At 39.3% G+C, this 144,179-nt stretch overlaps 2 protein-coding genes across 2 annotated transcripts; one reads left to right on the top strand and one right to left on the bottom strand.

The window, feature by feature from the left end:
- The first annotated feature begins 22,572 nt into the window (after positions 1-22,572).
- Positions 22,573-22,959, top strand: LOC129250200 (zinc finger CCHC domain-containing protein 7-like). The gene has a single exon (XM_054889834.1). The coding sequence runs from the start codon at positions 22,573-22,575 to the stop codon at positions 22,957-22,959; it is 387 nt and encodes a 128-aa protein (XP_054745809.1).
- Positions 22,960-52,033: 29,074 nt separating this feature from the next.
- Positions 52,034-114,922, bottom strand: LOC129250827 (calcium-dependent secretion activator-like). Its single transcript, XM_054890410.1, has 4 exons — positions 114,791-114,922; positions 114,506-114,693; positions 85,415-85,704; positions 52,034-52,137 (listed from the first exon to the last, which is right to left on the bottom strand). Exons 1-4 carry the CDS (start codon positions 114,899-114,901, stop codon positions 52,067-52,069), a joined length of 660 nt encoding a protein of 219 aa, XP_054746385.1. The 5' UTR covers positions 114,902-114,922; the 3' UTR covers positions 52,034-52,066.
- Between the last annotated feature and the right edge of the window lie 29,257 nt (positions 114,923-144,179).

Raw genomic sequence — 144,179 nt, 5'->3', positions numbered from 1 at the left:
ACTCTCTGACCGTAGTATTCTGAAAAATTATCTCAAAGTCAAGCCTGACAAGATCCAAAAGGCGCATTATCTCACACCAAAGAAGCAACATGTCAGACTTGAGAGAGCGGAGGAGTTGCTTCGCTTGACCGAAAGCGATCAACTTCCGAACATTGTGTTTTCTGACGAGAAAATTTTTCTAATTGTGCAATTCGTAAACTCCCAAAACGATAAGGTTTATTTGACCGGCCGCTCATAGGAGAGTCATTTGAGTCATCGATTGGCCACGCATAAAATAGGTGTAAGGGCCAATTATAAATATATACATAATATATATATAAATTTCAGTTGTAATTAGCTCATAAAAAAAAAATAGCGCATAGCGCCTAAAATAAAAATATTGTTTCAATGAGCACATACAGCATAGGTATGCCACTTAATAAAAATTATCCACAAGTTTGGAAACAAACCCCGATAGTTAAAACTGGCTACTTTACGTTTCTTAACATCACTAATGGGAGTAGATTTATACGCACAAACGTTCTTTCATATTAATTAAGTTGGTAAATATTTATGCATATATTATAAAGGGTGATTTTTAATGAGCTATAGGAAATTTAAAAAAAAACACACGTAAAATTCAAAAAAATGTATGAAATTTTTATTTAAATCGATAGTATAGTCCATATAATTTAATGTTTGAAGATTATTTCATGCAAATGTTGACCGCGACTGCGCTTCAAATGATCCAAAAATGAGCTTCGTCGCTGAACACAATTTTTCGATAAAAAGTGGATCTTCGACCAACATTCCAAAAGCCCATTCACCAAAAATTCTGCGTTGAGTAACAGAGGCCCAATTACTGCGAACGGCGACGAATCGATAATTGATGGCCATCATTAACTCTGGCCGATACAACTGCGATATTTTCTTCAGTTCGCACTCTACGTAAGCGTGTTGGTGGTTTGATGTCCAGTAATGTAAATTTGCTTCTAAATTTAGTCACAATAGCTCGAAAAGCCACTTCAGTGGGTCGATTAAACTGACCATAAAATGGAAGAAGCGCGCGATAAACTTTCTTAACAGAACACGCAGTTTTATAATAAAATTGAATGATTTGCAAGCGTTGTTCGCTTGTAAGACGATTCATGGTTGAATTATAGGCCAAACTGAAGATGTTTGACAGTGAAACAAAACACGAAACGTGTGTCAGCTGTTTAAATCAAGTGTTTAAAAAGACAATAGCTAAAAAATCACCCGTTATTGTATATTTAGCTCTTAGTATGTAAAAACTGGTTATCACGCCTTAAATGATATATGTATTCGATTCTAATTTCAGTACTTCCCATATGTTTATATACAAAAAGTTATTTATCATTAATAGATACACGACTATTAACGTATGGAACGATGGGTGCTTTTTAACTTTTATTTACATACCTCCGCATAATGTTCCTCATTTTGTTGTAGCAAATCTACGCAAAGCTCAGCCAAATGTATAAGATCTTCGAGTTTCTTCGCTGCTGTCACAATGGTTTCTCCGCGGAGATCCTCTAAAAATTTCCAAAAATATCTTAGCTTATATATAAAAAAAGTATTTTAAAAAGTATAGCATGTACTTAATATAACATACGTGTATGAGTGCATCGCCATAAACATATTTAAAGATATCCACGCTAACAATATGTGTGATGTCATATATGTGAGAACTATGTACGTGTCGGCTCTCAGCAAATCTGAAGGAATCAGCTGATTTATTGTCGTATTAAGCAACATTACAACAGAGTTCGGCAAACACGAAGAGTGTGTTGGGTATATACGAAAAAATCAATGCAGCCACTGCCTACGTTACTTCGTTCCGTCTGAACAACGACCGATTAGAAGAATTTAAGAATACCCGTGAAATGAATAGGCCAAACTCTGCTGTCAAAACCTTTTTGACATGGCTGCCAAGCTACTCTCACATTTTTGCATCGGATTATCAGATCTTGTAATCAATTATTCTTGTGTTTACCTTAGCTTTCTCTACGAAGCAGAATGAAAAAGCTGTTCAGTGATCACTATACCCGGATCACTTAATAAACGCAACTCCAGTCTCTATCTACATCTTTAAAACCCCATACCCAACGTTCTTACCCCTGCAAGGAATGTCAACCCTTTGTCGTAACTGAACTTTGACGGTGGCGGCTGGGCTTGCGTGCATCTGTGAAAAGCTTGGGTGTGCTGACGGTGTGTATTCCACAAGACTCACCCACATTGGAGAGACTAGCCTCTAGATGTCAGTCAAAGACAGGTATAAGTCCGTCCGTGTTTTGAAACCGGAAGCTTTGCCTCCCTTGCTTCCGGTAGGTCATTAACGTCTGTAAATCCAGAAGCGTCTGTCTCATATTGAGCGGTGCCTTGACGACGGCAGTATGTGAGCAGAATGGAGGCGTAACCTCTTGCTTACATCAAGATGTCAATGGACCAGCAGAAGAGGACTGGGTCTGGTGGTAGGTTGTAATGCGAATGCGCGCCACTCGGTATTAGGCAGCAGCGTCATTAGTAGACGAGGTGAGTCTCTTTTTGAATACTTACTCTCTACTAATCTCAATAATATGTCACCGGAGTAATCATCCCACATACTATAATAGGATTAGGAAGGAGGTTATTAATATAACCCTAGTATCAAATTCAGGAGTATTAAGGGATGACACGTTTCACCGAAATACTCCTTTTCTGATCATAGAAAAATCTAAACGACTTCCCTATAGAAATCCAATTGGGCAAATTGCACAAAGTTTCTAAGCTTATGCAACGAACGTCTTTAGCTTAGAAAATAACGTCAATTTGTTGACATCTACAATAGATGAAGCTTTTCGTAGATCTTATTCCGTAAGCAGACGCCCAAAAAACCAAACAAACTCATGGTGGACCAGGGAGCTCAAACTACTGAGAAGAGAAACTATTAGGCTTCACAATGTAGGAAAGGCGTCAATATCGGCAGACGACTGGTACTGCTATCGGAATAGTTTCATTTCTTTTAAGATGGAAATAAAAAAAAACATTTTAAAAGGATCAGATAACAGCCTCACAGAAACAGGGAAGTAAACACTTGAGTATCTCATGCAAACATACTTCCCTGGATGCCATGCACAAACAATACACAAAGCTCTAGCCCTTATGGATTCAGACAAATGAACTTGCAAGGGAGAATATCTGTAAGACTAAGGTAACCTGAGCGGTAAACTATTTCCAGCCATACAACTCAGGTAGACCGGATGGAATAATATCAACGACGATCCAGCAGTCAATAGAAACAATAAATATATGGTATGTTAAGATGTTTAGGGAATCCCTATCTTCAGGGTATATTCCTAGCTCAAGGAGGAAAGTCACGGTGGTCTTTATTCCCCAAGCAAGGAAACCGGGTCATTATACTGTGAAAGGTTTCAGACCAGTTAGGGTCACTTTGTTTTTACCCAAAACATTAAAAAAGACTGATAGATATACATATCAAGAATACTCTGAACACCGAGAACTTCAGCAATGCACAATATGTAACATTACCGGAAGGGTAAGCCCATAGTAACAGCACTGCACGATATTTTTGGAACAATAGAGAAACCTCTTAAAAATATCGAAATAAATCGATCGAGCGTTCAACCATGTCGATATGAAATCGATAAATTCAGGATTAACGGACATAGGACGAGCGAAAAGATTATTCGATGGATAGGTAATATGCTATACAACAGAGTTATCACCGCGAACTTAGGTATCACTAGTCTAGGAAAAACAGTTATCAGAGGAACCCCACAGTTGGTGCTATCTCGCCGTTGCTGAGTTGCTTCTGCGGACGATGTAGTCATCCTGGTGGCAGGGAAGTTCCTATCGACTATCAGCGGGCTCATACAATCAGCTTCAAGGGAACTCTCCAAGTGGGCGACAAATACGGTCTAATAGTTAATCCAGCCCAGACCGAACTAGTTCTGTTCACTAGAAGATATAAGATACCGAGTTTTCAGTTACCGTCTATTGATGGAGAAACACTAACTAAAAATGGGGCATGTAACCCTATATAAGCCACTAGGCGTAGAATATGATCATCATACCCATTTTGACTTGTGGAACTTTCGTATGGTGGCAGGCGGTGCAGACACAATCCTACATAAAGAATCTAATAAAAGTCCGATATGTTAAAAGGATAGCGGCCAAATCTGCTTCCAGGATTAAAGAAGCAGGCATGTTAAAAGAAAACACGCAGCGCCATAAATCAGTTCTACTATCGGTGGAACACTTGCGAGACGCATCAAAAACAGATTATCTGGTTCCGAAGAACCATCGCATTATCTCACCAACAACACAACACTACACTTTGTTGGGTCCCCGGTTAATCTGGAGTGGAGGGAAATGAAAGAGCAATGAGAGTGGGCAAGGATAGGCTCTGAACTTGACCTTCAACGAATGGTAGAGGACAGAAGCATTCCTCTACACGAAGTGTGTACTCCGATTGGCCTGAGCGTAATCACGGAAACCAATAGATCAAATGACTTCTAACTGTAGGGTCTCCAGTACGATCTGACCAAAACTGAATTTTAAAAGAGCAGAATGTCTGCTTGGATTGAACAGATCAACTACCAGCATCCTCACAGGTGTTATAATGGGTCCCTGCACTATTGACACCTTATCCAGTAGAATGAGTGTACCTCGCAATGACTTCTACAGGAGTTGTGGAGATGAAGAAGAAATTGAGTCGGTACAACACCTCCTCTATGAATATCCTGCACTTCAAAGAAGCCGTGACAGGCAGTAACACTTGAGTATCTCAGGGGAAGTAAACACTTGAGTATCTCATGCAAACATACTTCCCTGGATGCCATGCACAAACAATACACAAAGCTCTAGCCCTTATGGATTCAGACAAATGAACTTGCAAGGGAGAATATCTGTAAGACTAAGGTAACCTGAGCGGTAAACTATTTCCAGCCATACAACTCAGGTAGACCGGATGGAATAATATCAACGACGATCCAGCAGTCAATAGAAACAATAAATATATGGTATGTTAAGATGTTTAGGGAATCCCTATCTTCAGGGTATATTCCTAGCTCAAGGAGGAAAGTCACGGTGGTCTTTATTCCCCAAGCAAGGAAACCGGGTCATTATACTGTGAAAGGTTTCAGACCAGTTAGGGTCACTTTGTTTTTACCCAAAACATTAAAAAAGACTGATAGATATACATATCAAGAATACTCTGAACACCGAGAACTTCAGCAATGCACAATATGTAACATTACCGGAAGGGTAAGCCCATAGTAACAGCACTGCACGATATTTTTGGAACAATAGAGAAACCTCTTAAAAATATCGAAATAAATCGATCGAGCGTTCAACCATGTCGATATGAAATCGATAAATTCAGGATTAACGGACATAGGACGAGCGAAAAGATTATTCGATGGATAGGTAATATGCTATACAACAGAGTTATCACCGCGAACTTAGGTATCACTAGTCTAGGAAAAACAGTTATCAGAGGAACCCCACAGTTGGTGCTATCTCGCCGTTGCTGAGTTGCTTCTGCGGACGATGTAGTCATCCTGGTGGCAGGGAAGTTCCTATCGACTATCAGCGGGCTCATACAATCAGCTTCAAGGGAACTCTCCAAGTGGGCGACAAATACGGTCTAATAGTTAATCCAGCCCAGACCGAACTAGTTCTGTTCACTAGAAGATATAAGATACCGAGTTTTCAGTTACCGTCTATTGATGGAGAAACACTAACTAAAAATGGGGCATGTAACCCTATATAAGCCACTAGGCGTAGAATATGATCATCATACCCATTTTGACTTGTGGAACTTTCGTATGGTGGCAGGCGGTGCAGACACAATCCTACATAAAGAATCTAATAAAAGTCCGATATGTTAAAAGGATAGCGGCCAAATCTGCTTCCAGGATTAAAGAAGCAGGCATGTTAAAAGAAAACACGCAGCGCCATAAATCAGTTCTACTATCGGTGGAACACTTGCGAGACGCATCAAAAACAGATTATCTGGTTCCGAAGAACCATCGCATTATCTCACCAACAACACAACACTACACTTTGTTGGGTCCCCGGTTAATCTGGAGTGGAGGGAAATGAAAGAGCAATGAGAGTGTGCAAGGATAGGCTCTGAACTTGACCTTCAACGAATGGTAGAGGACAGAAGCATTCCTCTACACGAAGTGTGTACTCCGATTGGCCTGAGCGTAATCACGGAAACCAATAGATCAAATGACTTCTAACTGTAGGGTCTCCAGTACGATCTGACCAAAACTGAATTTTAAAAGAGCAGAATGTCTACTTGGATTGAACAGATCAACTACCAGCATCCTCACAGGTGTTATAATGGGTCCCTGCACTATTGACACCTTATCCAGTAGAATGAGTGTACCTCGCAATGACTTCTACAGGAGTTGTGGAGATGAAGAAGAAATTGAGTCGGTACAACACCTCCTCTATGAATATCCTGCACTTCAAAGAAGCCGTGACAAATATCTTGGTGATTACTTCTTCGAAGACTTGGAAAATTTGCTAAATGTCTCACTGGAGGGACTAGTTGCCTTCATAAAAAGATCTAAGTGGCTTAAGAAACTTAGGGGAAGGAAATCAAATGTAGGTATCACAATGGGCTTTAAGGCCACCGAGTGTCTTGTCTTTGACAAGCAACCTAGCTAACATAACCTAACCTAATAAATGTCAACGAGGGCGGTAATTAACCAGTTTTATCTCCACAATTAATGTCTTCAAGAATTATTTGAAGAAAACAAGAATCTATAGGAATAATTAAGAATAAGAGTGGGAGTGAACAAGTTTGTGTGTGTGGTGAAGAACTCGTTTGATTCGTGCTTTTGCTGTATCAGCGTGCGTGTGTAAGCATGAAATGGTATATGGCTGGTAGCGAATTGAAGTGGAGTGAGCCGAACCACGTTTTGCCTGATTGCTCATGCGCTTGTCGCTAAACAGCTCCAACCAGCAACATTATCAGGCACATAGCAGAAAAACACAGGGAAGCGACTTTCATATTCATCGGTCCAATTATTTGGCGGGATACGACGTGTTCTTAAGAAACATTTGTAAGCTTTAGGGCCGCGACTTCACTTTTCCAAGCTTAGACGTACTAATACAACACATTGAGGACACACAGCGGCTCCCACCCCACCTTTAGGTACTCATTGATTGTGCATTTCTTGCGGCGTTTGTTGTTGCTGCATTCCAGCTCTAAGTTACGCAGAGACACGTCAACAACAAACTAGAGCGCTTAGCGTCAAACATTCTATGTTTAAAAAATGATTTAGAAGAGCAAATAAATGATCTTAAGATAGAAAATAAGAAGTTAGAAGCTCCGCTTCTAAAGTTTTCCAATGTAAAAGATAAAATTTAACCAAATAGGCTAGTTGAAAAGAGTAAAGACCGCAATGTGATGTATTGTAAACACAATAAATGAACTATATAAAGAGCAAATAAATTTGACCCATTTTAAAATTCAGAAAGTTAAGTAAAGAAAGAAAAAAAAAGCTGGAGTGGTAGTGGAACATGAAAATGAGGAAATGGTAAAAGAAGTATTTAAGCAAGCTAAAAACCTGGCAGGAACGGCAATTATATTGAAAAAGATATGTGTAATGATAAACGTAATAATAAATTAGCGCGACTACATCTAAAATATGTATTAATTGTACAAAGCCGCGCGATAAAAGTTTATGGGCGAAATGATTTGTTAAATGTTGACGCAAATGGATGTCGTATAATACAAATAAAATTCTATTCTGTAATGACGAACCGGCCGAAAATGTACTCATAATATTGTACGTATTTCTAAAACAAATTCATAACATATAGCGTTCTCATTAATTACCAATCGAAAAACGTAAAAGTTCACTGAATGATAAGAACACCAGGCTCACAGACTTTAGTAATAGTCTCAATAATTTATCTTTAAGTTCGAGAATTTAAAGTATATTAAGTTATAAAAATGTTGTTAGAAGCACCAATCGCCAAGCTGCTACCAATATAAAATTGAAAATGTTATCTTACAATGTATTGTACATGGCTTAGAAAGCAAACGGATTCCCCAAAATTTTTTGCATATTTAAAAAAATTTGACATTATTACAAGTTTATTAATTCAAACCCATGTGGAGAAGAATAATGTACATGTTTTAATATGAGATGGAAAGCTGCGATAAAAGGAAAGACTTTGGAAGAGCAATAGGAGGGCTCGTTTCTGAGGTGAAGAGTAACCCGGAAAAAATTGGAATTGTCATTTCATTTAAAGTAAAAGATGGAATTGACTATACATATGTATATAATTGGCGCGTACACCCTTTTTGGGTATTTGGCCGAGCTCCTCCTCCTATTTGTGGTGTGCGTGTATTGATGTTGTTCCACAAATGGAGAAGCCTACAGTTTCAAGCCGACTCCGAACGGCAGATATTTTTTATGAGGAGCTTTTTTCATGGCAGAAATACACTCGGAGGTTTGCCATTGCCTGAATGGGCAGACAAAAGGAGATGAGGAAGGAAACCTAAAATTCGTAGGGGAAATGGGTTGTTCAGTGAACGATATACATATGTGCGGTCTCCCAAGTCATTTTACACAGTTTTATGGTGCAACTGCAAGTGTGGTCGGACCATATGTACGCCAATCTTGTTAAGCTTGGTGTTTAAAAATATAATATAAGGTGAGGGAAACAACCACCATAAATTTGCTACTTAAATTGGTATGAAATGAGTCGATGGGAGAAAGGTATAAAGCGAACATAGACAGAAAATTAAATGAGATCAAAACAGCGAAGCAGGAATTAGATTTAATTGATATTATAAATACTATATCCGATGTAACGAGTGAAGGGTCAAATTCAAACAAGCATTTCTACAAAAAAAAAAATGGTGTGGCAATCGATGTGAAAAATTTCGCAAAAAATTATGTAAAGCCTTACAAACGTATAATGGAACGCGTAATGTGATAGACAAGAACCAGTATATGACAGCAATTAAGCAATACAAGGCTATTAGTGAACAAAGCAGAAATAAATAACTATTATGCTGATCTAGTGATCAGAATAGATAAGGTGGAATATTCCAAATACTGGAGGGCATTAAGAAATAAGAGGAAGCCAATTAAAGAAATAAGAGCAAACCAGTTATACAACGTGACAACTATAGATGCAAATAAGTTCAAAGATTACTAAAAAGCTCTTAAACCCGATACTGATGGGAAAGGACATACAATATGTGCGATGAAGGTGGAAGTTGATAGCTTAGATAGACGAATTAACTGTTCTATAACTGCAGCAATTTATAATAGATTATTTAATACGGGTATGATAGATGAAATTGTTATAACAAATTTACTTTTCCCCATTTTTAAAAAAAGGAACAACAAAGAAGAAAGGAACTATCGAGGACTCTCCTTTATGAATTGTGTACCCAAAATCTTAATAGATTTTTTAAATACAAGGCTGGCTGTCTGTGTAGGAGAAAAGGGAATTCTAAAAGAATGCCAAGCAGGATTTAGAAAGAATAACTCGACGGTTCACAATATTTACAATCTTGCGTTTCATGAGAGGAAAAAGGTGTATGAGTTTTTTTGTTGACTTTAAAGCCGTCGTTGACAAGGTATTTAGGAAACCGCTAATTTATAAATTACACGAAATGATAATTTCAACAATATTTCTTAACTTTGTTGTATATTGCCCTTTTGCTTTAAGGCTTTTACTGTATGCGGATGATATAGTGCTGCTTTCGGACGATATATAGTATATACGAGGGGTGCCTTTTATATTTCGGGATTTGGTAACCCTAGTGTTGCAATCTAGCAACTGACAGCTGTATCGCAAAGTTTGACATTTTTTGGCTTTAACGTACTCAGAAAGTTTTGAAATACCAGCGCTATTTGTGTTGTTTACAGTAACTTAAAAGATTCATCTCGGTCCAAAAATTGAATTAAATCGTGAACATTTTCGTGCGATTATTTTTTACATCTTTCGACGTGGATTAACTCAGCAACATTTCATGGATGAACTTAATTCATTTTTTGGCGATGAAGCTCGATCAAGGACCAGTGTTTGTCGATGGTATGGTGAATTCAATCGTGGTCGTAGTTCACTCCACGACGAATTTCGTGAAGGTCGTCCAAAATCAGTTGTTGTTCCGAAAAACATTGATGCTGTGCGCGAACTGATATTGCAAGATCGTCATGTGACCTATCGCGAGATTGAGACAATCTTAGGCATTAGTGGGACCAGCATACATTCAATATTGCATAAACATTTGACTGTCAAAAATATCTGTTCGCGTTGGATCCCACACAATTTGTCAATCGCTCAAAAAAAGCTCGTGTCGATTGGTCGAAAAAATACAATCGCGGGGCTTCGAAACACGTCTATGACATCATGACAGGTGATGAATCATGGATTTACGCGTATGAGCCCGAAAGTAAACAGCAGTCGACTGTATGGGTGTTTCAAGATGAGCCAAATACAACAAAAGTTGTTCGCGCACGAAGCACTTCCAAGCAAATGGTCGCCTGTTTTTTCGGGAAAACTGGACATGTCGCAACCGTACCACTAGAACAACGCAGAACAGTAAATTCTGAGTGGTACACAACCATTTGTTTGCCAGTTGTCTTCCAAGAAATTAGGAAAACCAATCGCCAAAGACGGATCACTCTTCACCAGGACAATGCAAGATCTCACACATAGGCTCAAACAACTGCATTTTTGGGCACCCAAAACATCGGGTCATCCGCCGTATAGTCCTGACTTGTCACCGAATGACTTCTTTTTATTCCCGTACGTAAAAAACAAACTGAGAGGTCAACGTTTTTCGACACCTGCAGAAGCGGTTGCGGCATTCAGAATGCATGTTTTGGAGGTACCTCATTCAGAGTGGCAAAAGTGCTTCGACAATTGGTTCAAACGCATGCAAAAGTGTATAGATCTTCATGGAAAATATTTTGAAAAACAATAAAGTGATTTTCGATGATTAAAATTTGTTTTTGTTCTCTAATCCCGACATATAAAAGGCACCCCTCGTATTACAAAAAATGCCTCATCTCTAACTTAAATGAAATTGAAACAATTCAGCATTTTCTAGGAAGATGCCTCATTATTAAATGTTATCGACACGCAGCTTCTAGGAAACACTTCCTCAATCTGAAATTGTTCAAATTCTGAACGGTATCGATGATCCAAATTGGAGAGTTTTGTTATTGGTGCTTACGATGTAGGCACTTTAAATTATATGAATAATGCTGATTTTTTTTCCGGGAAACGACTTAATAGGCCCATACTATATGTTGAATTTAAATGTAATATATTTTTTGTAATTTACTATTGTATTTCCTTTTTTATAAGTTATATCTATATATATAAAAATCAATTGCTGTTCGTTAGTCTCGCTAAAACTCGAGAACGGCTTTATCTTATCTTGGTTTTGAAATGTCCGTAGAGATCTAGGGAAGGTTTAAAAGGTGAGAAAAATTCGAATAACTGCCGGGAAAACCTTAAAAACAGCACTTTTCTTCTTCCCATATAAACGTTTTCAAAATAAAATTTGGAGTTAATTTGAATTATAATCACTGTGTTCAACTTTTTGTGTGTGTTCGCTAACCGGCCGTGTCTTTGCACCGAATTAAACCAAACTTACACACATTGTTAAGTAGGTATTGAAGATGGTTTACGTATAGTTTGGATGCCTATTGGTGGATAGGGCTCGAGATATAGGTCAAAACGTGGACCCGGGTAACCTTCGGATGTGTATGTACAATATGGGTATCAAATGGAAGTTGTTGGTGAATGCTTTAGTACAGAGTATTTTTCATGGCGCTCCGTGACTAGGGTCTCGAGAGATAGGTCAAAACGTGGACCCGGGTAACCTTCGGATGTGTATGTACAATATGGGTATCAAATGGAAGCTGTTGGTGAAAGCTTTAGTACAGAGTAGTTCTCATGCCGCTCCGTGACTAGGGCCTCGAGATAGAGACCAACACGTGGACCCTAGAATGTGTTTGTACAATATGGATATCAAATTGAAGCTGTTGGTGAATGCTTTAGCACAGAGGATTTTTCATACCGCTCCGTGACTAAGGTCTCGAGATATAGGTCAAAACGTGGACCCGGGTAACCTTCGGATGTGTATGTACAATATGGGTATCAAATGGAAGCTGTTGGAGAGTGCTTTTGTTCAGAGTATTTTCCATCCCGCTCCGTGACTAGGGTCTCGAGATAGAGACCAAAACGTGGAGTCTAGAATGTGTTTGTACAATATGGATATCAAATTGAAGCTGTTGGTGAATGCTTTAGTTCAGAGTATTTTTGATGCCACTCCGTGACTAGGGCCTCGAGATAGAGACCAACACGTGGACCCTAAAATGTGTTTGTACAATATGGAAATCAATTGGAAGCTGTTGGTGAATGCTTTAGTACAGAGTATTTTTCATGCCGCTCCGTGACTAGGGCCTCGAGATATAGGTCAAAACGTGGACTCAGGTAGCCTTCGGATGTGTATGTACAATATGGGTATCAAATGGAAGCTGTTGGTGAATGCTTTAGTTCAGAGTATTTTTCATGCCGCTCCGTGAGTAGGGTCTCGAGATAGAGACCAAAACGTGGTATTGAATAAAGAAATAAATAATATGAGAATAAAGAAATAAATAATATGAAAGCCATATCTTTTCAGCTCTAAACCATATCTATTCTATTTTAGTGTGCCCAGCGAAACGGGCCGGGTTTGCTAGTAATAAATAAAATGAACTTCTATCTATCATGTATCTATCTATCTAAGAGCATATGAGCGTGTGAGATCACCTAAAACTCGTGGGTCAAAATACATATGTATAATATATGCTCAAAATGATGTTTTCTCAGTTTCTACTATGTACAAAATATTAATTCAGAAAGGATCCTTGCCTGGGTTAAGGAAAAGACAGAACCTAATGCTTCTTGATCATTAGGAAGGGACCTAAGATTTTCCTCGCATGTCTCTGGAATTTAGTACGCGTAAATAATATTTGCAAAATTGAACCGATCGCATAATTTCACGAGAGATTTTTGGCATAGCACGATCTATCGCTTATGTAAAAGCACATAAGCTCCACATGTGTACATGGGAAAGCTCAAAACCTTTGATATGATATTTTTCTTATAAAGGGTGTTTTTTTAGAGGTTAGGTTTTCAAGTTGGCACTACTTTTTTCGTAGATGGTCTTTTTGACAGCTGTCACTTGATTTATGCTCAGTTTGGTTTGCCATTTCATAATGAATAGACTTACACCTGAACAACGTTTGCAAATCGTGCAAATTTATTACGAAAATAATGGTTCGGTTCGCGCGACGCATCACAAGAAAATTTTGTTCAGCGATGAAGCTCACTTTTGGTTGAATGGGTATGTCAATAAGCAAAATTGTCGCATTTGGAGTGAACATAATCCATAAGCCATTGCTGAGACGCCGTTACATCCTCAAAAAGTCACTGTTTGGTGTGCTCTATGGGCAGAGGGAATCATTGGTCCATATTTCTTTAAAAATGAAGCCGACCATAATGTTACAGTCAATGGAGAGCGCAATAGAGCCATGATTAATGACTTTTTCGTACCTGAATTGGACGATGTTGATGTGGACGACCTTTGGTTCCAACAAGACGGCGCTATATGGCATACAGCCAACGCAACAATCGCAATGCGCAACTTTTGGTGAGCGCATTATCTCGCGCCGTGGACCTGTGGCGTGGCCTCCAAGATCGTGCGATATAACACCGCTGGACTATTTCTTGTGGGGCTATGTGAAGTCGCTTGTCTACGCAGATAAGCCCGAGACGATTGACGTCTTGGAAGAGAATATTCGGCGCGTTATTGCTGACATACGGCCCCAATTGCTGCAAAAAGTGGTCGAAAATTGGGCCTCTCGGCTGGAATTTATTCGAGCCAGCCGCGGCGGCCACTTGCCCGAAATCATTTTTAAAACATAATGGCAAACCCTTATCCTTATAATAAAGCTAAATTCCTGGCCATAACATTAAATTATATACGTTTTATTTCATTTTGAAAACCTAACCTCTAAAAAAACACCCTTTACATACTCAGCCTTAGTACGCATGCCGGACGCATTTTCATAGTAAATCTTAATTCGACTATTATTTCGATTATTAGGCCTGGCACCTAATTCTGCGGCGGTTGATTTATTTGCTTGCTTAAAAAATTAAACGGACGAATGGATACATTAACAGGCCAAATCTCAGGCTTAAGCAGTTTATCATAGTTATGTTCACTAACACCTAACTTAAAGTTTATGTGCCTAAGGCTGCAAACACAGTGCACGCTGAGACGAAGACGAGGATGAAGACGAAGCTGAAGACGAAAAACAGTGCAGAACAAATCGTATTAATTCGCTCGCTCGTACGCATAGTGCGCGCTGTGACGAAGACGAAGATGAAGACGAAACGCAAGCAATCAGCTTCAAACGCTTCTGTACTGAATTTGAAGACGAATCGCTTGCTAGTTACCGTTGTTTTTGTTTGTTTGTTCTGTCTATGCTTTAACACGTGTTCAAATATAGTCGTAATTTGTGATTTGACGGACGCACATGTTTTGTGAAAATGTCTGCAATTAACGAGGAATTAATTGCAGCAATATTTAAAAAACCCTGTTTATGGGACCAGCAAAACCAACTCTACCACAATAGGAAAATAATTAAGTGAAATTGGAACGAAATTTCAAACGAATTGAATGTTGATGGTAAGTAATTTAATTAATTTTAATCGAAATGAAATAATAATAGAATGGAAAATTTAAATACTATCAGCATTTCTATGGCGGCAAACATAACTACTGAACGTGTCTTTGATTATTCGACCTCTTTTCGTTGAACTTTCCAATATACTTTTTGGTTTGTTGCTTATAAATTTTTCTCCCTCTGCCATGTGCGTGTCTAGATCTTCTAAATCTAGCATTGTACAATATTATGCAATATACAAATTGCTTTAACAATAATTTCTGCGTTAGATGGCGTCGTTTCAATTGGCTTCCATAATATTCTCCATTTCGAGTTAATTATGCCAAATGCACATTCCACACACCTACGCGCTCTGGACAAACGACTATTAAAATATTCATTTTCCAATGTTAGATTTCTTCTGGCATATGGTCGAAGAACCCAGTCCAAAAGCGGATAAGCTTAATCTGCAAGCAACACGTATGGCATGGATATTGTGGTATTGGGCAAATAGGAATCCTTCGGAAAGTTTAAGTCTCCAGAATTTTTCATTGTGTAAATCGCTGAGAAAGCAAAAGTTCCACCATCACTCTGACGTCCGTAACCACCAACTTCGATAGTAACATATTTATATTTTGCGTCAGTGACTGCCTGCAGCACTATTGAGAAAATTTTTTTATAATTATAAAACATTGATCCTGAATTCGCTGGGCATTTGGGAATTCCCGAAGATTCCAATACTGGTCCGCAACTTTCTTTAAATTTTGTTCTGTGGGCACAGCCATATGTATAGGCTGCAAAACTGTCCACAAAGCTTCACATGTCTCTATAACAATGGAACGAACCGTTGAAGCACCCATTCGAAAGTTGAAAGAGATTGATCTGAATGAAGTTCCAGTAGCAAGATATCTAAAATAACAAAGCAATTTAAAACATGCTTATGCAACTAATAAAATTCTAATATGTATTTTTTAGCTATGGTTTTGAAAAAAAATGGAAACAATTGAGGGACACGTTTCGAGCTGAATTAAGGAAATGTCCAGCGGACCGTTCTGGCGACGCTGGACCTCATTCAGTCAACGAGAAGTGTTCTCAATGGAGTCATTTCGATGATGTTTATAAAGGACCAGATAAAGTGCCGCCAGTCTTCCGGAAATTTAAGTGTCCAAAAAAACAATGAAGTGCAAGATATGAACATTAATATTGGCGAAGATGTTAATAGTGTAGATATAGAGGCGTCGCAATATGAGGAAGAAAGCGACATGAGTACGTTTGAAGTGCAAACGTCCACCCCACGTTATCCTCCTAGAAATCTAAAACGCCGTCATAATAACAAAGAAGATGAAATGCTCAACATCGAAAAAAAGAAGTTTGAGCAATAAGAACAGAAAACAAAAAACAAGATTTCAGCCGACGATGAAGACATGGCTTTTTTTGTGAGCCTATTGCCACACGTTAAAAAGATGGATCCACAAACGAAACTTTTGTTCAGAATGGGTATGCAAAAATCGGTCTATCATCACGTTTACAACGTGGGGCGCTCTTTTAATCTACAAAATATTGAGAATCAAGCTTCTTATGTATCTGTACCATCACCGACTCTACTTGAATCTTCATCAAATCAATATTCCGATAATGCTTTATCCCCACAGGAACCGAGCACTTTTGTTACATCAGGAAATATTATTACATTTTCAAATTAAGTTAAGACAGTCGATAAACAAGTAATTAGATGAGAAGTAATAATCAATAAAAGGCATAAAACTAAATATATTTTAAATTATTTTTTACCTTAAGGGGTTAGGTGGGTTTGAAAATTTCAAAAAATCGATTTTTTTTTTGTCTTATTAAATAGTATAATATGTTTAAAATATTCTCCTAAAATTTCAAATTGATCCGAGTAAAATTCTACGAGATAGATCCTTCAGAAGTTCCGCCCATCAGGCCATGTCAGTGCAGCGTTTCACATGTATACGCGTTTATCTCAAAACTCGATTTTTTAAGTCGGTGGACACGATTTCTCGAAAAGTTATGAAGCGATTTTGTTCAAATTTTGCACACATCTTTGGAATAACATTATCAAGTTATTGAACGAAGGATTTTTTTTTTTATTACAACTAATTTTTTCGAGCCAACACATGACGAAAATTTGACCCAAAAATGTGTTTTTTTGTTCAAAGTTTGTCAAAAATTCAAATTAAATTTTTTTTTCCTTCGTCCAGTAACGAGATTTATCCATGTACTAACGAAATATTTTTGGTTTTTTGATTTTAGATGAACCAGTAATGAGTTATGCTGTCCACGGCAAGAGCATTTTTTTGTGAGACGTTAAGGGAGATGAGGTACCAACGGCTGAGTTTTCGGAATTTTTAAATAAAAATTTCACAAAATATTGTTTAAATATGTATCTTTGATATGCTGAATTGTTTAAATATAATATATGATTGTATATATTAAAAAATATAGTAAAAATACCCTTTTTTTGAACCTCTGTAACCCACCTAACCCCTTAACGTCACAATTAGCATTTCAGCACATTAGAATATAATCAAATGTGCTAATTGTCATTCTGGTATATTCCATCAATTTCTTTTCATCGTGGCGCAGCTCATCATACAAATGATGAAATTCACCAAATGCTTCTCTTCCCAAATTTATAGGGTGTACTTTCTTATTTACTTTTATACGTTTTAATTTAAAATATAAGCTTTGCTCAATCAGCAGATCATCATCTGATGAGGAATCCATTGCGACTAACATAACAAAAGCGCAACCAATTCGTCTTGCACTGTGCAACCTATTCGCTTACTCGCAACGCAAGCAATTTCTCTTCAGCTTCGTCTTCATCTTCACCCCATTTACACACGGAGACATCTGGAAGGGAGACACTGGAAATTCTCTTTTCATGTCTCATTCGCGGACACACGGGCAAAATTGTTTTCGGCAACATTTTGACATATAATGCTTTAGCATCGTCTGGTTCGGATGTATTCTCGCACGCGCTTACATGTAAAGCGGAAAACGTTCGTCAACAATTTCTTAAATATATGAATGAAAAATGCAAACTGGCTAAATAATAAATAATTTGTTGTTTTTTTATTTAAATATATTTATAAATTATTGTACTTGAATAAAAAAAATTAAATTAAAAATACTTCATACATAAATAATTAACTTAAAATTAACTTGAGTATCTAGAAATGCGGGTAAAATTAGAATTCAACATAAAAATGCCCCATTATATATTTTAAATTATACCTACTTTACTAGCAAAAATAATCGTGCATTTCCCAAGCAGTGTTTGGATGTTTGTCGTCTTTGTTATCTTCCGTTTGCTTGAAAACCAACACATAACTCAGAACCTTCTCCCACAGAAGAAGAAAACAAATGAAGCAACTGTCAAAAATTGCTTTAAGATTGGAAATACGAATAAGAAGCACAAAGCGTGTCGCCAGTACAGGAGACAAATTCCCTTCCCTCTTCCGCGGCCGTCCTTCACCCCCGAACAAAATGTTTCCCTTCCAGTGGAGACATCGTGTAAATGGGCACCTTCGTCTCAGCGTGCACTGTGTTTGCAGCCTAAGAGAGTCCGCGTTTGTCTCTTTTTTAATAAGCTTATAGCATAAGATATGCTTCGTATCTAAGCCGGCATGTTTATTAACATACTGAATGATGTCATCAGTTGACACCGTAGGTGAGAAAGATGACAAATGTAGCCACTTAAAGCGTACAGCCATCTCAAGTTCGTTGTTCACACCAGATCCAAAAACACGTAATTGATTTTTCTTACGTTTACTCTTTTTATTCTCAACAGATACCCAGGCAGAATCAGTGGGAGCCTGCGAAGAGTTTGGAAGTTGCGAAGCAATTATCCGCGAAGGTAAATTATTATTTACACTCTTAACATTAACGGAGGGAGCATCAACTCCACTAGCAACAATTGGGCGACGCAATAGCTGAGAGCGATTGCGAACGAAAGGCACAACAGAGGGCGACAAAGTCTCAGAGGCAGGGGCAGCAGCAGCGTATGAGATAGCAGCGGAGGCGTCAGCAGCAGCATTCGATGTATAACTGTTGGCAGCAGAAATAGTTGGCATAGTTGTTGACATTGGATTTGTTGTGTTAGCAGCGCGCGAGATACAGCTAGTCTTAGCATCAGCACAAATAGGCACATTAACAACCTCAGGATTTACTGCACTAAAGCAGTTATTAAATAATCTCTTCAGCAGTTATTAAATATCAACCTTTCTTAGTAGCATTTGCTTATCGTCGTAAAGAGATTGCAGCAGAGAAAGCACACGAACATTCTCTGCTCTAAGCCCAGCTAATTCTTGCACAACAGCAATGAGCGCAGATTCCATTTCTTTGTCTTTCTGTTGACTATTGTTTACCTTTTGAATAACGGGCAGAACAGATGGTTCTTGTTGTTTTTCTGGCACAATCACAATATCCAGATCATCCACAGGCGGCAATGCATCAGGTGTGTTGCGGGGTGGAGGCGGGGAGCGAATTGAGTTTCGCCGCAATTTTGTACAAGCTGCACAAAGAAAATCACGTTCAAAAAAGTCAGCATCAGCTTCCGACAGGTTAGCACATTTCAAATGGAAAAGTTCCTTGCATTTGGAACATTGTATTTTCGGCTGACCACGGTCAACTTTTTGCTTGCATGTGCAAGGCATGTTTTTAAAATAGGCACAAATTGAATTAATTTAACGGATTTGCTAGAAAATAAACACAAATTGTGGAGCGAACCAATACACGCCTGTATACCGCAACAATCAATACGCAATTTATAATGAAATAAACATCCGATTATTTATATTAAAAAATAGCATTTTTCTTTCAATATCGAAATAACACTTCTCATTGGATAACCCTAAATTTACATAGTTTCTACGTACATGGCCTATGCAAGTGTAGCACCTTCTGAGGAAGTATGGCGTTCGGTGTCATCTGGAAAAGATACCATCCTCATCGGCCGTAATGCAAACACCAAGCATAACATTGGGGGAAGCAGCGAGATGAATAATCGAGGTGATTCCCTTTTTGACTTCATTATTAGCACCCGAAATCTTATTTCGGACAAGGGCAACATACCACGTGTGTATTCTGAGCATCGGAAAAATCAATCAGTTGAGAGGAAGTTGTTAATATTTCTCTCTTGTCTCATTCGTCATATCACCCCGGAGAACCCCAAAAAGAACCGACTGGTGTTTGCTCAATAGGGTTTTCAACAAGAAGTTGAACAGGCGTATATTTTCCATCTCATCTACTGATAAACTAGACAAGCAGGTGGAACACTTAAAGCGGTCTTATCAGACTGCCTTTAAAGCGGCTTGTGCAGTATATTTTAGCAAGAAAGATATCCCTGCCTTATGTAGCAAGATGCTGATCGACTACAAAAAGGAGGTTAGGAGGGTTTTCAATGAGTGCTACCAAATTAGAAACTTTCAAGCTGTAATTGCGTATAATTTTGAATGAATTTAAAAAAGCCGTTAAATATGCGAAGCGAACCTCTTGGAAAGGGTGGGTAGAGTAGGGTTACTCGATGTTTCACTGAAATCTATCCTGTCTATTGACAAAATCATCTGACTAATCAATAGTTTTTCCCCTTCTAGTCTTGCAAGAAATCTACGTGGCGTTCATCGGTCTGCAATTTTAACGTATGGATCTGGTTTGGTGGGAAGCTCTTCGGAAGGGCTATAAGATCAGCAAACTGGAAAGGGTTTAAAAGACTGATTGTACTGGCATCCCTGGAGCATGTATAACTTGTTCCAGTGCTGCCTTTAATGTCGTTTTCCAATTACTTCTCATCGACTTTTACGTTATTTCCATCGCAGGTCAAAGGTGCAATCAGGTTAGAGGAGTTTGGCTTCTATAGACATTCTCTCAATGGACACGGTAGTATTTTTAGGCAGTTAACACCGCATTCCACTAAACTTCGTACATATCTCTTTATCCGTAAACTGGAGTTTGAGGATCGTACCAGGGCACTCTTACCAAGTGGGGAGGATTCAAAGAAAGCGAAAATCTGTGCCGATGCTGATACCTTTGTATTCACTGACGGCTCCAAGATGGAATCGGGAGTCAGAGCAGTCGAATACTGCTACTGTTTTTCAGGAAGAAGTCTTTGCGATTCTGCAGGCATGCAGAAGGCATAGAGAACGCGGGAGCGATAGAGAATCAAGCTGCCATCAGGCCTCTGACGACGCCTTGGTGCAGATCTAAACTGGTTAACTCCTGTAAGAAGGGGATCAAATCTCTAGTTTGTGCAGGTAACATTTGCTTTCAGCCTTCACCATTAAATCAACAATTCTGGTTGGCTGTAGATATTTGGGCGTTGGAGGTCTCAAATGGCGCTTCAGTGCTACTTGGGTTACATGAACTACTACTTAAACCATTTAACCTACGGACCTACCACAATCCATATTATTATAATACAATATATAAAGTTTTCCAAAACTTGAATCAAGCAATAACGATTTAGAACAAACACTGAAAAATGTTAAGACCACTAACAAAAAAAAAAAAAAATGATCAAAATTCTATGTAAACTAAATATCAATTTAGATGTCTGATACTCTCTTATGCACTTGTCAACGACACAGAAAGAGTAGTCTGAAAGAGACCGCGAGAGCGTACGCACGTATACGGAAGATATAGGAGAACACCATCACTTCATATTTATTTTCATAAATTCATTAAAATACATTGTAACAATATTCATATTCATTCTCATTAAATAAATACTTTTATTAAATATAACCACTTGGTGTTCTGGCCTTTACACCTCAGGAGTGGGATTTTATCTCAAAAGCCTACAAAAGTAACATCGAAAGCGAAAAACGAGTTCAAGGAAACGCTGTATCAAGGAAGTCGGCGTTAAAAAGTATTCGTGCATCTAAGTGAAGACGACAAAACGTTCACTTGCTGCATACGTTGTAGTTGCTAAGGTCTCAGCAACAGCGCAGTAGCAGAGGGGGGAAAAATGGAAAAAGCAAGCAAAGAAAGAAGTTGCAAAGAGAGACGCAACAAAGTGACGGCGAAGCAAAGAACAGCAGCGAAGCTCTTTTGAATCCAACAGTTGGTTGGAAGAAGAGGACGAAAAAGAAAAAACACGTATAATCAAGACGTTTTGGCGAAAGTTTGGAAAGACAGCCATGAATAAAGTAAAACTGAGCTCTTTAAAAGTAGTGCAATTGAATAAATTGCTACAATATCAGAACATTCATGTTGTTGGTAATAAAGCGGCTAGATTAGCACAGCTGGCTGAAATATATCCAGATGATGAAATAGATGTGGACGAAGTTGAAGACGACGGTGAAAATACAGGTGCTCGTCGTGTAATGGACGAACTACGCGGTATGATATTGCAACTGACAAAGACGGTGAGCGCTTTGGTAACCTCACGTGAAAGGCCAGTTGCAACTGCAAGTGCAGCACAAGGGACTGTAAATATTTCGTGAACGCCATCAAATAAAAGTGATGTCGGAAACGCAACACGAGCAACCGGAGTAGCTGTCCATAATCGAACAAGTAATTTGTGGAAATTTATGCTTTAATGCCAGAATATGATCCATTGAAGAACAACGTAAGCAGTGAAGTTTTTGTCGAAAAAGTAATACAATTGCGTAGGGCATACGAATTGTCCGAGCAAGAGACATTAGTAGCAGCACAATCGAAATTGAAAGGTGTGGCTAGATTCGCAAACAGTTTTTCAGTCATGGTCAGATTTCGTGCAAGCGTTCCAGCTTCAGTTACGTCAGCGCAAATGCACCACAATATGGCCCAACGGAAACGTCAATCCAAAGAGTCATTTGAGGAGTACTACTACATCATGTAGAGTATTGGTAGGGGACGGATGGACGAAGAATCTATAAACTCGTATATTATCGCGGCCTTAAATGATCCATCATTAACATGCACGTTATTAGCGCTTAAGTTGCCAACTTGTAATGACTTATTGCGCCCATTGAAAGATAAGGCTAATGCTTCAGGACCATCAAAGGCAAGCACAATGGACGAGAAAGGTAACAACGATAAAAATTCCGGATCAACGAATGAGAGAAAACTCAAATGTTACAACTGCAATCAATACGGGCACATTGCGTCAAAATGTCAGCAACCACAACGAAAGCAGAAGTGTACGAAGTGCAACAAGGTAGGCCACGATGCACAAGCGTGCCACAATGGAAAACTGACTGTTGCGAAGTTAGTGGACGTCTCAAAACGTGAGTACAGCAAATAAAGATGTTACATGGAATGGCAAACAGCTTGGAAGTTTACTAGACACAGTGACATGCCAAGATTTCCGTCTACGAAATGACTTCAGGGATTTGGTGGAGCAGTTATAACAAGCAACGAGTTCGTCGAAGCAGAGTTAGTCATCGATGGAATCACGATATTAGCCCCTTGTTATATCGTCGTTTATGACACATGATATTGTAATTGGTTGGGATGTATTGTGCAAAGAAAGTTTCAGGCTGACCATGGAGTTGGGCATCATGAAGGTTTATCAACGACGAGATCTGTCTTTTAACGTAAACGAAGCTTTAAACGAGGTACGTAGATCTTCAAGAGGTCAAATGTGTGTTGCAGAAATACGATAGTTGTTTTACTGAGGATTTGTCCGTTTTGGGACGATGCAAGATGACAGAGAAGGAAATCATCACCAACACCGACCAACCAGTGATTGGACGACGGTATCAGGTACCGCTATACCAACGTCCAACGTTATCCAAAATCGTGAATGAGTTACTTGAACGTGGTATTATCAGGCCGAGCTCGTCAGTCCATTCAGCATTGGTGATTCTCGTTATGAAGTCCAATGGAGAGGATAGGATGTGTGTCGACTACAGGGCACTCAACGCTGTAACTGCGAAAAAGCGTTTTCCGATGCCGATCGTCGAAGAACAATTATCCAAGCTATTTGGAAGCACAGTATTTACAACATTAGACATGTCTGCAGATTCCATTGACGGAAGGAAGCAAACATTATACGGCATTTCTAACACTAGACGGTTTATTTGAACATAACGTAATGCCGTTCGATCTACAAAACGCACCAATGGTCTTCCAAGAAATGGCATCGAAATTAATAAGAGGTCTAAAGCATCGAAACCAAATTGTTAGCTATGTAGATGAAGTCATCATCGCAACGAAGAGTGTAGCACAAAACACCGTAGTTAGAGAGTTTCTGGGCTTAACCGAATATTTCCGGAAATTCATCGAAGGGTACAGCATCATAACGAATCCATTAGCATGTTTCCTTAAAATGAATGCAAAATACCAGTGGTGCAAAGAGCAAGAGAAATCGTTCACGAAGCTTAAAGACATCTTAATAACCCAGCCTGTTGTAGTTGTGTTTGACCCTATGAAAAACCACGAAGTGCACACTGACGCAAGGGCCATTGGAGTGTCAGGAATCTTGCTACAGTCCGATAACGAGAATTGGAAGCCGGTCCAATACTATAGTCGCCAGAGTAGCGCAGCCGAGTCACAATATACATGTCATGAATTTGTCCTCGCGATTGTGGAATCGTTGGAAAGATTCAGGGTGTATCTTCTCGGCACAACCTTCGTGGTGCGGACTGATTGTAATGCTGTAGTGACGACCAAAAAGGTTACACAATTGCGGCCACGAATAGCCAGGCAGCGGCCACGTCTGCAGGAGTTCGACTTCTCTTGTGAGCATCGACCAGGTACCGTCATGTCACTCAACAGTCGCGGACAAGGTATTATCCATCAGTAAAACTATGGAACCGGAGGATTGGGTATCCACCATATAACTACAAGATAAAAAATACGACGAATATGCGCAATTATCAAAGGCGAAGAGGAGACAAGCGAAGATGAGCTAAAGCAGCTGAAAGAGGTTTATGCCATGCGAAATTCACGGTTATTCTGAAAGGTGGAGGAGCGTTACAAACTCGTTGTCTCACAGTCACGAGTAGTGAAAGCAAGTAATGACGATGCAGGACATTTTGCACCGGAAAAAACATTAGACCGTGTTAGAAAACATTTCCGGTTCCTACGAATGCGACATTACGTAAAATCTTTTATTGCGGCTTGCGAAGAATGTTGTTTGAATAAGGTCAAGGGAGGTAAGAGGGAGAGTGAACTTCATGTTGCCGACGTACTACCGATACCATTCAGACGTTTTCTCGGGGTAAATCTGGAAACGTCTACGTGTTGGTTATTGTTTGTGGTTTCAGCAAATATGTACTGCTCAAAGTCGGAAATACTAAGAGCGAGCCAGTAATCAAGGCAATGGAGGAAGTAATGGCTATTTTCGGACAACCACTGCGTGTTACCTCGGATCGTGGTACAGCCTTCACGTCGAAGCTGTTCGAGAGATTTCTTAACCAAAAGGGCACCCAGCATGTCAAAAACGCTATAAGAACTCCAAGAGCGAATGGGCAGGCTGATCGCACGAATAAAACTTTATTGAACGCTCTAAGATGTGCAATGGAAAATAACAAGGTATGGGATGAATCATTGATGGCAATCCAATGGAGTCTAAACTCGCAAAAGAATGAGTTAACGAAATGTACCCCAAACGGGCTCGTGTTCTATTTCGATCCAAAGGATGTTAATCAAAACCGAATGATCCAAGCTATGCATGATGAAGTTGTCCATGTGTCAGATATGGAGGAGAAACGCGACATAGCAGCTTCCAATATTATGACCGAACGTAATAAATGGAAAGAGGGGCACGACAAACGATATCAGAAACCGCACAAGGACGAAGTTGGCGACTTGTACAAGGATCCATACCAGGTGACGAAGGTATTAAACTACGACCGCTATATCGTGGAGGATTTACCGGACACGATGGCGACTCAGCGCCGCTATTGCAATGTGCTGTCCGCCGATCGTCTCAAACCATGGTGCGCTAATAGTCCAGAATCAGACATTCATGATGACGAAGGAGGCGGAACGACGAGGAGTCGGGAGAGGCCGAGCTGTCAACGACACAGAAAGAGTAGTATGAAAGAGCCCGCGAGAACGTACGAACGTATACGGAAGATATAGAAGAACCGCATCACGTCATACTCATTTTCATTAAATTCACAAAAATTCATTGTAGCGATATTCATATTCATTCTCATTAAATACTTTTATTAAATACTAGCTGTACCCGGTGCGCGTTGCTACGCCAACAACTAATATAAATTTAAGAAAAATAACTTACAAAAAATCAGTACACAGATATTCAATTCATTCAAAACCATTTTATTGATTGTTTTATTTCAAGAAAATTGTGACATTACAAAGTTTAGTTTCAATTCGATGTTTATTGAAGTGATGTGGGATACACAATATTTCTTGTTTTTCCATCTGATGCGTAGACGAATTAATCAGAAGGTTTTCGAACACGTGAGCAAGCCACATATAGCTGTCCATGTGAGAAGCATAGATTCTCCAAATTTTATCCACACACTTGTAACTATTGTCCTTGTGCTTTGTTAATAGTCATTGCGAAAGAGAGTCGCTCCGGGAACTGTAAACGTTTGAATTCGAATGGCATATCTGTGGGGATCATTGGGATACGTGGCAACAGTACGTCTTCATCTTTGAATTTTCCAGTCAAAATTGTTGCCTCGATAACATTGTTCATCATTTTAGTGACTGAGAGTCTGGTTTCGTTGCAAAGTCGTGGAGGATTTTTTTTTTTCTGTTGAAACGTATTCAATAATTATTCATTTACATTTCATATCATTACACCTAGTCTTAAAAACTAACAAGTAATATTTTTTTAACGATAAATTTAGAAATTCAAACTATATGTTGCTAACCACTAAATCCTGTGGTTTTTTTCCTTTTTAGACGTCTTGTGTATAGCTCTTTATTATTTAAAATAGAAGCTTCGGAGTTGCGGTGATTTAGCAGCCGTGTTGCATGTTTCGCTGCCATGATGGTTATTGCGTCAGACACAGTTGATATTTTAAGATCCCTGTGTAGGTCGATATTTCTCACATACCAGGATGCATTAACAATATTTCTTAAAATTTTATTTTGTATGCGTTGAACTACATTGACATGATTTTTGACTGCACACCCCCAAAGTTGGATGCCATATGTCCAAGCCGGTTTTACATTTAGTTATAAATAAGCAGTTTGTTGCTTGTTGAAAGTTTGGAATGTTTTCCAATAAGCCATTTAATTTTTTGGTATTTTATATTTAACTCTTTTGCTTTTATTTTTACGTGTTCTTTACATTTCAGCTTTGTGTCACGTGTCATTCCCAAATATTTTGCAGTGTTTGCATATGGTACTAATTTGCCGGAAATTTCTAGAGGTGTATAGTTAACGTTTTTATTTGTAAAATTTATATGTGTTGATTTGCTTGCATTGAGTTTAATTCTCCACTTGTTGGTCCACTCACCAATTGCATTTACCGGCAATTGCAGTTTCGCGGTTGATTCTGTTTCATCTTCACCAGTTGCTAAAATACAGGTATCATCTGCAAATGTAGCTAGTGTGCAGTTTGCTGATATGGGTATATCCGCTGTATACAACAAGTACAAAGTTGGACCCTTGGGGTACTCCGGTACAAATTTTTTTCATTGAAGAATATTCTTGACCAATTTTAACTCTGTAGTAACGATTATTAATATATGACTCCATCATCTTGGTATTATAAATTGTCTGGAAGCAAGGTCTTTCATTTGTAAATTAATCCTTCGTGCCAAACTTTATCAAACGCCTGTGCGATATCTTAGAATATGGCTGCGCAGACTTTCTTCTTCTATAACATAAGCAATCCGATGAACTTGATCTATGGTTGAGTGCTTTTCACGAAAACCGAACTGATGTGAGGGGATAAGTTCTTTTAATAATACAATATGTTTTAGTCTTGTCAAAAACAATTTTTCAAAAAGCTTTCCCATTATGGGTAACAATGAAATAGGTCTGTACGAGCTTAATTCATTAGTATCTTTTCCGGACTTAGGAATCATTATTATCTCTGATACTTTCCATTGTGAAGGGAAGTACTTTAGTTTTAATCAAGCATTCATTATACGTAGCAATTTTCTTAAAGCTTTTGGTGAGAGTTTTTTTAAAACTTCAGATGTGATAAGATCAAAGCCAGGCAATTTCTTTAGCTTTAATTTTTTTATTTCATTAAGCAACTCTCCGGTTGTAATCGGTTGGATGCACGTTGAATCCTGCACAGTTGAAAGATCATTAAAAGTGCCTTCAATTGGCTGACAAATTTTTTCTAAGTGTAAGGCAAACGCCTCTGCCTTCTCAAAATCATTTTTCCCCAAATACCATTATACAACCTTATAGGTGGATTGGGGCAGATAGGTCGTTTCATATGAGCTGTCATTTTCCATAGGGAGTAATCCGTTGTTTTGTCTGCCGATAATCTTTTAATTTTATCATTTAATTTTGTATTCTTGAACTCTATAATCTTGTTGGTAAGAAGTTTTGTAAGAAAATTTAGCTTAGTTTTGTATACGGGAAACCGTAATATCTGCCACTTTTTCCTTATTTTTCTTTTCTCGTGTAAGATTTTTCAAATCTCAGCTGGATACGATTGGCGGCAGTATTTCTTTTGAATTACTGGTGTGCTCATCCAAGTAGCATTTTGAATTTGCGTCGAAAAGTCTTCAAGCTCATTAGCAATGTCTTCAGAACTCTATATTATGCTTTTTACGTCTATTTTTTCATCGATATATTTTTGAAGTAGTCCCAGTCAGTAAGTTTGTTTGAAAGGCAGACATTGTGTGTAATTTTTTTTAATTCCACTCCAATGGTGAGAAAAATGGGTAAATGATCTGAGTTTAGTTCGACTCCATCTTCAATAAACATTAGGTTTCCCGGAATATGTTTTGTAACAAAAAGATCTATTAAATCGGGTGTTTTTTCGGACGGGTCTATTGGCCAATATGTTGGATTACCCGTAGAGATAATATCACAGCCAAGTTGTTGAGAGGCATTCAATAACTCGCGGCCTTTACTAGTTGTTAAACGGGAGCCTCAGTTTACATGTTTTGCGTTGAAGTCTCCTCTAATCACAAATCTTCCCTTATGTTTATTTAAAAAAAGTACTAATCTTTTCTTCCTCATAATGTTCTAAAGATTTTTTTTACCAAAATGGCACTGCCTCCTCTAGCATGATTTAGAGGATGATTAGAACAATACATAAAATAATTTCTGAAATTGATGAACATTTGCTTTGTTGGGTGAGTTTCTGATATAAGACAAATGTCAATTTCTCTGTTTTCAAGAATAAGTTCAAGTTCCTCCTTTTTCTTCATGATTCCATATGCATTCCAGGCCATAACTTTGACGGTCGTTCACATGTTTTTGACTTTTTGGTGTCTTGCTTTTGTTCAAGCTTTTCAGTTCTTTTCAAAAGCAATTGGTTGAACGCGGCTTGCTCATTTAACTTCGACAGAATTTGTTCAAGAGCATTGGATTTGCTTGGTACGCTGTTGTTATTCTTTTCAGATATGACTTCTGCGAAGCTTCTATCTGGTACAACAGTAGCATTTACATTAAGAACTTTTTTTCTTGTGTTGTGTTCATTTCTATTTCCGGTGCTTTTATTACGCAGTTTTTGAAGATGTTTTGCAACTTCGCATCCTTAATAACTGGCTGGATGGTTCTTCCCACAGTTACAACACTTAGGCGGTTGAGTATCCTCCTTTGTACATTCAATTGTGGCATGATTTCCGGCTCATTTTACGCATTTTGGTGGTTTACAGCAGTAATTTTTTGTATGCAAGAAACCTTGGCAGGACTTACACTGCGGAATTAGCTTTGAAGGTTTCAGAGGTTCTACTTTGACGACAGAAATCAGTATGTGTTTAATTTTATACACTTTTTAATTTCTTCATTTGGTTCGAAATATACAACGAACATATTTAGAGGCTCTTTTGCTTTCCATTTTAGTTTGCGGAATGCATTTGTGACTTTTAGACCTCGTTGCTTTAAGTCAGACACAATTTCATCTGGATCACATGAATGGTGTAGGTCCTTTACAATGACTCTCAATTTTCTGGTTTGTTTATTTTCATATGAGTGCCAGGAGAGTTTGTTCTCATTAAAAATCTTTGTAATTTTTCTATAATCAGAACTATCGTAAAGAGATATTTTATAGGAATCTTTGCCGGTAAGTTTCAACGAGAAATTTAAAGTCGTGTTGCTTTTCAGTACTTGTTGAATTTCTTGATAGCTTTTATCGACACCTGAAAGCATTATTGGTAGTGGACTTGGTTATCTAACCCCCGGAGTTGTTTCTTTTGCTGTCTCTAAAACCGTGTCAGAAGAGCCTTCAATTCTTCGTTTTTTCGATTGCCTTTTCGGCTTGGTGCGAATGAACTCCATCTCTTTGATAACCTCATCTTCATCAGTAAAATATTCTATTCGAGGTTCGCTCGTTTTCTCCGAGTTTAATTTTAAATTTTTAATTTCTTTTTTAAGATCTTCATTTTCGTTTTTTATAGATGCGCAAAAATTCTCTAAATCTTGTATTTTTCCTAGTAGGGGTTGTATTTGGAGATTTTGCCGACCACCGGCAGATGGCGCTTTTTGTGTCATTTTCGCATTTGGTAATTCTTCAGATGAGAACAGCTGGTCGCTACTGTTTACGATATTGAGTTGCGGAGCAGGATAACTGATTTTTTATTTTACAAATTTAACTTAGAAAGAGTACGCTATTTTACACTTGTCCAGTTAACTTTTCGCGGAGATTTTATAAATTTTAATTTTAATATTTTTGATTTTGTTACCAATAGCTGAAGATTTTGGACTACCACCAATGGACGATGTGGGTCATCCAATAGCAGCAGCGTGGTATCTTTTGGTTTTTTTTGCTTTGTTTTATAAAGATTTCTGAAACTTTTTCAGACACTTCGAATAGTTCGTGTTCATTGTGTAATTGTTAACGTTCAAGTTCAAGTCGGCAACACTGAGTAAATTTGAGCTGGCTGGGCTCGACCTATGTTTTATTGTTTTGACGCCTTTGTTTGATGTTTTTGTTATTGTTTTATCTTTCACTTTGCTCAAGCTCTGAGCGCCAAATTTTTGATAAGGAAAGTTTACGTTTATTGTACACTATTTGTATGTTATTTTATACACTACCGATTAAGAAAATTTCCTTTAATCGGGTTTGCACAATTTTATATTTTTTTGCCACTTAACACAAAGGTAATTTTTCACATAAAAAATTCACTGAAGGATTCACTTTCGGAGGGTTTAAGGGTTGCCATAACGTTTTGGTGGATTTATGTTTCGAAGAAGAATGATGGGTACGCCAATTTTCAATGTAAAAACGTGCGGCGGCATGCCTGGCAAATCAAACGAATTCAAAAAATTAGTTGCATAGTTGACAACCTCGTCTTCATTCTCCACAGTATCGATGAACTATATGTTGTCGTTTCACTGGGTATTCCATGCTGAATGGTGAAGTTGATGGTATTGACATCGATGTTTATGGCTGCTTATATAGCACGCGTACTGAGCCACTTATGGTTTTTGTAGTTTTGTGCAATATTTGGGAAAACTTTTTGCACCAGTTCGTGATCTTCCAGAAGTTTGCTGGCAGGGTGATACATTGTGGATCATAGATTCATCAATTTCCATTCACCCATTTCCAATATCCAATAAATGCTTTGCAAAATTTCCAGCCGATGCATCCCGTTGTAGTCATACACGCGTGATAGTTTTCAAAGTCAATTTCTGTAAATGACGCTATAGAACTGATGATTTAAGACACGCATTCAGTTCATCAGCGGTATAATGTTTTGCAAATTCAGCGGCAGTTTCAATGCTGAATGCGCTGTTCGGCCACCATCCAAAAGAGTTGCCGCAATTCCAGATGATGCAATAGCCAGTGCAATATTATTTTGTGATCGTATGGTTGCCAAAATTAATGAAAGAAGAAAAGTCTTTTCTGTACCACCGGGTGCATCTATGAAAAACAGTCCACCGCTTTGTACTGTGATTGGGCGCATAATTCTGTCAAACGCAATGCGTTGTTCTGGTGAACATGTCATATTCGCTTCCTCTGTGTAAAAATACATGGTTAGAAGATTGGAACTTTTTCTTTCTGAAGCATTCCAACAATGCCAAACGGGTGTATATTTGGGAAAACAAAACTCTTGATTTTTGCCCGCTCGGCGGAGCAAGTGCCGTACTAGGCGCATGGAAAAATAGCAGGATTCGTAAAAATGCTCGAATTCGTCGTTATAAGTAAAATGTTTCAAAATCAATTTCTGACTTCATATCTATAATATTAATTTTGCATTATTCTTTTATTAATTGGATAATCCTATGCGCAAAGATGTATGTTAATATATTATTGATCTACCATGAGACACCTAAAAGGAACTGACTGGAAAATTGAAATTGTACAAAATGTCGAAGTCGTAAAATTCTTAAAATTCTTATAAGTAAATGGGGGCTTTTTTTGCACGTTAGTGTATACTTCTGCGCGCACCTGATAGCAGCTAAAACATTTACCAATTGCCAAGACTATTGCTATTCTGGCGCGCACTTAGAAGACATATTTATAAACATATACGAGTGCATACGTAATTCAAAATAAGCGTCTGCATGTTGTTTTAAATAAGTCATGTAGAATTTTAGAATCTTACAGGTTTCACTACTTTTATTCAAAATAACGCTCTTAGCACTTATATAATTTATGAAAAATTACATCATTCCATGTCTGCAGGTAAAAATCCGCTAAGGACAAAAAAGGTACCATCTAGGAATTATTCACTACCGACTTTTGAAAAACCCATTGTGTACAGACATGCTGGCGCTTGCCATTACACGGTTCACCAAATATTTTTGTTTTCGTCATATAAAATAGGCTTATGGAAGGCTTAGGTGCGTGAGGGAAGATTTGGTGGGCTCGTTTCATGAATGAACGAATTTTGCTTTGAGAATTATGCGCTTGAGATTATGAATGAAATAGTTTTTGTTGTATTAAAGATCATGCTTCTGTACATATAAAGGTAATTTGTTTTTGTAAGCACAATATTTGGAATATCAACTGATGGACGACAAATTTTACAGAATAAAGGACCTATATTTTTATAAACATTTATGGATAAATCTAAATATGATATATATGTACTGGTATGTTAAGTGAAAAATTATATAGTTTTATAATGAGATAAATACTAAAAATAAAATACTTATATTACGCATGTATATAGTACATACATACACATACATACATAATTTGCGCGTACACCCTTTTTGGGTGTTTGGCCGAGTTCCTCATCCTATTTGTGGTGTGCGTCTTGATGTTGTTCCACAAATGGAGGGACCTACGGCTTGAAGCCGACCTACTGTAGGCAGTTCCACAAGTTCCAGAAAGAGGTACCTATGAGTTCCAGATGGATCTGACGAGGTGCTGCCAGAAGTGACATGAATCGGGTAACATTCTCAACACCGAAGCATTCTCAATCCACTGTAGAAAGTCCATTAGGTGAAAGTTGGAGAGCCTACCTCGTTGGAGGAAACCATGAGGAAGGTAATAAGTCCACACGAAAAGGTTAGGATTAAAGTTCCCACAATTGAATGGCCCACCGTCTCTGTCACGCAAATTGGACGGAAAAGCAAGAATTTGACGGTAAGTGGATCGTAATTGTAAATGCTCGATCCAAGTGCTTACACAGGTGCAACGAACTCGATCATCCGGCCAGATTTGGTAAACGGTAATGTGGAAACACTGGTAGGTTACAAGGAAAGACTGCCATCATGAAACAGTCGTCAAGCTCCACCTCGAGTTCGATTAGCAAAGCGCAAATAAACAAGTAGGAAAATCTAAGATATGGAGCAAAGTGGAATTACTGTGTCATCGATAACTCCGTCGAGCTCACCGATTGCGTGGGCTTAAAAGAATTATGTTTCAATTATAGATAGCTGAATAAAGTCACGAAATAGGATAGCTACCCATTACCAGGAATAAATGATACTCCGACATGGAATATGACATTACTGCGTTACCAGACGAGAACTTTTAGCTGTGATTGAGGGCGTAAAAGATTTCCAAAAATACTTGTACGATCAACGATTCCAGTTAAGAACGGCATTTCAGCATTGAGATGGTTACTCCAGTTCAAGCACAAACAAAGGAAAGTAAAGTTGGAAGAAATTCCCTTGATATGATTATAGTTCCATCTGGATAATTGCATTTTTGTAAGAAGACTTCCACAATGGGCTAAGTGGAGCTCCCTCGGGTGTCACTAAAACGCTGGAGAAGAATAATTAGCTGGATTGATTCGAAACTGCGCGAAGTGAATGGCAGCGAAAGATCCAAGGGAGAGAAGTCGTGGAAGACAACAGCAATCCATTTGCACGAGTGGCCATGGAGGTGGCGGGTCCGTTTTCAACAAGGGGTTCCGGCAATAAATATGTGCGCGTGGTTATGGACTACTTCAGTAAGTGGCCAGAAATGTACGCTCTACCAAAAAAGGAGGCCAAAGCTATTGTGACGTTTTTGTTCAAAATTGGGTGACCATGTTTGGAGTGTCTATCATTGCATTCAGACTAAGGAAGGATTTTCGAATACGTAGTATTCAAAAAGATGTATTGTTTCCTTGGAATTAAGAACACACGTACAACTCCCTTGGACTCCCAATCAGAAATGGTTGAAAGATTCAACTGCAATCTAGAAGAGCGCTTGCGAAACGTAGTTGGAAAGTACCAACGAAATTGGAACAATCGCTTAGGTGTACATGAAACTACTGGCCCATCGCCTGCACGGACCATCTTTGGAAGCAATTTAAGGCTTCCGGGTGATTTAGCGTTCGGAAGAGGTGCCAGTCCTGCTATAATGAAGGTAGTCATTGAGAAAGAATGCAGGATGGCATGAATGAACTCCTTCCACCATCATGTGAGGTGACATACCCAGGTAATGAGTAACAAGGTGAAGGATCAATTTGACCGTGCTGCGAGGATGCGGCGAAGGTAGTTTGGTACTTCTTTGTAAGCCAAATAGAATGAAAGGGATTTTCCCAAACCTTCAAGCATCCTGGGAGGGTCCATACAGCAGACAGGCTTCAGCACCAATCACGGCAAGTACGGGGGAGCATTCTCCCATGGTGTGAACGGCATCAGTAATATTCGGGAAGATGTAAGTTACAATGTATCGCAAATTTAGCGTCAAACAAATTGGTTAGCACCAGCCTATTTGATCACAAGGGCATTGAGATCAAGGTTCGTCTTGACGTTTTAACCGCGAAATCGTTGCCGAAGCAATATTTGTTCCGGTTTGTCTTAGATGACAACTTTATCTGCTTTCTAGCCACTAAGCGAAACTTATTGTCCGTTTCAGCTCGCCTTTTAGATCCTACGGGTTTACATGCCGCACTAGGTACCAAAGCAAAAATCTTATGCAAAAGCTTTTGTCTCAAATGCTAGATTGGGAGGAATCGATTTCATTGCGCCTCGACACCAGCTGGGAAAATTTCAAAGCCAATATACCATCAATAAGCATTCTTCGATTTATAAATACCGAGCCGAGTGCACGCTGCCAAATTCATGGCTCCACCGACGCCTCAATACGAGCATGTGGCTGCTGCGTATACATACGTATACTCTGGCTGGTGGAACAAAACTTACGCTGCATACTGCGAAGTCTAGAGTGGCTTCGCTGAAGACTAAATCTCTTCTGAGTTTAAAGCTCTCGGTAGTGAACCTTTTGGCCAAATTATGGTCACGAATAGCACCAATGTTGAGTCGACCAATTGAAAACCAATTGAAGAAAAATCACTCGGATCAAGAGTCTCGGCGTTGTATCGTGGACGAATTGAATAATTCTGGTTTAGCGGTCCACAGTTCCTCCTAAAGACCCTGCACTATGGCCGACAATTTCCTCATCCAGTGCCACTTATCTGCCTTTGGGGGAACCTGTTATCCCTATAGGGCGCGTCCCCAGGTGGTGGATAGGGGAACGCCTCCCAGATATGGAAGGTAGGAGAGTAGGTCTCCCGCGAACCACACAGATCGAAGACGTAAACTTCGTTAAAAAACTCCCTCAACCCAAGGTGTAACGCGACCCGTGCCTATTGGGTGGGTTTGGCAGCCGGGGGATAAAACTAGGCTGTCTTTTAACGGAGCCCTCCTGACACCAGGCCGCCTCAGGTTGTAACGGTGGCCTTACCATGGTATGGGGCGCTGCCATGGCGGACTATTTATTTCCCCTAAATCCTCATTGGTCACCGCACATGGCGACATGTGCAGCCTTCTGGTCTGGTCTACGGTCACCTGCTGTACGAAACAGAATGAACGAACAACAAAAACAAAAAAATTCGGATAAGGCTACAAAGAAGACGGACAAACGGACGGACACAGACCCAAAACGAACGGATAAACGGACGCACCCATTGACACAACAGATGGATAAATGAACAACACGGACCGACACCAACGAACTGAGACGGTTGATGGCAAAGCTGTGGGCCACAGCACGCCATCCACCTCCTCTAATGCCAAGGGGCAAAAGCGCCAAAACGTTAAAAAAGGCCCGTCCAGGTATAAGATTTACCAGAGGTCTCTGACTATTCTCGGAAGAATAAATAAAAATGAGGCTGAAGGGAAAACTCATCCAAAGGACGCGGCCGATAAGGCAAGGTGCCAAAAGGTGGTCGATGAATGCCTGGCGTTCCAGGCCACCCAGAAGCCAGAAGCCGTGAAACGCAATCGTTCGCAGGACGAAAGCGACAAACCAACGAAGAAGCACAAAGTGTCGGTTCACATCGCTTCAATACCAAAACCAACCAAACGCTCATTTAATGAGGTGGCACGGGATCACCTGCAAATAGCGTTGGTTGATGAAATAACAAACCGCGGTAAACCTGCATCGGATAAGTGGTCCGAAATCGAGGCACGGCTGTCCCGCATTGTCGTCGATCACGTCATGGCAAACCCGGAGGGTCATGTGCCAGGATTTGATTCGATAGAGGTGGTCCGCGGATACAGGGTGATCAAGTGCGATGATCAACTCTCCCTTAACTTCCTGCAAACAGTTGTGGGCAAGATCCAGAGCGAGTGGGAAGGTTTGAGGCTCAAACTAATCCCGGCCAGCGAAATCCCTCGACGGCCGAGGGCTCGCATCTGGATCACGAACATGGAATTCGAAGCTAAGCAACTTATTCCATACCTGGAGGCATACAACCGCACTGTTCCGATGGATGGCTGGAGCATCATCAAAGCGGAGGCTCCGCAAAAGAAGAGTGTGTCCTTCCTTCTCCAAATATCGGAGGAGAGTACCGAGCCACTGGGAAAAGTGGACAATAAACTTCGGTTCGGCGTCAGGAAAACGCAACTGAAGATATTTCGATCTGCAAATCCGGAGGATGAACAGGACGAGGTTGACGGCGCCAACGAGTTGCTCACAGGCATGCAACTTGACGACGCCGCATCTACCAAAAACGATGGCGCTAATGAGCAGCACCCGGGAGTGCAGCTTGGCGACGCCGTCGAATTGTAAAGCGACCAGCAGCATGGGTCTCACGGTTGTCCAAATAAACCTGCAGCACTCGCGGACTGCAACGGACAACCTAACCGTTCTCCTGGCGGAGGAGGACGTCGACATCGCTTTAATCCAGGAGCCCTGGGTGCGGAGCACCGAGGTGAAGGGGTTCACTGGGAACAACCACAACCTTTTCTACAAACGGACTGAAGGTAACCCCAGATCATGTATTGTGGCTAAGAAACATTTGAATATATTTTTAATCCCATCATATTGTTCACAGGAAGTGACGGCTGTGGAGGTAGAAGCCGCTGACGGTGTCGGCATCATACTGGCCTCCATCTACATGGCACATGATCGGCCAGCACCACCCGAGGAGGCTCGTCGGCTTGTGTGTGAAGCCAGAAACAAGAACCTGCTGCTCGGATGCGATGTCAACGCGAGGCATGCGTTGTGGGGAAGCTCCGAGACAAACGACCGAGGTGAGTCTTTATATAATTTTATAATTAATACTAACTTATCGGTATGTAACAGGGGTAACACTCCCACTTTCACCTTTCCTAGTACGGAGTACTTCAGAGGATGGGAGGAAGTGAGTGATGTTACTCAACTGTCTGAAAATAGCTTTGTAAAGGTAGATAATTGGAGGGTATCCAATAAAAGGTCCTTTTCTGTTGGTCCTCATAGTTAAATCCTCTATGATTTGGATCTTAAGGTAGATCCACCCCTACCGTATCGAAATCGTTTAAGAACCAACTGGAAGAGGTTCAAAAATGCAGTAAACAAGAGGATAGGAGAGACTCCTATCCCTCAAATCACTCTCACGGAAAACCTTGAGAGTAGGGACATAACACTGGAAAAGGCATTTAGTAGGGCCTACAAAACGTCCTGCCCCATAAAATTGAGCAAAAAAACTCACCCTCCTTGGTAGAGCAGTGAGCTCTTAAAACTAAAGGCAAAATCTAGATCAACGTTTAACCTAAGCTACTCGACGGGAAATTGGGAATTGTACAGAGAAAGTCGGAGACAGTACAAGAAGGCAATTAGGGCCGCCAAAAAAGAGAGCTGGAGGGAATTTTGTTCGTCAATCGAATCCACTAGGGATTCTGCTAGGCTTAGCCGGGTTCTTTCCAAAGACCACTCTATGGCTTCTTGGGTCAAGAAACCTGATGGAACTTGGACTGCTACAGCAGAAGAATCGCTAGAGCTTCTGCTAAACACGCATTTTCCGGGATGCAGCGCTTACGAAAGTGAGAGGGGAAACATTAGGCGGAGCCAATATAACAGCATCTTGCTAATGAAATTATTACCAAAGAAAAAGTTGCATGGGCAATCAAATCTTTCTCACCCTTTAAATCTCCGGGGCCAGATGGGATCATTCCAAAGATGTTACAGGAAACCTTGGACTGTATCCTACCATGGCTAGAGGAAATATTTAAAGCGTGTTTAAACTAAGGCCATATTCCAGACAGCTGGAAACTAGTCAAGGTCGTCTTCATACCAAAAGTAGGTAGAAGAGGACATGAATCAGCGAAGGACTTCAGGCAAATCAGTCTTTCGTCTTTCCTGTTAAAAACTTTTGAAAGACTTTTGGATACGCACCTCAGAAGCTCTTTGGAGAGCTCTGGTATATCAACTGCACAACACGCATACCTTAAAGGCAAATCCACGGAGACGGCGCTTCACGAGGTAATCGGAGCAATAGAGGGTTCTCTAGAGAGCAAACATTATACCATGGCGGCATTCTTGGATATCGAAGGCGCCTTTAACAATGTTAGCACAGATGCCATCCAACGGGCGGTGATAGACCTGGAGGTGGACAGTTGCATTAGTAACTGGGTCAAGGGGGAGTATTATCTCCACTTCTTTGGCTATAAGTAATCAGCAAAATCTTAACAAAACTTGACGGAGGTGGGGTAAAAGTGGTGGCGTACGCTGATGATGTGGTGTTAATGGTGTCAGGACTGTGTCCAAATACGATCAGTGGGATCATCCAAAGGGCATTAGGCGAGCTTAACTCTTGGGCCACAGGATGTGGGCTAAGTTTAAACCCGCGTAAAATAGAACTTATGCTTTTTACCACCAGATACAAGGTACCAACTTTTACCATACCAAATATCAACGGACACACTCTGACTTTATCAACCAGCGCAAAGTACTTAGGGGTAATTTTGGACTCCAAACTTAGCTGGAAGTTAAACGTCGAAGAACGGGTAAGGAAAGCAGAAATTTCTTTATATGCCTGCAAACGTATGCTTTGAAGAAGGTGGGGTCTTCAACCCAAGCATACATTATGGCTGTATAAGGCGGTTATACGACCAATTTTATCGTATGGTTCGGTAGTTTGGTGGAAAGCTCTAGGGAGAGAGTACAATACCAAATTACTCGGCAGAATACAAAGATCAGCCTGTGCAATAACGGTCGGTGCAATCAGATCATCTCCTCGAGAGGCTCTCAATGCACTGACACACGTTATTCCAATAGGCCTACATATAAAGAAGACGGCAACCATGAGTGCAGTTAGGTTAAATGAAGCGGGTCGCTGGAAAGGAAAAACGTATGGTCACGCTAGTCTATTATTGCGACAAACTCAGTTAACCTCGGTGAGGACTGACTATATCGTCCCGATGGTAACCTTCAATAGGAATTTTGCCACACTCTTTCCATCTAAAAAAGAATGGAATAAGGGATTCTCCCTAAACAACTTCGATACCACAGTCTATACAGATGGCAGTAAAATGGACTGTGGTGTTGGAGCTGGTATATATTCTCATAGACTTGGAATTGAAAAATCTGTGCGCGGAAGTACTAGCAATTGGGGAAGCCTGTAGGTTAATAATCGCAGATTTCTCTTTTAAGGGCAATATCGCTATTCTCTCGGATAGCCAAGCCGCAATCCAGGCGCTGAACGCGACTATAACAACCTCTAAAGTGGTGGAGAAAAGTAGGAATAGCCTCACCAACTTGAGTGAAAACCATAGAGTAACCTTAATTTGGGTCCCGGGACACCGGAACATAGAAGGTAACGAAAAAGCTGATGAACTGGCAAGAGGGGGATCTGCCATGAATAACGCTCTTGCAGTACCAGTATTCACTCCACTAGGTGCGGTCAAGAATGCAATCTCCCTAAAATACCTTCGAATTGCGGATTGTAGATGGAGAGACCAGACGAAATGCAAAATCAGCAGAACGTTATGGCCCACCTACAACCTCAAGCAATCGTTGACATTAATAAACATGAAACGACGGGACACCTGTAGACTTACGGCAGTCATAACTGGCTTCTGGTCTATCGGAGAACAAGCCGCCAAAATGGGCATCCCTCATAACACATACTGTCATAGTTGTAAACAACCGGAGGAAAAAGAAACAATCTTCCATTTCCTCTGTGAATGCCCTGCCCTATGGAAGGACAGAATGTTAACCCTGGGCAAACCGCTGTTCGAGAGTCTCGAGCAACTGTCTGGCTTAGACGTCAACAACCTAATAAGGTTCCTTAACCGCACAGACTGGATATAGTCCTGCTGCAAATAACTGGTAAACAATTTGGTAACGAGGATGTGGCAACAAAATGGTGCGGAAGCGCTAGTTGGATTCTGGATGAATCACCACTCTAACCAACCAACCTACCAGCCACTTATCTGTGCAGTCAACGAGACTTTTTGTTGGCGGTCTTATGCAAGACACAAACGCTATTAAATTTCGATTTAAGAAAAACACAATTTATCTACAAGATTAGGGTAGGCGAGCTCAAAATCGCCCGCGCGATATACTGTGTGATCAAAATGCGAATGAAATTGCCCTACATTTGGCACAGGTATATACTTCCTGGAGAATGCACATATACAGTGAGTCAAAAAAGTATTGGCACACTCGAAATATCAAAGTTATCAGCGCCATAACTTTTTTTGTAATGAAATTATAAAAAATAGAAAACGGAGTTTTCTAAATGTATTTATGTATTACCTATCTGAACAAAAAAAATTAATATCGACATAGGTTTACAAGCTCAACCGTGAAAGGTATCATCAAAAAAGTATTGGCACATTCTTTATGTTAGCTTATGCTTTTTCACTTTTGCTTTTTACTTATTCGTACGTTTTAGGAATTGCATACGGTCGCACTCACTTTTGATTGCGATTTCAACGGACATAGACCAAAATGGACCGTGGTGCTGCAATTTCCCTAGAACTACGTCAATTAATGATAAAACTGTGTTTAGAAAAAAATCCTAAGGCGAAATTGGAAAATTTGTCGATAAATCATGGTCCAGCGTTCGAAACATCATTATGCATTATTGCAATACTGGCAAAATAGCTCTGGAGAGCAGATCTGGCCGCCCAAAAAAATTAACCGAACGACAGGAGCGAATTGTGGTGTCCACGGTGGCACAAAATCTAAAAACTTGGGCTGTCAAATTGTGCGAGACCCTGCAAAACTCACTTCAAATCCATTTCGACCCCCACACTGTTCGAAATACCCTATATAAGGCCGGGTTCATTTCGAGGGCAAATAAGAAAAAGAGGCTAGAATTTGCTAAACAGCATTTAAACAAGCCCGACGCGTTTTGGTAGTGATATTTAGAGATGAAAGAAAATTAAATTTACTTGGGTCAGATGGAACACAAAAGATTTGGCGAAAGACAAATAAAGAGCTTCAAGAGAACAACCTGCTCAAAACATTTAAGCACGGTGGAGGAAATGCGATGGTTTGGGGGAGTTTCGCGGCATCTCTTGTCGGAAATTGCTCGTGTTCATAGATGAGACAATCAGCCTTATTGTAAACTTCATGAACAAAAAATTCGTATCGTTAATTTCATGTGAATCAATCCTTATATTCGAATTTCGAATATGCTATTGTGAACATCACTCATGTTTTGTTTACAAATATTTGCAGAAAAAATTGCTGTTGTGTAGTCAAACATTTTTATTTTTGCGTTAAATATTAAAATTGTAATGATTAGTGCTTACTTGCGCCTACTAAAGACGAAATGCGTGAAATTGCTTTGGATTTTCATCAACAATTTAATACCCCAGGCATTATTGGCTGCATAGATGGCACACACGTTAGAATTATAGGCCCTAGGAATAATAAACACTTATATATAATAACACTAACAGAAAGGGTTACTATAGTATGAATGTTTTGCTGGTAGATTGGAAAAATTTGTGTATGCTTTTACGCATGTTAATAATTTTATCTGCAGGTATGTGATAACAAAATGGCAATAAGATACGTCGTGCTACACACGCTGGAGCCTGCCATGACTCATTAATTTGGAATACAAGTGAATTGAGGGTTTCAATGGAGCAGGATTACTTGCTAGGCACTAGAAATGTTTGGCTGCTAGGTAATATTTTAATGAAATCTGTAAGTCCCAAAATCAAATTTTGTTCATAGGCGACGCTGGATATCCACTGGAGCCTTGGTTGCTAACACCCCACAGGTCAGCGAAAGAGGGCTCCACGGAAAGCAAATTTAATGAGGTTCATGCACGTGGACGCAACATTGTGGAAAGGACCACTGGCGTCTTAAAAAATAGATGGAGGTGTGTACTAGGAACCAGGGAGCTACATTTTTCGCCTAAGAAAGCAGCTCAAATTACTAATGTCTGTTGCGCGTTGCACAATATATGCTTAAAGTATCGGTGCGATGACACACCTTTTATTTCAAATATTATTATTTCATACCTCAATGAGGCTAAGCGTATTAGAGCAAATATAGGCAATTGCCTTATGTAAATTTATGACAAAATGTTTTTATAATTGAATGACACTCTTCAAAGAAATGTCTGATTTATATTAGCTCAAAAGCGGCTTTATTGTCAATCTTGCTTTACCAATTTGAAAAAATAAAGTACATAAAAATCATTTTTTTTACAAAAACGTTCGAAACATTCTAATTAATGCCTAAGCTTTTCTTTGCAGCTAGTATTTTCAAATTTTGAACCTTGATTTGGCTGTTTATAAGTATGATTTTACGGTCAACTTCAATTTTTCTGAGCCGTTCAATTTCCGAATTGTGGGTTTTTGTTTCCTTCAGTAAACTGTTTTGAATATTTTGAAAGTTTTCGAGGCCTTGGTTTAATTCCTTTAAGTGGCCTTCTATTTCAGTATATTGATGACTCTGGATTTCCAAGCCCTTTCTGACGTTGTCATACATTTCTTTTTGAACATCTATTCAATGTTTAATAGCTCCGAAGGGTTAATTTTTTGCGAGTTTGCTGGCCAAGCTATTGTCCATGCAACTACATTCCACTTCAGAGTCCTCACTAGAGCTGTTGTCTTCATCACTACTGTTATTTTCACGTTGCTTACCAGTTGATTTCGTTGCATTCAAACCAAAAGGCTTGCCATCTTCGACACCTTTCGCAGCTGCTACTGACGCAGTTATATCCAAAATTGACTGTTCTAATACAGAAAAAACATGTTGCTTGCAAGATCCTCCACCGGTCTTTTTCCTATTTTTGGTATTTTCGACAGCCTTGTTTCGTACGCATCGTTTTTGATCAATCCACACCTGTAAGCAATGGCTATATAAATTATGGCACATTCCATAGCCACACTGCATTGATAGTGACCTTTTTCCATTCGGAGATTGATTTTGATGGTGGGCCCATGCTATTGTGGGAATTTTTCAATTTCTTCCAAAAAGCCAGCACTTTATCTTTTTTTTTTTTTTTTGGAAGCCCTTTCCTATTTCAGGATTTTCGGTAATAGTGCTTACCAAAAAAGTCAACTGAGTTTTGTTTATAGACCTAATGTGATATAAAATAATTCTTAACTAAGTTTAATAAGCAATAAACAATCCTTACATTTTATCGAGTGTTGTTCCCCAGTTTCAGTTTTACGAACAAATTCTATACATTCACGTGGAAAAAAATTTGTTGACGGTTAGGGTAATTTTTTGAAAATGGGAAATTTTTCACATGTGAAGTTCACAATGAGAACAGAACAAATGTGGGAATTTTCCCATTGGGAATTGCATTCACGTGAAGTTTACAATAAGGCTGAATGTGTATCACAACATTTTTAAAGAAAATTTAAGTCCAAATTTTAAGTTATTCAGTCTACAGGACGACACACAAAGTATCAGTGCGTTACAGCTGCAATGGAGGGAGCTGATTCCGCTACCTGTACCAATACTTTTTTGATGAGAATTTGTGCTTTATTTAACCTTTCCAGGTTGAGCTTGTTTTCTATTTTTTTATACTTTCATTAGAAGAAAAGATATACCACTGAGAACTTTGATTTTTCGAGTGTGGCAATACTTTTTTGACTCACTGTATATATAATTTACTCTACGTAAATACTGTATGCTTCGATGCTGGCGTCACTAAGACCATGAATTTCATAGGCACCATTCTGGTGGATTGACAAACGATGAAATTTTATTTGCGGTATGCGGTCAATATCCGCACACAAGCTAAACCACGATGAATGTAATGATGAAAGCAATGGTTGACAAAATTTGCCACTTACAGTGTTTTAATGAAGGCTGCATGGGTGGTAACGCGAACAACAAGCAATGCCGAGTGCCTTAGCGATATCGCTTCCATCGTCGAGCTTGAGTAGTGTTTCTCGATTATTAGGTGGGTCCGGCTGCAGCAATTCAGGATTATTGGAGCACCACTTTCTCAGTTTGAAACCTACTTTAGCCAGCAAGTTTGTATCGTGACTCATAATGTTCCTGACTTCTTGAATGGACTCATCGCCTGTTATAAGTTCGTCGACACAAAAATGACGCTTTAATATTTTTGTTCATCAATGGCTAACTGGTGCATCGAACGAATTGAGAGCAATGAAACTTGCAGATAAATATCGGACTCTGAGACTCGCACACAACGATACTTCTTACAAGTATCGTCCGTCAAAGCGGTTGCAAAGGTTCTAAACCGAAGCAATGTGTTGAATAGCTTAGGTTTTATGGTGGGTCCTGCCATAAGCAAGTCGTTCAACGAGGACCCAGAGGATGAAACCGCAGAGCCATCGAATACAACGCGGAGTTTATTAATCGTGTTGTCTTCCTTCAAAACACAGTGATGTGGCAGAAAGTATTTACAATGCCGCAGATTGTCTTTACAAACCAGCGACATATGTTTTAGATCCAAATTCTCCCGTATAAATGCTGCAAGGGATCAATATAAAATTTTGCTTGTACCCGGATCGAATAGTTCCCTGGAGTATGTGGACAGCTCTTCCTTATAGTATGTGGCGACAGATTCAAAGCAACTTTCAGCCTCCCAAAAATTACGTGATGACTGCGTGGCTAATATTGCTCACCTTTTTCGCTGTGATTGACCACTTATTACAACCCATCCTAACCTAGTTTTCTCTAGGAGCGGTAGGCCATGAGCTAACTTTATTTGGCCAGTATATAACAGATCAAAAAGAGACTGGCTCCAACAAGCATGTCTATTCGCTGCGACTGGAAAAAAACCTTGATCTACTAAACAAATGTTCGACGCTATATTCAAATGAGAATTATCTAAAGTAAAAGGGGTTGGTTGCCGGTTATATTAGGAGCAACCAACGCTGTAATGCAAGCAGAGTACTCCGAGTTTTGAGACTGACTAATAATATTGACAGTCAAACCATCAGAGGTGACTTTGGCATTACTAAGACCCGATACGGAGGTGGACGACTTGGTTTTGTGCAACTGCAGTTGATGAGTGCACGGCACACATGAACTGCGTTGTTCTTAACATTGATGACAGCAGTGGTCAGAAGCACAACATCAGGACTGAGATTCTGAGCAGATATGACAGCTGACGGTGTTTGTGAGATGGCAACCAAGGGGTGATGTTTGACTGAAGTTGAAATATCCTTTGAAGTGTTTAGCGGTGCTACTTGGGAGATAGTTTGCTCTGAAGATGACTTGTGACTTAGAGGAGTCAATATCTAGCAGACTGTAGTACTTAGCTCCACTTTTACGGCATAAACCACCATTGCACGTTCGAAGTTGATGGCCTTTCTGAGACAGTTTAAACATAAAGCAAGCCTTTTGACCTCTTTAAGACGGAGTTGGGGAGATACATTTTCTCAAGGTACGTAGGGCGCACAGGTTTGTATTTAACTTGTTGGATAATTCTCGAAGCTTCACCCTTTTGATGCCCATAATCACAGTGATGTGTTCCTGATAAATAATACGTTTATCGCTAAATCTTTTGTTAAGCTAATCCTTTCTAAAGCCACAGAGCAGTTGTTGCCACTCATCTCCAACGAACGAATTGCATCCAGAGCTGGACTCTTTAGAGATGAAGGTAAGTGTTGCAACTTCTCGTCATCCGTGAGGTCCGTATCCTTGTCTAAAACGGTCGAAAACAGGGAAAAGAAGTCTGTGTATGCCGTTGGTCCACCACTGAATGTAGGCAATCAGTGTTCCGCCGATTTCATCCAAATTTAGCTCTTCGAAGCTGTCATTAGCCAAGTTAACCGTGCTGGAAATATGTTCGAGGCACTCCAACCGTAATTTTAAATTCACTTCGGTGAACGGATTAATTTTTTCGTCTTCGATTGCCGGCTCAATCGATTGCGCTTGCGCATAAACTGATTACGCCTCACGCTTGTAAAAAATAACCATATCCTCAGGTGACAACCGAGAAGCTTCTTTCGTTGCCATCACACAAAATATTAAAAATGTGCGCACTCACGAACAATAATATATATTGAATCGGGAAATAAGTTAGTAGCGTTTTTACCCACTCCTTTTTTTGCGTCACATTGATGTATGTATATACACCACTTCTCATCTCCCGTGACTATTCGGTGCAGTAAATACTTTTTATGACCGCGTGTTGCTCGATGGCGGGAGAGATGCTGAGAAGCAATTTGAAGGCGACTTTCTTTGTTTTTTTCGTTGAACTCTTGAGGCACCCAGGCTCCCAATTTTTCGGTAAATCTTATTGAATGGAGGTGATTAAGGATCGTTTTATGATCGCAGTTAATTTGTTCGCCAATTCACGACTGGCTTGGTGAATTTTCTCCTTCAAAAGTGAGTTCAGACGTTCTTCATTGGATTCAGAAGGCCTTCCGCTGCAGAATGTGTCATCGGCGTCAAAGTCGTAATTTTTGCAAACCATTTCCATGCTTTACACTCGGCTATGACACCTTCTCCATACACGTCGCAAATGTTACGGGCTGTTCAGGCACCTTTTTGACCTCGATGAAAAGCAAAGAAGAGCAGGTGTCGAAAATGTTGATTTTTGTCTCCTGGGACTCCATTTCTAAACCTTAAAACTAATAAAAAATTAAATAACTAACTCAAAAATATAATTAACATAGTTTTGTATAGCAGCAAGAGTTCTATCGAATAAAAGAAAATATATGAACGCTATTATCTTATTCCCCAACCTAATATATGTACATATTCTTAATTTTTATGCACAGGTTGAAGTTAGCGGTATATTTCGTTAGAAGTTAGAGTTATAAACAGGTTGAAGCTTGCGGTATATACCGGTTGAAGTTAGCGGTTCAAAATATCTGATGTTCGTAGAGCGGTACGTATGCACTGAACGTACAGGGTGGGCCATATAGCGTTTGCTTTTTACACCACCTATTTTTTTGAGAATGGCAACACAAATGACATGTCAAATGTGTTCATAATTTACTTAAAGGTTTGACATTTACGAAATAGGATGCTATACGCTTGAACAAAATTGGGAAATATTGAAAATCTATTTCCAAAGTGGTGAGTCTTCTACTCAAACTATGAGAAATTTGAAAAAAAAAATCCAAAAAAAATATTTGCCAACAAGACAGTTTGTGGATCAATTTGTTAATCGTGTTCGTGAAAGTGGATCGTTAATGGATAAAACAATACGTGAACGTGCTTCTACAGTACACCCGAAAACATCGCTGCAGTAGCCAAAAATGCGCGTGAACATCCAACAACCTCAACTCGTCATTCTCAAGGATTGAACATTTCACGCACTTCTTTGAGGAGAATTTTGCATAAAGACCTCGGTACGAAGGCTGACAAAGTTCAATTGGGGCAAGAACTGAATGACCATCCAATGCGTTTTCGATTCGCTCAATGGGCAGAAAATCGTTTGACCGAAGATGAGCATTTTTACCGAAAAATCATCTTTTCTGATGAAGCTTTTTTCACATCGGTGGCTACGTCAATAAGCAAAGTTGGTGGATTTGGGGCTCAGAAAATCCACACGTTACTGTAGAGAAGCAAATGCATCCACAGCGAGTCACTGTTTGGAGCGGTTTTTGGTCTGGCGGCATCATCGGGCCATTTTTTTTTCGAAAATGAGCGAGGAGCCGCGGTTACAGTAAATGGCGAGGGTTACCGTGGCATGCTCAACGAGTTGTTTCCAAAAATTGAAGAGGATGACATGGACGATACTTGGTTTCAACAGGACGGTGCAACTTGTCACACTGCCAAAGTTACACTCGAACTTTTGGCTACCGTTTTTGAAAACCGAATGATCAGCCGAAATTTTGATATCAATTGGCCGCCTCGGAGCTGTGATTTAAGCCCGTTGGACTATTTTTTGTGGGGAGCCGTTAGGGAAATGCTATGCAAACCATCCAGAGACGATTGATGCTTTAAAACACGAAATCGAAGTTGCCATTCATGAAATTGGAGCCCAAACAATCGAAAATGTGCTTAAAAATAGAGTTGATCGGATGGCCTACTGTAAAGCCAGTCGTGGCAGCTATTTGAACGATATTATTTTTCATTCATAAATGACAATGTTCGATCTTCAAAATAAAAAAAAAGTTTGAAAAAATATTAATTACAATAGTTTTTTTTTTTATAGCCGATTCAAAAAGCAAATTTTACATGGTCCACCCTATATATGTGTGTACTTGCCGAGCATATATATTTTGCAAAATTTGCAGCGGTATTTTATACAATCTAACAGAATACCGTATGCAAATAGTGTATTTTTTTTGTCAAGTTCGTACATATGCTACCTTTCTTACATATGTACGTGTGCTTATGTGCTTCATTTCACTGTATGCTTTACTTTTTTTCCGGTTTGTACGTATGCTAGTTTCCTTATGTACGTGCTAATGTGCATGACTTCGCTATAATTTTTTTTATTTGGTTCCACTGTATCTTTATTATATTTTTTTTTCAATAGCATTTTTAATTTTTATTCAACTGTGTTTTTTATTTTAATTATTATTTTCTCTTTTTGAATAAACTTATTCGACGAAAATTAAACAAAATTATCGTAATCGCAATCCGTCGGGGTCACCAAAAATGTGCAGTCCAGGAGATTTTTCAGTGGCTTTTTTTTGCAAAACGCTATTAAATTTCGATTCAAGAAAAACACAATTTATTTACAAGATTAGTGTAGGCGAGCTCGAAATCAAATTGCCCTGCGTTGGGCACAGGTATATACTTGCTGGCGACTGCACATAAGGTGAAGGATCAGCAAAAGCAAATGGGTAAACAGTACGTACTAAAATTAAATAGAGAAAGTTAACAGTTTCATTCTTTGAGATTTGCTTTGATTGCTGCGTAAAGCAATTTACAAAGGTTTGTATGTACAGGGTCCAGCACTTGAAGTGTAACCAATTGAAAGGGTCATACATTGAGTTTGGAAAATTACTTTTATTCAATTTAAAGTAAAAAATGTGTGAAAATAATTAAGAATCAATTTACTTCTGCACGATATGATCACCTTTTGCCTTGACTGTGGCCTTGAGACCGTCCAGAAACGAATCGCAAGCTGTCCGAATGTGACTTGCAGGTATTTTGGCCCACCCGCGGACTATGGCTTTTTTCAGCGCCTCGAGATTGGTGAATCTCTCAGTTCGGACCTTGCTCTTCAAAGAATATTCTATTGGACTCGCGTCTGGTGGATTTGAGAGCCATTGTGTGGAGGTTATGAAGTTCGGAACGTTGTTTTTGAGGTATTTTTGGTTCATTCGAGCTTTGTGAGACAGTACCGAGCCCTGTTGAAACGTCCATGGTCTGCCAGCCAAAGCCGGCTTCAAAGCAACCTACAGAATACTTTCCTGATAATATTTCGGATTTATCTTAACGCCAGGCTCGATGAAAACGACTGGAGGGCGCCCATCTGCGGTTACAGCGGCCCAAATCTTTACCTGTGGCGGGTGGTGTCTCCTAATGGCCAATCGATGTCTCAAATGACTCTTGTATGAACGGTCGGTCAAATAAACCCTATCGTTTCGGTAGTTCACGAACTGCTGAATTTGAAAAATTTTTTGATGACCATCTCCATGACGTCTCGCGATGCTACCAGTATCATTGTAACGAGAAATGTTGCGCTAAAGTAAACATTTGTAAGAACTTAAAAAAAAAAACAACTATTACGTTTGAAATCCATTACTGTTTTTCTTTGTTTCCAAAATGCTTCCGCGTGCTTGTAAACAAAATACTCGGTTCTTTTGTATGCCGCACCGCTCTGGGCTGATATACTGAACTTAAATAGCTTCCCAAAAAAACTAACAGCCGTCTATCCGCTAAGCGCTTTGTGGACTATCTGCAGCTTCCGTACAATTTCGGACGATGCTTCCTTCGTTATAGCAGGTACGGCTATCTGAACACGACGGTAGAGCAAGTAGTAAAACTATTGCAGAAGAAGAAAGGCGTCGTTCGATCGCCCACTGGAAGACCATGGGGACACAAACTTCCACCTAACCCAATTTGTTTCAAGGCACGGAGTATTCCGAGAATACCTCCATAGATTTGGCCATGACTGTTCCCCAAGCTGCCCAATCTGCACGGAGAGGGAAGAAGACGCTGAGCACGACTTGTTCCAATGCCCACGCTAAGCTCCCGAAACCTGTGGTATATTAAATGGAGAAAATATTATAGATTTTATGTTAAGATCGGGTGATAACTGGAAGCGAATCTGCGAGCATGCAAAATATATCAACAATGGTCTAAGATGCGCGGAGGTTCGTAGACGAAATATTATAACTAGCAGCCTATGAGCTAACCAGCCCCGTGTGGTAATTTCCTTTTAGTCAGTTCCCCGAGCAGAGTGGTAGATAGTGGAGAAGTGTTTAGTACTTAGGTGTATCTGTGAGGCTACAAGTCGTGCATACTGCTATGCTGGTATAAAATTACTCATCAAAGTTTCCTCTTCACGGGCGTCATCCCGGAAAAAAACTAATTTTAGGCCTCTACATGCGTATGTTTTTAAAACTAAGCTAGTTGTCATGACGCTGAACAGTTTCAAATATTGTACAGCACAATAAAAAAAATTCAGTGATAAGTTCGAGCTCATATTTCAACCAGCAAAGTACTTTCATTCATATAACGAGCCGCCCATATGGCAATTTTTCTCAACGATGAAAAAATCCTTTAACTAAGATTGAAGAAATCACAGGCGACCATGCGAAAATAGTCTATCATGAATATTTGCCAATATTTAGTGAATCAAGAATTTATGTCATATCGAATGGTCGCTGCTATATATATGTTTGCTCCCAAATATTTATGTGAATATGTCTTCTAAATGCTCAACAGCCACAGCTGTTGTGTGTCAAGTGCGCGCAGGAGCGCAGAGTAAGATGCAAGAGATAGCAACAAGTAGCTTATAATAAATTTGTGTACCGGACATTTTCATACTAGAGAAAATCTCGAAACAATTGATAAAAAGTCCACAAAAATATATGTATTGCTGCAAAGTTAGAAAGTTACTCTGATACCAGAGTGCGGCTTATTTGGAGGTTTGGAACCGAAGTTGCCGAACGTTTAATATTGAAGAAATCACTGAAGCTTCTTTGCGCTGTTTTCACCTACAGTATTGTTCATAACAACAGAGACCAAAGCCTCAAATTGTTAAACTAAAATTTTCAATGAATATGCCCTTTTTATTTCTAAAATGTAGTACATAATTCTCGTCTTGAACACTAAAATTCACATATCGAATAACAATGTACAACTTCATAGTAAAGACCTAAAAAGTGGTTTAACCGTTTGAGTCCGGGGAATTGCTATCGCCTTCACTGCGCCGCATATATAATACGATCACCAGATTACCTATAATGGCAAGAAATAATTCTTACAAACAATTATTTATGTACCAAAAAGAGTTATATGAAAATAGTTGGCTCATTTTTTCTACCGTACCACAATCCACGGCTCTGCTACATTAGTGCTTACCACTGTGTGTTATTCATTTATTTATCAGTAGGAAAACTATTTTTATTGTTTTATAGGAATTAGAAATTGTTTTCATTTTTTTATCAAGCGTCATACTGATAACTACGAAATACACCATGTTAAGTTCTAATTCATCTGAAAATGGGTATGTTATGAAAAGTGATAATGATTAGCATAGTAATGACTTTAAAAGTGATAGTGGAAGTGACATCATCATTCGTTTTAAGAGATTGCGAGTTGTTAGTGATAGCAGTGATGATGATGAAGTAACTGAAAGTACCTCCAATGACACCAATAGTGGGATGAGTAGCTTCCAGAATTTATCCTTAACAATAAATTAAAATTTTTTAATATGGGTAATAATTAATCTACGAACCGTCGAAATTCGATGGGAAGATTTTATAATTGGATCTCACCAACTATTAATAGACCATTAGGAACGCAAGAAAAGCAGTTTGGGATAAATACTTACAGAATCTAAAAACGATTCTAGGCAGGCTAGTAGGTTTAGATGAGAACATTAGGATCACACTGCCGAAAGTGTTATTAAGTCCATTACACTGCCCTGCATCGGTTTTGCGAATAAGATGGGACCTAGTGATCCCGAAGGGAATTTTTACGCTAAGCACGAATCCGAGTTCAAAAATTTTCCATCACGTCAGGTTTTCGAGAAAAAGGGGGTTGAAACCCCTAAAAATAGCGTATTTGGCCATTTTTCAAAAATTGTGGAGCAGAACCCTAACGTGCTACGATCTTCGTTATTGTCAGTAATTGAAGGTTGAACTTTGCTCTTTGAAATAAGCCCAAACCCAAATTGTTCGCATGCACCCTTAGAGTAGGGGGTGTACTTATGTCTACGGGGGTAGAGAAAAAAATGAACATAGGAACTTATCTACACCCAAGATAAGATATAATGAAAAGTGAATGAAAATTTAGTTGTCTATTTAGTAAAATACACTACGCAGAGAAAAATGAAACTCCAATTTAAAAAACTTGTATGACGTGATAAGAAAAACCAGCGATACACGGGTACTTTTTTATGTATTTTATCAGGTGTGCGGTCGTGTGTCAGACGATGTATTAGATTTGAAAATTTGAATTTGATTTTTTTTATTTCTTTTTAAATGGAATGTTTGACTTCAGATTTGTAATTAGCGACACTAAATACCTTAGGAACACTGCACTTTTCATATGTAACGAGAGGTAACTGGGTTAGGTTATGAGATGTTCTTAACATACAAATAATCAAATCAGAACGTAAAATTCCACTTGAGCTAAAAACAAAGGATAATAATATAACAAAGAAATATTTAGAATATTTATCTTCTAATTACAAAATAAGTTTTGAGCCACCAAAAAAGAATAATACCCCAATGTACAAACTGGCAAAGATACGATGTACATATATACTTATACTTATATATATGTAGATATTTAGTAATTTGGCTGAGATGTTTAGGTCTTCGCCGTTTTCCAAATAAAAAATCTTTAAATTTAGAATTTTTTCGAAACTAGTTTTGCAACAAATTTTGTTGGTATCATCTCTTTTAAGCCTCTTCTAGCATATTCTCAGGCAAGTTATAATTCGCCTCACCGTATCGCTTTATTTTTTGATATTGCCGCTTCTAGCGATTTGGTTAAAAAAAAAATAAAAATATTACAGTGTTATTTCATACAAAATGTAATAAGTTTGCTTCGGATATTTTTTATTTTGTTATAGTAGCCAGGATGAGTATAGGTATATGTAAGTGATCCTTTTCCTTGAATGTAATTTGCACAATTCCAAAATCTATGTCGTTCGGAAGAATATAATAGTCCGACAATAGACATATTGGTATTTACGTTATTGTCAGCTAATTGTGCTTGCCTTTGTATGATATAATACTTACAGTCTGTGTCAGAAGAAAAGAACCGTTTTTTTTTCTTGTAACTTCAAGATATATTTCGTTATGCTTTTTGCTACATAATAGTCCCACTCAAGGGCTACGACGTCAGTGTTAACTCAAGTTAGTGTCGTTCGAAACTTTCCCGTAAATGCAACCAATCAAATATGAGTGAGAAGTACACGAAGCATTTCGAGGCGGTATTTTTATGCACGCATTCGAAAGGGCCGAAATTACCTTACGCCGCGGCTGCAAAAGTGATTAGAAAATCAAAACAGCTTGTTGAGATGTGGAGTCAGTGGTATAAAGTGTACAAAAATGTTGATGATTTTTCCGAGAGCGGCTTGAAGCGTGTGACTACAAAAAAACAGGATAAAGTGATCATCCAACTTTTTAAGCGGGACCCTTCTTTGTGACTACGCCAAGCACGCACAATTCTTGCTAAAAAGAGAATAGATGCGAGTATCAACACCACTCAAGGAGGCGAACATATCCTACCGTCCCACATCATCAAAACCTCTGCCCAGTTCCTAGACGCCAATCCCATTGAAAATGTGTGGGGAATTATGAAAACGCATCTTGCCGGAAAGGCAGTTTGTCGACGAGCTATGCAGAAAAGCCGGTTGAAGGCATGCCGAGACGATGCCAGGCTATACTCGGCAACAATGGAGACTACACGGCTTATTGAGTAATTGCGACTCATAGTTTTGTACATACTTTCATGTAAAAATTTTTTAAATATGTATCTTTTATGCTTCATGAATAATCGCGGTTTCTTTTTTCTGACACATACTGTATCTGGTCATGGGTTGTAACGTTCTGAATTTGTTTCAGACAGCAAGATACTACTTTTTCTGCGCCTATAGACGCTACCACTCATACATATGTATTTTTCTGCCATAAAACGTATGAAAACCTTCATTAGGAACATACATATGTCGCTTCGCTGGCAGAAATAAGAATTAAAACTACATTGAAAAATAAATACTAGCGATATTTTATTTTTTTACTAATTATTTCACCAAAATTTTTACCGTTACGTCGGAAACTTCCTTGGAATCTGGCCCCCGTCCTACATGCCACTAGCTGGAGAAATGATGTTGGATGCTATACTATCAAACTGCTAATGGCATAAGGACTGTGTCCCAACAGGCGAGCTTACTTTTGGGTCACACGATGTGGGCTAAGTTTAAACGCGCGTAAAACAGAACTTATTCTATTTACTACCAGCTATAAGGTAAAAATGTTAACCCTACCAAATATTAATGGATAAACTCTCTCACTTCCAACCAGTGCAAAGTTCTGAACTCCAAACTTAGCTGGAAATTAAACATTAAAGAACGAGTAAACAAAGCAGAAATGGTTTTATATGTCTGTAAGCGTATGCCAGGAAGGGAATGGGGTTTTCAACACAACTACAACATTGTACGTACATATGGTTGTATAAGGCGGTTATACGACAAATTAACGTATGGCTCGGTAGTTTGGTGGAAAGCTCTAGGGAGAGAGTACAACATCGAACTACTTGGCATAATACAAAGATCAGCTTGTGCAATAACGGCCGGTGCAATCAAATCATGTTCTAGCGAGGCTCTTAGTGCACTGACAGATGTTATTCAGATAGATTTAAATATCAAGAAGATGGCAACCATGAATGCATTTAGGTTAAATGAGGCGGGTCGCTGGAAGGAAAAAAAACCTATGGCCACGCCAGTCTATTATTGCGACAAACTCAGTACACCGAGTCCCGACAGTAACATTCAATAGGAATTTTTATCTCAGAAGGAATGGAGTAAGGAATTCTCACTTAACAACTATACAGATGGCTCTAAAATAGATTGTGGTGCTGGAGTAGGTATGTATATATTTTCAAAGACTTATAATAGAAAAATTTCTTTTATTTCTTTCTGAAGTCTTCAGTGTCTTTCAGCTGGAAGTACTGGGGAAGCTTTTATTTTTAGGGGCAATATCGCTATTCTTTCGGATAGCCAAGCTACAATCCAGGCACTGGATTCGCCTGGTGGAACAAGGAAGGAATAGCCTTACAACCTTGAGCGTAAACCATAAAGTTACCTTAATTCGAGTCCCGGGACATCAGTACATTGAAGATAACGCAGAAGGTAAAAGCAGATGAACTGGCAAGAGGGGATCAGCCATGAAAAACGCTATTGCAGAAACGGTATTCACACCACTGGGTGCAATCAAGAACACAATTCCTTCAAAACACCTTCGAATCAGGGATTGTAAATTTGAACCCAGATGAAATGAAAAATTACCAAAGCATTATGGGCTACCTACAGCCTCAAACACGTCTCAACGTCAATATTGATAAACATGAAACGACGGGACGCCTGGAGACTAACGGCAGTCATAACTGGCTTTTGGAAAGCAGGCCACCAAAATAGGCATGCCGCACAAAACACACTGTCACAGAAAAAGGAAACAATCTTCCATTTCCTCTTATTAAAGGAGAGAATGTCAACCCTGGGCAAATCGCTCTTCGAGGGTCTCGAACAACTGTCTGGCTTAGAAGCCAACAGCCTAATAAGGTTCTTGAACCGCACAGACTGGATATAGTAATGTTGTAAATTTCTGTTAAGCAAGTTGGTAACGTGGATGTGGCAACAAAATGGTGCGGAAGCGCTAGTTAGATTCTAGATGAATCACCACTTCAACCAATTAACCCACTAAGATCAGCCTGTGCAATAACGGCCGGTGCAATTACGCCACGTACTAGGGAGGCTCTTAATGCACTTGGCAATAGAAGAAGCTTGTAGGCTACTAACCGCAGATTTCTCTTTTAAGGGCAATATCGCTATTCTTTCGGATAGCCAAGCTGCAATCCAGGCGCAGGATTCAGTTACCACAACCTCTAAACTGGTGGATCAGAACATATGCAAAGTCAACATTGACAAATTGACATTGGGATGCCTACAGACTCGCGGCAGCCATAACTAGGTTATAGTCCATAAGTGGCATGCCTTAAAATATAGGTATACTGCCCTTGTTGTGATCAGCCGTAGAAAAAGGAAACTATCTTCCACTTCCTCTGTGAATGTCCTGCCCTATAGAAGGCGTGGATGTTAACCCTCTGCAAACCGCTTTTTGAAATCCTCGAAGAGCCGTAAACAATCGCATGGACTGGATATATATATATATATATGTATGTATATATATAATTGTCGCGTACACCCGTTTTGGGTGTTTGACCGAGCTCCTCCTCCTATTGGTGGCGTGCGTTTTCATGTTGTTTCAGCATCGAGCGGCGGATATTTTTTATGAGGAGTTTTTTTTATGGCAGAAATACACACACTGGATATAGTCGGAAAGAAAAGATCGTATAACTTATTGGTAGCGCGCCTGTGACAACAAAAACAGCAGAAGCACTAATTCGATTTTTTGTGAATCACCAATTCAACCAACCTGTCTACGCTCTTTACGTAGCTATTCAGACTCTACCCATGCCTATTTTTAAGGCACTATCAAATATCTGCTAAAGAATAGTGTGCATTGAAGTCGTAGTGATTAGTAATATTTGGAACTGTTAAGTTGTTTTAATTGTGATTATTAGAAATTATTCAATTTTTTTAGTTTCATTTTTTTTTCTCATTCGTTTATTAAGTCTATGGTTACAAGACCTTTCTGACTAAAGGTACAACATGACTTAAAGACGTCGAAGTAACTTGATTCCAGCAAAAATTTGAGACTGGGAAGGGCGAAACCCATTTTGGGACTATTAGAAATTATACTAATATATCTAAGGTGCATAGTAATGCGTGCATAATTTAAATAATCTGATTTAAAAATTTTAACATGTAACGGAGAGTGAACACGCAAAACCCTTTGGGGAATATTGAACTTTATCTACTCGAATAGCTCAAAGACGATGCTTATAAAAAGGATATTTAAGCGACTTCCACTTCCATTACTAGCTTATAATAGGTTTTCACCATATACTAGAATAAGTATAAGCCCTGGGTTTTCAGGTTTTGGGTTTCAGAGAATTGTCAATGATTCCACTGCGTGTTTGATAAAAACTCTGTTTAAACTTTCATTCGTTTATTTAATTATTTTTCAGAAGTGTGAATTTCTACAGATCTAAAATTGTGCATAAAACTAAAATTATTACGTTGATTTTGTCATTCGAATAAGTGAGTGAAACATGAGCTTCTACGTAAGCTTGTTTAAACATTACATTAAATAGAAATAATTCGGTTGATGAGTGTATGTAACCTTAAAACTTTAGAACCGAGTAATCGCTTGGTTTGTTATTGTGTTTACGGTTATAAAGACAAGGGCGGTTTTTATAAAAGAAAATTTCCGCCTGGTCGCGCTGGAGTTGAGTTATTACTAAAAATCGTATTTGGGGTCCGATTTGTATATTGTTGGGTAACCCAATTACAAGTAATGATAACTATCATCGTCATTCCCGTATCAGCATTGATCTGTAGAGGATAACGGCAGAACGCCTGGATTGTTTCATATTGCCAGACTTTCCAATACATTTAAAACATGTTCCAATGTTGAGTACCATAATCCACGAAATACGATTGGAAATATATTACAAAGGAAGTAACAGTATTGGTGTCAAAGATGAAGTTGCATAATATCAAATGGGAATATATGTACTTATATGAGTCAAAAAAGTATTCGCACACTCGAAAAATCAAAGTTCTCAGTGCTATAACTTTTATTTTAATGAAGGTATAAAAAAATATAAAACGGTATTTTCTAAAAGTATTTGTTTATTACGTATCTGAAAAAAAAATAGTTTCGACTTATGTTTACAAGCTCAACTTTGAAAGGTAAAATAAGGCACAAATTCACATCAAATAAGCATTGGCACAGATAGCGTAATCAGCTTGCTCCATTGCAGCTGTAACGCGCTAATATTTTGTGGGTCCTCTATTAGACTGAATAACGGCCTGCAAAAGTCTCTTGATACTATTTACCAGATTTGAAGTTTCGGAAGGTGTTATTTTACTCCATTCCGCAATTATTCCCTCTTTTAGAGAACGCTTTGACGTTATGTGTCGAGATCGTATCTTCCGTTTACATTTTTTGATCATACCTTGCTGTTTGCAATAGCATATCAACCACGATATCAACCAAGATAAGACGAATGTTTTGGGTAATTATCTTGTTGAAATTGCCAAGTTGTTTCATTAAGGTCTAGTTTTCCGACACTTGGATTTAAATTTTCTTTAAGAATGTCGCGATACACATGCTTATCCATTGCCTCATCTATGAACACGAGCAATTTCCGACAAAGGGTGCCGCGAAACTCCCCCAAACCATCACATTTCCTCCACCGTGCTTAAATGTTTTGAGCAGGTTGTTCTCTTGAAGCTCTTTATTCGGCTTTCGCCAAATCTTTTGTGTTCCATCTGACCCAAGTAAATTTAATTTTCATTCATCACTAATTATCACTACCAAAAAGCGTCGGGTTTATTTAAATGCTGTTTAGCAAATTCTAGCCTCTTTTTCTTATTTACTTTCGCAATGAAGGGTTGGCGTCGAGGAACCCGGCCATGATACCCAGCTTTATATAGGGTATTCCGAACAATTTGGGGATTGAAATGGATTTCAAATGAATTTTGCAGGGTCGCGCACAATTTGACAGCCGAAGTTTTTAGATTTTGTACCACCGTGGACACCACAATTCGCTCCTGTCGTTCGGTTAATTTTTTTGGGCGGCCAGATCTGCTCTCCGGAGCTATTTTGCCAGTATTGCAATAATGCATAATGATGTTTCGAACGCTGGACCATGATTTATCGACAAATTTTCCAATTTCGCCTTAGGATTTTTTTCTAAACACAGTTTTATCATTAATTGACGTAGTTCTAGGGAAACTTCAGCACCATGGTCCATTTTGGTCTATGTCCGTTGAAATCGCAATCAAAAGTGAGTGCGACCGTATGCAATTCCTAAAACGAACGAATAAGTAAAAAGCAAAATACTTTCACAGTTGAGCTGGTAAACCAATGTCGATTTTAATATTTGTTTGTTCAGGTACGTAATAAATACATATATATATATATGTATATAATTGGCGCGTACACCCGTTTTGGGTGCTTGGCCGAGCTCCTCCTCCTATTTGTGGTGTGCGTCTTGATGTTGTCCCACATATGGAGGGACCTACAGTTTCAAGCCGACTCCGAACGGCAGATATTTTTATGAGGGGCTATTTCATGGCAGAAATACACTCGAAGGTTTGCCATTGCCTGCCGACGGGCGACCGCTATTAGAAAAATGTTTTTCTTAATTTTGGTGTTTCACCGAGACTCGAACCAACGTTCTTTCTGTGAATTCCGAATGGTAATCACGCACTAACCCATTCGGCTACAGTGGCCGATAATAAATACATACAATTAGAAAATACCGTTTTCTATTTTCTTATACTTTCATTAGAAGAAAAGTTATAGCACTGAGAACTTTGATTTTTCGAGCGTGCTAATACTTTTTTGTCTCACTGTATGTCACAAGCAACGAAGAGGTTTGGAAGATCTTTCCATTCCCTACACAAGAACGCCATCCCAATATGGCCCATTGAGCTTTGTATCTTATAAACTGACAACGGTAAATTTCATGGCAGCAAACGCGAGAGAGCTTAACAGCCGCCAGCTGCAACGCTGACAAGCTTCTTTGAAATATGATATAAAGGGTGGTTAAGTTTCAAGGGCCGGTGTTAGTTTTGAATACAATAAAATTTTGGTTTCAAATTATTATCATTTATCTTTATTATGATAATATTGGTATAATTCAATTACACATGGAATAAAATATTGGCCAAATGGTCGCCACGGCCTCGGCGATACACCTCCATCCGATGGTCCAAATTTTCGATGACGCTGAGGCATAATTGAGGTTCTATGCCGTTAATGTGAGATTATTCGGCCATCAAATTTTTCGCGCAAAAGAGCCATTGTTTCGTTAACTGTGTGATAAGTGGAACCGTCCTGTTGAAACCACATATCGTCCACATCCATATCTTCCAATTCGGGCCATAAAAAGTTCGTTATCATGTCACGATAGCGAACACTATTCACAGTAATTGCCTGACCGGCGTCATTTTGGAAAAAATACGGCCCAATGATGCCGCCGGCCCATACACCGCACCAAACAGTCACTCTTTGTGGGTGCATTGGTTTTCGGCAATCACTCTTGAATTATTATTCGCCCAAATGCGGCAATTCTGCTTATTGACGAATCCACTGAGGTGAAAATGTGCTTCATCACTGAAGATGATTTTCTATACGAAGTGCGCGATATGCATTTTGATTTGAACGCCCGTTTTCATAATAAGCCTGAATAACTTTAACGCGTTGCTCGCTTGTGTATCTTTCCATGGTTCAAATTGAATTAGTCTGAAATTGAAAAATGTCAAATGAAATGCAGAAAAAAACTTGACTTGGTGTGCTTCACATTCAACATCGGCCCTTTTAACCTTTAAATTTAAGCACCCTTTATAAAGTGATTTATTTGGAAGAACATTGCTTTACTCAGAGGTGCTGAGATGCACCCATATTTGTATAATATTTATTTAGAAATAAAACGGTTCACTACTAAATTTTTATACACAAAATTTTCATTCTTTCTCGATTTTCGAAACGAAAAATGTTATTCTAAACAAAATATTATTCCTAAAGGAATGCCTTAAGTAAAAATTTTCCAGTAAGATAAAGTGAAAGTATGTATGTATCTTGTTCCTTTAATCATCCAATTTTATCTTTGAATCAGGTTTTTCTTTATTTGACATTTACGCGCTCCATTGCTTGTCTTTTTTTTACTACAGCTGTTTAGTTCACAAGTGTCAAATATGACTTTCGTGATTAGTTTTGCGCCACCTTGCATAAACAACTCGAGAAAGCAGAAAACAATCGCAAATAACAGACTTTGTTACAACGCAAAAACCAACATTTATCATATGAATATAGCCCGACAGATGAGCTGGACATCTCGTATGTACTTTTATATGTATGTTTTGTATTGTAATAAAAAGTAATTGTTTTTCTTTTATAAATGCTTATGTGATATGCATTTCATTATTACTTCTTTTCACGGTTTTTGTTTTCTTAAATTTATATTGGGACTAGTTACAAAGAAAAATATTATTAACTAACGAGCACTTTGTTTTCAATTTGAAATACGAGGTACATACAATTCTTAAGGTGTGATTCTATTTAGTCAATTAAGTCTTTGGGTTTTTTGCGTTTCAATCCTCTTCTCCAAACAGTTGGATTAACAAGAATAGAGGTTTTTTAATCTTGCATCGTGTGCTTTTGCTGCATCTTTTATTGTGTCTGCTACCGTATCAATATTTAGGTCGCGCTCGAGATCGGAGGTACGGATAAACCAAGGAGCACCGACTGCACATTTAATAATTTTGTTCTGGAACATTTGTATAATTTGAATGTTACTTTGAATGTTACTTACGGCCCCATAACTGTTCTGCGTAGGGCCATACAGGCTTCAAAATTTATTTATACACATATAATTATTTTAGTATTGATGGATAGAGCTGATTCCTATCTTTCTTTTTCTTAACATGTGCGTTCCACCTTAGCTTGGCGTCTAGAGTCGTCTCCAGATATTTTGCAGAATTTGAGTAGGAAACTTGTTTACCATTTATATATATTGGAACATATTTGATTTTGTTCTGGGTGAAGTTTATATGCATAGACTGCATTAATTGGTCCAATCGTATACATATAATATTTCATTTATGGCTAATTGTAATTGTGATGTCGATGCGTTTTCCGTGATTTATATCGAAAGAATAGCTGTATCGTCAGCAAAAGTACCTGTTACTCAGTTTGGATTAGATGGCAGATCACATGTAAGAAGCAATTATAATTATGAATTTTAATCGTCCTTTTTTACTCTGACCGCTACATAAATACGAATATAGAATAATGAAGTACTGCTTGGGTAGCAGCGCATTTATTTTCTTCAGTAGCCCACAGTGGCATACTTTGTCGAACGCCTTGGAGACATCAAGGAATACCGCAGAGCAAGTTTTTCTTTCTTGAAAAGCGTTTTCAATGATTCGAACTATCCTATGAACTTGATCAATAGTCGAATGATTCGTGCGGAGTCCAAATTTGTGCATCGGTATAATTTTTTTCATTTTCTATTATTACATTGATACTTTTGATCAACAGTTTTTCCACCATTTTCGATAGTATTGGAAGAAGTGACATAGGTGTGCATGATATTACATCGTGAGCGGCTTTGCCTTGTCATTAAATATAATGGCTTCCACTGTTTTCCAATATATTGTAAAATATTTTAGCTTAAATGTGGTGTTGATGATATTCGTCAATACGGTAATTATTTTGTTCGATAGCTGCTTCAGTATTTCAGCAGTAATAAGGTCGTAACCTGGCGATTTTTTATCTTTTGTAATTTATTCTATTTTTTCGTTCTACGTTACCGGAAGGATTTTATTAATAGCATTACAATCGCCGTGTTCCAAATCAGGAGCCATTACCGATTCATATGGTGTGAACGTGTCCTCGAGGTAGTTTGTGACGATATCTGCCTTTTGCTAATTTGTTTTGCTCACTTATTGTCATGTGTCTTTATTGGTGTGTTCTGCGATGACGGTTATTTTAATTTTTTTGTACATTTCCATAGTACGTCTTTCGCTCGATTGCTAATTCTTGTAGGTTTTCTTCTTTGGCATACTTGTCACCTGCGAAGGTATTCCTATCTGGTAAGCTGCCCGTTGGATGTTATTTATCAATCGAAATACTTCGTCGTCGAGCTGATCCTTTGTGTTAATTATCGACAAGTGGTCACCTGGGCCTTCCAAGATTTGTTTGAAGTAGTCCCTATCTGCAAGGTGGTTTGTCAGTTTAAGTGGATGTTGTATTGTCTTAATATTTTCGTGCAAAGTTAGGTAAATAAGAGAGTGATCTGAAGACATGTTCAAGCCATTCTCAACGCTTAAATAAGCGTTGATACTTCTTTAGCGATGAAAAAATCAATTAAGTCTGGTGTTTCTGTGGATCTGTTGGTCAGTACGTTGGGCTGCGCGTCGATATAGAAATGCAACCTGTCTTTTTAAGTGAGTCGTAAAGTTCCCTTCTTTTGGTAGTTGTGAGTCGTGATCTCCAGTGTGTATGTTTGGCATTAAGGTTTACCCATTATAAATCTATTCCTTTCACTGTTTATTAGTTCAACATATTGGGCACATTTAATTGTATGTCGTGGAGGGTTATATACCACCGTAATTGATATTTTACTATCGGTGTTCATCGTAACAGTAGTTGCCTGGAGTTGGAGCTCGAGTTCTTCTTGATACTTCAAAAGGCCGTTTGTGTTCCATAGCATCGCTTTAAGCTAATTTGTCATTATGAGATTAAATTCATGTTGTCTCGTTAGTTTCTCTAGGATTAGTTTCAAAGGTTTTCTTCTTCTGCTTTGTTAGCCTATAAAGTTTCTGCAAATGTAAGTACCTTAGGCGCCGTATCTGATGGTAAGAGTGTTTGTCGGTTGTTTCCAGTTACACGTAGCCCATTTTTAGTATTGGTTTTGGCTACTTCTGTGTTTCGGTTTGGAGCTCCGATATTACCTTTCTGTACGTTAGTTTACTTGTCGCGTATTTTTTGTAGCTCTTGCATAACCTCTGTAGCTAGCTGGATGGGCTTCTCTACAGTTGCAACATTTCGGTTGTTGTTCCTCTGGTTTTGTGCATTCCTGCGCACTTCACACATCTACGGTGCTTTCCACAGTAGTTCTGGATATGCCCAAAGGATTGACAAGACTTACACTGAAGTAAAAACGCTGATTGTCTAACTGGTTCAATGTTAACTACTAAGAGCAGTATGGTTTTTATAAAGGGTTTTCCAATAAGAAGTGTTTGAAATTCAAAGAAAAATGCTATTTTTTAATATAAATGATCGGATGTTTATTTCATTATAAAGAGAAAGGTATGCCGTTTATAGTGGAAAATAACATCAGGCAAATGACCACTATGACCACGCTTACAGGACAATATCCTTTTCATGAATTTTCCATAACCGAATTGCCATATGTCCTCGACGATAGCCTCACTAATTCTATCTTTGAGGTCTCGAATCGACCCTAGGCTGTTGGCGTAGACCTTCTCTTTCACGTGGCCCCAAAGAAAAAAGTCACAAGGTGCTAAATCACAAGATCTCGGTGGCCAATTGTTATCACCTCTTCGAAAGATAACACGGTCCGGATACTTTTCCCGTAAAACATTATAGTTTCGTTGCTTGTATGGCACGTAGCGCCGTCTTGTTGCAAATAAACATTGTCCAGATGAATACCATCCAATTTCGGCCATAAAAATCGTTAATCATCTCTCGATAGCGCAATCCTATTCAAAATAACACCTGTTATTGGAAAACCCATTATTATATATTTTATTTATATCTTCCGAAGTTTCAAACGTAAAATGAACATATCAAGCGGTTACTTAGTTTTCCATTTTAATTTATTTACCGCGTTGGATATCTGGGGTCCTTGTGGTCAGATGAATGGTGTTAATTTTTGGCTATGACCTTAATAGGTCGTGATTGTTTATCTTCATAGGTATACCATGAAATATTCTAAGTAGCAAGAATATGCTTTCGTAATTTTCTTATAACACTGAGTTACAAAAACGAAGTTTTTTTCTGTCCTATGAGCCAAATATACTTTTTCGGAAAGGGGAGAAAAAATAAAAATACACGTGTATCGGCGATTTTCATGTACACGTCAGAATTTTTTTTATGTATAAAATATAGAGCTCGTAGTCCGCCTGTGTGAAAAACTTTGGATCAATTTTTAACCCCTTTTCCGTGATCCAATCGCGCTGAATTTCTGCAGGCAGACTCGTGTAAAATAAAAAAAAAAAAATTTATCAATTCTCAGATTTTCTTGAATTTTTGTTTTCTAAAAAAAATGTTTAAACAACTTATTAACCTTTAATTTATTGTTTCATACAACACACTCTGTACCGTTTGTGTGTTTGTTACAGTTCCGGAAGTTCCGATCATCTGACAATTTGTTTTGACAATTGTTTTAAGTTCTGTTGCGCGAAAACGTCTTTCTGTATATTTCATCTTACGAAAAATGCAGTGCCCGACTCGATATAACTTTTGTTACGTTTGTGGCTTATTCGCACCAAGTAAAAATTTTAAAAATATTACGAGAACAGTGGTTAATTTGTTTCAGAAAATATTCAAGACTGCTTATGTTCCTTACTTGTGGTATACTCCGGAAGTCGTGTGCGACTATTGCTATAGAAATTTATGCAAGTTTACTGATGGAAGGTCAACAATAAAGTACTCTGTACCAACAATTTGGCTACCACGTACGGAGCACTGCAATGAACTGTGCTACTTTTGCGTAACTTTTACTCAAACTAAAGGGTACCAATACTTTCGCCGCAACAAAATTCGCTACGCTAATGTAGAATCGGTTATTCCAGCGATTCTGTACTCACCAGAAGAACGTATAGCGGCTTCAATGGAGATTTTTGATTATGTTCCCGAATTAAGGGATGGAGAACCAACAGTAGCACCAACAATGCTATCAACAGCATATTTGGAAAATATGCTGCGATCTAAAAGTGGTCGGATTACTCATGGGTGTTAAGTGTGGATTTCCAACCCACCAGTGCTTTTTGTGTACATGGGAAGGTCGCAAAAGAGATCAGCATTACACTGAATTTAAGTGAAAGCCGCGAACATGCTACAAAGTAGGCGTAGAAAGTATAGAATATCTACCATTAGTGCAGCCGTCTCAAATCATTTTGCCATCACTACACATTAAGCTCGGTGTCGTATCAAATTTTGTTAAAAAACTGAATCGTGAGGGCGAGGCGATTGTAAGTTTGCGTAATATTTTTCCGAAACTGAGCGGCACAAAGATTCATGCAGGTATTTTTTTTACGAAGGCTTTTAGTAACTTTATTTTTTTAATAATGTGTATAATTTAAGGTGTTTTCAGTGGTCCGCAGATAAAAAAAATAGTTGCAAGTTATGAATTTTCATCAAAATTGAGTGCTATTGAACAAAGTGCATGGAAAGGCACAGTTGCCGTTATTGAGCAGTTTCTTGGCAACAACCGAGCTGACAATTATACAAATATTGTTGCAGAAATGATTTCGGCATATAGCGAAATGGGCATATTAATGCCGCTAAAGATCCATTTCCTTCACAATCATTTAGATTGTTTCCCTGGTGATTTAGGAGCTTGTAGCGATGAACATGGCGAAAGGTTCCATCAGGACATTGCGGCTATTGAAAAGCGCCTTAAAGGACAAGATATTACGCATATGCTTGGCGAATACTGTTGGTCTATTTGTCGCGATACTGACACAAATGCTTGCAAACGCAAAAATAAAAGCATTAAAATTTTTAATGTAACAATTTTTAATTTTAATATAATAAAATTAATAAAAAAAATTCGGGGTTTTATATCTCTATTGCAATGCGGAGTGAAATACCTTTCTTTTGATACCCACATCGGCATATCTCATGCAATTTTTTTTTTAATTTCGAACAGGTGGCAACCCTGTGAAACATTGTCAGTGGCAACACCTAGATGAAAAGTCTAGAAATCTAATACACTATCTGTGTGCCCAATTTCATTCAAATCCGTTAAGCTAATCCTGAGATCGTGTGGCTATACAGATATGCATACAAGAATTGCTCGTTCAAAGTTATAAAATACAAACAATTGTGACGTGTACATGAAAATTGCCGATACACGTGTATTTTTATTTTTTATCCCCTTTCCGAAAAAGTATATTTGGTTCATAGGACAGAATGTGTGTAACGCGGTGTAATCGTTCGGATCCTGGTAGTTATTTAGTAATATTTGGCACTAAGCAAGTTAATTAGAAACTCCTCGCTCACCTCATCTTTCGCTATATCAAAGGGCTGTTTATAATTACACTCTTCCGCTACCATTATAGGAAGAAGTAGAGGAGTCTTCTTTACTTCCTCGGTTTATTGTGGATTTTCAGTGGTTGAAGAAGATTTCAATAGTTCGGGGAAAGAAGCAGCTTTCCCCTTTTTGCTGGATCTCTCTTTTAGTATCCATTCTGTTGCACGGATTAGCTCTTCTTCATCAAATTCATATATTTTATAATTTCTTTCAAATTTTAACTTTGCAAATACGTTACTTGTTGTGGGATTGATTGTGCACAAATTTGTATTCAACCGATGCAATGGAACACATTTACATTTGTAATTAGTTAGTGCCTGTGGAACAAATTCATTTGAATTTCCGCAAACTGTGAATGAAGAGTTGTGTGCAACATATCGAGAAGCCTGTCAGCGTCCGTTTACTCCAAGATGATAACCCTTGGGATCACATACTTGATGAAGATGATGTTTCATATATTCAAGATGTTTTTTATCAAGGCCACTTAATTTTTGAAACAAATACAAAGACGATATCTTGCATCGATGCATACAACCAAAGAAAACATAGAGAATGCTTGATGCTGCACGAATTACGAATACCAGCTCAATGCGCAATGGTGGAAGCAGTATTGAATAGCAATATATCGCAGCTCCGAGGCGGCCATACGATATCAGAATTTCGGCTGATAATGCGAAAGTAACGCACATACATTCGGTACTTTTCTTCTTCCGTAATTTTCGTACACATTCTGCAACATTACCATGATTTTCAAAGTAATGTCGCAATATTTCCCAGCGTTCTTTGAGCGTATACACAACCATTTTCATTCAGCGGAAGAATAAAACTAATTTTCTGTCAAATCAGATGAAAGCTAAGTGTTACCATTCTTCAAATAATACCTAATTCAAATCCGTAACAATAGATGGCGGCTCTGTATCAACTCATAGTAAAGTTTCTGGTCAGTTGCATTCGTATAAATCGGTTGATTGTGTTCTTGATCCAGGGGAAGAGAACTACCTAACTGAATTATTAAACACATTGGATTTACTAAGAATGCCAACACAAGATAGGCTCGGTGAGAATCATATTGTGTATAATGGGAAAGGATACAGGTGAACATGTTTTGATGCGGATAAAGCCGACCGGTATGGCAATGACGGATGGAAATACAAAAGGTATAGTTTATTTCAATTAAAAATAATTCAAAATCGCACTGAAAGTTTTTATTTTTCAACTCATAATTTTTAGCAGATATTTGTTTGGATGAGCCCTGCGAACGGTGAAATAATCGCCAAACTAGTAGTACTGAGAGTGACTTACAATACTATTAGTATATGTTACCCTAGAATTGAAACAATCTGTTTTTGGGGAATCGTTATTTTGTAATAGCAAGATAGTTCTTACTGGTAAATATTTATAAAAATCGATAAATGCGGGAATTTTAATTGCCCCTTTTTATTTTCCTTTTGTACAACAGTAACTACTTCTGGTTGTTGTATATGTTATCCAAATGACATTTTTGAATTTTACGCTAGGCACGTTTTGTTTACAAATTTTTCATTTGCACATGTTCTTACACTCTTCTCTATGGTATAAATATTTTGTTTCTTTTCACAAATATACACACATTTTTAATGAACAATTTAATCAACCTGTGAAGTCGCATTTTTTTATTTCAAAAGTTGTTATTTGTTTTGTGAGAAACTCTGTACGGGGTAATGGTAATATGGTATAGTACAACAGAAATAGTGCCTTAAGTCAAGTACGCGCAACGCAACGTAACACATGGGCTAAAAAGTCCCGGACCTAAAAAAGAAAACACTTTTTTTGTTCAAACTTAGCTTTATGAATCCACTTATTTCTTTTCTTAATTGGCACGATAACTACTTACGCGACTTTGGCCGATTTTAATAAAGCGCCACAGTAGTTTCTTTCTCGCGCTAACTGGCGCTAATTGGACACACCAAGTGAAGTCAAGTCTTCTTCACCTGATCTTTCCAACGCAGAGGAGGTCTTCCTCTTCCTCTGCTACCATCAGCTGGTATCGCATCGAATACTTTCAGATCCGAAGCGTTTGTATCCATCCGGACGACATGGCCCAGCCAACGTAACCGATGGATCTTTATTCGCTGCGCTATGTCTATGCCGTCGTAAAGCTCATTCAGCTCATCGTTCCATCGTCTGCGATATTCGCCGTCGCCAACGTGCAAACGTTTAAGAGTCTTCCACAGAATCTTTCTCTGAAACACTCCAAGCGACGCCACATCGGACATCGTCATCGTCCACGCTTCTGCGCCATACGTATAAGAAGAGTCTTGTAGAGTGTTAGTTTTGTTCGTCGAGAGAGGACTTTACTACTCAATGATGTCAATATCATCGGCATTCGCCAACAATTGTACGCTCTTATAAAAAATTGGGCCTGAGCGATTAAGTTCTGCGGCTCGTACGATCCTTTCCAACATCAGGTTAAAAAGTCTCACGACAGCGAGTCACCTTGTTTGAATCCTCTTTTAGTATCAAACGGCTCAGAAAGGTTCTCCCCAATTCTAAAGGCGCTGCTGGTATTGAACAACGTCATCTTGCATAGCCGTATGAGTTTTGCGGGGTTACCGAATTCACACATCGCGGCATAAGAGGTGTGTTCAAAAATTATCGTGAATTTTGAATTTTCGCAATTTCGATTTTTTTGTGGCGGTATGTTATGGGTTCGGCCATTTTGAATGTTCAGTTAATTGTTGGCAGCTGCTTTTCTTGCACGTGCTTCGGCTCGTCGTCGATTTTTGCCTATTCAAAAAGATGGATCAAAGAACCTGTATTAAATTTTGTGTGAAAAACGAAATTAAGTGCGCGGATGCATTCCGAAAGTTGACTGTGTCATACGCAAAAGCTACTTTGGACCAAAGCAACGTTTATCTGTGGTACAAAATGTTATCAGAAGGCAGAGAGAATGTGAAAGACGAAAAGCGTGCCGGACGCCCGAGCACTTCAACAACAGACGAAAATATTGATGAGGTAAATAAAATGGTATTGGCCAATCGTCGAATCACACTTGACATATCGATTGACTCGTATGATTCGATTTTTTTCAATGATTTGGGCATGAGACGGGTCGCTGCAAAATTCGCACCAAAACTGCTCAATTTCGACCAAAAGCAGCATCGCATGAACATTGCTAATGAGATGTTGGACTCTGTCCGGGACGACCCAAATTTGCTTCAGAGGGTCATAGCTGGTGACGAGTCGTAAGTTTATGCTTATGACGTGGAACCTAAAGCTCAATCATCTGAATGGAAGCTTTCGCACGAACAAAGACCGAAAAAAGCATGCCAAGTTCCGTCGAATATAAAAGTTTTGCTTATCGTTTTCTTCGATTGCAGGGGCGTTGTTCATCATGAGTTCTTGCCACAGGGTAAAACGGTCATTAAGGAATGTTACCTGCCCATATTCGACAGACCCGACGGACTTCGATGACTATTTGGACCCATTCCAATCGACGAGGCTTGTCCGCAGGCAACAATCTTTGCGTCAATTGAATCTTATATGGGAATAAATGTAAATCAATGCGGATAATTCGTTGTTAAGTGGTCCGAGCAATGCCCAACTGCTGAGAACGGCGATTTTGGGATGTCCTTGGTCGGTTTTAATTTGGCCTCTTTGGATCAGAAAAAGCATCACCAGTCGATAACCTTTCGTACAAACGTTTAATGGTGTTCTTGGAAGGCGCACTTTTCACATTATTTAATTTTTTATACGCACGTTGAGTTTTCACAATTGACTTCTTTTGTTGAATGTAAATTTCGACAATTTGGAACCGCTGACGGGGCGTGTACTGTTCCATGGTAAAAATCTGCTTGGACTGACGCTTCCAAAGCGGGATGTCATTGAGCGATTTGACGTCTCTGTCAAAAGATACAGGCTTGCCAGATGGGTCCGTTTAATATTGGCAACCCCCTATGCGGAAGAAAAAAAATGGCTCTTGCATAACGATAACGCCCCTGCTCACACATCGCTGCTTGTGCGCAACTTTTTGGCCAAAAACAACACACCTCTGATGACACAGCCACCGTATTCCCCAGATCTGGCCCCTGTAACTTTGTCTTGTTCTCGAAACTAATGAGGCCCATGAAAGGACGACGCTACGCTACGATTGACGAGTTAAAGACGGCATCGAAGGAGGAGCTGAACAAGATAAAGAAACTATTTTTTGAAGTGCTTCGAAAATTGGAAAGAACGTTGGCACAAGTGCATAATATCTCATGGGGATTACTTTGAAGGGGACAAAATAGATATTATTGAATAAATAAATATTTTTTGAAAAAACCCAAAATTCGCGATACTTTTTGAACACGCCTCGTATAAGTAATTTCTTTTCGTAGTATCGAATGCAGCTGTGAAGTCGACGAAAAGATGGTGGGTGTAGATTCTCCTTTCATGAGTCTTTTTCAAGACTTAGCATATTGTGAATATCTGATCGATGGTGGACCTTCCAGGCCTAAAGCTAGACTGATGGGGTCCAATCAGTTGTTTGATGGTGAGCTGCAGCCTTTACTCACAATACGCTCGCTAGAACCTTACAGGCGATCTTTCTGGTAGAATTTTCGGGCATTGTTCCTGTTGGGCAGCATCTCAAGCTCCTCGAATTCACATATTTCCGCCTCTTTTTTCTCATAATACATCTCTCTTCCTTTCTTAGCTACCGGCAGCGATCCCTCATGGTTCGCATTGCGCCCGATCGCATCGTTGATCTATAGGATCCTTTCTTTCAGTGGCAGCATGAAATTCCTCGTCGTATCAACTGTTTCGATCGCACGTTCATCTAAAACAATAGAAGCGTGTCTTCCATATGTCACAACATGATCGATTTGGTTTTGCGTTTTCCTATCAGGTGACAGCCACTTATCTTGGTATATCTTTTTATGCTGGAATCTGGTGCTGCAGACTACCCCGTTTCGAGCACCAGCGAAGTTGATCGGCCTCTGTTCGTGACTGGATGTTTCGTTATGCAGCTGAATTTTCTGACTGTGGGACCCAAAATTCCCTCCTTGCCCACCCTGGCACTGAAGTCGTCAGACACGATTTTAATGTCGTGGTGAGGACAGCGCTCATGAGAACGTTCCAAGCGCTCATAGAAGGAATCTTTGGTCGCATCGTCCTTCTCTTCCGTCGGGGCGTGGCCGTAAATGAGCGAGATACTGAAAATTCTCGCTTTGATACTGATTATTGCGAGACGCTCGTCCACCGGAGTGAGCGACAGTACTTGGCGACAAAGTATCTCTCCCAAGGTCAGTGCAAGGTCCGGAGAATATGACGGATGCTGAAGGACTTTCCATTCGAGCTCTTGAAGTGCGTCTTTGACGACTTGGCGTTGTTGACCATGTGTATCATGCCTTTTCAGTCGAATAGCCTCATTCACGCGGTGTAGCTGGGCAATGTAGAGCTCCTTGTTGCCCATGGCATTTTTTTCGAACATTTCCCAGTCCCACCAAACACATATCATGATCTTCTTTGGATAAAGATCCGGCCTGCTTCTCAGTTGAGACGTATCTCCTGGAGCCGCCAACTCCATTCTGTTTCATTATTTCGCATCTCCCGTGACGATTCGGTACAAAAAGTGCTGTTTTTAACCACGTGTTGTTCGATGGTGGGCGAGATGTTGAGAAGCACTTTGAAGGCGACTTTCTTGGTTTTTTTCGTTGAACTCTTGAAGTACCAAGGCTCCCAATTATTCGGCAAATCCCATTGAATAAATTTGTTTGAGAATCGCTTTATGATCTCAGTTAATCTTTTTCGCCAATTCATGATTGGTTTGGTTCTCCTTCGAAAGTGATTTCAGACGTTCTTCATCGATTTTTTTGAATTTTGCATACCATTTCCGAGCTTTAGACTCGCCTATACCACCTTCTCCATACAGGACGCAAATGTTCCGGGCTGTTTAGGCAGCTTTGTCTAGAATATTGATTTTGCCTACTGGGTGTTGAAGAGTGAAAGAGTTCTATCGAATGAATACTTACCCTTTGGCAAAAAGCAAACAAGTCATTGTAAAATAAAAGAAAATATAAAAATGCTATGAACTTATTCCCCAGCCCAATAGCAAACTAAATGTAACAAGGGATGTGTTTGGTGGAACCATCTGACCTGGCGCAAAAAATCTGGTTATTGTGCAGCTAAAGGAAAATAAGCACAGAATGATGTACCAGAAATGAGTGGTTTGATACAGAAAACGAAGGACGAAAAAAATATTTAAATGAGCGGACAAGGCAAAACCTAATTAAATATGACAAAAAAAGACAAGTCGCAAAGGAATTATAAAACAAAAGACAAACCATGATATCACCATGAAAGTTCAGCAAAAACAAGGAAGGTGAAATAATAACAGAAAAAGAAAAAATACTGAATAGATAGCACGAATACTTTAGTGATATTCTGAATATAAAAAATGCAACATACTTCGCTTCATACCGTATATATATATATATTCTACAGCAGAAAACCTTATAGAAGCTCCCGGTCGTAACGAAGTGATAGAAAGTCTGACAAAGTTAAAAAATAGTAAAAACAGCGGAAGTAACCAAATAAATACAGAACTTTTAAAATACGGTGGTGAAACGCACAATAATACAATAAAAAAATTGATAAGCAAAATTTCTGAAACTGAACAGCTACCATTGCATAAAAAGGGCTATAAAACCAACTGTAACAGCATCTCTCCTAAGTACTGGCAATCAAGCTTTTACAAACATACTTAACAAAAGGTTGAGCCTATATGCCGAGGAAATTTTGGATGACAACCCCTGCGGTTTTCGCAGGGGCAGGTCCACAACAGACCAATGTTTCACACCAATGCAAATACTAGAAAAACACAGAGCGCTCGAACTGAAAATGAAACAAAATGAACAAAAGCTTAAGTAAATATATAACCGATTGAAAAATTCAGCTTTAGAAGTGGGTCTGCGTGTAAACACAGAGAAAACGAAATAGAATATATATATTATATTATATATTATATATCTATACTAATATTATAAAGAGGAAAACTTTGTTTGTTTGTAACGAATAGGCTCAAAAACTACTGGACCGATTTTAAAAATTCTTTCACCATTCGAAAACTACATTATCCAAGAGTAACATGGATTACATTTTATTTTGGAAAAAAATAGGGTTCTGTAAGATATTTGGATTTTTCGGACACAAACTGAAAAAAATCTTATATATAAAATAAAGTCAACTTTTTGTGTGTGTTCGCTAACCGGCCGTGTCTGCACCGAATTAAACCAAACTTACACACATTGCGAAGAAGGTATTGAAGATGGTTTCCGTATAGTTTGGATACCTATTGGTGGATAGGGCTCGAGATATAGGTCAAAACGTGGACCCGGGTAACCTTCGGATGTGTATGTACAATATGGGTATCAAATGGAAGCTGTCGGTGAATGTTTTAGTTCAGAGTATTTTCCATGCCGCTCCGTGACTAGGGTCTCGAGATAGAGACCAAAACGTGGACCCTAAAATGTGTTTGTACAATATGGATATCAAATTGAAGCTGTTGGTGAATGCTTTAGTACAGAGTATTTTTCATGCCGCTCCGTGACTGGGGTCTCGAGATATAGGTCAAAACGTGGACCCGGGTAACCTTTGGTTGTGTATGTACAATATTGGTATCAAATGAAAGCTGTTGATAAGTGCTTTAATACGGGGTAATTTTCATACCTACTGATGACTAGGGTCTGGAAATATATGCCAAAACGTGGACCCGCCGTGTCTTTGCACCGAATTAAACCAAACTTACACACATTGTTAAGGAGGTATTGAACATGGTTTCCGTAAAGTTTGGACTCCTATTGGTAGATAGGGTCTCGAGATATAGGTCAAAACGTGGACCCGGGCAACCTTCGGATGTGTATGTACAATATGGGTATCAAATGGAAGCTGTTGGTGAATGCCTTAGTACAGAGTATTTCCATCAGCTCCGTGACTAGGGTCTCGAGATAGAGACCAAAACGTGGACCCTAGAATGTGTTTGTACAATATGGATATCAAATGAAAGCTGTTGATAAGTGCTTTAATACGGGGTAATTTTTATACCTATTGATGACTAGGGTCTCGAAATATATGCCAAAACGTGGACCCGCCGTGTCTTTGAACCGAATTAAACCAAACTTACACACATTGTTAAGTAGGTATTGAAGATGATTTCCGTATAGTTTGAATACCTATTGGTAGATAGGGTCTCGAGATATAGGTCAAAACGTGGACCTGGGTAACCTTCGGACGTGTATGTACAGTATGGGTATCAAATGGAAGCTGTTGGTGAATGCTTTAGTTCAGAGTATTCTTCATACCGCTCCGTGACTAGGGTCTCGAGATAGAGACCAAAACGTGGAGCCTAGAATGTGTTTGTACAATATGGATATCACATTGAAGCTGTTGGTGAATGCCTTAGTACAGAGCATTTTTCATGCCGCTACGTGACTGGGGTCTCGAGATATAGGTCAAAACGTGGACCCGGGTAACCTTTGGTTGTGTATGTACAATATGGGTATCAAATGAAAGCTGTTGATAAGTGCTTTAATACGGGGTAATTTTCATACCTATTGATGACTAGGGTCTAGAAATATATGCCAAAACGTGGACCCACCGTGTCTTTGCACCGAATTAAACCAAACTTACACACATTGCTAACAAGGTATTGAAGATCGTTTCCGTATAGTTTGGATACCTATTGGTGGATAGGGCTCGAGATATAGGTCAAAACGTGGACCCGGGTAACCTTCGGATGTGTATGTACAATATGGGTATCAAATGGAAGCTGTTGGTGAATGCTTTAGTTCAGAGTATTTTTCATACCGCTCCGTGACTAGGGTCTCGAGATAGAGACCAAAACGTGGACCCTAGAATGTGTTTGTACAATATGGATATCAAATTGAAGCTGTTGGTGAATGCTTTAGTACAGAGTATTTTTCATGCCGCTCCGTGACTGGGGTCTCGAGATATAGGTCAAAACGTGGACCCGGGTAACCTTTGGTTGTGTATGTACAATATGGGCATCAAATGAAAGCTGTCGATAAGTGCTTTAATACGGGGTAATTTTCATACCTATTGATGACTAGGGTCTGGAAATATATGCCAAAACGTGGACCCGCCGTGTCTTTGCACCGAATTAAACCAAACTTACACACATTGTTAAGGAGGTATTGAAGATGGTTTCCGTATAGTTTGGATTGCCATTGGTAGATAGGGTCTCGAGATATAGGTCAAAACGTGGACCCGGGTAACCTTCGGATGTGTATGTACAATATGGGTATCAAATGGAAGCTGTTGGTGAATGCTTTAGTTCAGAGTATTTCCATCAGCTCCGTGACTAGGGTCTCGAGATAGAGACCAAAACGTGGACCCTAGAATATGTTTGTACAATATGAATATCAAATGAAAGCTGTTGATAAGTGCTTTAATACGGGGTAATTTTCATGCCGCTCCGTGACTGGGGTCTCGAGATATAGATCAAAACGTGGACCCGGGTAACCTTTGGTTGTGTAGGTACAATATCGGTATCAAATGAAAGCTGTTGGTGAATGCGCTAGTTCAAAGTATTTTTCATGCCGCTCCATGACTAGGGTCTCGAGATAGAGACCAAAACGTGGAGCCTAGGATGTGTTTGTACAATATGGATATCAAATTGAAGCTGTTGGTGAATGCCTTAGTACAGAGTATTTTTCATGCCGCTACGTGACTGGGGTCTCGAGATATAGATCAAAACGTGGACCCGGGTAACCTTTGGTTGTGTATGTACAATATCGCTATCAAATGAAAGCTGTTGGTGAATGCGCTAGTTCAGAGTATTCTTCATGCCGCTCCGTGACTAGGGTCTCGAGATGGAGACCAAAACGTGGACCCTAGAATGTGTTTGTACAATATGAATATCAAATGAAAGCTGTTGATAAGTGCTTTAATACGGGGTAATTTTCATACCTATTGATGACTAGGGTCTCGAAATATATGCCAAAAACGTGGACCCGCCGTGTCTTTGAACCGAATTAAACCAAACTTACACACATTGTTAAGCAGGTATTGAAAATGATTTCCGTACAGTTTGAATACCTATTGGTAGATAGGGTCTCGAGATATAGGTCAAAACGTGGACCCGGGTAATCTTCGGACGTGTATGTACAATATGGGTATCAAATGGAAGCTGTTGGTGAATGCGCTAGTTCAGAGTATTTTTCATGCCGCTCCGTGACTAGGGTCTCGAGATAGAGACCAAAACGTGGAGCCTAGGATGTGTTTGTACAATATGGATATCAAATTGAAGCTGTTGGTGAATGCCTTAGTACAGAGTATTTTTCATGCCGCTACGTTACTGGGGTCTCGAGATATAGGTCAAAACGGGGACCCGGGTAACCTTTGGTTGTGTATGTACAATATCGGCATCAAATGAAAGCTGTTGATAAGTGCTTTAATACGGGATAATTTTCGTACCTATTGATGACTAGGGTCTCGAAATATATGCCAAAACGTAGACCCGCCGTGTCTTTGAACCGAATTAAGCCAAACTTATGCACATTGTTAAGTAAGTATTGAAAATGGGTTTCGTACAGTTTGGTTGTAATTCGGAGCAGTGGCAACGGGTACAGCGTTCTTTTGAGCCAGCCATAATGTCGCTTACTTTTTTAACGCTTGGGGCGGAACTGAACTGTCAAATTGACAGTGTGAGTTACAATGTGTCAATATTTCTTTCTGATTTGGATGCCATAAGGAAAAAACGTAAGTGCAACATGTAAAAATTGTTTGTGAATTTTTTTGGAGTGGATTTTTGAACAGTGAATAATTTCTTACGAAATTTGAGAATTTAATGTGAAATCCGAATGAAATTATGTGTTCGTGGAAAAAACAATTTTTTTCGTTTTTTGTTTTTTTGAAAAATATAAATGGATAATGGTTAAAAAAGCTCCAATGCTTAATAAAACATATAAATTGAAACGAAAAATTCATGGACGATCAGGAAAAAGACGATTGTTTATTCATATGCGTTGATTTGAAATTTAAAAACAATCTTCTTTTTTCCTGATTTTCAATTTATATTTTATATTTACTCAAAAACAAATAGAAAAACAAAAAATATTGTTTATGCCAAAGCGCTTGAATAAAGAATAAAGAAATAAATAATATGAAAACCATATATTTTCTGTTCTAAACCATATCTATTCTATTTTAGTGTGCCCAGCGAAGGGGGCCGGGTTTTCTAGTTATATATATATTATATATGCACTTCGCTAAGAAACCGAGTGATGATACACACATTGAAATCGATGTTGAATGCATTCAGAGGGCTGACAAATTTAAATACCTAGGTCTCTTCATTAGTAGTAATTCTGACATTTCCATGGCAATGAATGACCGAGTAAGAGCGGCACATAAAGCATTCTTTGCACACATAAAATCATGCAAGTCTCGATGGCTACTCAAAAGATGGCAATGTATAAAGCGCTTGTACGACACATACTAACATACAGCAGCAAGGTATGGGTACTTGAAACAACAGGCATAGACCAAATACTGAGGTTTTGAAAGAAAAATACTACAAAAAATATATAGTCCCCTGTGCCGAAATGACGGAGCATATCGGATAAAATACAATGCATTGATTCCAAATGGAAACGCAATTGGCTTTATAAAAAGTGAACGAATCAGATGGCTGCGGCACATATACAGTGGTTGGACGAAGAGGTCGAGGGAGACCAAACAAACGTTGGATTGATGAGGACACAGTCCACTTGCGGAAAATAGGGATTGCAAACTGGAAAGTCGTAGCAGAGGATCGACCGGAGTGGATAACCGTAGTTGTGGAAGCAATGGTCTGCCAAAGACTGTAGTGCTATTGATAATGATGATGAGGATCAACTTAATTTCCATCAAAAACAACGCAATCATTCCATCGTCGCTCTAACATTTCAATACCACTTTTGCAGAACGATATATCTTTTGCCTTGAAATAGGCCTCAGTTTCAGCGATAACCTCTTCATCCGAGCGAAATTTCTCACCGGCGAGCATTTTTTAGGTCTGCGAACAGCCAGTAGTTTCTGGGAGCCAAATTTGGCGAATACGATGGACTTGGGAGTAATTCGAAGTTCAATTCATGTATAATAGCTTTGCCTTGTTTTTGGTTTTTCAAAACGATTTTGTGGATTTTTTTTTGAAGTGAAACTTCTTTAGGCGCGTCGGGGGCCCCAAGGCAGATTGAAAATAGGCGAGTGAAACGGTAAGTTCGGAGCGTTACCGAAATCCGTCAAATGGGCGGGGCCAAGGAGCAGCTGCTCCTTCCCACTCTCGCCTATTCGCTCTCTCTGTCGCTCTCTCGCATCGCAAGCGCTGACGTTTCAAATTCACAATTTAAATATGATTTTATTGACTGAAGGAAAGAGTTTACATCTTATTGGAGACTAGCGTACCCTCGCCCGCTTCGCTAGACGATAAATTCAATGATTTTCTGAAAGAGAATAAAATTAATACGAAACAAAGCAAATTCTTTGATACAATTTCATTCGAACTTTATTGTAACACTTTTTGGTTGAAGTGAAACTTCTTTAGGCGTGTCGGGGGCCCCAAGGCAGATTGAAAATAGGCGAGTGAAACGGTAAGTTCGGAGCGTTACCGAAATCCGTCAAATGGGCGGGGCCAAGGAGCAGCTGCTCCTTCCCACTCTCGCCTATTCGCTCTCTCTGTCGCTCTCTCGCATCGCAAGCGCTGACGTTTCAAATTCACAATTTAAATATGATTTTATTGACTGAAGGAAAGAGTTTACATCTTATTGGAGACTAGCGTACCCTCGCCCGCTTCGCTAGACGATAAATTCAATGATTTGCTGAAAGAGAATAAAATTAATACGAAACAAACCAAATTCTTTGATACAATTTCATTTGAACTTTATTGTAACACTTTTGTAGACAACGTTTTTGGTTTTTTCATCTTTCGCGTGAATAATGACGATGGTTTGCCAACTCGTGAGCAAGCTACATACAATTGTCCATGAGAAAAAATTGGGTATTCTAAATTAATACCGCACATTTGTAGAGACTGTCCTTGCGCCTTATTAATTCTCATAGCGAAGGCAAGGCGAATAGGGAACTGCAAACGTTTGAAATCGAATGGCAAATCCGCCGGAATCAGTGGAATTCAGGGTATCAAAATGTCTTCTCCTTTGTACTTCCCTTTCAAAATTGTTGCTTCGATAACGTTACCCATTAGCTTCTTCACAGCGAGTCTGGTACCGTTGCAAAGTCGGGGCACATTACTATTGCGCAGCATAATAATCGGTGCTCCAATTTTTAATCGTAAATTATGAGGTGGTAAGCCTGGCAAATCGAGTGAGTTTAAGAATTCAGTTGGATAATTTACGACCTCATCTTGATCAGTAATAGTGTCCATTGACTTAAACGCAACTATGTCACCAGGTATTTGATCTAAAATAGCTGAATTTATATCATTGACGTCCTTATTTTTCCCAGCTAAAATTGCTCTTTCGCTGAGTCAATCATGGTTTTTGTAATGTTGAATTATGTTTGGAAATACACTCTGTATCAATGCCTCTTTAGACTGTGCAAAAGTGCAGAAATTGTTAGGCAATGTTATCATTCCTGTTGTTTTTGAAAAAAGGTTTATTTTTCTTGGTTAAAAAGTGTTTTTTGAAGTTTTGAAAAACACTTCGCTCTAACAAAATTGCTGAAAATTAAATATTTTGAAAAAACTATTTTTTTTTAATTTAACGTTTTTGAGAAAATTTTGTTCTTGGAAAAATTGCATACTTTTGTAAAAGATTAAATTGATTTGTTAAAAAAGATTTTTTTCCGCTTTGAAAAACACCCCCTCGAAAAAATGCATTTTCTATTAATAGTGGAATATGAAATGCTTTGAAAACACCATTTTTTTTTTAATTTTTTTTGGTTTTCAGAAAATTTTGTTTTGAAAAAATTTCATACCCTTGAAAAAGTTTTATTTTATTTTATTTATTTAAAATTTTTGAAATTTTTTTTTTTTTTTAATTTTAGAAAAACACCTCTTCGAAGAAATTTCTTTTATCTTTTTGAGGAAAATTTGGTTTTGAAATAATTTCATGCTTTCGAAATTTTTTTATTTTACTTTATTTCTTCAAAATTTTTGAAAACAATTTTTTTTATAATTTTCGAAAAACACCCCTTTGAAAAAATGTTTTCTATGTGTCATAGTGGTATTCCATTAACTTTTAGGATTATAAATAATAAATTTAGAACTTTGTGTTAACGAAAAAACAGTATTGTTTTTATTGTATTAACTGAAAACCAAAATGTTGCAAAAAATCAAAACAAAACTAAATTATTTTTTTGTGTTCATTTGGTCCATATGTTCCATAAAAAGTTGATATGGTAAATAATATGCAGGGTCTGATACACGCAAATTTCCATTGACCATTATAGTGACAAAATTATCGATCACCAGTTCCAACAGGATTTCAAAATCAGAGTGGGAATGAGTTGTTGTGTGGTGTACTTCTTAAAAAATGAGAAATAAACAAAATAAATCTAAAAATTCGAATTCTAACTTTATCTTGTGTATGTTCTTATTACCTTTGAATTTTTCCAATGAAGCACCATTAATTTTAAATTTTCCAAGATTTTTTTTTATCATTTCGCGTTTCTTTCCTTTTTCATTCGATTCCAACATTTGTTCATAGCCGAAAACATCGTTTGCAAACGCATTCATTTCCATATAGAATTGGTCAAAGAAAGCATTGCTCAATTGAATTGAAACATTATTTTCATAAATACTTAGGACCTTAACTAATGCACCTTGGTACATACCTAACGCAGATATTCATCGCGACCTTGACATCGATACTATTGATGAAACAATACAAAGCGCTAGCAGAAGACACATAAATAGACTATTAACGCATACAAATCCTATGATGAGAAGACTACCAAATAAAGAAAAATCTACCCAAAGTCGTCTTAACCGTCAAACACCAACAGATCTTGCAAAATCCTTGTAACCAATTGTCAACTAATCGTATATGTCATTGTTTGTTAACCACTTGTTTTTAAATAATATGTATATATTTCTTCTAAATGAGCTTGGGGGCATTGGCCCTTCAATATCACTCTCATTCCATCTTTTTATAAATCAAATTACTTATTGTCTAACGACAGGTGTAATATTTTATGGAAGAAAAATTTTCATTCGAATCATTTGAAATTTCTGTATACAATAACCAAAAATTCAAAAAAAGTTGTACACATAAAATGAATGTCGATTCGAAACTTACTTTAATCTAAGAATCGAGCAAGTTTTGTTTTGTACAATATTTTGATTTTTTCTTTTTTTTATATGAAGAAAATATTTAAAAGAAATTTTTTTTGCTAAAAACCTTCCCCTAGTGGATCCCCATAATATGAAAAAAGAACGAATAAAATTGGCCTCGTATCGGCCCAAAAAAACGCGTACAAACGAACATCATTTCATTTTTATATATATAGACTAGCAAACCCGACCCGCTTCGCTGGGCAAAGACACGGTGGGTCCACGTTTGGCATATATTTCGAGACCCTAGTCATCAATAGGTATGAAAATTACCCCACGTTAAAGCACTTATCGACAGCTTTCATTTGATGCCCATATTGCACATCCACAACCAAAGGTTACCCGGGCCCACGTTTTGACCTATATCTCGAGAGTCCAGTCACGGAGCGGCATGAGAAATACTCTGTACTAAAGCATTCACCAACAGCTTCCAATTGATATCCATATTGTACAAACACATTCTAGGGTCCACGTGTTGGTCTCTATCTCGGGATCCTAGTCACGGAGCGGCATGAAAAATACTCTGAACTAAAGCATTCACCAACAGCTTCCATTTGATACCCATATTGTATATACACATCCGAAGGTTACCCGGGCCCACGTTTTGACCTATATCTTGAGACCCCAGTCACGGAGCGGCATGAGAAATACTCTGTACTAAAGCATTCACCAACAGCTTCCAATTGATATCCATATTGTACAAACACATTCTAGGTTCCACGTGTTGGTCTCTATCTCGGGACCCTAGTCACGGAGCGGCATGAAAAATACTCTGAACTAAAGCATTCACCAACAGCTTCCATTTGATACCCATATTGTATATACACATCCGAAGGTTACCCGGGGCCACATTTTGACCTATATCTCGAAACCCCAGTCACGGAGCGGCATGAGAAATACTCTGTACTAAAGCATTCACCAATAGCTTCTAATTGCTATCCATATTGTACAAACACATTCTAGGGTCCACGTGTTGGTCTCTATCTCGGGACCCTAGTCACGGAGCGGCATGAAAAATACTCTGAACTAAAGCATTCACCAACAGCTTCCATTTGCTACCCATATTGTACAAACACATCCTAGGGTTACCCGGGTTCACGTTTTGGCCTATTTCTCGAGACCCTGGTATCCGATTCTTAAAATTTTAAAACACAAACCATCTACTGAATAGTCCAAACAAAGCCTAAAAATTTGGTTTGGATAGGTGAGCCCGTTCGCGAGTTTTAAGCGAATATAGGGACAGATTTTCACATTTATATATATAGATAGATGTATGCGCTAAAAAGAGAAAACGATACTGGTTAAGGGCTGACTGATTAAAATGTAATAGATCTGTAGGGTGCTAAAGAGATTTAATTTTTTAGTTGGTAAATTCACAGGGTGCGTATATAAACAAAAAACTTTAAATTAAAAGCGTAAGTAATAGCATACAAAAATTAAATCACGAACAAATGCAGAATAGTGACGCTTCAGCCCGGAAAATAATATTATAAAAAATATGAAAACCTGAATTTAACACGAGAGAGGGGGGAGAGATCTAAACCGGGGCTCCCATGCATGGAACAACCAACTTAGAAGTTTTACTTCTACCGTGCGTGAGTCTGACGGACCCTAGTTTTTTTTTTGCTGTTACAGCCTTATTTGGATGTCTATTGCGTTGTGCATCACCGGTGTCTTTTCGACTACGTTTGAAGTCAGCAAACCATCGTTTTATTGTTGTTTCTGATCAAGCGGAGTTCCCATGACACTTTCAAGCCATTGCTTTAGCGGTATTTTCTCCCATCAAGAATCACAATAAAGTTAAAAAATGAAACTATTTTTGATCCATTGTTTTGAAAATAATAAAAGTAGCGTCACTCTTAGCACAATAACTCACGATCTAATGAATAGACTATCATGCAATTTTAATAGCTACCTTTTTAAGGACAAAAGGTGAGTGCAATAAAACTAATGCCATCTATGTGTAATGCCCGGGACTTTTCAGCCCATGTGTAACATGCATGCAAAATATATCATAAAATTAAACGAGTACCCCTACTTTGTTTTTCCTACCTTCAATTTTAGCTTCTGACGATAGACGCGAGTAATTCACAAGCGCTGCCGTTTCCAAACTCTTCTTGATCATCATACGCACTTCTTCCGGTGGAACGGGCGTAACAATGTCCTTCATAAGAACGCGTTCCAATAAAGAAAGTGTAGCTTTCAATGCGCCCTCAGGTCGACCAAATGGAAAACAAAAGCGAAAATTTGTTATTTGATACTCAAGTAAAACACGCAAGCGTTCTTTGATCTCGGCAAATTTCTCCTTTTCCTCATGTGTTATGCTTCCAACGCCATCAGGTCTATAAATAATATTCAAAATAATTATCGTAAGAACTCAAAAACTACATTTTATAAAGAAACGTGTTAAAGAAAGTTGTTCTATGTTTGCATTTACCAGTTTTAGAGCTTGGTAACAAATTTTATCAAAGATCTTGTTGGGAACCGCTACAATACATAGGACCCAACAGTTTGAATTTCCCATTTCTTTCACTTGTTGTCATTTACACTAAATTCGTACTTAAATATAGCATATATACTCACACGCCCTAAGCCTAGGATCTCTCATTCCAATCATTTTGCCTACTATGCACTTGCATTCGTCCCTAATTTACTATAACATCTTGTGCACACATACTCGTATTTGCTTTATGAAGAATCATACTCAACTTATGTACAATATTATCAGTTGGAAAAATACATTTTAAATAAAATACATCGTAGTCGAGACAAATCAGCCTTCCCAACTCAAAACATTGGTGACCCCGATGTGATCATACATTTGATCAGTCGTTGTTGGTCGTCTTTAGCACCGTGCTGAAAGTTTACGCAAACCTACTGACAACTTTTGTAATTGCTTTCAAAGTCATGAAAATAATGAAGATTCTCCATTCGCAATACTAGACTGTTTTTAGGCAAATCCATACATTGTCCTGCAACAACCAAAGCCCTGCGCTCAATGGATCACTCACCCTCACTCTGTAGCTGGAACTATTCGATAACATACAGAGTAATTTTGATCTGAGAGAAAAGGATTCTGACGAGATAGATAGTGATGCTCGACAGGAGTTCTGCACATCTTTTTGTCAATCACAAACGCCATCACTCATGAGCTGAAAGAGAGAAGCTATTTTTATGCAAATCCATACATGCATTGTTCTGCAACAACCAAATCCCTGCGCACAATGGATCACTCACTCTCACTCTGGAGCTGCAACTATTCGATAACATACAGAGTAACTTTGAGCTAGGAGAAAAGGATTCTACGAGCTAGATAGTGATGCTCGACAGGAGTTCTGCACATCTTTATGTCAGTCAAAAGCGCCATCACTCATGAGCTGTGGTCCAACTGCCTAGGTAGTCATCTACACTCAACCACACGTCATTTTTTGTCCCAGAGCGAACATTCAGTGGTTGTTCTTAAGAAACCAAAATCTCGCAAGCTCGTCTATTAAACACCAGAGGATTCTCGTTGTAAAGCCGTTATATTCAGAGCGGCCCAATGATAAACTATCGGTCCCAATTTGTGGAACATTAGTTATAACGAGATATTCACTTCGCAGATGATATCGTAGCTAGTATCACAGCGCGAAACTTTGAAGAAGCTCGTAGAAAACTTAACCAAGTTATAATACGGACTAGCCACAGAACTAGAGACAGAGAAAACGAAGCTAATAGTTCTAACCAAGAAGCACATCACGTTAGAAGTTGGCATGAAAGCTTGCTCAAATACGCTTAGCACAAAAAACATTATAAAGTACCTAGACATACGACGAGACTCAAGATTAAAATGCGCAGCAGAGATGGCATCCCTAATCAGCGGACTGATGGCAAACATGGGAAACGATAAATAATGATGGCTACCACGCTCTCCGTTCTCGTATATGAAGCTGAACTGTGGGCAAATGTGCTAAATGTAAAGCATCGAATCAAGCTCTTAGCATCGGAACAACGAACGGAAGCCCTAAGAGCTATATCCGCATACCATACAGTATCAAGGTCAGCTGTTCAAGTAATAACCGGTTCAATACCGATAGACTTTATAACTTTTCAAAGGAAAAAGCTATGGGCATTAAAGCAAGACGGAATAGAAGAAGGAGTTAGCAAACCTGCAGCGCGCGAAACAAGGGTTTAACGCTAGGTCTATGAAAGCATTATATGCGACACTAAACTTCCTTCCGGTAGATCTGAACACTCTAAATAAGTGGTCAAGCACGGATTATGGTCACGGTAAAATCCTGGCTGGCACTTTGGGGCTTTCCGGGCTGGTGGAGTTTGCACTCCCACCTATACTTGCTTTTACGACCCTCCTACCCTCAAGTGAAGAGTGGGAACGGGACGATGTGAGACACAGCGAGTTGGTCCATGTATACACAGATGGTTCAAAGCTCGAGGGCAGGGTGGGCGGAGGTGTATACTCCGAACATCCGGAGATTTCCTTCAGGGTTCGGCTCCCCGACTATTGTAGTGTCTTTCAGGCTGAACTGATGGCAATAATAAAAGCCGCGACGATGATACAGTGTGATCCGATATCCGGATATGATATCTACATTTTCACTGATAGCCAAGCGGCGATAAAATCCCTCACAAAACAGTCGACAATCTCCAAGGTAGCCAAGAAATGCCGCACATCTCTTAACGAGATGGCTGAGTCATTTAACCTAAAGGTAACTGTAACTGCAACTGGGTAACTGTAGAGCCGATGAACTAGCGAGACTCGGCACTAAATGATGGCGGAATGAGGCCACCTGCAAAATCGCCCGTCAACTGTGGCCGACTCTAAATGGTAAACGCACAGCATCTCTGCTAAGCTAAAATAAACACAGTCTTAGCACATTTATCTCAGTCATAACGCGGCAGTACAATGGGATATGAGCCTGAGGACAACCGCTTCAACCTAACCTAACCTAGGGCTATGACAATATCGCTGGATTAACAAAGCACGCGGCAGATGGACGGCTAGGCTTATAAAAGACGTCGCCACATGGAACAGCAGGGACTCTTTATACAGCCCAAATGCTTTCGGTTCCAGAAAAACTTGTTTAAAGTAGGGAAAGTAAATGGAAGTACTATTGTCTAAGCAGCACTTATGACAGCGATTATGTTGGATAAAAGGTGTAATTGCGTGTAGCAAATTTTCATTTGCTAATTCGAAAAGTGAACAATTAAAAATCGGGGTCGCTAATGTAGTGATTGACTACGTTCTTCATTCAAACAAGTAATACTTAACTACGAGTATTAAATTAAATTTATTTTGCACGATTTCAAAGAAATTAATTAATGGTAATTTCATTTAAGTTAGAAGTAAACTAATTGTATTCTACTTGTATTTAGCTATAAATTGAATATATTAAAGCCACTATAACTCAACTATTAGTACGCTTTTTAAAAATATGACATAAAATAGTTGTCTCTTTAATATGTGCATACGTCTTTTAATTTCCATAATTTTCTGCGTTACTGACAAAACCAAATGACAAATAAGTAGAAGCATATCGAAAGCACCAAAAAACAAACATACTATGGTATGCATAAACAACAATTTAAACGCTTTCTTAACCGAAATAAGATAATATGGTCTGTAAAAAAAAACAAATTCACTTTACATAATATGCACACTTTGATTCTGGAGAGGTTCTGAACCACATTAGCTATATTATTTTTCCATCCGATCTGTAAAAAACACTATGAAATGGAGCAGATTATGTGGAGAGCAACAGCACCAAATATCCTACGTGAGTTTGAGTTGAAAGGGCATAACTCTATGCGATTGTAAAGTAAAGTAAAGAAAAATAATAGTCCTCAGGAAAGTACTTGGGAAATTCCAGCTAAACGTCAAAGAATTGGAAACTCACATAAAAACGCAAGAATGATAGAAAGCGAATCGAATACTGAAGGTGGGTTCTTTCTAAAACAGTTACTTTATTTTTCATGAGTTTGGCAAGTTTGACGTAAGGGTCCTTCCAATAAAAACAAATAAAAATAGGATATATATATAGGGTTATTCAATAGGTGCGCTTCAACTTTTTTCCGATAGTGAGGGCGAACGACGCAATATTTTTTATTTTTCGCTTGTCATTTGTAAACTTCATTAGCATACATTTCATCATGGAACGCTACACACTTGAGCAACGATTGCAAATCGTGCAAATTTTTTATGAAAATAATCGTTCTGTTGCTGCTACTTTAAGAGCATTACGGCCACTTTACAGTCCACTTAACAAGCCGTCCCGTTTTGGGGTTATGTGAAGTCATTGGTCTACCTTGTTACTGTACGGCAATGACTACCATTCGGAATTCACAGAGAGAACGTAGGTTCGAATCTCGGTGAAATACCAAAATGAAGAAAAACATTTTTCTAATAGCGATCACCCCTCGGCAGGCAACCGCAAACCTCCGAGTGTATTTCTGCCATGAAGTAGCTCCTCATAAAAAATAGCTGCCGTTTGGAATCGGCTTAAAACTGTAGGTCCCTCCATTTGTGGAACAACATCAAGACGCACACCACTAATAGGAGGAGGAGCTCGGCCAAACGCCCAAAAAGGGTGTATGCGCCAGTTATATATATATAATACTAGCGGACCCTCTGCCTGCTTCGCTAGGCATATCAAAATTAGAAATGAATAATGAACACTCGATGCAGATTCACTCTATGTGTATTTATTCTTTTTTTACAAAATAAAATTAATTTTACTTTTAAACTTAAACTAACGCAAACCCTTTTCGTAAACTACAGTTTTTGTTTTGCCCTGAGTTGTGGTATAAATAAACAGAACTGATGGCTTTCCTACACGTGAACATGATACATATAATTGTCCGTGGGAGAAGCATGCATATTCTAAGTCAATTCCGCATAATTCCAGCGATTGTCCTTGTGCTTTGTTTATTGTCATTGCAAATGCAAGACGTATTGGAAATTGCAATCTTTTGAAGTCAAAAGCTAAATCTGGTGGAATTGGCGGAATACGCGGAGTCAATACGTCTTCACCTTTGAATTTTCCTTTTAAAATTGTTGCTTCAATAAGATTATTAATGACCTTTTTGACTGCTAATCTGCTAAGTAAAATAATTGGTGCACCAACTTTAAATTGTAAGCGATGAGCCGGCAGTCCAGGTAAATCCAAGGAATTTAAAAATTCTGTTGAATAATTTACAGCGTCATCTTGATTTATAACTGTATCAATTGATTTAAATGTTACAATCTCACCAGGCATATCATTTAAAATATTCGCATTCAATTGACCAACTTCCTTATTTTTCGCAGCCAGTATTGCTCTCTCAGCTAACCAATTGTGATTTTGATAATTTTGCGCAATATTTGGAAAAACACTTGAAACTAATTCTTGTTTTGGGTGTGCAAAATTACAAAAATTATCTGGCAAAGTGATTAAGCCAATAGCAGCATCAATAGGAATTTGTCCATTTCCTATCTTCAGAAGTTGTCTTGAAAATTCGTCAGCCGATGCATAATTTTGCAAATAAACTCGCAGATTTGTTTTCAAAGTCAAAGTTTTTACGTGCCTCCATAAATGGGATGTCTTTAAACATGCTTTTAATTCACCTGCTGGTGTTGAACGGGGAATTACTGGCAAAGTTTGACGAAAATCACCAGACAATAATATTAAAGCACCACCAAATATTTCTTGATTATTACGTAAATCTTTCAAAGTTCTATCCAATGCTTCCACTGATTTTTTATGTGCCATTGCACATTCATCCCACACATTTAATTTGCATTGTTGCAAAACTCTTCCCATTCCAGTAAGTAATATAATTTTCTTTTTTCTATTGTTGAAATTAAATTTCTAATTCTTTTGGCCGCATAAGTTGATTTCCAATAAGTTAAAACAAAATAATTGAAAAGTAATGAATTTAATCAAAAAAACATGAAAAACTTACAATGTGCATTACAATCGCTAACAACAACAACGAAACCACCGTTTTTTTATTTTCACTGATTATTAAAATTTTACGCACAATATATTTTATTTTTATAAATTTTTTCCCAAAAAAAAAAAAAAAACAACAATGAAAAACACACTCATATTTGCTATTTTAGTTGTTAAATGAAAATGTGTTTCAGGTACTTTTTAATGTTGCAACTACTCTTTGACTTTGAAACTGCTTACACTCACAAAATAATCCAACTCTTTTAAACACACATACAAATATAATTATTTATTTTGGATTTCCCACTCGTCAAAGCAGCACATAAGGTTGCATTATTTAATTATTACCTAATACAAACTTGTTCTCTTTTAACAATGATAATATTACTATGTGAAATCAAGTAAATATGCATTTTTGTATTATATCCTGAGCATTTGTCTTCAGCGCTATACCAATGCTCGAACACTTGGAGCATGAAATTTACAGAAGAATTGTAACATAAATGCCTGAGAGCGCTATTTTAGTTATACCTGCTTTTAGGCATTTATCTCGTAAACGTACCTTTGCCCATATAAAATTGTCTACGTAAATGCATGAAAAAAGTGTTAGCATAACTTTTTCGAGTATATGTGTATACATGCAGGAGGTTTTTTTTTACATTTTGCTCGTCGGCTTTCGCGTTTTCTTTTCTTGGTTTTAGACTTTCACCACAGAAAAATTACGCAAACCCATGAACAAAGTTATACTAATAGAAACCTGATCTTAATATTTGAGCTACCATCAAATTAACACATTTTATTTTTGAAAAGAACATATATGGCGACTGTCGATCCATATGATGGATTTCAAAAAATGTATGGATTCAACCGCTGAATAATTTCGTATATTTTAAATCCATCTAAACTTTTACATTTGAGCATTTATATACATATATGTATTTAACATTTAATTTAAGTAAACGTTTCAATATTTGTCCAAAAACTTTGAGCTTCGAAAAATACAGGCTTATGGTTATTAATGGAATCAAATATATTATATTTAACGAATTTTTATTTTATCTAAATCATAAAACGTTCAAATGAAGCTCAAAATATTTTTCCAGTTAAAAAAAAAGCAATGTGCTTTGAGTCCGTGTCACGCATGCATAAAAAGGAAAGAAAAGAGAGGACAACTATTGTGTTACGAATAATACAGTCGCATACGTCACCCGACTTCGAAACAATGTTATTCATGACTGTGTATATTCTATTCATTTGCGTGTATTCTCATTCCGTATACGTAATGTCCGTATAAGGGAAACACGGAAATATTGTATTTTTCACACTTACACAACGCACGCATACTTTTACCGATATCTTTAAAACTTCACATAAACCATCTATGGACCAATACCAATGATCTGTGAAAGTTTGATTGAAATCAGTGAATGCGTTTAGGCGTGAATCGGCGACTAACGAACACAAAAAAACGTCTCCATTTTTATATATAAGATTAACGAATTCTACTATGGTTAATTCCATATTAAAACCTCTAACCAGACAACAGAGAAGTATGTTCTTCGGTATTATAGGTGCTATGAGTATGACATCTGCTCATGCCCTTAATGCCATCCTGAACTTGCAACCTCTAGATCTTCAAATCCGGAAGGAAGCAATGAAGGTAGCGTACAAACTCAAGGCAAACGGAGTCTGGGGAAATAAAGAAAACACGGATCACTGTCAGATTTGCCATCAGTTATCGGAGCGGCGCACACTGTGATCGATGCCAGCAAACAATCGGGTGCCTTACTTTCTACATTGACGGATCCTAAAACAGCGATGGTAGCGGATCTGGATGGTACTTAGACAAAGACACTAAGTACTCCTACACTACAGGACAGATTGCTGCGGTATTCTTAACGGAAGTCTATGCCATCTCAAATGTAGCATACTGGCTAATTGAGAAAAAGTGTTGGGGTATTGGAATTTATAGTGACAATCAAGCTGCACAGAGAGCTCTTGCTAAACCGTGCTGCTCTTCGAAATTGATCGGTGAATGTAAGACAAAACTGAACAGTGTTGCAAAACAGAACAAAGTTTGCCTTATTTGGGCGCTTGGACACTTCGGTATTACAGGGAACGAATTAGCTGATAAACTGACTAATGAAGGCTCTGCAAGCACACAACTGGGCTCTGAACCCTTCCTAGGGGTAAAATATGCATCGATTAAATTATGGATTGACTATTTCATGAGGTCTACCCATAAAAGGCCGGATCTCTTAAGATCCAAAAGATTCACGGAAGAGTTACCTCCAACCAATTTGCCCTTCTTACCATCCATTTAATATCTATCCTGTCTCTCTATTCCTTCCGCTGTAATCTATCCGGGTGTAGTAAAGGGTGGTTAAGTTTCAAGGGCCGATGTTGACTTTGAATAAAGTACAATTTTTTTGAGAAATTATTGAACTTTCTCTTCATTATGATACTATTAATATGGCTGAATTACGTATAATACAAAATATTGGCCAAATAGCCGCCGCTGCCTCGGCGGCACACCTCCAAAGACCACCAAATGCAAATAGTTCCTTATCTAAAGGGTGGTTAAGTTTCAAGAGCCGGTGTTGATTTTGAACAAAACACAATTTTTTTAAGAAACTGTTGTCATTTCTCTATATTATCATAATATTAATATGGCTCAATTACGTATGGAACAAAATATCGGCCAAATGACCGTTGCGGCCTCGGCGGCACACCCCCGTCCGATGGTCTAAATTTTTGATGACGTTGAGGCATAATTGAGGTTCTATGTCGTTAATGTGCCGAATTAGCTCATCCTTTAGCTCTTGAATTGTTGCTGGCTTATCGACGTACACCTTTTCTTTCAAATAACCTCAAAGAAAGAAGTCCAACGGCGTCGTTGACGTTTAGGTGTGGTTCATATTCAACATTGGCCCTTGAAATTGAACCACCCTTTACAGTGGTCTTCCTGACTGGACTTGTCCAACCTCTCACAAATCTAATCTAATCTAAAGATTTCATTAAAAAAAATTGTAAGTTTGACTAAAAAAATGTAATTTACAGTGAATGTGGCATTATTGAGAAACATGTGGTCGTCAGTGCTGGGTACGTATTTACATATGCATACGCATATGTGTATATATTCTCGTTTGTTTTTCTAAACTCACAGAAGGATAATTTTTCTTCTGCATACATATAATATTTCGAATAATATTTCAATGAAAGCCTAATAGTTGTTTAGTTATCAAATTGATAACAAATTTGGAATTGAAATATTATTATTTCTTCATTTTATTGAATAATGGCATAACTTTATGTGAAAAAGAGAGAGAAGAAATGATATTAAATTTAATGTGGTAAATATTAAAAAAATGTATGGTTACTGTTTTTATGTCACTTCCCCTTAAATTCATTTCCGCTTGTGAGTATGCAGCAAGTTTTATTTTTGTTTATCATTTCAAAAAATCACACGGCTCGTTTTGAGTAAAATCGTTTTTTTCTCTCCGTATTAGCAATCCGTGCGTAGTCAGCAACCTTAAGAGTCCACACCTTACATCTATACGTTCAAATTGGTCCGATAGTGGTTTTACACATAGTTAACTTGGTAGTTGAAGTCGAGACGTCAACAAACTAAGGTGGGAATAGTACGCTTTATTGGTGGTGTTGATGTGATCTCTGGCTGCAGGAGTTGAATCACCACTACATGTGAGCATAACTCCCAGATACTTAAAATTATACACATACATACATAATTGGCGCGTACACCCGTTTTGGGTGTTTGGCCGAGCTCCTCCTCCTATTTGTGGTGTGCGTCTTGATGTTATTCCACAAATGGAGGGCCCTACAGTTTCAAGCCGACTCCGAACGGCAGATATTTTTATGATGAGCTTTTTCATGGCAGAAATACACTCGGAGGTTTGCCATTGCCACCGAGATTCTAACCTACGTTCTTTCTCTGAATTCCGAATGGTAGGTACGCACCAACCCATTCGGCTACGGCGGCCTAAAAATTATGCACTGCTTCAAAAGTATAGGGTCCCACATGAAGATCCTGCGTAAGCCGCTTCGATTTCAATATACTTATGCAATAAATAAATTTAGTTCTGCTCTTGTTTACAAAAAGGCCAAAATCGTTCGCAACTTTGTTAACTTCGTTTAAATCGTTCGTATTCCTCCAGAGAATAGAGATGTCATCAGCGTAAGCACACATTTTGGTTGTTTTGAAGGTACCACCTTTGTTGACTTCCTTCCATCAGATTGAATATGGCAGTGGATAGACATAATTCTATTTTACACCTGTTTCAATAGAAAGTGTTTTCTAAGCTTCGCTTGAATTATCACTTTTGCTGTTGTATTTGTGAGTGTTGCGATAATGAGCTTTATAAGTACAAGGCTAAGCAATACATGATGAATCCTATCTCTTTTAACACTGTCAAACGATTGTTTGAAATCAACGAAGAGACCCATATTCCTAATGTTTTTCAAACATTTAGCTAAAAATAAAGCATTGGTTGATTGTGGATTTTCCTCTACGAAATCCAGTCTTCAATAATGCTTTCTGCATATTCGCTGATTCTTTCATAGAGAACATTTGTAAAAAGTTTGTATGCCGTGTTAAGCAGCGAAATGTCACGATAATTATCGCATTCTCTCTATTTCTTTTCTTGTGTATTGGAAAGATTATGCATCCTAGCCAATGAGATGGTTTGGACTTTTTCCCAAACGTCCATTATTAAATTGTACAGGTACTTGTCTTTCGATTTCGCAGTTATTTAAAAGCAACGATGACTTCGTCAAATGCTGGTAAAAACTTAATATTTTCAGTTGTAGCTATAGTCTCCAAGGTAGATACTCGTCTTGATGTTTATTGTTTTGAAGACCGTCAAAATTTTTACGCCATCTTTCTAAGATTTCATGGTCTGTTTGTAGTATATCACCATTTTTAAATAAGCAAATATTTATTCTAGGTTGAAATGCTTTCGTTTGGTTTTAAATTTGCCACTAAAACTGAATCGCGTTACACTTTGATTAAAATTCTATTTCCTCACCAAATCATTCATTTTTGGATTGCTTCGCAAATAAGCAAGAACTTCTTAAGTGGTGCTGGATATGCCCATTGCCATGATATTCCAGTCTTCTAAAACATGATTAAGTTCATCAAATTAGGCATTTAACGCACCTCGAATGTTGATTTCAATTCTTTTATCTGAGTAAAGCCTTTTTAAGTTATATTTTTCTATCTTATCAATATTTATATTATATTAATTATATATTTATAATTATATTAATAAAATATTATTTGATATAACAACACGTTATTTCGGCAACAATTGCCGCACTTTTTCCAGGTTGCAACGTGCGTACATTCAATGAACCATATTTTATATCGCTATCCTTTAAACGTTGCGTGAGTTGAGACCCTACAGCTAGGGTTGTACGCATTCCGACGTTTTTGTGCAGGTAAAGGGAAATCAATTTAAATTGAAATAAAAAAAAGGAAAATCTTTATTATTTTCATGTAGAACTATTCAAGACATTTATTTTTTAAGATAATCTCTTTCATATATTGGCTACAACTGCCCGTAATTCGGTCATCCGTAAACATCAATTTTGAATGACTTGCTGGAGGACTTCGGTTGGTATCTCATGAATAACTTTAGTAATATTGGATTCCATCCGATTCAGGTATCGAAAATGGTTTATCCACAAACCATTAAGACTTTACATACTCCTAAAAATAAAAGTCCAAAACGATGTAAACGACGCAGTAAATTCGTTGTTTAAACGCTGTATGGCAAGTCTTGTTGCAACCAAATGTTGTGCAGATCACAGGTTTTAACACGTTGAGTGCCATGTGAGTCCACGTTGGTCTCGCAGTGCGAAGAGACTTTCAGGCCTCGTGGTGACACTTGGTCTCACGGTATAATGTGTGAGATTTCGGTTTGTGCTGATGCAGCTGCTTCATAGAGGCTATTAGTAGTAGTGTATTCACGTCATAATAGAGCCATTGCATTGTTTATGCTGCTTGGCCTATGGATATGAGACTAATGTGGCATCATATGGTCTATTCAAAAAGTGATTAAAATTAACGGATTTTTTTACTCGTCTAGGTTTTATTTATATTTGTAGGGAGAAATAATAGCTTTTGGATACAGTTTTTGATTAAAATAAACTTATTAGTTACAGTCGAATTCATATACCTAAATATTTTTACATCAATTCATTAAGAAAAAAAGTAAAAAAATAAACTCACTTCAAGTATATTAACATTTTTACATCAATTTATTGAATTTTGTGTTATTTTATGGCAGTCAAAGTAACATTGAAGACAATAGTATTTTTCACATGCTACGCATTTCAATGTGGTTTGCGGTGTTTTCCTGGTAGCCTGTTCTCTACCCGACTCTTCAGCTATTCTTTTGTAGCATATTATACACCGACGGCGCTTTGATCGACCGAGATCTTCCAATCTATGAGCTTTTGGGTCTGGTACGTCCAATTCATGATCCTTTTCAAATAAACTTTCAACAATTTTTTCCTTGAACTCCGTTATTGATAGTTTTTCATTGGTTACTTCTTTATAAGCCACAAAAGCATTCACTAAAGCCGTTCCTGTTATTAGTTCTATGGCAAGTTTACTATACCATTTCAAAGAACGGCGAAGACAGGTATTGTAAGATTTCATTTGGTCAGATATTAAGCGTTTTTCAGTAAGAGCGCTTCAACTTTCGAACTTTTTTGAATAAAACACAAACGGTTTGACTTTTTTAACTAATTTTTTTATTATCGAGTTTGAGCATACACATTTAAGTATGAAATTCGATTTCTTTTGCATGACCACCGCGTGCACGTTTTACGAAGTCCAACCGTTGAACCCAATTTACGACCACTCTTTTGCATAAATCGGCCGAAATTCCAGCAATTTCGCGTTCACTATTGGCTCTGAGCTCACAAATCGTCGCCGGCTTGTTACTATAGACCAATGACTTCACATAACCCCAAAGAAAACAGTGTAGAGGCGTCAAATCACACGAGCGTGGCGGCCATTCGACCGGTCCATTTCTGGAAATAATGCGCTCATCGAACTTACTCTTCAACAAATCAATTGTAGCGTGTGCTGTGTGGCTTGTGGCCCCGTCCTGTTGAAACCACATGTCGTCTAAGTCCATACCATTCAATTGCGGCCAAAAATAATCGTTTATCATGTCGCGGTATCGATTTCCATTCACAGTAACGTGGCGATCGTTCTCGTCAACGAAAAAATATGGGCCAATTACGCCGCCGGCATGTAAACCGCACCAAACAGTGATTTTTTCGGGATGCAACGGTGCCTCATGAATCACGTGTGGATTGCTTTCTGCCCAGTAACGCATATTTTGCTTGTTGACAAAGCCATTGAGCCAAAAGTGAGCTTCATCATAAAATGGCCGTAATGCTCTTAAAGTGGCAGCAACAGAACGATTATTTTCATAAAAAATTTGCACGACTTCCAATCGTTGCTCAAGTGTGTAGCGTTCCATGATGAAATGTATACTAATGAAGTTTACAAATGACAAGCGAAAAATAAAAAATATTGTGTTGTTCGCCCTCCCTATCGGAAAAATGTTGAAGCGCACCTATTGAAAAACGCCTTATCTATGTAGGATTTGTATTTGTTATATTCAACTACATTTTTTGGTTTCAATACTTCTCGTTGTCTTTGTCTTACTTTTATCATTTCTTCCCCACACTTCGTACTTAGGACAAGAACGTCTCTTTTGTCTTTCCACTTTTGAACCACAATACCTTCCTTACATTCCATGGATATACATTCTCCTATCTTCAGTTTTCTTTGAATTACTTCTCTTGGATTAAATTTTCGGTTTGATCGCAAAGTACCAATCAAATGCGTTTTACGTTACAGTAAAGTATTTCCCAAGCTAACAGACGTATAATAGTTATCTGTACAAAGTGTATGACCCTGATCAAGTAGTTTTTCCATAAGGACCATGACAACTTTAGATGGTACACTCATGTTTTCATCCTTCGATTTTCCACAGTATACCTTGAAATCATAGGTATACCCGTATTCCAAGCACAGCTTGAATAGTTAAATTCCAAACTTGTGTCTTTTAATTGCAATATACTGGCGGAACTTTAGTCTTCCGCGAAAGGGTACAAGTGTTTCATCGATACAGACATATTCAGATGGAATATGTTACTGAAATGATTCCCGAAGTTTTTCTATTAATGGTGAAAGCTTATGTAACCTATTTTCTGTCAGATCCTCATTATTGTTGAAATGCAGCATTTTCAGCAAAAATTGAAAACGATTTCTTCGCATTATGCTGGGCAAGCAATTCTGATAAATCGACTTTTTCTGCCAATATGATTCCAATGAAGGATATGGGCACAACTCCATCCAGATGATTATACCGATAAGTTTTTCAATTTCATTACGATTATTTGGTGTCCATTTTTGAATACGGGAATTCGGCAAAGAGTCTTTCTGGGTGCATTGAGAAGCATAGCGATTTGTTTCCAGTACCTAAACACAAACAATTTTAGATATTGAATATATCTATCTGCTTCCAATGGCGACAACTTACAATTAGGTCCAATATATCGTTATTTACAAAAAATTTTAAGAAGTCCACTGGCTCTTTATTGTACATAACGTATAGCTTACTTTGAAAGCCAGAAGACTCTTCGGTGAAAGAAAAAGTTTTAAATTTGTTTCCATCTGCAGGATACCAGTCAGAGGTACTCCTTTCGTTTGTGTGAGATCTGTTTGCTATATTTTCAGATAATTTTACTCCTTCATTTTCTTCTTCGGAATCGGAAAATTGCAAATTTTCAATAACACTCGAAAACGTTTGATCAATAGGATTTACTTCTGCTCTTTTTTTACAAGGAGGTGGTTCGCTATATTCACTACAGTCGGAATCACTTGAGCTTGGTTGATATTCATCCGATGTATCATTATTAGCAAACGGATCACTCCTCTCATTTTCCTCATCGGACATAAGTTCTTGCCATAGCGCAAGTGTATGCTCTTGTTTTTTTTTCATAAGACGACATTTTTTTACTTTTTCACCGACGCACACAGTATCACTAACTAATTAGTCGGTTTACTGACGATAGTTTAACGTGACAACGTCATAAGAAAATATTGATGGAATGGTTGCAATTTTCGAAACAAAATTTTAATTTTATTTGTTTGATAGATATTTTGTATGGATATAGAGGAGGAGGTAAATGGAATTGCAATGGAATAGGTTAAGTTACATTTACACGAACGTGAAAAATGACGAAACATTTATCAAATTCATGAAAGATATCTTCAATTTCGATTGTGCATCAGACGTTAATAAGTCAACAACACTAAGAGGCACCATCATCGATTTGCCTTTTTCAAGACACTTTACACTCGAAACACTCCCTTTCATTTCCTACTTTTTCTATCATCGTCCTATTCTCAACAGAGAAATGGTTCATTACCGTGCACACAGGAAGAAGGCATATGCAAATACAAGTATGTGAATTTATATACAAATGTGCATATACATACATATACATACATATATATGCTCAATCAAGTAGGACAGAGCCAGATGTCGAACGTTGCCGAACGCGGGGGCCGATTGTGCTCTTTGTCGTTCGTTCCGCGCTCTCGCTTGCAGTTCAAGCACATTTGCTTGCGTACGGAATAGATTCGTATATTTGATATATCCATATGACTTGTATGCATCTTTACATATAGATTTGTTCTTTTTGAAAATTGCGCGAAATTGTATATGTATATGCATGTTTATATACATATATTAGTATACAACATATCTTATAAGGTATATGGTAAATATTACCATACATTTTTTCCTTCATATATAATAAAAAAATTAATAATATGTAATAACATAAAAACAACAGGTATTCTTAACAAACTTGGTTTTATTTTAAATTCTTCAAGTAAATCAAATTAATAATAATCAATAAGAAGGCATATGCAAATACAAATACGTGAATTTATATATGTACATAAGCACATATACATACATATATACGCTCACTTTAGTAGGAGAGAGCAAGATGTCGAACGTTGCCGTTTGCTTTGTCGTTCGCGCTTTTGCTTGCAGTTCATTCAAGGTAACGGCAATGAGCAAGGTAACGACAAATGAGCAAGGTAACGGCAAATGAGCAAGGTAACGACACATTTTTTCGTGCGTGCAGCCGGCTAAATCGAATTATAAGACGTTATCACGTCAATAAACGCTAAAGCTTGCAAGCTAAAACATGATCAAAAAACGGTTTAAAGTGCAAAGAATGTGTGGTGACACGTTGGTCTCATGTGGCACAGAAGTTCTAACGGTCAATCTCCTGGCCCTGTGAGACCAACGTGTCACCATAAACAAAAAGGACCGCTATTTATCGAATATTACATATATTTTACCCGTGTGGAGTTGCCTGATCTCCCATCGGGCGCGTCCCAGGTGGTGGATAGGGAGCCCTGGCATCACAAGAGTGGCCTTCCCTGATGGGGTGGGTTCAACACTCGTGTGATGACTCAAAGTTGGCATAGAATCAGGGTGCCATCCGCGAACCAAACTGGCTAGGGAGGAGTCCCGAAAAAAACCAATGGTAATGGAAAACAATGGTAATATTACTCCAGGTGGAGTCCACACAAGTGGCAATCCACCCGTTTCGGCGGCAGGGGCATGGATTCTGGAGGCCCCAACCATTACCCAAGTCTCTCAGCTCTACGAGCGAGAGCGCATCCTGGAGGAGACGGGGGTTGCTATCGCAATCTCCTCTCCTTCAGAGTCTGAAAAACGTTTCCCTGCTTCTGAGGGCCTGAGTTGTGAGGTCTCTTCGGTGGCTGCACGACCTCCCAAAGAAGCAGGGAAATCGAAGAGCGCGGCAAGGAGGAAGAGAAGAAAGCGGCGGGCAAGGCTCATGCAGGAGAAATCCTCATGTGGCTCTGCCGGCCCTTCTGCGTCTGTGTCTTCCAAACGACCTCGGTCAGCGGAAGTGACACCCACGGAAGCTACCGAGTCTACGGTGGGCACAGGCACTCCCAAGTTGTCTCGCTCTCGAGGCAAGCGGAGAAAGACGGTGGCTGAAAGCAGCACACCTCCCTGCCCTGCGGTTGCCGCCAATGGCCGAGCCACGACCCCCCAAGGTACGAGCGCGGTCTTGGCGCCAGTCAATGTGGCGGGAAAAGGTTCTGCTGAGCCACGTCCCTATCGGCGCCTCGACAAAATGTCCAGCACAGCTGTCTGCCCGGCGAAATCTTCGTCAGTGGAGGATCGGGTGCTGGACCTTCGCCCAAGCACATCCAAGGGTGCGGCCAAGCCATCCTATAGCGAGAAGGCTGCTGGCCCACGACCTGTGGCTGTGATTGGAAAACTGGGGCCTGACCATCAGCTGACGGATGCAGAGATCAAATACTGCAAAAGCCAGCTGATGCGTCGGGTTATTGCCTCAGGTCCGGAAGCCAACGCGAAGGGCTATGAGACAAAGGACGGCACCATAAAGGTGACGTGCGCGTCTCTGGCCAACTTCGAGTGGATCAGGACCGTGGTCAATAACGTGCCCCCCATGGGGACCACTCGCTTCGCAGTTTACAGCGAGGAGAGTGTACCCCTCAGGAAGGCCATCTGCTGGATTCCGGATCCAGACCTGTCTACGGCGGATGTCCTATCCTGTATACGTGCCCAGAATCCGGGCGTCAACACGAGGCTTTGGCGAGTCGTCTCGTACACTAAGAGTAAAAACCGGGAAGGGAAGGAAGGGGCTACTCTTGTGGTGCGAATGGACGAGGCCAGTGTTGATGTCATGGGCTCACGGTACGGGAACCGTCTGAGTCTCTTCTTTGGGACGGCCAGTTTCCATGTCTTTCCCAAATGATTGACTCGGACGATTCCTGTAGCTATCGTCCCTTGACGGTGACGCAAATTAACTTGCAGCATTCCAAAGCCGCTACTGCACTACTAAGTAGAAGGCTTTCCCAGCTGCACACATTACCCCACATAACAGCAGTGCAAGAGCCCTGGGTCTTTAGGGGCCGTCTCTGTGGCTTAAGTGCGCTGAAAGGGGCCACGTTATTATATGACAGGAGTTCTAGCAGACCTAGGACCGGTCTTATAGTATCATCCCACCTCACTGTGACGGGTCTTGAGCAATTCTGTTGCCAAGACCTGGTAGCGGCTGAGGTGTGTTATAGGGGTAGACGCGGATGGTCGAAGTTTGTGATTGCATCTGCTTACTTTCCTTACGATGCTCTGGAAGGGCCACCACCCGGGAAGGCCACTAGTCTCGTGAGGTTCTGTGAGCGGCGCAGTCTGGGCCTCATCCTATGTTGCGATGCTAATGCCCAGCATACAATCTGGGGCAGCAGCAAGTGCAATGGACGGGGCTCTCGACTATTCGAGTTTATCGCGTCCTCCTGCCTAGACATACAAAACAAGGGCTCAGAGCCAACGTTTGTAACGGCTAGAAGGCAGGAGGTGATTGATCTAACCCTATCAAACTTAAAATTGGGGTGGTCAATCAAGAGCTGGAGAGTCCTTGCCGAAGATTCGTGCTCGGACCACAGGTACATTGAGTTTCAGTGTGGCGAGGAGGCACAAATGCCATTGCCCTCTAGAAACCCAAGAAAAACAGACTGGCAGAAGTTTAGGGAGGCGCTGCGGGACCTTGACGTTGCGCCACCAAGACTTCGAAAAGAACAGGCCATTGAGGCGGCTGTTGAGAAACTCAACGCTGCCCTAACCGATTGTTTTGAGTCAGCCTGTCCAATTCGACCTCTCCCGAGCCGGACTCCCGTTCCTTGGTGGAATCGAGAGCTCTAGATGTTGAGGCGTGAGTCGAGAAAACTTCTAAACCGGGCCCTCAAGACTAACCTTGCAGAGGACTGGGAGCGATACCGTGATGTTCAGAAGAACTACAAGAGGCTTATTCGGGAATCGAAAAAAGCCTCATTTAGGGAATTCTGCAGCGGTATTGAATCTCTGAGTGACACGGCGAAACTGGTTAGGGTCCTGAAAAGGGACCCAACGGCAAAGCTGGGGTCACTTAGGAAATCTGATGGCTCCTTCACGGAGCGGAAAAGTGAGACACTCAGCTTGCTGATGGAGTCTCACTTTCCTGGTAATCAGATAAGCATCAGCCGGCAACAGCCCTTATTGATAGAGGCAGTTGTCAGAGCTGCTACACCTTCTCGGCATGACTGGTTCGTTGCCAGATCTGTGGCGAATGAGGCCGCCATTCGATTTGCCATCAAATCTTTTGGCGACTACAAGTCGCCCGGACCAGATGGCATATATCCTGCCATGCTGAAGGAGGGTGCGGAGTTCGTGACAGCGGCCCTGAAGAAAATCTTCTCGGCATGCCTGGCACTAGCTTACATACCACGCTCTTGGAGGATGGTGAGGGTCGCTTTCATCCCAAAGGTTGGAAAAGACGACTACACCAGCCCCAAAAGCTTTAGACCCATCAGCATGACCTCTTTCATGCTGAAAAGTCTCGAACGACTAGTGGAACTGCGCATACGTCAGAAGTCGCTGAAGGCTCACCCTCTGTCTCTATTTCAGCATGCCTATCAGAGTGGAAAATCCTGCGAGTCGGCACTGCAAAACCTTGTTGCTAGGGTAGAGGTGGCCATCGACAGGAGGGACTACGCTATGGGCATCTTTTTAGACATAGAGGGGGCGTTTGATAATGCCACTTTTGACAGTATGTGTAACTCTGCCAGTAGGCACGGCGTAGACCGGGTGCTAGTAAATTGGATTCGTTCGATGCTGGCCCAAAGAATCGTTTCGGTGCGGGCAGAGGAAGATCTGCTGGTGTCATCTGGGGTTAATAGAGGCTGCCCCCAAGGCGGTGTGCTGTCTCCATTGCTCTGGTGCATGGTAATCGATCCTCTACTCACCACTCTAAACGAGTCGGGAGTCTACGCACAAGCATATGCGGACGATGTTGCTTGTCTGGTAACAGGCCCTTCGCTTATGAATATCTGCAGGAAAGTGCAGAAAACTCTGGATCGGATTGACACTTGGTGCTGTGCGAACGGGCTATCGGCAAATCCCGCCAAGACTGGTATTGTCCTCTTTACCAGAAGGAGGAAGCTTGATGGACTCGCTCTGCCAAAGCTAAAAGGAGTCACAATCCAGCTATCCAAGGAAATTAAATATCTTGGAGTAATCCTCGATAGTAAGCTCCTATGGAAATCACACGTTGAAGCAAAGGCATCCAAAGCACTGACAGCTTTCTGGCAGTGCAAAGGTGTCTTTGGGAAAACGTGGGGTCTCTCTCCTAGCAAGGTCCTATGGATCTACACGGCTATGATAAGACCCATCATCACCTATGCATCAGTGGTCTGGATGAGCAGACTATCCCTAGTGGGAGTCAGGAGGACCTTATCGAGACTACAACGCACTGCGGCCATCTGTTGCACCGGAGCTTTTCCGACTACTTCAGGCCCGGCACTAGATGCTCTAATTGGTTTACCACCACTTGATGCTTTCATCCGAGGAGAGGCCTTGAAGGCCATCTGCAGACTGAAACACAGTGGGAACTGGTACGGCCCTTGTCCGGCATTGGAACACAGAGAAGGCATGGACATCGATCCAACGATTCTCTCCATGCCCCTTGACTCAATGCCATCAAGAGTCGTACTTGAGAAGAGATACAGTGTAGTGCTACCAGAGGCTCAGTTGTGGGGAGACTCAGAAAATGAGCCCGGCAAACACTGTTTTCGCATTTTTACGGATGGCTCCAGGACCGAGCATGGCTCCGGCTCTGGGGTCTACGTGGAATCCAGCGGGACAAAACTGCACTTTGTTCTTGGAATGCATGCATCTGTGTTTCAAGCGGAGGTGTATGCAGTTCAAGAAGCGATGAACTTTGTTGTGGAAAAACGATGGAGAGGCAGATCTATATGTGTCTGTAGCGACAGCCAAGCAGCGCTTATGGCCTTAGACAGCCCTCAAACCACATCAGGGGTAGTGAAGTCCTGTAAATCCAGGCTGAACTATGTCGGTAGACATAATAGCCTGATGCTAACATGGGTCCCGGGACACGTGGGTATCGCGGGTAACGAGACCTCTGACTCCTTAGCTAAGATGGGCTTTGAAGCCAACTTCTTTGGCCCAGAGCCCGCTTTGCCACTCCCCTCTGCGGCCATCACGGCCACGGTTAGCAAATGGGTAGCTACTACCCACAAGCGAGCTTGGCAGGCTGAGAGAGGCTGCAGATGGACAAAACTGATGTTACCTGTCATGTCCGATCGACTGTCGCAAACCCTTCTGTCATTAAGCAGAGGGGAGTGCAGACGGCTGGTTGGACTGATGACGGGCCACTTTCTGTGGGCGAAGCACATGGAAAGGTTGGGCATCTCAGACAGTGTACTCTGCCCAGCTTGTGAAGAGGAGGATGAGACGGCGGACCACTTCCTGTGTGTCTGCCCCGCCTTCGCCCGAATCAGGTTTGAGGTCTTTGGCACTGATGTGTTAAGAAGCGACCACCTTGGCTCCTTGGCACCACAAGATCTTCTCAGATTTCTTCGGAGATCGGGTAGATTTAAAGAAAATTAAAAGGGAATCCAAGTGTAGTACAATGGACTCAATTAATGTCTGAGTGCTGCACTTGCTAGTTGTCCCGACAAAAAAAAAAAAAAAAAAAAAAAAAAAACATATATTTTAAGAAAAATCGGATATTCAGAATTGTTGAACAATATTCGATTGTATTATGTAAAAATTTTTTTTGTTCTATGGTGGCACTCAACGTGTTAATTTACTTTATCAAAAAGTAGCTTATCACGGCGCCATAGCGTTCGCCATTCAGTGTTGCAAATATGAGCCGATTATTCCTCTATAGGCCGCACCAAACGGTTGTTTTCAATGTATGTAATGGCTGTTTTTGAATGGCTTCGGTTTGCTCTTCATCCCAAACATGGCAATTTTGCTTATTGACGTAGCCATTAAGTCAAACATGGGCCTCGTCGCCACACACCATAAGTTGGCTGAGCGCGCGATGAACACTTTTCACAGATCGTCGATTTTCGTAATACAATTGAGACTGTAGGCCCTTTCATTTGTGGAACAACATCAAGACTCACGCCACAAATAGGAGGAGGAGTTCGGTCAAACATCCAAAAAGGGTGTACTTGCCAAATATATATGTATATATTTATATAGTCTCGGGTGATTTGTCAAAAAAAACATATTGGAATAAGTACTTCCAATGTGATCATCCTTTTTCATGACAATTTATGAATTCTTAGTAAGTAAGTAAGTGAAATACAGTTCTATATTTAATAATATTTTATGAATGAAAAAACAGAGCATTAAACAAAAGGGTGTCCACTCAGTCATTGTAATGCAAAAATAAAACAAAAACACAAACAAACTGAGAATTCACATCGCAGCTTAAATGATACAGTTAAACAGGAGCAACTATTTACGAGTATTTTTAATTTTTTTAAATTTTAAGGTATTTAGTACTTTGTACTATCCTTTTTTATCACTTACAGCTTGAAGTCTACGTGGCATGGTGCCAACCAGTTTTCTTATGTATTCTGGACTAATTTTATTCCACTCCTCAAGTATCGCCTTTTTAAGATCATATTTGTTATGGAAGACATATTTTCTCATATTTTCTTCAAAACCGACCACAAATTTTCGACGGCGTTCAAATCCGGTGATTGTGCAGGAGTTTCAATGTGGGGACATTTATATATTAACCACGTCTGTATTATTTGTGACTTGTCCTGAGGGTCGATATCTTGATAAAAGCGAAAGTCATCTTCAATTTGTAATTTTACAGCGCTTTCAACCAAATTTTCTTGCAGAAGTTTTTAATAAACATATTTGTTCGATAAAGGTCAAATTTCTAGCTCCATTTGATAACATGCATGCCCAAACCATAATGTTGCCACCGCCGTGGTTTATAGTAGCTTGAAAATTTTTTGGTTTGAGCTCTTCATTGGTCTCGTGCTATATAAAAGGTCTGCTATCTGGTCCAAATAAGTTTATTTTTACCTCGTCTGCGAAAGTTACGGTCCCCCATAATGCTGGGATTATATTTAAATGGTCACGCACAAACTGCAATCTATTAATTCTATTCTTTGAACTTATGAAAGGCTTATAACGGGCTATTGTACCATTTAAATTTTCTTTCCTCAGTATTTTTCGAACAGTTTCTGGCAAGTCTTACCTGAAGGGAGGAGTGGACAGGGTTCTACACTTGGGGACAGGGCCTGGTTAACATGTTCACGGATGGCTCGAAGTTGGATGGTAGGGTTTCGTGGGCATCCTCACGGGGCACTATCCGCGGGGTATACATGCCGTGAGACTCGGAATTATTTTGAGTCCTTTTTGCGCCAACTGTATGGAGGATGAGGTGGAATCATCTCAGCTCCTGCTCCTTAGCTGTCCAGCTCTCCCAGGGCTAAGATTTAAGCATCGTGGTTCTCCATTCTTTTCTGCACCTGCTGATATTGAAGGTCTTGATATCAGCAGCATAAAGAGGCTAACACAACCGCAAATTAGTCACCGTTCATAGTCCACATATACTTAACCCTCCCCACCCCTCTCCTTTTCGTCCTATCGTTTTTTCCTTCAACTCTTTTTCCCCTATTGCAATGCTATCACAAAGGATGAACCAAAGTTCTTTACTACCTACCTACACCTACCTGAACCGTTATGGGCCATTTCAGTTCACCTTGGAACGCTTGTTGGTGGATTTTTCTTTACTTGCCGCACCAACCATTGACACTATTTCTCTGTGAAAGTTTTATTTGTCTTCCCATATTTACCACACGATTTTCATGCATAAGGCGTTCAATAATGGGCTGAACTGTTGACGAATCAAATGTACAATTTTTAAATGTTCCAAAGCTAACTCACGCTTTTCTATCGAAGTACGCGGTCCCATAGTTAAAAAAACAAGCGTACATAAAATTTAATATTGCTTTGTGTCACATCCACTCTACAAATTCTCGCATACTAAATATACAATTTCGTTTGCTAAAATTTCCGCTGGTGTTTTTGTTTTTAAATACAATGAATTCAGTGGACACTTTTTTGTATTTTATGTTAAGAAATGAAATAAAGTAAAATAATACTCTAATAAAGTAAAAAAATACTCTGTTTTCCATTTTCGCAATATAATGAGAAATATGGAACTACCTATTTACAAAAAAATTGTATCTGTATAAAATATGGTGTGAGTGACTATTTTTTGGATTAAAAATACTATTAATCATGAAATGAAAGAACTTTGCCAGTTTGAAGATCACGTGAAACAGTTTTATACTGAGTTTTAAATTTCCACATAAAAGTCAATTCTAAACACTGGCTGCCTAAGCTTACTGTAGAACAAATCATAAACGGCAAAAGAAATGCCATAGTTCCCTATACTCTTCAACCTTTTCCAAAAGAAAAAATAACTTGGTGACGATAAATGATGAGTTTCACTTACTCGCTTTGTGCTCCGACGAGTTTAAATCGTTTTCCAGATACACACATTTACCCAAAAGTGGGCGTCACACCGCCGATTTTTCAAAATTGGAATTAAACTCATTTTTTCTCAAGCCATTGTGCACATGGATAGACAGAAGGACAGAAATTGCTAAATATATACTAATAATACAAATGTACATATATAATTTTGGTATATATTCATATGCCTATATCATACCTATTACATACAACCGTTATATATACATATGTATATTGGGTAGTTGGCCGCGCTTCTGCTCCTATAAGTGATGTGCGTGTTAATGTTTTCCGACAAATGAAAAGAGAGAGCCGACTCCGAACGGCAGATATTTTTATGAGGAGCTTTATCATGGCAGAAATACAATCGGTGGTTTGCCATTGCCTACCGACCACTATTAGAAAACAATATCTTCTATCATTTGGTGTTTCATGCCCGGAGTTTCGAACTTGGGCATTGAGCAACCTCCTCCGTCACCACTCATAAGAGACGTAGTTCATGAAGCATCGAGGTGTGGCACCCCGTTCATACTGGGAGCAGATGCTAATGCACATCATCATGTCTAGGGCAGTTTAGACACAAACGCACCTGGTGAGTACATCTTTGAATTCATTATGTGCAACAATCTTTATATTAGTAACATAGGTGATACCCCTACTTTTGTAACAACTACGAGAAGTGAAGTTCTAGACATCATGTGTGTCAATGAACAAGGGGCCCAAATTTTAAAAGACTGGAAAGTGTCTACAGACAACTCCTTCTCAGATCATAGGTACTTAATCTACAGTATTTCATTGCCAACTAAACAGTTCAAGCCGGTTATAAGCCGCAGACGCACAAACTGGGGGATGTTTTAAACCACATTGGCAATCTCCCTGCAGCGACATACCAAATTAACTCCGAGCCACAGCTCGACTCAGTGGTTGATGAGCTGACTTCAGCATTTCAACAAGCTGCGAAAGGAGCATGTCCTCAGAGAACGAGAAGAGGGAAACCGAAACCTCCATGGTGTTCCACTGATATAGGAAACCTCAGAAGGGCATGCAGAACTATGTATAACGAAGCGAGGAGAACCAACTCGTGGGACAGATACAAAGAATGTCAGCGTAGATTTAAGTATGCCATAAGGGCAGCAAAAACGGCATCTTGGAGAGACTTCTGTCAAAAGATAAAAAGAGTTTCGGAGACCAGTAGACTCCGGAAATTAGTATCAATAATTCCCATCAACCCTAGCTACCTCATAAAAGAGAATGGCAATAGGACAACCAGCAGTGAAGAAACACTAGAATTACTAATTCAGACGCACTTTCCAGGTTGTCTCTGCAACGAAGACAGTAGAGCCCACCCTATAGCTCACTACGAGAATCCCCCAACAGATTTTATAACGGAGGATAACATAAAAATTGCCATTGGCAGCTTCAAACCTTACAAATCAACGGGACCTGATGGAATCATTCCCACTGATTTGCAACACACAAAAGATATGGTTGCACCTACACTCGCCTTAATTTTTGAGGCAGCGATACGTCTTAACTATATCCCCAAGAAATGGGCAGAAGTAAAAGTGGTATTCATTCCCAAAGGAGGGAAAACCACACATACGAAACCGAAGGACTTCAGGCCAATCAGCCTATCATCCTTTTTGTTAAAATCTTTAGAGCGGTTGCTAGATGTGCATATCAAAGGAAGGATTAGCGACAAACTATCACCTTCCCAGCATGCATACAGCAAGGGCAAATCAGTGGAAACAGCGCTCCATGAGCTAGTTCACACAGTCGAGAAATCACTTCACTACAAAGAATTTACCCTCGCTGCCTTTCTAGACATCGAGGGTGCCTTCAATAACATATACCCGGAAGCAATTACCACTTCGCTAACGGAAATGGGAGTAAGCAATGCAATAGTCTCGTTTATAGAACGAATGCTAACTGGGCGAACGATAAACGCAAACTGGGGTGACACATTTGTTAAAAAATTTCCGATCAGGGGTACACCCCAAGGTGGGGTAATTTCTCCACTTCTGTGGAACCTAACTGTCAACAATCTTCTACAAGAACTGGAAAAAATTGGAGATAAAATAATATCATATGCCGATGATATTGTAACAGCAATCTCGGGGAAACACCTTCCAACATTATGTGACCTCCAACAAAGATCTCTCAACAGACTATCACTTTGGTGTAAAAGTCGAGGACTAGAGGTAAATCCGGAAAAAACGGATCTGATACTTTTTAGTAGGAAACACAAAACACCTACTCTTCAACAAATATTCCCAGGAGGGAAACCACTTAGAGTAATAGAAAGGGCAAAGTATCTAGGACTTATACTAGATAGGAAGCTAAATTGGGGGCTCACAGTCGCAGACAGAGCACGAAAAGCTATGACCGCAATGTACTCCTGCGGAAGGCTCATTGGGAAGAAATGGGGATGGGAACCCAGAATGATACATTGGCTCTACACAGCAGTGGTTAGACCAATTCTCTACTACGGTATGGTAATATGGTGGGATGCCCTTCAGAAGGGTGTGAACATCAAGAAACTTGACAAGGTGCAAAGACTAGCATCTGTTCTGATAACCGGTGCCATGTCAACCACACCATCGAAAGCATTATATGCGACATTAAACCTCCTTTCGGTAGATCTGCAGGCAATATATAACGCACGCAGTGCGGCAATAAGGCTGAACACTCTAAACAAGTGGTCAAACACGGATTATGGCCACGGTAAAATCCTGGCTGGCACTCTGGGGCTTCCCGAACTGGTGGACTATGCACTCCCGCCTATACTTGCCATTACATCGTTTACGACCGTCCTACCCTCAAGGGAAGAGTGGGAACGGGACGACGTGAGACAGGGCGAGTCCATCCATGTTTACACAGATGGCTCAAAGCTCGAGGGCAGGGTAGGCGGAGGTGTATATTCTGAACATCTGGGGATCTCCTTCAGTTTTCGGCTCCCCGACTACTGTAGTGTCTTTCAGGCTGAACTGATGGCAATAATAAAAGCCGCGACACTGATACAGTGTGATGCGATATCCGGAAATGATATCTACATTTTCACTGATAGCCAAGCGGCGATGAAATCCCTCACAAAACAGTCGACAACCTCCAAGGTAGCCATGAAATGCCGCACATCTCTTAACGAGATGGCTGAGTCATTTCACTTAAAGGTAACATGGGTTCCTGGCCATCGCGACATTGAGGGTAACTGTAGAGCCGATGAACTAGCGAGACTCGGCACTAAATTGTTTGATGAGTACATAGATAATGACATAGGTATACCCTTGCAAACATGTAAGCTACTCATTCTTCAAGAAATTGTAAAGAAAGCAAACGAAAGATGGCGTAATGAAGCCACCTGCAAAATCGCCCGTCAACTGTGGCCGACTCTAAATGGTAAACGCACAGAATCTCTGCTAAGCCAAAATAAACACAGTTTTAGCACATTGATCTCAGTCATAACGGGGCACTGCCTAGCAGGTAGACACGGCCAAAGGATGGCCGTGGGGGGGTATATGGGTATATGAGGACGAGGAAGAGATAATCTCACACCTACTGAGCCACTGTCCTGCTCTATCCAGACGCAGGTTTACTATTCTGGGTAGACAATTTTTTAATGAGTTGGAATATCAGTTCTACAGAAATCAGGGAAATTTTAAATTTTTTGAAAAGCACACACTGGTTTTAGGAGGGATAGAGACAAGCTCCCAACGCGGCATCACAATGGGCTATGAGCCTGAGTGTGTCCCACAGAACAACCGCTTCAACCTAACCTAACCTATATGAACAAAATTAGAATAGCCGTATGCACAAGGGCGCGGATGTAAAATATGCATTAATAGACTACAGGTAGGGACGAAATACTGTATAAAAAGTACTTTTTCCTGTCGTATTAATTTAAATAAATCGGAGTTCACCCATACTAAAGAATTCGAAAGAAATTAATTTGTAAACTAAATATGGGTTTCTTATATGAAGACTCTCTTTTTCTTGATTTTGTTTACGTCCACTTCACAATAAGAGGAATTCCACGACTCACCGACTCACAATGTTCAATAAATTTATACAAATAAGTTTGGCCATACCCCACTGATATGCACTAACAAATCATATAAGCTATAAAGCTCAAATAAATAAACATATAAAGCAGCTTACATAGCGGTTCTCCACTACCTCTAACCTAAACAATATCTTATACTTGAAATCAAATACGTAAACAGAGAGAGGTACAACAAAGCGACCTGTGATCAGATATAGGTATATATGTACATATCTACATATGTATGTATGCATTTTATTAAGCTCTAACCTTGTTATTTTCCCTCTTTTGCTGTTATCCTGTAGTGAACATTTAAAGAAAAATTTCTGATTTGTAAACTTCCCAGCCGAGTTCTATTCCTCACGAAATAATGAAACGCGTCAGTACTGAAGTTTCGCCTTTAAATAAATTTTCCCTGGTCGCAATGATGAAAATGCCGCTCCAGCATAGTTTTCACCCGCAAACAATACAATTTTTCATATTGTAAAAAACTACTTGCTGTTCGAAATTAGAGCTTTTCAGACTAGTCAGTATTATATTTCGGATTGTTAATATTAATTATTAAGAATCATTCCCGTCAAAATTATTCTCCTGCCCATTCGAGGTGAATGTGAAAAAAGTAACAACTTTGACCAATAGGTTTTTTTAGTTTACTTTTAAATTTTCATTAATGAGTTGGTATATGTAATTAATTTTCAGTAACCTGTTTCCGTGCACGTGGCTCGCGCAAAAAGCGAAAGAGTAATGTATCAACGTGGGGTCAATCATGTACTGGTTTTCTGCTCGATCCAACAAATCTGATAAATAAGACAGATGTCTGTAGCACCCACGTACCCCGTATCGCGCACAATATTCGTCCAGTACAAAAACCTGACCAGGACTAAACCAGCCCTGTAATACAACAATGAAATTTCGAATATAATATTAAATAACATATATGTAATATATTTCATATGCTTTGTACATGCATGCATACAAGCCTACTTACCAATGACGCATAGGGATCGTTCAAGCGATACTCGAGCGTGAGATTTTGTAGCACTTTGAAGAAAGAAGCATGATCGAACGCGCACGGATCTGCGCTTATATAGTCCTCCATTCCATGCTTACGAGCCTTGTCGGCATCTGTACTTCGAAAAAAACAAATGTATTTAAGATTTTGGATTCATTTACCATCAGTTCTATATTTTGTACATAAGTATGTATTTAAATTATTAACTACGACGAGTGTAGAAAGCAGCACTTAGACCATACGTATGTATATTTGGTCCTTAAACTCGCTAACACACTGCAGGACACATGTCGAGTTACTGTACTTAGTGCACAAAATGTTAGATGTTTTCGAGTAAGATATTTGAAAGCACTTAGATAAGTTCAGCGAAAGTCGTGAATTCTGGCCCCACAAGTAAAGCCTATCCCTACCGCCTTGAAGTTTACGTAATTACATTACCTTGAGTCTTGATCGCTGAGAAGGTCTTAAGGTCATACGCATAAAGCAAAAATTTAGCAAATGAGAAAAAACTTTTGATGTCAATAATAAATAACACAATTAAAAGCGGTCCCAAAATACTTCCTTGCAGAACACCAATTGTTACAGCACAACGTCTATTGCTCAAATAAGAGTTTATCCATTGCGAAAATATAGAATAAAAGCCAAAACAAGCTAATTTTTTAGTTAAGATTTTATGAGAAACTTTAGCAAAAGGCTTTCGAAAATTCAGTGTAAATACAGTCCACCTGGAAACCAGCCGAGTAAGAATGAATGCAATATTCGCTAAAAGCAGCCAGATTAGATATTGTAGATCTGTTGGCAACAAACCCGTGCTGATTTGGGCAAATTAAAGATTTAAAGGGAAAGCTCAGCTTTGCATTAACCGCGTGCTCAAAAATTTTGGAAATAGGCGATAGCTTTGAAATTAGCCTGTAATTTCTAACGTCATTTTTATTGTCACTCTTTAAGAAGGGCGTAATGAAAGAGAGCATCCATGCGTCCATAAAACACCACGACGATAGAGATTTATTTAAAATAATTTTGTAGGGATAGACCAAGGCCGGATACTTTTTTATCAAAACTGCATCAGTTTCTCAAACTGTTTCTTAAACTGTTGCAGTTTTGATAAAGCATTAAATAAAGCATAACTGATATGCTCAGGAGAAAGGCACAGAGCTCAAAAGTTCAAGGCGTAAACTAAGTCAGAAGTAAAGTCGGACAGAGGATTAAATTCTTCGTCAACAAAATTATATTTAAAAAACTCAGTAAATAAATTGCCGCTTCACTTCGGTTCCACGCTTGACTACTATAGAAAAAGATACCAGTGGAAACACTAGCACTACTCCTTCTAGATTTTATGTATTTCCAGAAGACTTTGGGATTTGCTTTAATGTTTAACTCCATGTTAAAGGTTTTTCAGTAAGAGCGCTTCAACTTTTGAACTTTTTTGAATAAAACACAAACGGTTTGACTTTTTTAACTAATTTTTTTTTTATTATCGAGTTTGAACATATACATTTAAATATGAAATTCGATTTCTTTTGCATCACCACCGCGTGCACGTTTTACGAAGTCCAATCGTTGAACCCAATTTTCGACCACTCTTTTGCATAAATCGGCCGAAATTCCAGCAATTTCGCGTTCAATATTGGCTCTGAGCTCACAAATCGTCGCCGGCTTGTTACTGTAGACCAATGACTTCACATAACCCCAAAACGGGACGGCTTGTTAAATGGACCGTAAAATGGCCGTAATGCTCTTAAAGTAGCAGCAACAGAACCATTATTTTCATAAAAAATTTGCACGATTTGCAATCGTTGCTCAAGTGTGTAGCGTTCCATGAGGAAATGTATACTAATGAAGTTTACAAATGACAAGCGAAAAATAATAAATATTGCGTCGTTCGCCCTCCCTATCGGAAAAAAGTTGAAGCGCACCTATTGAATGACCCTATATTTATATAGCTATTATAGAGAGATTTCTTTAAATCGTTAAAATCCCTTAACTTTTGCTTATATTTAACGTAATACAAATGATTCTTTGTAGATGTAAACTTCTTGAAATAATTACTTTAAGATTTTTAAGCTTTTTCGAAGTCTTAGAATACAAGGGTAATTTATAAGGCTTTTCTTTAGCGGAAAGTTATCTAACGAAAGTTTAGACAAATGGCCTTAAAAGCAGAAACACTACTAGATAGGTCAAGTTCAGCAAATAAATTATCCCAATTAATGTCAAGTAATAAGTCATTGAAATTGGCAAAATCGCATAATTTTTTTTTTTTTTTTCTCGAACTCCATTTATTCCATACAATCTGTCATAACAATAACAATAAGTACTATTTTTACCTACAATTTAAATAAGAATAGCTTAGAGTAAGAATTCCCAGTGGAATTCGTTACTTAATAACAACATATGAACAACATATAACATATACATATATTATACAATTTTACAACTTTTGCATTTACGTATATTACGGTTTAAATCTTTGCATTAAATCGTTAAGCTGACATTTTTTTAATCTTGAGGAGTAGCTTATCTTGGAAAGGTTATTTGCTCGATTATTCGGATGAGTAGCAAGTCGGTTGTTGTATCTCTGGCTGAGGTTGTTTATTTCTTCGAAAACTGTCGTAACTTTTAGGTCACGGTGCAATATCTCGTTTCGTACAAACCATCGCGCATTGGCACACATGCGGAGCACCTTTGACTGAAATCTTTGCATGATTTCTAGATTTGATTTTGCTGCTGAGCCCCATAATTGAACGCCATACGTCCATATCGGTTTCAGAATAGATTTGTAGATAAGCACCTTATTGTCAAGTGTAAGTGCTGAATTGTAGCCGATTAACCAGTGTAGTGATCGCAATTTCAGTCCAAGTTGCTTTCGCTTTAAAAATATATGCGATCGCCAAGTAAGACGCCGGTCTAATAGAATACCTTAATATTTGGCATTATCTGTTTGTGGTATTGGAACGCTGTTAAGAGATACGGCAGGACATGAGCCATTTCGAAGAGTGAAAGTTATCTGCGCCGATTTGCTTTCGTTAGCTTTTATGCGCCATTTTTTCATCCAGTCGCTAACACTGTTAAGGTTTTCTTGTAGGTAATTAGAAGCAATTGAGGGAAGGGTACTCCTGGCCATGACGACAGTATCATCTGCATACGTGGCTGTATATGTGTTCTTTGATAGTGGTAGATCTGCCGTGAACAAAGTGTACAAGACGGGGCCTAGAACACTTCCTTGTGGTACACCTGCTCTGATTGCGTGAAGGTTAGTGGTTTCGTTGCTTACTTTAACAAGAAAATGTCTATTTTGCAAATATGATTTTATGAGCATATAACAGTTGTGCGGTAAGCCTTGCTTAAGCTTGTATAGCAGGCCTTCATTCCAGACTTTATCGAAGGCTTGCGTTATATCTAAAAATGCCGCTGTACAGAATTGCCGCCTCTCAAGTGCTTGTCTAGCGAAATCATACACGCAATTAACTTGCTCTATGGTGGAGTGATACTTACGAAAACCAAATTGGTGGGCTGGAATGAGATTTCTTTGCGCAATTATTGGATTTATCCTTTTTAAAAGCAGCTTTTCGAAGAGCTTGGAGGCAATAGGCAATAGACTTATTGGCCTGTAATTGGATACCACGCTCGGGGTCTTCCCTGGCTTTTGTGTAAGGATGATTTCAGCAGCTTTCCATTGAGTTGGGAAATACTCTTGTTTTATCATCGCGTTAAATATAATGTTGAGGAATTTGTATCCACATTTGGGCAGTTCGTTTAAAACCTTACTAGTTATTAGATCGTAACCTGGCGCCTTTTTGGTTTTAAGAGTTTTGGTTGCTGCGTATCTGACTTCTTTAAAGGTAAATCGTACTGTCGGAAAATCCATTTGAAACGGAGCTGAGAGAAATTCGTTAACTTCTGAGTCTACCTCCGCACTTTGACTCCTAAATGGTTGGAAAACATTTGATAGATGTTTGGCAAACTCTATTGCTTTTTGTTTATCAGTTTTTGCACAATCTCCATTACACGTTTTTATCGCTGCGTTGTGAGGCGTTGGTTGTGAGATCTTTTTCGTTGCCTTCCAGAGTGAGTAGTCAGTAGCTTCCGTAGGTGACAAGTTAGATAAGTATTCATGCAGTTCTGAGTTTTTTGCGTGTCTTATAGTGTTTTTAATTGTTTTGTGAGCTTATTTAGTTTTATTTTTGTCGTTCCTGTTTCTGGTGCTTTGCCATATGCGCCAAAGCTTGCGTTTTTCTGATATTAAAATTTTGACGTGATCGTTAATGTGCGCTTCATCGTGAGTGTGCTTAATTTCCGGCGTAGCGGTCCACGCAGCTCTTTGAATGCAGTTGTTGAAAATCTCAACGGCCGTGTCCAGATCAGAGTTGGATTTTAGTGGAATATTTAGGTACAGTGTATCCTCGACTAGTTCTTTAAAGTATTCCCAGTTTGTCATTTTATTGTGTAGCTTTGGTGTCATTTCCTTTTTTTGAAAGCAAGAGTTTATTGTTAACAGCAAAGGTGAGTGGTCTGATGAGAGATCTAGACATGTGTCTATGGAGACCTGATTTTTAGATACACCTTTGCATATGCAAAAATCTATAAGATCCGGTGTTTTATTTGGGTCACTAGGCCAGTAAGTGAGTTGTCCTGTTGAGACGTGGAATAATTTATTGACCTGCATTGCTTTGAGGAGTTCGCGCCCTCTTGGAGTTATTAAACGTGAGCCCCATTGCGGATGTTTCGCATTGTAGTCGCCACCTGCTATAAATCTAGGTCCCAACGATTTGAAATACCTTTGGTATTCAACGCTTTTTATTGATTGATTTGGAGTGCAGTACACAGAAGCAATCACAAGAGAGCTCTTTTCATCTGTGACTGTTATAGCAGTCGACTGTAGATTGTAATTTTTAGTGTTTCCATGAACCATATGCGCAATATTATTTTTGATTAAGATGGCTGTGCCTCCTCTTGCTGTACCAGCAGGATGATTTGTGTGGTATAAATCATATTTTGGAATTTTTACGTAACATTTGTCTGTCAAGTGTGTTTCAGATATTAACATTATGTCAATATTTTTATCTGCTAGAAATACTTCCACTTCATAGCTGTGCTGGATGGGCCCATTTTCATTCCAAATTGCAAGCAGCAGCGGCCTATTCATTTTGGAACATTCGGAAGCATGGCTGTAAGCAGATTGAGTACAGTCAGTACCCATCTGTTCGACTAGAGTTCTGACCATTCTTTTCAGTTCTTCTATTTCATTATTAGTTTCTTTCTGAACAGTACCTTTTTCAGTAGTTGGTTGTGGTTTTTCTTGTACTCGATTATTGATTTTCAGAGCTTCCGCGTAGGACAGCGTGTTTTTTGTTATTGCGGGTTGCGAGATTTCGGAGTTAGGCACAACATTTGGCAGCTCTTTTTTTCGCAGCGTTGGGTACGTTCTTCGTTGCAGGTCTTTGTAAATAGTGCAACCCTTGTAATTAGCGGGATGGTTACCATCACATAGCACGTATTTAACTTCCTTTGAAATACCCCTTTTTGGACAGTCAATGGTTAAGTGATTACCAACGCATTTAACGCATAATGAATAATTAAATGATAACCTGGCATCAAACGGAACAGTAGCAAAGCATTAAAAGTCGAGTTTGACAACTAAGGGTAAATGAAGCATATATGTAGGAGTTATGGGATTCAAACGTTCATTGATCTTGGAGTTTATATTATCACTTACACTACCGGTCAAAAGTTTGGGTTCACTTAGATTATTTTGGTATTTTACACAATCAAGTCGTAACATCTTATTGCTGCAAAACTCGCTTCAAGAGATATATTTCTAATTGTTGGTGTCATCTTTGTTATCAAGAAGCTTAGTATAGAAACAGGAGCAGTCATTGTAGCCCTATATGGAGAAGGCTATACAACACCAAAATTTGCTTCGAAATGTTATGTCTCTCAAAATGCTGTCATGAGAACGCTACAAAGAAAGAGCGATACTGGGTGCAATCAGAGTCGTCATCGTTCTGGGAGGCCTAAAACTACGTCAAAAGGAGAGGATAAGTTTATATGTGTTGTAAGCAAAAAAAAATCGTTTTCTAACAGCCCCTGAAATTCGCGAACAACTGAACTCCTCCCGCGAGGCTCCAGTATCGGTTTCGACGGTACAACGACGACTAAGAAACTACGGCCTAAACGGGTGCGTCGCTGCCAAAAAACTTTTACTTCGAAAGCAAAATAAAGTAAAGAGACTTAATTGAGCTAAAAAACATAAAGAGTGGACAACTGAACAATGGTCTAAAGTCTTGTTCACAGACGAGTCCAAATTTGAAATTTTCAACAAACGACGCCGCCAATATGTTCGTCGTTTTGTCGGTGAACGCATGATGAACCAATGTGTTATTCCCACATTTAAGCATGGTGGAGGGTTAGTGCTAGTCTGGGGATGCTTTTCTGGAGACAAAGTTGGAGACATTGTGCAAATTGAGGGTATTATGGACAAAAAAGTCTACCACAACATATTTCAACGGCACGCTTTTCCGTGTGGGAAAAGACTTGTGGGCAGCGGATTAGTTTTCCAGCAGGATAACGATCCTAAGCACACTTCAAAATTTTGCCAGGATCACATTGCAGCCACAGAAAATCAAAAACAACTCAAATATATGGAATGGCCTCCTCAGTCGCCGGAGTGTTGCTGTGGGGCGAGTTGGACAGAGAAGTACGAAAATTGCAACCTACTAATACAAAACAACTTTTGACATTTCTGTAAAATTGCTGGAATCAAATAACAGCATAATCTCTGCGTAAATTAATTGATAAAGGCGGACATTTCGAGGAATCGAAAATATGAACAAATATTTGAGGGTTTCTTTAAAAAGTTAACATATTTTGTATTAAACACAATTACTTTCTGTAAAATAACAATATTAAAAAATATTTGACGAAAAAAATCATGATTATTTGAAAATTTTTCAAGTGAACCCAAATTTTTGACCGGTAGTGTACAAATAAGAGGTCCAAGGTTCACTCAGGGTATTCATCCAAGGTATTTAGAGAATTAACAAAATTATTAATTTGAAATAAATTAAGACTAAGATTATTATCAATAAAATATAATTCTTGATTTGCAGTAACATTATTTGGTGTGAGAATACAGTTAGAGACACTAGTACACCAATTTATCTTACTTAAATTGAAATCACCTAATACATATAAATGATTGTCATTTAGATTATTCAAGACTAGATATACTATGAATTTTGTCAACATGCGCTTTGTACAGCTCGCAAGTAGATATACGGCGGCTGCCGTGGCCGAATGGGTTGGTGCGTGACTACCATTCGGAATTCAGAGAGAACGTAGGTTCGAATCCCGGTAAAAATTAAGAAAAAGCTTTTCCTAATAGCGGTCGCCCCTCAGCAGGCAATAGCAAATGAAAAAGTTCCTTATAAAAAAATCTACCGTTCTGAGGCGGCTTGAAACTGTAGGTACCTCCATTTGCGAGGCGACATCAAGACGCATACCGCAAATAGGAGGAGGAGCTCGGCCATACACCCAAAAAGGTGTACGCGCCAAATTAAAAAGAAAGATACATATAAAGAGCCTTGTGAATTGGGACAATTTGTCCTGATCCAGCAGAGAGTCACCGTTCATGAGGGGACACAAAAATGCGTTTAAGTGATACTTGATAGCAATATGAACGTCACCTCCACGGAAGCACCCTGTTTTTTCAGCATCCCTATATTTGCGAAAAACGTTACATAAGCTCGGGTCGAAGAATTTATTGTCGCTGAAACTTGTGTTTAGCCAGGCCTCAGCAACAACGAAGATGTAGTAATCTAACTGCGCACTAAGAGAATGTACATACTCAGCCATTGTACGCATGCCGATTTAGTTTTGAAAATAGATCTTAAGACCATCACTAGGAAGATTCGAAGATGTTATTATGCCGGTGGCAGCTGTTGCGAATCCTTTTGAAAAAACCGAAACTGCTTCACAATTACATTTGTTATCCAAATTTCTGAGCTCAACAACTTTTCATTCGAAGGCTCCAGAACTACCAACCTAAAGTTGACCCTTTTAATGTTCGTTAATGAAACACCCTTTTTAATCAATTTGAAACAGGAAAGCATTTTTCCACTTAAACCTGTATGCGGAGGGAGAGAAATATGCCAAATGTCACCACTTGTATTTGACCGCTACATCCGAATCCTTACAAGTATTTGTGCCTACTACTTCTACATGTTTTTTGTTCCGTTTATTATTGAACACTGTGCATTATTAACCACAGCAGCAGGCAAAAGAACAGAGCGGGACTGGCGCCGAAATCTTAGCATACGTATATAGACTGATTAGAGCGAATAGCAGCATTCACATTAACGCCAATATTAGCATAAGCAGCAGTAGTAGGTGAGAGAGCAGCAGAGGAGACAACAACTATTGACGTCGAAATCTCAACGTATGAGTGTGAAGCAGCGACGGACGAAGAAAGAGCAGCAGGGAAAATTAATGATATCAATGGGCGGGTAGGTTTAGCAGCAATTACTTCTTTAGCTGCAGCGTTATCACTACCAAACTTCTCAAAAATAACAGTAATGTATGAGCGTAGGTTATGCTGTTCATTAGACAGGGCTAGATTACTGGGGCGGCAGCCCTTGGTCGGGAAAAACCCGAGTCATTCCGGTATCGTAGAACCTGCTGCCATGGAAATGCAGCCGAAACAGCCAGCTTGGCAAACGAGCGTGACCACCTACGCTGGGCCGATCCCGAGGATCCCCGCATAAGGGATCTCAATTTGGAGATTCGGCAACTGGTAGATCAACACAAGCGGACTAAATAGGTTGAGCACTTGAAGACCTGTGACCTCACCTCTGACCACCGCTAAGTCCCTGTCGAACCTGACGAACCACAACGACAAGGTGGCCATCACCTTCAACGGTTGCACTTCGTCGAACCCGAAGAGATGCGCGAGCTATTTTAGCCGGCTTTTTATACTGCATCCTCCGGCCGACAGATCCAAGCGTCTTGCTACCAGAAAGCTGCACAAACTGACGAACGACAGTGTGCCACTTACTTTCTCCGGTGATGAGGTTCAGGGGGCCATCAACAAATCAAAAACATCAAAAGCCATTGGCCCTGACGGACTAAACGCGCTGATGCTGAAGCACCTGGGACCATTGGGAGTAGGATTCCTCACAAGGGTCTTCAATCTGTCCTTGGCCACTCTCATTATCCCTGACAAGTGGAAAGCAAGGAGAGTGGTGCCAATACTGAAACCTGAGAAACCCGCCAACCAAGGGGAATCTTATCGTCCGATAACTCTCATTTTCCCAGTAGTGAAGACACTTGAAGCCCTCCTACTCTCACTCTTCACGAAACACCTCGCCCCAGCCCCACATCAGCACGGCTTCCGAGGAGTGCATAGCACCACCACTGCACTCACCGCTATAAACGCCCAGATAAACCGCGGGCTTAACCTAAACCGCCCCTGCGAGAGGACTGTCCTAGTAGCGTTGAACCTGAAGTAGGCTTTCGACACAGTCAGCCATTCCACGCTACTAGAGATATATATCAGTAGACACTCCCGCCAGGGCTAAGGAGGTGGTCCGCAAACTATCTGAGCAGTCGTCACTCGTCAGTGATTTTTCGAGATCAAACATTAAAGCAAAACATCTCCCTTGGTGTTCAACTTCTACATCTCGAAGCTTCCCCCACCAGGGAGTCTCCCCGGTCTCATACGCTGATGACTGTACGATAATGGCGTCGGGAATTGACACCGATGGCCTGTGTTCCAAAGTAAACAACTACCTCGCCGACCTTTCTCCCGTTTTCACTGCGAGGAATCTCCAACTTTCGCCCACTAAATTCACGGTGACCCTCTGTACCACCTGGACAAAGGAGGTCAAACTGTCCCTTAAGGCAAAAATCGACGACACACCAATTCCGACGGTAGACAACATAAACATACCAAACATATGCCCGGCAAGTGAAGGCACCCCGCACGACACTAACCACCTTTTCACATGCCCCCTAAAACCGACTCATCTAACACTCCTCTCCCTGTGGACCCATCCCGTCGAAACAGCATGTTTCCTGGGCCTACCTCTAAATGAGCTAGACGAAGACTACCGGTGATATGCCCGACACTGGCGGGGCTACTATTACTGTTAACAAACAAACAAGTCAAGAAATCATATTATGCTTCTCAAACAGATTTCGCTGCATAAAAATAAGATCTGAGTGCATGTTCTTAGTTTTGCTCAAAAGTTGATTATTGTCTTCACGAATAGCACTGACAACATTATGCACACGGGCATTCTCAGATCGAAGTGAAACAATTAAGCTGTATAAGGATCCTAGTTACTTCTTCATTAGTGCTTTCATTGTAACTATCACTTTGATTAAGCGAACCACCAGCATTTATATTTAAAGAGTTCGAAGAGTTGGATTGGAAGAAACTCCTATCCGAACTCATCAGAAACTCCAAATTAGCCGGCAGGATACCAGCACACTGCGTTTGGAAAAGTTCATTGGGCAGTGACCTCAGTACAGAAAATAATCACACAAAAATAAGAGCAAGAATGAACGAAAGCAAGTGACAGCGAAGAATGATTTTTAGAAGAATACTTTGCATACATATGCAAAATCAGGCTTCTTTGGTTTTTTTACTAACGTCACTTTATTGTCAAATTCGCCAAGAATAAAGTAGGGGTTTTAGGAAGCCGTCACCTTCGGGCGGTTTGCTGATGTAATAATTGAACATTTGTATTCACTTTATTACTGTATTTTTTCTAATTTGTTTATTTATAGTTATATTTTATGAAATGAATTTATAATGAAATGAATTTATAAAATATAGCAAACCCGGCCCGCTTCGCTGGGCACACTAAAATAGAAAAGATATGGTTTAGAACAGAAAAGATATGGTTTTCATATTATTTATTTCTTTATTCTTTATTCAAGCGCTTTGGCATAAACAATATTTTTTGTTTTTCTATTTGTTTTTGAGTAAATATATAATGTTGTTGGCTTCCCAACACGTGAACAGCCAACGTATAGTTGACCATGGGTGAATACTGGTTCTTCTAAATTCATCCCGCATATTTCTAAAGTTTGCTCTTGTGATTTATTGATAGTTATTGCAAACGCTAAACGAATGGGCAGTTGCAAACGCTTGAATTCAAATGGCAATTCAGGTGGAATCATTGGAATTCTTGGTATTAGGACGTTTTCATTCTTGAATTTGCCAATTACAATAGTTGCTTGGATAACATTATTCATCAATCGTTTGACTACTTCACTTTGTTCTTGACGTTCTTCTGATGTCGCGTTATTCCGGGCATTTCTCATGCGCCTATTATTATTTGTCGAACGACCAATATGATTACGTGATTGTCTTGGCATTTGTACTGTAATAAACATGGTTGTAATTATGGTATTCTGAGATTTTAAAACATGTTTTTTTTTCAATTTTGTGGATTATATTTTCGATGCATATGTGTTTAAAAGCCCAAGTCCACATGGTCAGGATTATTTTATTTTGTTGTGATTTTCTTAAATCATCTCTTTTCTTCTGAAAATTGTTGACAATTTGCATGATAAGACTATTAATTTTTTCGTCAAAGTTACGCATTTTTCGTGCTCTTCTTTTGCATCCTTTAACAATTTCTTTTGCTTTTTGATTTTTTTTACCATTTTTTTCACTCATGGTGTATCGTAGCTTATCGCATATGAACCGAAAAAATAAATCCACAAAGCATAATTTCATTTGAACATTCGGATTTCACATTAAATTCTCAAATTCCGTAAGAAATTATTCACTGTTCCAAAATCCACTCCAAAAAAATTCACAAAAAATGTTTACACTTTGCACTTACGTCTTCTCCTTATGGCGTCCAAATCAGAAAGAAATATTGACACATTGTAACTCACACTGTCAATTTGACAGTTCAGTTCCGCCCCAAGCGTGAAAAAAGTAAACGAATTATGGCTGGTTCAAAAGAACGAAGTACGCGTTGCCGGTGTTCCGAATTACAACCAAACTTTACGAACCCCATTTTCAATACTTACTTAACAATGTGTGTAAGTTTGGTTTAATTCGGTGCAAAGACACGGCGTGTCTACGTTTTGGCATATATTTCGAGACCCTAGTCATCAATAGGTATGAAAATTACCCCGTATTAAAGCACTTATCAACAGCTTTCATTTGATACCCGTATTGTACATACACAACCAAAGGTTATCCGGGTCCACGTTTTGACCTATATCTCGAGACCCTAGTCACGGAGCGGGATGAAAAATACTCTGTACTAAAGCATTCACCAACAGCTTCCATTTGATATCCATATTGTACAAACACATCCTAGGGTTACCCGGGTCCACGTGTTGGCCTATATCTCGAGACCCTAGTCACGGAACGGTATGAAAAATACTCTATACTATAGAAATCATCAACAGCTTCCATTTGCTACCCATATTGTACAAACACATCCTAGGGTTACCCGGGTTCACGTTTTGGCCTATTTCTCGAGACCCTGGTACCCGATTCTTAAAATTTCAAAACGCAAACCTTCTCTACATGTGTCTCTTCAATGTGACAAAGTTTGGTTAAAATCGGTTGAGCCATTCTCCGTAAAGTTCATCACAACGCGAAAAACGGCTAAATTTTTATATAATATATTATATAATATATAGATATGAAAATCCAGTGATTTCCGGTGGTTTTGTTGGAATTGGTGTATTTGTGCCTAATAGATGCTGGGAGATATGCTGCACTTTGGAAATGAATTTGTGCTTTTTTCATAACATGCTGCATATGATCCCAAAAACTTTCGTGAAGCAAGTGGGTTTGTATTGTTAGCTCTTTTGCAGATATCTTTGGAGATCTAGTGTTTAATACAATATATAGGTAAAGTCATTATAGCGGGCTTCTACTCTTGTGGCGTCGATAGGCATAGCTCTCCGTAGTCCAGCGGCCTTTCGGAAATATTTGTTAAGAGCTTTATCTATTTTATGGGTGTTTGTTTTGGATGCCCATCCGTAGAGCGTAATGCAGTGTTGCATTTCACCTTCTGCAAGTGATTGGCATATTGAGACGGCGGTGTCTATGTAGGGCTCCTTTTTCCGCCTGCATATGATTTTTAGTAGATTATGGATTTTGATTATTTTGCCTCTGATTTTTTTGGTGTGTTAATTCCATAATAGATTTCTTGTGAACTTGACTCCAACGATTTCTGTGCTTGTTTTCAAGTTTTTGTGTACATTTCTGATGGTGATGTTGGGTTGGTCGAAACCCGCTTTCCTGCAAATATGTGCTGCTTATATTTTGTTGGAAGGTACTATCGCGCCGGTTTCTAATGCCCACCTGTGGATTTTATTATCAAGCTGGCTTAAGCTTCTACTCGCTTCTGCTGTGCTCCCAGAGGCTATGGGAAAAATAATGTCAACATACATAGATCCCACGTAGTATGTACTCATTTGTAAGTAGTTTTGTTAAAATGTTTGCGTAATAATTAATGAACAGTACCGAGAGCGGAGACTCTTGTGGAATACCATTTTACGTTTTTACGGTGCTTGATACAAATCCATCTTTTAGTGATTATCTTGTCTAAGATTTTTGACAATACTGGCAATAGGGATGTAGTACAAAGTTTGGGTTTTACTTGCTTTTTGTATTAGTGCATGAATCACATGCATCCAGTAGGTGTACTGCAGTATTGAGTACTTAACTTTAAAGTAGTTTGTTTTTGATGTATTAGTATTATATAATATATTAACCGTCGTATTTCGGCGTTGTTGCTAGCTCAGCTATCGCCATGCCTACGTCTACTGATACCAGTGTAGTTGTGTTGAGCACTATAGTCGTCCCCTGATTTAATACAGTCAGATTGCGATCGTTCGCAAAGTGCTCCTACCAACGTTCATCTGTGCGTTCTAACTATGTGTGTTTAGTGTTTATTTGTTTGTGTGTTTAATGTTTTTCTGTATATATTTGAAGATATGGCTACTTATACTTGTGGGAATGTTTTGAATAGTCCTGTATATGGGGACATCACTGTGTCGGTACTGATACTTTTGGGGTAGTGCTTTTCATATGTGCTTGTTGGTGTTTTGTCTGCATCTTTCGGGATGTTGTTTTCTTTGGTTGTTTCTACTTTGTTATTCTTCTGTAGTTATAGTGTTTTTAACTATTTGTAATAATGTTGGTTTGCTTGTGTTTTAATTGAAGGGCTCAATCTGGTGCATCGTTGGATTACAGTTTTAGGCTTTCTAAGCCTCCCGTATTGTACAGCCTCTTTTCAAGTTTTAGAAAGTTTGAACATGTGTCTAAACGGTGCTTTTCGTTGTTTCAGTTGATAAAAAAATATGCTTCAACATTCTTGTTTCTCATTTCAACATTCATCATTCAAGTTTCTGGCACCAGGTTCCATCTTGAAATGTTTGGGGTGTACTTGTGTACATTTAACCTTTTCCAGCCTAGCGTCATTTTATCAGGTGTGGGAATGAGATCAAACGAGTCTATTGCTGCTCCAGTCAAGATTACTTCAACGTCAACTTTTTTTGAGAGCTTTCTAATGTCGATGACATTTTTCTGATCGTTCGGTCAGTTCTTTTTCTTTAAGATTTATAATATTTCTTAAGAAGATGAGGCCTTACGTTGAGTTGAGCAGTTTTTGTGAGGTGATCTCGAAGGTGTTAAACTCGGCCAAAATCGCTTAAGCGGTTATCCCGCCAATCAAGGAGAAGAAGAAGAAGATCTTCACAGGAAGTAGATGAATGTAGGTGGCTTTTAGGAATTGTCCCGCTGCTTTAAGGTTGAGAGATTTAATTAGCATATCTATAAATTTTAGCTCCGTTACACCGGTGAATTCAGCGCTTAACAATTTCAACCTGTTTTCACTTGTTCCCTTTATTTTTTGTCACTGGTTTCTCATTGATGATTTTTTGAGTTTAAGTAATTATGTATAAGTGAAGAAAACTTTCTCATTAAGTCGTGAATTTTTTTTTTTTTTGCAAATCAACAATAATAACCCTCCGTTGGACACCTTTTTTAAAACCTTCAGTAGAGCACCCGGGTATGGGCACCTCTATGTTCTATTACAATATGTGGCAAATGCACCACATTTATAATTAATTTTTAAGTGAATACTCGTATAAATATTTTTAATTTCTTACTTTTTCATTGGTTTTGGCATGAATTGAACTAGCTACAGAAGCCAAAATAATCGTTGAAGAAAAGGATTTTTTTACTTTGTTCTTTATTTTGACTCATTTTGAAGAAGGTTGAAGAAAAAAAGGTTGGTTAGCCCATTAGTCCAGTCATTTGGTAAAAAAAGGTGGTTACCTGGAAAGTTTTCTGGAAGTTTTCAAACCAGGTAATTTTTATAGATTTTGGCATGCTCTTTTCGAATTTCAACTTTGCCACCTCGTATCTGCGACGCTAGCGCCGCCATATTTCCAAAAAATTGAACTAGAGATAATTTCCTACATTTTATGTTATAACGATTTTTTTATAAAATCGACAGTTTTTGGCGTACGAGCGCCACAAAGTAATATTCACCTACGTTTTTTCGTATATTTCTCTACAATAATCCTATAGTAGAAGAAGGTTTTAGAAAAGGAGGTATAAGGGTAATGTGTCGCCTTTGTTGAAGGATCCCTTTCTCTCTCGACCTTCAACGAAACATCTGTCGGTAGAACTGAAGAGTAGTATCTAGTTTAACTGAGTCATCAGTATACGTCTATCGTTTTACAGTGCAGTTTTTGTTTTTAGAGTCATGTCATCGACGAAGGGCACTTATTACACCGATTCATTTGGCATTGTGGTGAACCATTTTCATCTATTTGCAGTAACTACATCACGTACGTTCGATCTAAATATAATAAAAATCCAATGCCATAATCGTATTCGACAGATATCCTGAAAATGTAGCAAACGACGATTACGAATAACTGCTTCAGTAGACATACTTTTTGATGAGACAATGATTCCAACTGTGTCACAAGATAAATTTCTGGGAAATGATGCGACCAAGAACCGTCTGAAAAATGAAATTCATTAATGTACTCCGAAAAAATCATAATTTAAACCAGGTTATTCAGGTATTTAAAAATCCAAACGTAGATTCAGAGATTATTGCTAAAGCAGAAGAACGTTTTCTTCTTGAATTATACGGTTACAGTGATGTGAAAAGTAAGAAAATCATGTATTTAACTGAGTACAGATATGCATGACTCACAAAATCAGCTTATAAAAATAAATTTAATATTGCGTCCCTACCACCAACAGAGGCAGCAGCACGACGGCATTCTGATGGGATGGGGATGGAACAGAAACCAAAATGGGTTAGTTCCTGTTACGACACTCGACCTCCCAGCTCCAGAAGCCTTGTTAAAACTTATTTCTTGTAAATGTAAAGAGGGATGTCAAATGCTCCGTTATATGCACAAATTATAGTGGTGCTTGTAAAAATTCACAAGTGAAATTAGATTACGATGAAGAAGAAGAAACTGCGACTATTTTAGAGCAAACGTTTGATGAAACAGACAACGAAGAGGATTGTGATGAGTCTAATAATGGTATCGCAGACGATGCGGATGAAATTTCAGTCTGCGACGTCTTGATCGGTGCCCAAGACGAAGTCGCAACGCCTGGTCCATCAGGAACGGTAAAACGTAGTAGGTTGCGCTAAATTTTCGAAAGTGTGCATCACATGTGGATTAGACCTACAGGGGACACCACGATAAAAAACGCGCCGGTTACTCTACCTCCAGGTGGAAATGAGATTTTTTTCGAAAACGCATATTAAAATGTACTTTGTGGCGCTCATACGCAAAAAACTATTGATTTTACTAAAAAATTGTCAGAACATAAAATGTAGGAAATTGTAAAAAAGCTGTTTTTAGGTGCCATTTTTTCAATATGGCGGCGCTAGCATCGCAGATACGAGGTGGCAAAGTTGAAATTCGAAAAGAGCATCCCAAAATCTATAATATAAAAATTATCCAGTTTCAAAACTTCCACAAAACTTTCCAGGTCAAACTACCAGATGACTAGACTACATCAACTTCCTTGCAAATCCAACATGTTGCAAAAGCAAGCATAGGTCCATCGAAAGTGTGACTATTTGATTCATGCAAGGTAGCTTTGTGTGCCTTCACAATTTTTGGTATAATGAACGGTGGAAAGTAAATTAACCACTCTATTCGCTATTCACGCCCCTCTTCTCCTTCTGACCGACCACAATATAATTTCCCTTGCAACGGATATTTTGTTTGGGAGTCACATGCCCACCAGATTTTTATGCCGTATTTTGCCGGAATATATTGTGCGAATTTAGTTCGGCCTCGATATGGAAATAATTGTTCGTCAATACTATCTCATGAGTGAATTTCCTCTACAACGCTATCATCTTTTTAGTTTATTCAATTGCAACGTGCGGCGGCCGCCGTAGCCGAATGGGTTGGTGCGTCATTACAATTCGGAATTCACAGAGAGAACGTTGGTTCGAGCCTCGGTGAAACACCAAAATTAAGAAAAACATTTTTCTAATAGCGATCGCCCCTCGGCAGGCAATGGCAAACCTCCGAGGGTATTTCTGCCATGAAAAAGCCCCTCATAAAAATATCTGCCGTTCGGAGTCGGCTTGAAATTGTAGGTCCCTCCATTTGTAGAACAACATCAAGACGCACACCACAAATAGGAGGAGGAGCTCGCCCAAATACCCAAAAAGGGTGTACGCGCCAATTATTCATTTGCCGAACTGCTAATTAAAAAACCACCAGACGAAGTTAGTCTGGGCAAATTGCTGACCTAACAGTTGTGATATCGATTTGTTTACGACAAAACTGAGATGGTGTTGATGATATAAGACAAACCAAGGCAGCCACCAATCATGTTACTTCATTGCCGCCTTCGATTGCGGAAAAGAGCGTATTTCAACCGTTCTCCCCATTCTAGTTGTGGTACAAATTGAGGGTCCGGTTGAAATTTTTTCTCGACTCACCCCTCAACAGCTGCCGATTCCACCAACGAACGGGAGTCTGGTCAATGCCCTGTTCTTTCAGAAGTCTTGGGGGCGTCACGTCAAGGTCCCTCCTGCCTTCTAGCAGTTACAAACGTAGACTGTGTGTCCTTATATGAACGGCTGAGAGTCCGTCCGTTGCATTTGCTTACGCCCCAGATTCAATACTGGGCATTTGCATCGGAACAGAGAACAAGGCCAAGATTTTGCCGCTCACAGAACCTCATGAGACTAGAGGACTTCCCAGGTGGTGGCGCTTCCAGTACATCGTAAGAAAAATAAACAGATGCAATCACAAACCTCGAACATCCGAGTTTGTTCTTATAACACACCTCAGCCGCTACTAGATCTTGCCAACAGAATTGCTCAAGACCCGTCATAATGAGGAGGGATGATACTTTAAGACCGGTCCTAGGTCTACTCAAATTCCTGTCATATAATAAAGTCAGCGCCTCATCATGTTGGCTTCCTTGCTGCGGGGATGGGGCTTAAGAGGTGGTTTGACTCCTATATCATGGGGACCAACTCAACACGAACTAAGAGGGAAGCTCCATATGGGATTGGCTGGCCATCCATACGCTTTACGGCGAAACTGGGGGTCATCCAATCGCCATAAGAAGATCACCGTACCGACAAAGATCCCTTGTTATTCCTAAGCCCCTATCACCCCATTACCTCCTCTACCTCGGATGTTGTCATCGTCCACGCTTCTGTGCCATACGTTAGCACAGGCATGATGAAAACCTTGTAGAGTGTTAGTTTTGTTCGTCGAGAGAGGAATTTACTGCTTAGTTGCATACTTAGTCCAAAGTAGCATTTGTTGGCAAGAGAGACTCTTCGTTGGATTATCAGGCTGACATTGTTATCGGTGTTAATGCTGGTTCCTTAATAAACGAAGTCTTTTACAACCTCGAAATCATAACTCTCATTAGTTACGTGGGCGCCAATACACGAGAGCGCTGACTGTTTGTTTGATGGCAGAAGGTACTTCGTTTTGTTCTCGTTCATCACCAGGCCCATTCGCTTTGCCTCTTTATACAGTTTGGAGAAGGCAGAGCTAACAGCGCGGTTGTTAAGGCCGATGATGTCAATATCATCGGCATACGCCAATAATTGTACGCTCTTATAAAAAATTGTGCCTGAGCGATTAAGTTTTGCGGCTTGTACAGTCCTCTCCAACATCAGGTTAAAGAAGTCACACGACAGCGAGTCACCCTGTCTGAAACCTCGTTTGGTATCAAACCGAGAGGTTTCTGAAGGCGCTGCTGGTGTTGAGCAACGTCATCTTGCAAGCCCGTATTAGTTTTGCGGGGATACCAAATACAGACATGGCGGCACACAGATAACTCTTTTTCGTACTGTCGAAAGCAGCTTTGAAGTCGACAAAAAGATGGTCTGTGTTGATTTTCCTTCCATGGGTCTTTTCCAAGATTTGGCGTATTGTTCATATTCGGTCGATGGTGGACTTTCCAGGTCTAAAGCCACACTGATAAGGTCCAATAAGTTGGCTATGGTGGGCTTCAGCCTTTACACAATACGCTCGCTAGAACCTTATAGGTGATATTTAGACTAATCCCGTGGTAATTGGTACAGATTCCAGGATCACCGCTCTTATGGATTGGGCAGATCACACTTAAATCCCAATCGGCAGGCATGCTTTCATCCGACCATATTTTGCATAGGAGCTGATGCATGCACCTTACCAGCTCCTCGGCGCCATGTTTGAATAGCTCAGCCGGCAGTCCGTCGGGGCCCGCGTTATCGCTATTCTCACCTCGTCATGGTCGGGTAACGGAACGACAATTCCATCGTTAACGATTGGGGTATCGGGATCTTAACATGCGCAGCTACCACTATTTAACCAATTCGAGAAGTGTTCTCTCCATAATTTAAGTATGCTCTGTATGCCAGTCACCAGATCGCCGTCTTTGTTCTTACAGGAAAACGCCCCGAAAACGCGAGATGTTGAACATTCTTTACGTAGGTAGATGTACGTTTTTTGCCGCCCAGCGGCGTGTGCGCAGTTTGGCCGCAACGAGGTAATGAACCCAGTCGTTATTGGGTCCTCGCCTTGTACGTACATCTAATACACTAAAAGGGTGCCCTCCATCTATCACAATATGATCGTTCTGGTTTCGTGTTTTTCGATCAGGAGACAGCCAGGTAGCTTGGTGCATCTGTTTATGCTGGGATCTGCTGCTGCAGACTACCATGTTTCGGGCCCCGGCGAAGTCGATCAGCCTCTGTCAGTTACCGAATGTTTCGTTGTGCAGGCTGAATTTTCCGACTGTGGGACCAAAAATTCAAAAATTCCCTCCTTGCCCACCCTGGCGTTGAAGTCGCCAAGAACTATTTCTATGTAGTGGCTGGGGCAGCGCTCATAGGAACGTTCCAGGCGCCCGTAGAAGGAATCTTTGGTTTCATCTTCCGTTGAGGCGAGGGCGCAAATTAGCGAGATGTTAAACAAACGGGCTTTGATGCGGATTATTGCGAGACGCTCGTCCACCGGAGTGAACGACAGTACTTGGCGGCGAAGTCTCTCTCCCACAACAAATCCGACACCGAATTTTTGCTCCTTGACATGGCAGCTGTAATAGACGTCGCAAGGTCGTATGTTTTTCTTGCCTTGCCCCGTGCATCGCATTTCTTGAATGGCAGTGATGTCAGCCCTTACTCTCACGAGGACATCAACCAGCCGGGCAGAGGCACCTTCCCAATTAAGGGATCGGACATTCCAGGAGCATGCCCTCAAATCGTATTCCTTATTTCGTTTGCAGGGGTCGTCATCAGTAAAGGTAGTTCTCATCCGAACTTTGTGTATCTTTTTATTGGGGGATTTTTAAGTGGCGGGTCGCAAGCACAGCGCACAACCAGCTATCCTAGAACGCTTCGCCTTCTTACGTCAGCCCTTTACGACTAGCCCATTTCGTACGACGGAAGCTGGCGCTGATGAGAAACCTGGCAACAAAGAAGTGGCGGTACGAGCAATACACCTCTGGCCAAGAAGTCAAATCCTTGCACCACCAATACCGGGACTAGCCCTGGTAAAGGTGGTAAAACCGAGTGAAAAGCAGAACCTGCACGCATGGCTGCAAGGAGAGGCGCGCTGCCTTCAGGCTACTGGAGCGCTTAAAAACGATTCCAGAGGGGGAGTGGTACGTTAAACAGAAGCACTCATTTAGCTGGGCAACAAGGGTAACGGAGGAGTCCTCTCGGGGTTCTGAACCAAACCTAAAACGTCAGTTGTCGGATGACCCACCCAGCAACCCCAGCGCGTTGAAAAAGCCCCGACACACCAAGACTTCTCCCACTACGTAGAGCGAAGCTGTCAGCGACCAACAGCTATGGGCTGTGGTTGATAAAAGCAACCCTGACGGCACTATTTCGCCTGACAATTGGAAGAACCCATGGAAGTGGAGCCCAGGCTCTCAAGCGTTCTCTTCCAAATCCTGAAGAAGAATCCTGGTCCGAGAGAACAACTGATCTTTCTAAAATAATCATTTAAAAGGTCGGCGAAGTATCACCTGGGTCTAAACTCGAGGTAATTTCAAGGGTTGACATCCCCAGTTTGCCAATTGCTTGGGCCTGGTTACCAGTAGAGCCATCAGACCCTCAAAAAATCTTTGAAATGCTTCGGGTATGTAAACCCGAGCTTCCTACATCGTCTTGGAAGGTCACAAAGCTGGAGATCCCAAAGGTGAGTACCGACGCGACTCGGTGACCGCACTTGCGCGATCTGACGGTGTGGTAAGCTGTGGGGTCTCGTCACATTGGGGGTCAATAATAAGGACAGGACGTCAAATTTAAAGGACCCGGTTAGGGCTGAGATAGGCCTCACGTTGGAATCTGGCTCCGGTCCTAATACTACCACAGCGCCATGAAGGGCATCTGCTGACGGCAGTATCTCTTCCTTGTTAGATAGAGTACTTGATACTACTCTCACTGATGAGAAAGAGTTACTGGCATCAGACTCGGATGATGCTAAAAAATTGGTGGTGGTGATGAAGTCCAGTAACCATGATGTTACATAATCCACCTGTTATTATGATGCCCACCATATTGTCCTGATTCAAGTACCATGGGTATCACATGGACTTGTGTGCGGACTAAGTACTCAAAAATATAATGTATTCATGATGTATGCTCCGAACAAAGGCAATCCTAGAGCGTGCGTGCTAGTAAGAAAAGGGATAAATGCTTTCATGCTCTCTAACTGCAGAGCTTTCATGCTCTCTAACTTTAGCCTAGAGTCAGGAAATGAGCGGATGTAGCGTCATGAAAACTACGCCATCCATGGCTTTGGATATCATATTACATCTGCTATCCCTAGATCTCTTCTTCAAATACTCAGCGGCCTGTTCCGCTATAAGGCTCAGAGCGAGCTCACAATCGAAGACTGTCACATATGGACATTCACCCGTCTTAAACTCCTATACGGATATACTCAGTGATTGTGATTATGACCCTCCATTCTCTGCTTCGAAAGAAATTTCTTATTGAAAACCCCTTCGAGACTGGAATGGCTTGAAGAAGATCCATCATCCAACACACCCGTTAAGATCTACATGGACGGATTTAAAATGGACACCGGTGTAGGTTATATTGTGAACAGCTTTCTATCAGTGAATCCTTTAAACTACCGGATCACTGTAGTGTTTTTCAAGCAGAAATAAACGCTGATCTTGAAGCCTTAAAATGGTTAGAGAAAAACAGAATATTATCAACAGACATTTGCATTCTATCAGGCAGCCAAGCTGCCCTACGGGCCCTGTATGCATTCCAAATAACATCAAGGGGTGTCTTACATTGTCGCCAATCTCTTAATGAGATGGCCAAACAATATCGTATCAACTTGTGCTGAGTTCCAGGCCACAGAAATGTACCAGGGAATTGTAAGAAATTTTATGGGGGTAGTTCTCGCAACTTGTAAGCTTTTTATTAAGGACGCACCAATCAGTTATGTAAATCAAAGATAGTTTAGTGTCAATATCTGTGAAATCGCTAGGCAGACATGGCCAAGACTAAATCTACGTCTGTCCAAGAATGTTATAATATAAAATTGAGTAGGCTTCAAATTAGCACCTTAGTAGGGGCATTGCTGTCTCTATGTGCGATACGGCTGCCAAACCTAACCTAAATGCCCCAAAGCCAAAGGGAAGCCCCTAAAGACACAGGGATCTAGCACTGTTTTTATATGGGGTAATGTGCGCTGCTGGGCAAGCCGTCTACTTAGAAGTGCAGTGTCACCGTCAAGGTATGGTAGCTAGAGAAACCGTCTGAGCCAATCCTCTGGGAAAGACGTAGAAACTAACGGTCCCAAGGAAAAGACCTAGACAGTTCCCGCACTGAGAGCCCATGACATCAACACTGGCTTCAGCCATTTGCACCGCAAGAGTAGGCCCTTCCTTTCCTTCCCGGTTGCTACCCTAGGTGTGCTACCCAGTTTGGGAGCGCCCGTACCCACCGTTGGGATGCATGGTTGTCACTTCCGCTGACCCAGGTCTTTCGGAGCACAGAGGCAGAAGAGCCGGCAGAGCCACATGGGTATTTCTCCCGAATGAGCCTTCCGAACGGCTTTCTCCTTTGCCTCCTCGCCCGGCTCTTCGATTTGCCGTCCTCCTTGGGATGTAGTGCCGCCACCGCAGTGACTTCACAACGCAAGCCCTCTAAAACTGGGGAACGACTTCCGGTCTCTGAAGAAGAGAAAATTGTGACAGAAACCCCCGTCTCCCCCAGGATGCGCTCGCGCTCCTGTGCATACGATCCATATAACTGCTACCCATTAGTTGTCTGTAATTCTTATTGATTTTTGGTGTTAGGGAATAAGTGGTAATCTATACTAATATTATAAAGAGGAAAACTTTGTTTGTTTGTTTGTTACGAATAGGCTCAAAAACTACTGGACCGATTTTAAAAATTCTTTCACCATTCGAAAGCTACATCATCCACGAGTAACATGGATCATATTTTATTTTGGAAATAGGGCTCGAGATATAGGTCAAAACGTGGACCCGGGTAACCTTCGGATGTGTATGTACAATATGGGTATCAAATGAAAGCTGTTGATAAGTGCTTTAATACGGGGTAATTTTCATACCTATTGATGACTAGGGTCTGGAAATATATGCCAAAACGTGGACCCGCCGTGTCTTTGCACCGAATTAAACCAAACTTACACACATTGTTAAGGAGGTATTGAAGATGGTTTCCGTATAGTATGGATACCTATTGGTAGATAGGGTCTCGAGATATAGGTCAAAACGTGGACCCGGGTAACCTTCGGATGTGTATGTACAATATGGGTATCAAATGGAAGCTGTTGGTGAATGCTTTAGTTCAGAGTATTTCCATCCGCTCCGTGACTAGGGTCTCGAGGTAGAGACCAAAACGTGGACCCTAGAATGTGTTTGTACAATATGGATATCAAATGAAAGCTGTTGATAAGTGCTTTAATACGGGGTAATTTTCATACCTATTGATGACTAGGGTCTCGAAATATATGCCAAAACGTGGACCCGCCGTGTCTTTGCACCGTTTTAAACCAAACTTACGCACATTGTTAAGTAAGTATTGAAAATGGGTTTCGTAAAGTTTGGTTGTAATTCGGAGCACTGGCAACGGGTACAGCGTTCTTTTGAGCCAGCCATAATGTCGCTTACTTTTTTAACGCTTGGGGCGGAACTGAACTGTCAAATTGACAGTGTGAGTTACAATGTGTCAATATTTCTTTCTGATTTGGATGCCATAAGGAAAAAGCGTAAGTGCAACATGTAAAAATTGTTTGTGAATTTTTTTGGAGTGGATTTTGGAACAGTGAATAATTTCTTACGAAATTTGAGAATTTAATGTGAAATCCGAATGAAATTATGTGTTCGTGGAAAAAACAATTTTTTTCGTTTTTTTTTTTTTTGAAAAATATAAATGGATAATGGTTAAAAAAGCTCCAATGCTTAATAAAACATATAAATTGAAACGAAAAATTCATGGATGATCAGGAAAAAGACGGTTGTTTCTTAGTTATTCATTTGCGTTGATTTGAAATTTAAAAACAATCTTCTTTTTTCCTGATTTTCAATTTGTATTTTATATTTACTCAAAAACAAATAGAAAAACAAAAAATATTGTTTATGCCAAAGCGATTGAATAAAGAATAAAGAAATAAATAATATGAAAACCATATATTTTCTGTTCTAAACCATATCTATTCTATTTTAGTGTGCCCAGCGAAGGGGGCGGGGTTTGCTAGTTTAATATAAATTTAATTGTCAATGACTCTGTGCGGACTAGTAGTAGACGCAATGTCTACTAGATATGTTAATACATACATTTAATAACTGCTACCCATCAGTTGCCTGTAGTTCTTATTGATTTTTGGTGTTAGGGAGTAAGTGGTAATTTACTGTAAATTTAATTGTCAATGACTCTGTGCTGACTAGTAGTAGACGCAATGTCTACTAAATATGTTAATACATCCAATCCCAGCCTCTTAGATTATTTTACTACTTTTAACTTGACCTATAGTATTTCAATTTTACCAACTGTTTATATCGACTTTTCTTTTTTGCACTATAGATGTTGCTTTTAATCGTCCAGTAGCTGGTACTGCGGCTACCGTAGCCAAATGGGTTGGTGCGTGACTACCATTCGGAATTCACAGAGAGAACGTAGGTGGGTACCCGGGTACACCGGTTATAGAACAATGTCGGAAAAGTTGGTTATAGACAAGGGGATTAATTCAGAGAGTACGTAAGTTCGAATCTCGGTGAAACACCAAAACTAAAAAAAATATTTTTCTAATAGCGGTCGCCCCTCAGCAGGCAATTGCAAACCTCCGAGTGTATTTCTGCCATGAAAAAGCTCCGCATAAAAATATCTGCCGTTCGGAGTCGGCTTGAAACTTTAGGTCCCTCGAACGGCAAATAGTTTTTATGAGGAACTTTTTCATGGCAGAAATACACTCGGAGGTTTGTCATTGCCTGCCGAGGGACGACCGCTGTTAGAAAAATGTTTTTCTTAGTTTTTGTGTTTCACCGAGATTCGAACTTACGTACTCTCTGAATTAACCCCCTTGTCTATAACCAACTTTTCCGACATTGTTCTATAACCGGGGTACCCGGGTACCCACCTTATATAAAATGCGTATATGCGTACGTAGTGGTACCCACGGTTTTTTTATTGTTAATATATGTATAACTGAAAGATCTGTAGCTGTTTGAACAAGTACCGTATTTTTCAGATATTTTTTCTTTGCATTTTCCCAGGTCTATTCTTATAACGTATCGGCTTTTCAGGTAGTCGCACGCTCCCCTACAAATGGTAGGCAGATGTGCGACTACCCGAGCCCTATGACGTCAAGAACTGACATCATAAGGTACCTGGGTTGTAATGTGACCGCGTCTTTGGCGTATATTTCTTTTAGTATTCGTTGAGTAGTTGAGATGTGTAGACGATTTCAGTATGATTCAAAAAAAACCTAATTGAGAAGAAAATGGAAGAACTATGTGAGCGAGAATTCGCAAGGTCAACTTATATAAAATTAGTATTTCGGTATAAATTTACGACCTTGATGAAAGTAAAAAAAATGATCTGTTATGTATTTGATTATTAGTTTGAGAGAAGTCACCGTATTTGGCCGCGTTACTGGGAGATAAGTCAGGCCCTGAGAGTTCCACGTCAGATAGTGAGGATTAAGAGTGTTTTCCGTTATTATCAATAATAATGATTTGTATGTAATTCTAAATACCCTTTCTCCAATTTTACATTTTCAATATTGATTTTATTAGAATTACAGCACGAACAATACACTGGAATCAAGTGGGTACCCGGGTACCCTGGTTATTGAACAAGCGCGTTAATTAGTGTGACCCCCAGGAATCAAATACTATTTTCATTAAAAAAAAGTTGAAAGCGTAAATTGATGTAGAATTCACCAAATAACGAGGATCCGGGCGGGAAAAAATTTTTATCAAGCAGTGTTTGAATTGTACTATCTCAAAGATGGAAAAGAGTACCCGGGTACCCGGTTATTGACATAAGGGTTAAGAATGGCACTTATGTACCAACCCATTCCGCTACGGCGGCCGCCTTCAGTTAGATGAAGAAATTAGTAGAAAGGAATTCCAATTACATTCGCTACCATTGAAACTTTAAAACAGCTATCAACGTTAATTACTCTTTACAATCCACCGAGACAACAGCTGAAGACTATTTGGTCCTTTTAAATCGTTTTCATTGGTTATAATTGGTGGCGACTCTAACGCGAAGCACCCCCAAAAGGGCGAGAATTGTATAAAGCTATGCAGCGTGCAGACTGTAATTCAATTTCCACAAGTAAACCGATTTACTGGCCATCGAATACAAAGAAAATTCCGAATTTAATTGATTTTTTTCATCTACAAAAACATTCAGACAGTCCATTTGTCTATTATTGAAGGTTTCGGATCACTCAGTGGTACACTTAGTAATATCCGAGAATGTAACACCAAACCAAAAGGGCAACAAGGTTAGTTGATGACGCTGTGCTTTCTTTTACGCAACAACAACAAAAAGTACAAACGTACTTAGTGGCAGAAGGACGAAAACTACGGAGCAGCAAACCATATCTCCAGAAAAAGAGAAACGAAATTGAACTTAAAAAATAAACAGCTACACACAGCGATCATTTAAAAATGATAAAGGCAATCGAAGCTGAATGAACAAAGCATTTAGACATTACATATCCCCACAAATAAAAGTACAAAAGTGTGATATCACACGATCTTGTTGGCCAATCCACTAGTCCGAGACGAGAGATAAACTGATGTTGAGGCGTAGGTCTTTCCATGATGAAATGTCAATGAATACTGAAAAAAATTATGTTTTAGTTTGGCAGTAGTTACGTGTGATTTGTCAAAAAACTCTGTTGGAAAAAGTATCTCCGATCTCACCACCCATTATTCGGTAAGAAAATTAGCAAAATAAAGCTTGAAGAGTCTCCTGGATTTGATTTAATTAAAGCTGAAGTCCTCCGTTATCTACAAAAAATTGCATTGTCTATTTAACAAGTGCCTCAGACTTAGGGACATACCTGTATATTATAAATTCGACGAAGTTACCATGATAGAGTAAAGTCGGGTATTGTGGGCACCATTTTCCTTGATATTAATTTCTGCCAAAATAATCGTAATGAAAAGGCGATCTTGTTTTTCTTCTTAACAGATATTTAATTATCTTTACATTTTATTGCAAAATATACACTATTATAATCGTTTTCGTCTGATAATATAGAAAAACTGAAACCACCTTAAAAGTTGACGCAAAGAAAAATGGTGGGTAATATGGCCCAGGGTATTCGAGTAGAGTGGGCCACTAAATAAAATCACCAAAAACTACTGTAAGAGTTCATGATAAGTCAATGAATTTATTAACATATATTTTTTTTTAATTAATGACCTTCTTGGTTGAGTATTTGAAAAACAAAAGGTTAAACTTAGGTAAATATAATATAAATCCACATTTTGTATAGCAGATGGTGGAAATTTGTGTTTCTCATACTCTTGCTCAAGTAAATCGAAAAACATCTTTACATTATCTTTCGTAAAACCCATTGCTATATTAAAATCTCTGCTTGTGTCTGCGCAGGAATCCATGCAGCCAACCTTTCCCTGCACGTTGCTTAAGGACCGAAAATTTGTTTGGCACCTTATTTCTTTCCGCCATTTGAAACTCCAGGAAACGAATATCGTGTTCTGTGAGGCCGCAAAGTTGTGATTCCATTTCTAATGTATATTTTACAAGGTCTTTTCCTGTGGCTTCGTCCAGTAATGGCTTAGATCCAAGTGGGGTTTTTAAAATCAGGCTAGGGGATGCATTACTCCTTGCCATTCTTTGCAATGTAAAACGCGGTACATCAAAAGTCTTTGATGCAAGAAGTGTGCCCATCTCCTCATTCCTAACATCTACAATGACTTTTTTCATCATACCGGGGTCCCATTTCCTTATTTTCCATATTTGGCTAGTCTCAATATGTATACTTGGGAAATACAAAACAGGAAAATTAACGAGAATTAGGAAAATACTAAGGGAGCAATGTGAGTTACTAGTTCACAATACACGACGTTGACTAGCCCACATTTGCCACTGTACGACTTAGAAGAAAAAAGTTTTACAAACTTTTATTTAAATAATTTAAAAAGATGCAGAATAGTTTAATAATTCTATCTGAACTTTCACACTCTAAAAATAATTACTTGCTAAAAAAATAACATGATTTCAAGCCACTGAAAAACAAATCGACTGCACTTCACAAAATATTTTGATCAACTGCTCATCAGTAAAGAATCCAATTCGAGCACCGTAAAACATCCGTTATATGAATTTTAAAGTTC

The sequence above is a fragment of the Anastrepha obliqua genome, chromosome 6 (assembly GCF_027943255.1).
Source record: "Anastrepha obliqua isolate idAnaObli1 chromosome 6, idAnaObli1_1.0, whole genome shotgun sequence".
In the NCBI taxonomy this organism is placed as follows: Eukaryota; Metazoa; Arthropoda; class Insecta; order Diptera; family Tephritidae; genus Anastrepha; species Anastrepha obliqua.
This window is presented reverse-complemented; position numbering and strand designations above follow the sequence as displayed.

What these genes read in the sequence shown, in the direction of transcription:
- LOC129250200 (XM_054889834.1), top strand. Translation starts at nt 22,573, where the DNA reads ATGGACGAAGAATCTATAAACTCGTATATTATCGCGGCCTTAAATGAT.
- LOC129250827 (XM_054890410.1), bottom strand. Translation starts at nt 114,901, where the DNA reads ATGGAGGACTATATAAGCGCAGATCCGTGCGCGTTCGATCATGCTTCT. An exon ending in ACGATCCCTATGCGTCATTG is followed by an intron (nt 114,694 to 114,790) that starts GTAAGTAGGCTT and finishes GTTGTATTACAG; the next exon opens with GGCTGGTTTAGTCCTGGTCA. An exon ending in AGCCACGTGCACGGAAACAG is followed by an intron (nt 85,705 to 114,505) that starts GTTACTGAAAAT and finishes TATTATTTATAG; the next exon opens with ACCTGATGGCGTTGGAAGCA.